The following is a 144,179-nucleotide window of genomic DNA, read 5'->3' as shown; positions in this document are numbered from 1 at the left end:
CTCTCTACTAAGACATTGGACATTGGCCTTGGCAGACGACATTGATGGCATTTCATCGTCTCTGCCATGACTAGTGGCAGCAACTTCAGCACTAGGTGGAAGTGGATCTTGATCTTTCCCTTTTTTCCCCTCCACATATATGTCCTCCATTTTTTAATGTGTGGAATTATATGCCAGCTGCAAGATACAGCAATGGACAACTGTACTGTACTACTTTATACTGGTGGTCACAATGCAGCACTGTACTACTATATACTGGTCCCTACAATGCAGCAAAGATATTGAGCACTGATCCGGATAATAGAACTGAGTCTGACACGAAGCTGCAAGATACAGCAATGGACAACTGTACTGTACTACTATATACTGGTGGTCACAATGCAACACTGTACTACTATATACTGGTCCTCACAATGCAGCAAAGATATTGAGCACTGATCCGGAGAATAGAATTGAGTCTGACACGGAGCTGCAAGATACAGCAATGGACAACTGTACTGTACTACTATATACTGGTGGTCACCAGAATGCAGCACTGTACTACTATATACTGGTCCCCACAATGCAGCAAAGATATTGAGCACTGATCCGGAGAATAGAACAGAGTCTGACACGAAGCTGCAAGATACAGCAATGGACAACTGTACTGTACTACTATATACTGGTGGTCACCACAATGCAGCACTGTACTACTATATACTGGTCCCTACAATGCAGCAAAGATATTGAGCACTGATCCGGAGAATAGAACTGAGTCTGACACAAAGCTGCAAGATATAGCAATGGACAACTGTACTGTACTACTATATACTGGTGGTCACAATACAACACTGTACTACTATATACTGGTCCCCACAATGCAGCAAAGATATTGAGCACTGATCCGGAGAATAGAACAGAGTCTGACACGGAGCTGCAAGATACAGCAATGGACAACTGTACTGTACTACTATATACTGGAGGTCACCACAATGCAGCACTGTACTACTATATACTGGTCCCCACAATGCAGCAAAGATATTGAGCACTGATCCGGAGAATAGAACAGAGTCTGACACAGAGCTGCAAGATACAACATGGACAACTGTACTGTACTACTATATACTGGTGGTCACCACAATGCAGCACTGTACTACTATATACTGGTCCCCACAATGCAGCAAAGATATTTAGCACTGATCCAGAGAATAGAACTGAGTCTGACATGGAGCTGCAAGATACAGCAATGGACAACTGTACTGTAGTACTATACACTGGTGGTCACCACAATGCAGCACTGTACTACTATAAACTGGTCCCCACAATGCAGCACAGATATTGAGCACTGATCTGTACAATAGAACTGAGTCTGACACGGAGCTGCAAGATACAGCAATGGGCAACTGTACTGTACTACAATATACTGGTGGTCACAATGCAGAACTGTACTACTATATATTGGTCCCCACAATGCAGCAAAGATATTGAACACTGATCCAGAGAATAGAACTGAGTCTGACATGGAGCTGCAAGATACAGCAATGGACAACTGTACTGTACTACTATATACTGGTGGTTACCACAATGCAGCACTGTACTACTATATACTGGTCCCCACAATGCAGCACAGATATTGAGCACTGATCTGTAGAATAGAATTGAGTCTGACACGGAGCTGCAAGATACAGCATGGGCAACTGTACTGTACTACTATATACTGGTGGTCACCACAATGCAGCACTGTATTACTATATACTGGTCCCCACAATGCAGCAAAGATATTGAGCACTGATCCGGAGAATAGAACTGAGTCTGACACGGAGCTGCAAGATACAGCAATGGACAACTGTACTGCACTACTATATACTGGTGGTCACAATGCAGAACTGTACTACCATATACTGGTCCCCACAATGCAGCAAAGATATTGAGCACTGATCCGGAGAATAGAACTGAGTCTGACACGGAGCTGCAAGATACAGCAATGGACAACTATACTGTACTACTATATACTGGTGGTCACCACAATGCAGCACTGTACTACTATATACTGGTCCCCACAATGCAGGAAAGATATTGAGCACTGATCCGTAGAATAGAACTGAGTCTGATACGGAGCTGCAAGATACAGCAATGGACAACTGTACTACTATATACTGGTGGTCACCACAATGCAGCACTGTACTACTATATACTGGTCCCTACAATGCAGCAAAGATATTGAGCACTGATCCGGAGAATAGAACTGAGTCTGACATGGAGCTGCAAGATAACACTATGGCCTACTGTACTGTACTACTATAAACTGGTGGTCACCACAATGCAGCACTGTACTACTATATACTGGTCCCCACAATGAAGCACAGATATTGAGCACTGATTCTGAGAATAGAACGGAGTCTGACACAGAGCTGCAAGATACAGCAATGGACAACTGTACTGTACTACTATATACTGGTGTTCACAATGCAGCACTGTACTACTATATACTGGTCCCCACAATGCAGCACAGATATTGAGCACTGATCCAGAGAATAGAACTGAGTCTGAAATGGAGCTGCAAGATAACGCTATGGCCTACTGTACTACTATATACTGATGGTCACCACAATGCAGCACTGTACTACTATATACTGGTCCCCACAATGCAGCAAAGATATTGAGAACTGATCCGGAGAATAGAACTGAGTCTGACACGGAGCTGCAAGATACAGCAATGGACAACTGTACTGTACTACTATATACTGGTGGTCACAATGCAGAACTGTACTACTATATACTGGTCCCCACAATGCAGCAAAGATATTGAGCACTGATCCAGAGAATAGAACTGAGTCTGACATGGAGCTGCAAGATACAGCAATGGACAACTGTACTGTACTACTATATACTGGTGGTCACCACAATGCAGCACTGTACTACTATATACTCATCCCCACAATGCAGCAAAGATATTGAGCACGGATCTGTAGAATAGAACGGAGTCTGACACGGAGCTGCAAGATACAGCAATGGACAACTGTACTACTATATACTGGTGGTCACCACAATGCAGCACTGTACTGCTATATACTGGTCCCTACAATGCAGCACAGATATTGAGCACTGATCCGGAGAATAAAACTGAGTCTGACATGGACCTGCAAGATACAGCAATGGACAACTGTACTGTACTACTATATACTGGTGGTCACCACAATGCAGCACTGTACTACTATATACTGGTCCCGACAATGCAGCAAAGATATTGAGCACTGATCCGGAGAATAGAACGGAGTCTGTCACGGAGCTGCAAGATACAGCAATGGACAACTGTACCACTATATACTGGTGGTCACCACAATGCAGCACTGTACTACTATATACTGGTCCCCACAATGAAGCACAGATATTGAGCACTGATCCAGAGAATAGAACTGAATTTGACACGGAGCTGCAAAATACAGCAATGGACAACTGTACTACTATATACTGGTGGTCACCACAATGCAGCACTGTACTGCTATATACTGGTCCCTACAATGCAGCACAGATATTGAGCACTGATCCGGAGAATAGAACTGAGTCTAACATGGAGCTGCAAGATACAGCAATGGACAACTGTACTGTAGTACTATAAACTGCTGGTCACCACAATGCAGCACTGTGCTACTATATATACTGGTCCCCACAATGCAGCACAGATATTGAGCACTGATACGGAGAATAGCACTGAGTCTGACACGGAGCTGCAAGAAACAGCAATGGACAACTGTACTACTATATACTGGTGGTCACCACAATGCAGCACTGTACTACTATATACTGGTCCCCACAATGCAGCACAGATATTGAGCACTGATCTGTAGAATAGAATTGAGTCTGACACGGAGCTGCAAGATACAGCATGGACAACTGTACTGTACTACTATATACTGGTGGTCACCACAATGCAGCACTGTACTACTATATACTGGTCCCCAGAATGCAGCAAAGATATTGAGCACTGATCCGGAGAATAGAACTGAGTCTGACACGGAGCTGCAAGATACAGCAATGGACAACTATACTGTACTACTATATACTGTTGGTCACCACAATGCAGCACTGTACTACTATATACTGGTCCCCACAATGCAGGAAAGATATTGAGCACTGAGCCGGAGAATAGAACTGAGTCTGACACGGAGCTGCAAGATACAGCAATGGACAACTGTACTACTATATACTGGTGGTCACCACAATGCAGCACTGTACTACTATATACTGGTCCCTACAATGCAGCAAAGATATTGAGCACTGATCCGGAGAATAGAACTGAGTCTGACATGGAGCTGCAAGATAACACTATGGCCTACTGTACTGTACTACTATAAACTGGTGGTCACCACAATGCAGCACTGTCCTACTATATACTGGTCCCCACAATGATGCACAGATATTGAGCACTGATCCGGAGAATAGAACGGAGTCTGACATGGAGCTGCAAGATACAGCAATGGACAACTGTAGTGTACTACTATATACTGGTGGTCACAATGCAGCACTGTACTACTATATACTGGTCCCCACAATGCAGCACAGATATTGAGCACTGATCCAGAGAATAGAACTGAGTCTGAAATGGAGCTGCAAGATAACGCTTTGGCCTACTGTACTGTACTACTATATACTGGTGGTCACCACAATGCAGCACTGTACTACTATATACTGGTCCCCACAATGGAGCACAGATATTGAGCACTGATCCGGAGAATAGAACTGAGTCTGACACGAAGCTGCAAGATACAGCAATGGACAAATGTACTTTACTACTATATACTGGTGGTCACCACAATGCAGCACTGTGCTACTATATACTGGTCCCCACAATGCAGCAAAGATATTGAGCACTGATCCGGAGAATAGAACTGAGTCTAACACGGAGCTGCAAGATACAGCAATGGACAACTGTACTGTACTACTATATACTGGTGGTCACCACAATGCAGCACTGTACTGCTATATACTGGTCCCCACAATGCAGCAAAGATATTGAGCACTGATCCGGAGAATATAACTGAGTCTGACACGAAGCTGCAAGATACAGCAATGGACAACTGTACTGTACTACTATATACTGGAGGTCACCACAATGCAGCACTGTACTACTATATACTGGTCCCCACAATGCAGCAAAGATATTGAGCACTGATCCGGAGAATAGAACAGAGTCTGACACAGAGCTGCAAGATACAACATGGACAACTGTACTGTACTACTATATACTGGTGGTCACCACAATGCAGCACTGTACTACTATATACTGGTCCCCACAATGCAGCAAAGATATTTAGCACTGATCCAGAGAATAGAACTGAGTCTGACATGGAGCTGCAAGATACAGCAATGGACAACTGTACTGTAGTACTATACACTGGTGGTCACCACAATGCAGCACTGTACTACTATAAACTGGTCCCCACAATGCAGCACAGATATTGAGCACTGATCTGTACAATAGAACTGAGTCTGACACGGAGCTGCAAGATACAGCAATGGGCAACTGTACTGTACTACAATATACTGGTGGTCACAATGCAGAACTGTACTACTATATATTGGTCCCCACAATGCAGCAAAGATATTGAACACTGATCCAGAGAATAGAACTGAGTCTGACATGGAGCTGCAAGATACAGCAATGGACAACTGTACTGTACTACTATATACTGGTGGTTACCACAATGCAGCACTGTACTACTATATACTGGTCCCCACAATGCAGCACAGATATTGAGCACTGATCTGTAGAATAGAATTGAGTCTGACACGGAGCTGCAAGATACAGCATGGGCAACTGTACTGTACTACTATATACTGGTGGTCACCACAATGCAGCACTGTATTACTATATACTGGTCCCCACAATGCAGCAAAGATATTGAGCACTGATCCGGAGAATAGAACTGAGTCTGACACGGAGCTGCAAGATACAGCAATGGACAACTGTACTGCACTACTATATACTGGTGGTCACAATGCAGAACTGTACTACCATATACTGGTCCCCACAATGCAGCAAAGATATTGAGCACTGATCCGGAGAATAGAACTGAGTCTGACACGGAGCTGCAAGATACAGCAATGGACAACTATACTGTACTACTATATACTGGTGGTCACCACAATGCAGCACTGTACTACTATATACTGGTCCCCACAATGCAGGAAAGATATTGAGCACTGATCCGTAGAATAGAACTGAGTCTGATACGGAGCTGCAAGATACAGCAATGGACAACTGTACTACTATATACTGGTGGTCACCACAATGCAGCACTGTACTACTATATACTGGTCCCTACAATGCAGCAAAGATATTGAGCACTGATCCGGAGAATAGAACTGAGTCTGACATGGAGCTGCAAGATAACACTATGGCCTACTGTACTGTACTACTATAAACTGGTGGTCACCACAATGCAGCACTGTACTACTATATACTGGTCCCCACAATGAAGCACAGATATTGAGCACTGATTCTGAGAATAGAACGGAGTCTGACACAGAGCTGCAAGATACAGCAATGGACAACTGTACTGTACTACTATATACTGGTGTTCACAATGCAGCACTGTACTACTATATACTGGTCCCCACAATGCAGCACAGATATTGAGCACTGATCCAGAGAATAGAACTGAGTCTGAAATGGAGCTGCAAGATAACGCTATGGCCTACTGTACTACTATATACTGATGGTCACCACAATGCAGCACTGTACTACTATATACTGGTCCCCACAATGCAGCAAAGATATTGAGAACTGATCCGGAGAATAGAACTGAGTCTGACACGGAGCTGCAAGATACAGCAATGGACAACTGTACTGTACTACTATATACTGGTGGTCACAATGCAGAACTGTACTACTATATACTGGTCCCCACAATGCAGCAAAGATATTGAGCACTGATCCAGAGAATAGAACTGAGTCTGACATGGAGCTGCAAGATACAGCAATGGACAACTGTACTGTACTACTATATACTGGTGGTCACCACAATGCAGCACTGTACTACTATATACTCATCCCCACAATGCAGCAAAGATATTGAGCACGGATCTGTAGAATAGAACGGAGTCTGACACGGAGCTGCAAGATACAGCAATGGACAACTGTACTACTATATACTGGTGGTCACCACAATGCAGCACTGTACTGCTATATACTGGTCCCTACAATGCAGCACAGATATTGAGCACTGATCCGGAGAATAAAACTGAGTCTGACATGGACCTGCAAGATACAGCAATGGACAACTGTACTGTACTACTATATACTGGTGGTCACCACAATGCAGCACTGTACTACTATATACTGGTCCCGACAATGCAGCAAAGATATTGAGCAATGATCCGGAGAATAGAACGGAGTCTGTCACGGAGCTGCAAGATACAGCAATGGACAACTGTACCACTATATACTGGTGGTCACCACAATGCAGCACTGTACTACTATATACTGGTCCCCACAATGAAGCACAGATATTGAGCACTGATCCAGAGAATAGAACTGAATTTGACACGGAGCTGCAAAATACAGCAATGGACAACTGTACTACTATATACTGGTGGTCACCACAATGCAGCACTGTACTGCTATATACTGGTCCCTACAATGCAGCACAGATATTGAGCACTGATCCGGAGAATAGAACTGAGTCTAACATGGAGCTGCAAGATACAGCAATGGACAACTGTACTGTAGTACTATAAACTGCTGGTCACCACAATGCAGCACTGTGCTACTATATATACTGGTCCCCACAATGCAGCACAGATATTGAGCACTGATACGGAGAATAGCACTGAGTCTGACACGGAGCTGCAAGAAACAGCAATGGACAACTGTACTACTATATACTGGTGGTCACCACAATGCAGCACTGTACTACTATATACTGGTCCCCACAATGCAGCACAGATATTGAGCACTGATCTGTAGAATAGAATTGAGTCTGACACGGAGCTGCAAGATACAGCATGGACAACTGTACTGTACTACTATATACTGGTGGTCACCACAATGCAGCACTGTACTACTATATACTGGTCCCCAGAATGCAGCAAAGATATTGAGCACTGATCCGGAGAATAGAACTGAGTCTGACACGGAGCTGCAAGATACAGCAATGGACAACTATACTGTACTACTATATACTGTTGGTCACCACAATGCAGCACTGTACTACTATATACTGGTCCCCACAATGCAGGAAAGATATTGAGCACTGAGCCGGAGAATAGAACTGAGTCTGACACGGAGCTGCAAGATACAGCAATGGACAACTGTACTACTATATACTGGTGGTCACCACAATGCAGCACTGTACTACTATATACTGGTCCCTACAATGCAGCAAAGATATTGAGCACTGATCCGGAGAATAGAACTGAGTCTGACATGGAGCTGCAAGATAACACTATGGCCTACTGTACTGTACTACTATAAACTGGTGGTCACCACAATGCAGCACTGTCCTACTATATACTGGTCCCCACAATGATGCACAGATATTGAGCACTGATCCGGAGAATAGAACGGAGTCTGACACGGAGCTGCAAGATACAGCAATGGACAACTGTAGTGTACTACTATATACTGGTGGTCACAATGCAGCACTGTACTACTATATACTGGTCCCCACAATGCAGCACAGATATTGAGCACTGATCCAGAGAATAGAACTGAGTCTGAAATGGAGCTGCAAGATAACGCTTTGGCCTACTGTACTGTACTACTATATACTGGTGGTCACCACAATGCAGCACTGTACTACTATATACTGGTCCCCACAATGGAGCACAGATATTGAGCACTGATCCGGAGAATAGAACTGAGTCTGACACGAAGCTGCAAGATACAGCAATGGACAAATGTACTTTACTACTATATACTGGTGGTCACCACAATGCAGCACTGTGCTACTATATACTGGTCCCCACAATGCAGCAAAGATATTGAGCACTGATCCGGAGAATAGAACTGAGTCTAACACGGAGCTGCAAGATACAGCAATGGACAACTGTACTGTACTACTATATACTGGTGGTCACCACAATGCAGCACTGTACTGCTATATACTGGTCCCCACAATGCAGCAAAGATATTGAGCACTGATCCGGAGAATATAACTGAGTCTGACACGAAGCTGCAAGATACAGCAATGGACAACTGTACTGTACTACTATATACTGGTGGTCACCACAATGCAGCACTGTGCTACTATATACTGGTCCCCACAATGCAGCAAAGATATTGAGCACTGATCCGGAGAATAGAACTGAGTCTGACACGGAGCTGCAAGATACAGCAATGGACAACTGTACTGTACTACTATATACTGGTGGTCACCACAATGCAGCACTGTACTGCTATATACTCGTCCCCACAATGCAGCACAGATATTGAGCACTGATCCGGAGAATAGAACTGAGTCTGACACGAAGCTGCAAGATACAGCAATGGACAACTGTACTGTACTACTATATACTGGTGGTCACCACAATGCAGCACTGTGCTACTATATACTGGTCCCCACAATGCAGCAAAGATATTGAGCACTGATCCGGAGAATAGAACTGAGTCTGACACGGAGCTGCAAGATACAGCAATGGACAACTGTACTGTACTACTATATACTGGTGGTCACCACAATGCAGCACTGTACTACTATATACTGGTCCGGACAATGCAGCAAAGATATTGAGCACTGATCCGGAGAATAGAACAGAGTCTGACACGGAGCTGCAAGATACAGCAATGGACAACTGTACTGTACTACTATATACTGGTGGTCACCACAATGCAGCACTGTACTACTATATACTGGTCCCCACAACGCAGGAAAGATATTGAGCACTGATCCGGAGAATAGAACAGAGTCTGACACGGAGCTGCAAGATACAGCAATGGACAACTGTAATGTACTACTATATACTGGTGGTCACCACAATGCAGCACTGTACTACTATATACTGGTCCCCACAATGCAGCACAGATATTGAGCACTGATCTGTAGAATAGAATTGAGTCTGACACGGAGCTGCAAGATACAGCATGGACAACTGTACTGTACTACTATATACTGGTGGTCACCACAATGCAGCACTGTACTACTATATACTGGTCCCCAGAATGCAGCAAAGATATTGAGCACTGATCCGGAGAATAGAACTGAGTCTGACACGGAGCTGCAAGATACAGCAATGGACAACTATACTGTACTACTATATACTGTTGGTCACCACAATGCAGCACTGTACTACTATATACTGGTCCCCACAATGCAGGAAAGATATTGAGCACTGAGCCGGAGAATAGAACTGAGTCTGACACGGAGCTGCAAGATACAGCAATGGACAACTGTACTACTATATACTGGTGGTCACCACAATGCAGCACTGTACTACTATATACTGGTCCCTACAATGCAGCAAAGATATTGAGCACTGATCCGGAGAATAGAACTGAGTCTGACATGGAGCTGCAAGATAACACTATGGCCTACTGTACTGTACTACTATAAACTGGTGGTCACCACAATGCAGCACTGTCCTACTATATACTGGTCCCCACAATGATGCACAGATATTGAGCACTGATCCGGAGAATAGAACGGAGTCTGACACGGAGCTGCAAGATACAGCAATGGACAACTGTAGTGTACTACTATATACTGGTGGTCACAATGCAGCACTGTACTACTATATACTGGTCCCCACAATGCAGCACAGATATTGAGCACTGATCCAGAGAATAGAACTGAGTCTGAAATGGAGCTGCAAGATAACGCTTTGGCCTACTGTACTGTACTACTATATACTGGTGGTCACCACAATGCAGCACTGTACTACTATATACTGGTCCCCACAATGGAGCACAGATATTGAGCACTGATCCGGAGAATAGAACTGAGTCTGACACGAAGCTGCAAGATACAGCAATGGACAAATGTACTTTACTACTATATACTGGTGGTCACCACAATGCAGCACTGTGCTACTATATACTGGTCCCCACAATGCAGCAAAGATATTGAGCACTGATCCGGAGAATAGAACTGAGTCTAACACGGAGCTGCAAGATACAGCAATGGACAACTGTACTGTACTACTATATACTGGTGGTCACCACAATGCAGCACTGTACTGCTATATACTGGTCCCCACAATGCAGCAAAGATATTGAGCACTGATCCGGAGAATATAACTGAGTCTGACACGAAGCTGCAAGATACAGCAATGGACAACTGTACTGTACTACTATATACTGGTGGTCACCACAATGCAGCACTGTGCTACTATATACTGGTCCCCACAATGCAGCAAAGATATTGAGCACTGATCCGGAGAATAGAACTGAGTCTGACACAGAGCTGCAAGATACAGCAATGGACAACTGTACTGTACTACTATATACTGGTGGTCACCACAATGCAGCACTGTACTGCTATATACTCGTCCCCACAATGCAGCACAGATATTGAGCACTGATCCGGAGAATAGAACTGAGTCTGACACGAAGCTGCAAGATACAGCAATGGACAACTGTACTGTACTACTATATACTGGTGGTCACCACAATGCAGCACTGTGCTACTATATACTGGTCCCCACAATGCAGCAAAGATATTGAGCACTGATCCGGAGAATAGAACTGAGTCTGACACGGAGCTGCAAGATACAGCAATGGACAACTGTACTGTACTACTATATACTGGTGGTCACCACAATGCAGCACTGTACTACTATATACTGGTCCGGACAATGCAGCAAAGATATTGAGCACTGATCCGGAGAATAGAACAGAGTCTGACACGGAGCTGCAAGATACAGCAATGGACAACTGTACTGTACTACTATATACTGGTGGTCACCACAATGCAGCACTGTACTACTATATACTGGTCCCCACAATGCAGGAAAGATATTGAGCACTGATCCGGAGAATAGAACAGAGTCTGACACGGAGCTGCAAGATACAGCAATGGACAACTGTAATGTACTACTATATACTGGTGGTCACCGCAATGCAGCACTGTACTACTATATACTGGTCCCGACAATGCAGCAAAGATATTGAGCACTGATCCGGAGAATAGAACAGAGTCTGAAATGGAGCTGCAAGATAACGCTTTGGCCTACTGTACTGTACTACTATATACTGGTGGTCACCACAATGCAGCACTGTACTACTATATACTGGTCCCCACAATGGAGCACAGATATTGAGCACTGATCCGGAGAATAGAACTGAGTCTGACACGAAGCTGCAAGATACAGCAATGGACAAATGTACTGTACTACTATATACTGGTGGTCACCACAATGCAGCACTGTGCTACTATATACTGGTCCCCACAATGCAGCAAAGATATTGAGCACTGATCCGGAGAATAGAACTGAGTCTAACACGGAGCTGCAAGATACAGCAATGGACAACTGTACTGTACTACTATATACTGGTGGTCACCACAATGCAGCACTGTACTGCTATATACTCGTCCCCACAATGCACCACAGATATTGAGCACTGATCCGGAGAATAGAACTGAGTCTGACACGAATCTGCAAGATACAGCAATGGACAACTGTACTGTACTACTATATACTGGTGGTCACCACAATGCAGCACTGTGCTACTATATACTGGTCCCCACAATGCAGCAAAGATATTGAGCACTGATCCGGAGAATAGAACTGAGTCTGACACGGAGCTGCAAGATACAGCAATGGACAACTGTACTGTACTACTATATACTGGTGGTCACCACAATGCAGCACTGTACTACTATATACTGGTCCCGACAATGCAGCAAAGATATTGAGCACTGATCCGGAGAATAGAACAGAGTCTGACACGGAGCTGCAAGATACAGCAATGGACAACTGTACTGTACTACTATATACTGGTGGTCACCACAATGCAGCACTGTACTACTATATACTGGTCCCCACAATGCAGGAAAGATATTGAGCACTGATCCGAGAATAGAACTGAGTCTGACATGGAGCTACAAGATACAGCAATGGACAACTGTAATGTACTACCATATACTGGTGGTCACCACAATGCAGCACTGTACTACTATATACTCGTCCCCACAATGCAGCAAAGATATTGAGCACGGATCCGTAGAATAGAACGGAGTCTGACACGGAGCTACAAGATACAGCAATGGACAACTGTAATGTACTACTATATACTGGTGGTCACCACAATGCAGCACTGTACTACTATATACTCGTCCCCACAATGCAGCAAAGATATTGAGCACGGATCCGTAGAATAGAACGGAGTCTGACACAGAGCTGCAAGATACAGCAATGGACAACTGTACTACTATATACTGGTGGTCACCACAATGCAGCACTGTACTGCTATATACTGGTCCCTACAATGCAGCATAGATATTGAGCACTGATCCGGAGTATAGAACAGAGTCTGACACAGAGCTGCAAGATACAGCATGGACAACTGTACTGTACTACTATATACTGGTGGTCACCACGATGCAGCACTGTGCTACTATATACTGGTCCCCACAATGCAGCAAAGATATTGAGCACTGATCCGGAGAATAGAACGGAGTCTGACACGGAGCTGCAAGATACAGCAATGGACAACTGTACTGTACTACTATATACTGGTGGTCATCACAATGCAGCACTGTACTGCTATATACTCGTCCCCACAATGCAGCACAGATATTGAGCACTGATCCGGAGAATAGAACGGAGTCTGACACGAAGCTGCAAGATACAGCAATGGACAACTGTACTGAACTACTATATACTGGTGGTCACCACAATGCAGCACTGTACTACTATATACTGGTCCCCACAATGCAGCAAAGATATTGAGCACTGATCCGGAGAATAGAACTGAGTCTGACACGGAGCTGCAAGATACAGCAATGGACAACTGTACTGTACTACTATATACTGGTGGTCACCACAATGCAGCACTGTACTGCTATATACTCGTCCCCACAATGCAGCACAGATATTGAGCACTGATCCGGAGAATAGAACTGAGTCTGACACGAAGCTGCAAGATACAGCAATGGACAACTGTACTGTACTACTATATACTGGTGGTCACCACAATGCAGCACTGTGCTACTATATACTGGTCCCCACAATGCAGCAAAGATATTGAGCACTGATCCGGAGAATAGAACTGAGTCCGACACGGAGCTGCAAGATACAGCAATGGACAACTGTACTGTACTACTATATACTGGTGGTCACCACAATGCAGCACTGTACTACTATATACTGGTCCCCACAATGCAGCAAAGATATTGAGCACTGATCCGGAGAATAGAACTGAGTCTGACACGGAGCTGCAAGATACAGCAATGGACAACTGTACTGTACTATATATACTGGTGGTCACCACAATGCAGCACTGTACTACTATATACTCGTCTCCACAATGCAACACAGATATTGAGCACTGATCCGGAGAATAGAACTGAGTCTGACACGAAGCTGCAAGATACAGCAATGGACAACTGTACTGTACTACTATATACTGGTGGTCACCACAATGCAGCACTGTGCTACTATATACTGGTCCCCACAATGCAGCAAAGATATTGAGCACTGATCCAGAGAATAGAACTGAGTCTGACACGGAGCTGCAAGATACAGCAATGGACAACTGTACTGTACTACTATATACTGGTGGTCACCACAATGCAGCACTGTACTACTATATACTGGTCCCGACAATGCAGCAAAGATATTAAGCACTGATCCGGAGAATAGAACGGAGTCTGACACGGAGCTGCAAGATACAGCAATGGACAACTGTACTGTACTACTATTTACTGGTGGTCACCACAATGCAGCACTGTACTACTATATACTGGTCCCCACAATGCTGGAAAGATATTGAGCACTGATCCGAGAATAGAACTGAGTCTGACACGGAGCTGCAAGATACAGCAATGGACAACTGTACTGTACTATATATACTGGTGGTCACCACAATGCAGCACTGTACTACTATATACTCGTCCCCACAATGCAACACAGATATTGAGCACTGATCCGGAGAATAGAACTGAGTCTGACACGAAGCTGCAAGATACAGCAATGGACAACTGTACTGTACTACTATATACTGGTGGTCACCACAATGCAGCACTGTGCTACTATATACTGGTCCCCACAATGCAGCAAAGATATTGAGCACTGATCCGGAGAATAGAACTGAGTCTGACACGGAGCTGCAAGATACAGCAATGGACAACTGTACTGTACTACTATATACTGGTGGTCACCACAATGCAGCACTGTACTACTATATACTGGTCCCGACAATGCAGCAAAGATATTAAGCACTGATCCGGAGAATAGAACGGAGTCTGACACGGAGCTGCAAGATACAGCAATGGACAACTGTACTGTACTACTATTTACTGGTGGTCACCACAATGCAGCACTGTACTACTATATACTGGTCCCCACAATGCTGGAAAGATATTGAGCACTGATCCGAGAATAGAACTGAGTCTGACACGGAGCTGCAAGATACAGCAATGGACAACTGTACTGTACTACTATATACTGGTGGTCACCACAATGCAGCACTGTACTACTATATACTCGTCCCCACAATGCAGCAAAGATATTGAGCACGGATCCGTAGAATAGAACGGAGTCTGACACGGAGCTGCAAGATACAGCAATGGACAACTGTACTACTATAGACTGGTGGTCACCACAATGCAGCACTGTACTGCTATTTACTGGTCCCTACAATGCAGCATAGATATTGAGCACTGATCCGGAGTATAGAACAGAGTCTGACACGGAGCTGCAAGATACAGCAATGGACAACTGTACTGTACTACTATATACTGGTGGTCACCACAATGCAGCACTGTACTACTATTTACTGGTCCCCACAATGCAGCAAATATATTGAGCACTGATCCGAGAATAGAACTGATTCTGACATGGAGCTGCAAGATACAGCAATGGACAACTGTACTGTACTACTATATACTGGTGGTCACCACAATGCAGCACTGTACTACTATATACTCGTCCCCACAATGCAGCAAAGATATTGAGCACGGATCCGTAGAATAGAACGGAGTCTGACACGGAGCTGCAAGATACAGCAATGGACAACTGTACTACTATATACTGGTGGTCACCACAATGCAGCACTATACTGCTATATACTGGTCCCTACAATGCAGCATAGATATTGAGCACTGATCCGGAGTATAGAACAGAGTCTGACACGGAGCTGCAAGATACAGCAATGGACAGCTGTACTGTACTACTATATACTGGTGGTCACCACAATGCAGCACTGTACTACTATTTACTGGTCCCCACAATGAAGCAAAGATATTAAGCACTGATCCGGAGAATAGAACTGAGTCTGACATGGAGCTGCAAGATACAGCAATGGACAACTGTACTGTACTACTATATACTGGTGGTCACCACAAGGCAGCACTGTACTACTATATACTTGTCCCGACAATGCAGCAAAGATATTGAGCACTGATCCAGAGAATAGAATGGAGTTTGACATGGAGCTGCAAGATACAGCAATGGACAACTGTACCACTATATACTGATGGTCACCACAATGCAGCACTGTACTACTTTATACTGGTCCCCACAATGAAGCACAGATATTGAGCACTGATCCAGAGAATAGAACTGAATTTGACACGAAGCTGCAAGATACAGCAATGGACAACTGTACTGTACTACTATATACTGGTGATTACCACAAGGCAGCACTGTACTACTATATACTGGTCCCCACAATGCAGCAAAGATATTGAGCACTGATCCGGAGAATAGAACGGAGTCTGACACGGAGCTGCAAGATACAGCAATGGACAACTGTACTACTATATACTGGTGGTCACCACAATGCAGCACTGTACTGCTATATACTGGTCCCTACAATGCAGCACAGATATTGAGCACTGATCCGGAGAATAGCACTGATTCTGACACGGAGCTGCAAGATACAGCAATGGACAACTGTACTGTACTACTATATACTGGTGGTCACCACAATGCAGCACTGTACTACTATATACTCGTCCCCACAATGCAGCAAAGATATTGAGCACTTTGTCGGAGAATAGAACGGAGTCTGACACGAAGCTGCAAGATACAGCAATGGACAACTGTACTACTATATACTGGTGGTCACTACAATGCAGCACTGTGCTACTATATACTGGTCCCCACAATGCAGCAAAGATATTGCGCACTGATCCGTAGAATAGAACGGAGTCTGACACAGAGCTGCAAGATACAGCAATGGACAACTGTACTACTATATACTGGTGGTCACCACAATGCAGCACTGTACTGCTATATACTGGTCCCTACAATGCAGCATAGATATTGAGCACTGATCCGGAGTATAGAACAGAGTCTGACACAGAGCTGCAAGATACAGCATGGACAACTGTACTGTACTACTATATACTGGTGGTCACCACGATGCAGCACTGTGCTACTATATACTGGTCCCCACAATGCAGCAAAGATATTGAGCACTGATCCGGAGAATAGAACGGAGTCTGACACGGAGCTGCAAGATACAGCAATGGACAACTGTACTGTACTACTATATACTGGTGGTCATCACAATGCAGCACTGTACTGCTATATACTCGTCCCCACAATGCAGCACAGATATTGAGCACTGATCCGGAGAATAGAACGGAGTCTGACACGAAGCTGCAAGATACAGCAATGGACAACTGTACTGAACTACTATATACTGGTGGTCACCACAATGCAGCACTGTACTACTATATACTGGTCCCCACAATGCAGCAAAGATATTGAGCACTGATCCGGAGAATAGAACTGAGTCTGACACGGAGCTGCAAGATACAGCAATGGACAACTGTACTGTACTACTATATACTGGTGGTCACCACAATGCAGCACTGTACTGCTATATACTCGTCCCCACAATGCAGCACAGATATTGAGCACTGATCCGGAGAATAGAACTGAGTCTGACACGAAGCTGCAAGATACAGCAATGGACAACTGTACTGTACTACTATATACTGGTGGTCACCACAATGCAGCACTGTGCTACTATATACTGGTCCCCACAATGCAGCAAAGATATTGAGCACTGATCCGGAGAATAGAACTGAGTCCGACACGGAGCTGCAAGATACAGCAATGGACAACTGTACTGTACTACTATATACTGGTGGTCACCACAATGCAGCACTGTACTACTATATACTGGTCCCCACAATGCAGCAAAGATATTGAGCACTGATCCGGAGAATAGAACTGAGTCTGACACGGAGCTGCAAGATACAGCAATGGACAACTGTACTGTACTATATATACTGGTGGTCACCACAATGCAGCACTGTACTACTATATACTCGTCTCCACAATGCAACACAGATATTGAGCACTGATCCGGAGAATAGAACTGAGTCTGACACGAAGCTGCAAGATACAGCAATGGACAACTGTACTGTACTACTATATACTGGTGGTCACCACAATGCAGCACTGTGCTACTATATACTGGTCCCCACAATGCAGCAAAGATATTGAGCACTGATCCGGAGAATAGAACTGAGTCTGACACGGAGCTGCAAGATACAGCAATGGACAACTGTACTGTACTACTATATACTGGTGGTCACCACAATGCAGCACTGTACTACTATATACTGGTCCCGACAATGCAGCAAAGATATTAAGCACTGATCCGGAGAATAGAACGGAGTCTGACACGGAGCTGCAAGATACAGCAATGGACAACTGTACTGTACTACTATTTACTGGTGGTCACCACAATGCAGCACTGTACTACTATATACTGGTCCCCACAATGCTGGAAAGATATTGAGCACTGATCCGAGAATAGAACTGAGTCTGACACGGAGCTGCAAGATACAGCAATGGACAACTGTACTGTACTATATATACTGGTGGTCACCACAATGCAGCACTGTACTACTATATACTCGTCCCCACAATGCAACACAGATATTGAGCACTGATCCGGAGAATAGAACTGAGTCTGACACGAAGCTGCAAGATACAGCAATGGACAACTGTACTGTACTACTATATACTGGTGGTCACCACAATGCAGCACTGTGCTACTATATACTGGTCCCCACAATGCAGCAAAGATATTGAGCACTGATCCGGAGAATAGAACTGAGTCTGACACGGAGCTGCAAGATACAGCAATGGACAACTGTACTGTACTACTATATACTGGTGGTCACCACAATGCAGCACTGTACTACTATATACTGGTCCCGACAATGCAGCAAAGATATTAAGCACTGATCCGGAGAATAGAACGGAGTCTGACACGGAGCTGCAAGATACAGCAATGGACAACTGTACTGTACTACTATTTACTGGTGGTCACCACAATGCAGCACTGTACTACTATATACTGGTCCCCACAATGCTGGAAAGATATTGAGCACTGATCCGAGAATAGAACTGAGTCTGACACGGAGCTGCAAGATACAGCAATGGACAACTGTACTGTACTACTATATACTGGTGGTCACCACAATGCAGCACTGTACTACTATATACTCGTCCCCACAATGCAGCAAAGATATTGAGCACGGATCCGTAGAATAGAACGGAGTCTGACACGGAGCTGCAAGATACAGCAATGGACAACTGTACTACTATATACTGGTGGTCACCACAATGCAGCACTGTACTGCTATTTACTGGTCCCTACAATGCAGCATAGATATTGAGCACTGATCCGGAGTATAGAACAGAGTCTGACACGGAGCTGCAAGATACAGCAATGGACAACTGTACTGTACTACTATATACTGGTGGTCACCACAATGCAGCACTGTACTACTATTTACTGGTCCCCACAATGCAGCAAATATATTGAGCACTGATCCGAGAATAGAACTGATTCTGACATGGAGCTGCAAGATACAGCAATGGACAACTGTACTGTACTACTATATACTGGTGGTCACCACAATGCAGCACTGTACTACTATATACTCGTCCCCACAATGCAGCAAAGATATTGAGCACGGATCCGTAGAATAGAACGGAGTCTGACACGGAGCTGCAAGATACAGCAATGGACAACTGTACTACTATATACTGGTGGTCACCACAATGCAGCACTATACTGCTATATACTGGTCCCTACAATGCAGCATAGATATTGAGCACTGATCCGGAGTATAGAACAGAGTCTGACACGGAGCTGCAAGATACAGCAATGGACAGCTGTACTGTACTACTATATACTGGTGGTCACCACAATGCAGCACTGTACTACTATTTACTGGTCCCCACAATGAAGCAAAGATATTAAGCACTGATCCGGAGAATAGAACTGAGTCTGACATGGAGCTGCAAGATACAGCAATGGACAACTGTACTGTACTACTATATACTGGTGGTCACCACAAGGCAGCACTGTACTACTATATACTTGTCCCGACAATGCAGCAAAGATATTGAGCACTGATCCAGAGAATAGAATGGAGTTTGACATGGAGCTGCAAGATACAGCAATGGACAACTGTACCACTATATACTGATGGTCACCACAATGCAGCACTGTACTACTTTATACTGGTCCCCACAATGAAGCACAGATATTGAGCACTGATCCAGAGAATAGAACTGAATTTGACACGAAGCTGCAAGATACAGCAATGGACAACTGTACTGTACTACTATATACTGGTGATTACCACAAGGCAGCACTGTACTACTATATACTGGTCCCCACAATGCAGCAAAGATATTGAGCACTGATCCGGAGAATAGAACGGAGTCTGACACGGAGCTGCAAGATACAGCAATGGACAACTGTACTACTATATACTGGTGGTCACCACAATGCAGCACTGTACTGCTATATACTGGTCCCTACAATGCAGCACAGATATTGAGCACTGATCCGGAGAATAGCACTGATTCTGACACGGAGCTGCAAGATACAGCAATGGACAACTGTACTGTACTACTATATACTGGTGGTCACCACAATGCAGCACTGTACTACTATATACTCGTCCCCACAATGCAGCAAAGATATTGAGCACTTTGTCGGAGAATAGAACGGAGTCTGACACGAAGCTGCAAGATACAGCAATGGACAACTGTACTACTATATACTGGTGGTCACTACAATGCAGCACTGTGCTACTATATACTGGTCCCCACAATGCAGCAAAGATATTGCGCACTGATCCGGAGAATAGAACTGAGTCTGACACAGAGCTGCAAGATACAGCAATGGACAACTGTACTGTTCTACTATATACTGGTGGTCACCACAATGCAGCACTGTACTACTATATACTGGTCCCCACAATGCAGGAAAGATATTGAGCACTGATCCGGAGAATAGAACTATGTCTGACACGGAGCTGCAAGATACAGCAATGGACAACTGTACTGTACTACTATATACTGGTGGTCACAATGCAGCACTGTACTACTATATACTCATCCCCACAATGCAGCAAAGATATTGAGCACTGATTCGGAGAATAGAACGGAGTCTGATACAGAGCTGCAAGATACAGCAATGGACAACTGTACTGTTCTACTATATACTGGTGGTCACCACAATGCAGCACTGTACTACTATATACTGGTCCCCACAATGCAGGAAAGATATTGAGCACTGATCCGGAGAATAGAACTATGTCTGACACGGAGCTGCAAGATACAGCAATGGACAACTGTACTACTATATACTGGTGGTCACAATGCAGCACTGTACTACTATTTACTGGTCCCCACAATGCAGCACAGATATTGAGCACTGATCCGGAGAATAGAACTGAGTCTGACACGAAGCTGCAAGATACAGCAATGGACAACTGTACTGTACTACTATATACTGGTGGTCACCACAATGCAGCACTGTACTGCTATATACTCGTCCCCACAATGCAGCACAGATATTGAGCACTGATCCGGAGAATAGAACTGAGTCTGACACGAAGCTGCAAGATACAGCAATGGACAACTGTACTGTACTACTATATACTGGTGGTCACCACAATGCAGCACTGTGCTACTATATACTGGTCCCCACAATGCAGCAAAGATATTGAGCACTGATCCGGAGAATAGAACTGAGTCTGACACGGAGCTGCAAGATACAGCAATGGACAACTGTACTGTACTACTATATACTGGTGGTCACCACAATGCAGCACTGTACTACTATATACTGGTCCCGACAATGCAGCAAAGATATTGAGCACTGATCCGGAGAATAGAACAGAGTCTGACACGGAGCTGCAAGATACAGCAATGGACAACTGTACTGTACTACTATATACTGGTGGTCACCACAATGCAGCACTGTACTACTATATACTGGTCCCCACAATGCAGGAAAGATATTGAGCACTGATCCGGAGAATAGAACAGAGTCTGACACGGAGCTGCAAGATACAGCAATGGACAACTGTACTGTACTACTATATACTGGTGGTCACCACAATGCAGCACTGTACTACTATATACTGGTCCCGACAATGCAGCAAAGATATTGAGCACTGATCCGGAGAATAGAACAGAGTCTGAAATGGAGCTGCAAGATAACGCTTTGGCCTACTGTACTGTACTACTATATACTGGTGGTCACCACAATGCAGCACTGTACTACTATATACTGGTCCCCACAATGGAGCACAGATATTGAGCACTGATCCGGAGAATAGAACTGAGTCTGACACGTAGCTGCAAGATACAGCAATGGACAAATGTACTGTACTACTATATACTGGTGGTCACCACAATGCAGCACTGTGCTACTATATACTGGTCCCCACAATGCAGCAAAGATATTGAGCACTGATCCGGAGAATAGAACTGAGTCTAACACGGAGCTGCAAGATACAGCAATGGACAACTGTACTGTACTACTATATACTGGTGGTCACCACAATGCAGCACTGTACTGCTATATACTCGTCCCCACAATGCAGCACAGATATTGAGCACTGATCCGGAGAAAAGAACTGAGTCTGACACGAAGCTGCAAGATACAGCAATGGACAACTGTACTGTACTACTATATACTGGTGGTCACCACAATGCAGCACTGTGCTACTATATACTGGTCCCCACAATGCAGCAAAGATATTGAGCACTGATCCGGAGAATAGAACTGAGTCTGACACGGAGCTGCAAGATACAGCAATGGACAACTGTACTGTACTACTATAAACTGGTGGTCACCACAATGCAGCACTGTACTACTATATACTGGTCCCCACAATGCAGGAAAGATATTGAGCACTGATCCGAGAATAGAACTGAGTCTGACATGGAGCTACAAGATACAGCAATGGACAACTGTAATGTACTACTATATACTGGTGGTCACCACAATGCAGCACTGTACTACTATATACTCGTCCCCACAATGCAGCAAAGATATTGAGCACGGATCCGTAGAATAGAACGGAGTCTGACACGGAGCTGCAAGATACAGCAATGGACAACTGTACTACTATATACTGGTGGTCACCACAATGTAGCACTGTACTGCTATATACTGGTCCCTACAATGCAGCATAGATATTGAGCACTGATCCGGAGTATAGAACAGAGTCTGACACGGAGCTCCAAGATACAGCAATGGACAACTGTACTGTACTACTATATACTGGTGGTCACCACAATGCAGCACTGTGCTACTATATGCTGGTCCCCACAATGCAGCAAAGATATTGAGCACTGATCCGGAGAATAGAACGGAGTCTGACACGGAGCTGCAAGATACAGCAATGGACAACTGTACTGTACTACTATATACTGGTGGTCACCACAATGCAGCACTGTACTACTATATACTGGTCCCGACAATGCAGCAAAGATATTGAGCACTGATCCGGAGAATAGAACAGAGTCTGACACGTAGCTGCAAGATACAGCAATGGACAAATGTACTGTACTACTATATACTGGTGGTCACCACAATGCAGCTCTGTGCTACTATATACTGGTCCCCACAATGCAGCAAAGATATTGAGCACTGATCCGGAGAATAGAACTGAGTCTAACACGGAGCTGCAAGATACAGCAATGGACAACTGTACTGTACTACTATATACTGGTGGTCACCACAATGCAGCACTGTACTGCTATATACTCGTCCCCACAATGCAGCACAGATATTGAGCACTGATCCGGAGAATAGAACTGAGTCTGACACGAAGCTGCAAGATACAGCAATGGACAACTGTACTGTACTACTATATACTGGTGGTCACCACAATGCAGCACTGTGCTACTATATACTGGTCCCCACAATGCAGCAAAGATATTGAGCACTGATCCGGAGAATAGAACTGAATCTGACACGGAGCTGCAAGATACAGCAATGGACAACTGTACTGTACTACTATAAACTGGTGGTCACCACAATGCAGCACTGTACTACTATATACTGGTCCCCACAATGCAGGAAAGATATTGAGCACTGATCCGAGAATAGAACTGAGTCTGACATGGAGCTACAAGATACAGCAATGGACAACTGTAATGTACTACTATATACTGGTGGTCACCACAATGCAGCACTGTACTACTATATACTCGTCCCCACAATGCAGCAAAGATATTGAGCACGGATCCGTAGAATAGAATGGAGTCTGACACGGAGCTGCAAGATACAGCAATGGACAACTGTACTACTATATACTGGTGGTCACCACAATGTAGCTCTGTACTGCTATATACTGGTCCCTACAATGCAGCATAGATATTGAGCACTGATCCGGAGTATAGAACAGAGTCTGACACGGAGCTGCAAGATACAGCAATGGACAACTGTACTGTACTACTATATACTGGTGGTCACCACAATGCAGCACTGTGCTACTATATGCTGGTCCCCACAATGCAGCAAAGATATTGAGCACTGATCCGGAGAATAGAACGGAGTCTGACACGGAGCTGCAAGATACAGCAATGGACAACTGTACTGTACTACTATATACTGGTGGTCATCACAATGCAGCACTGTACTGCTATATACTCATCCCCACAATGCAGCACAGATATTGAGCACTGATCCGGAGAATAGAACGGAGTCTGACACGAAGCTGCAAGATACAGCAATGGACAACTGTACTGTACTACTATGTACTGGTGGTCACCACAATGCAGCACTGTACTACTATATACTGGTCCCCACAATGCAGCAAAGATATTGAGCACTGATCCGGAGAATAGAACTGAGTCTGACACGGAGCTGCAAGATACAGCAATGGACAACTGTACTGTACTATATATACTGGTGGTCACCACAATGCAGCACTGTACTACTATATACTCGTCCCCACAATGCAACACAGATATTGAGCACTGATCCGGAGAACAGAACTGAGTCTGACACGAAGCTGCAAGATACAGCAATGGACAAATGTACTGTACTACTATATACTGGTGGTCACCACAATGCAGCACTGTGCTACTATATACTGGTCCCCACAACGCAGCAAAGATATTGAGCACTGATCCGGAGAATAGAACTGAGTCTGACACGGAGCTGCAAGATACAGCAATGGACAACTGTACTGTACTACTATATACTGGTGGTCACCACAATGCAGCACTGTACTACTATATACTGGTCCCGACAATGCAGCAAAGATATTGAGCACTGATCCGGAGAATAGAACAGAGTCTGACACGGAGCTGCAAGATACAGCAATGGACAACTGTACTGTACTACTATATACTGGTGGTCACCACAATGCAGCACTGTACTACTATATACTGGTCCCCACAATGCAGGAAAGATATTGAGCACTGATCCGAGAATAGAACTGAGTCTGACATGGAGCTACAAGATACAGCAATGGACAACTGTAATGTACTACTATATACTGGTGGTCACCACAATGCAGCACTGTACTACTATATACTCGTCCCCACAATGCAGCAAAGATATTGAGCACGGATCCGTAGAATAGAACGGAGTCTGACACGGAGCTGCAAGATACAGCAATGGACAACTGTACTACTATATACTGGTGGTCACCACAATGCAGCACTGTACTGCTATATACTGGTCCCTACAATGCAGCATAGATATTGAGCACTGATCCGGAGTATAGAACAGAGTCTGACACGGAGCTGCAAGATACAGCAATGGACAACTGTACTGTACTACTATATACTGGTGGTCACCACAATGCAGCACTGTGCTACTATATACTGGTCCCCACAATGCAGCAAAGATATTGAGCACTGATCCGGAGAATAGAACGGAGTCTGACACGGAGCTGCAAGATACAGCAATGGACAACTGTACTGTACTACTATATACTGGTGGTCATCACAATGCAGCACTGTACTGCTATATACTCGTCCCCACAATGCAGCACAGATATTGAGCACTGATCCGGAGAATAGAACGGAGTCTGACACGAAGCTGCAAGATACAGCAATGGACAACTGTACTGTACTACTATGTACTGGTGGTCACCACAATGCAGCACTGTACTACTATATACTGGTCCCCACAATGCAGCAAAGATATTGAGCACTGATCCGGAGAATAGAACTGAGTCTGACACGGAGCTGCAAGATACAGCAATGGACAACTGTACTGTACTACTATATACTGGTGGTCACCACAATGCAGCACTGTACTGCTATATACTCGTCCCCACAATGCAGCACAGATACTGAGCACTGATCCGGAGAATAGAACTGAGTCTGACACGAAGCTGCAAGATACAGCAATGGACAACTGTACTGTACTACTATATACTGGTGGTCACCACAATGCAGCACTGTGCTACTATATACTGGTCCCCACAATGCAGCAAAGATATTGAGCACTGATCCGGAGAATAGAACTGAGTCTGACACGGAGCTGCAAGATACAGCAATGGACAACTGTACTGTACTACTATATACTGGTGGTCACCACAATGCAGCACTGTACTACTATATACTGGTCCCCACAATGCAGCAAAGATATTGAGCACTGATCCGGAGAATAGAACTGAGTCTGACACGGAGCTGCAAGATACAGCAATGGACAACTGTACTGTACTATATATACTGGTGGTCACCACAATGCAGCACTGTACTACTATATACTCGTCCCCACAATGCAACACAGATATTGAGCACTGATCCGGAGAACAGAACTGAGTCTGACACGAAGCTGCAAGATACAGCAATTGACAACTGTACTGTACTACTATATACTGGTGGTCACCACAATGCAGCACTGTGCTACTATATACTGGTCCCCACAATGCAGCAAAGATATTGAGCACTGATCCGGAGAATAGAACTGAGTCTGACACGGAGCTGCAAGATACAGCAATGGACAACTGTACTGTACTACTATATACTGGTGGTCACCACAATGCAGCACTGTGCTACTATATACTGGTCCCGACAATGCAGCAAAGATATTGAGCACTGATCCGGAGAATAGAACGGAGTCTGACACGGAGCTGCAAGATACAGCAATGGACAACTGTACTGTACTACTATTTACTGGTGGTCACCACAATGCAGCACTGTACTACTATATACTGGTCCCCACAATGCAGGAAAGATATTGAGCACTGATCCGGAGAATAGAACGGAGTCTGACACGGAACTGCAAGATACAGCAATGGACAACTGTACTGTACTACTATATACTGGTGGTCACCACAATGCAGCACTGTACTACTATTTTCTGGTCCCCACAATGCAGCAAATATATTGAGCACTGATCCGAGAATAGAACTGATTCTGACATGGAGCTGCAAGATACAGCAATGGACAACTGTACTGTACTACTATATACTGGTGGTCACCACAATGCAGCACTGTACTACTATATACTCGTCCCCACAATGCAGCAAAGATATTGAGCACGGATCCGTAGAATAGAACGGAGTCTGACACGGAGCTGCAAGATACAGCAATGGACAACTGTACTACTATATACTGGTGGTCACCACAATGCAGCACTATACTGCTATATACTGGTCCCTACAATGCAGCATAGATATTGAGCACTGATCCGGAGTATAGAACAGAGTCTGACACGGAGCTGCAAGATACAGCAATGGACAACTGTACTGTACTACTATATACTGGTGGTCACCACAATGCAGCACTGTACTACTATTTACTGGTCCCCACAATGCAGCAAAGATATTGAGCACTGATCCGGAGAATAGAACTGAGTCTGACATGAAGCTGCAAGATACAGCAATGGACAACTGTACTGTACTACTATTTACTGGTGGTCACCACAAGGCAGCACTGTACTACTATATACTTGTCCCGACAATGCAGCAAAGATATTGAGCACTTATCCAGAGAATAGAACGGAGTCTGACACGGAGCTGCAAGATACAGCAATGGACAACTGTACCACTATATACTGGTGGTCACCACAATGCAGCACTGTACTACTTTATACTGGTCCCCACAATGAAGCACAGATATTGAGCACTGATCCAGAGAATAGAACTGAATTTGACACGAAGCTGCAAGATACAGCAATGGACAACTGTACTGTACTACTATATACTGGTGATTACCACAAGGCAGCACTGTACTACTATATACTGGTCCCCACAATGCAGCAAAGATATTGCGCACTGATCCGGAGAATAGAACGGAGTCTGACACGGAGCTGCAAGATACAGCAATGGACAACTGTACTACTATATACTGGTGGTCACCACAATGCAGCACTGTACTGCTATATACTGGTCCCTACAATGCAGCACAGATATTGAGCACTGATCCGGAGAATAGCACTGATTCTGACACGGAGCTGCAAGATACAGCAATGGACAACTGTACTGTACTACTATATACTGGTGGTCACCACAATGCAGCACTGTACTACTATATACTCGTCCCCACAATGCAGCAAAGATATTGAGCACTTTGTCGGAGAATAGAACGGAGTCTGACACGAAGCTGCAAGATACAGCAATGGACAACTCTACTACTATATACTGGTGGTCACTACAATGCAGCACTGTGCTACTATATACTGGTCCCCACAATGCAGCAAAGATATTGAGCACTGATCCGGAAAATAGAACTGAGTCTGACACGGAGCTGCAAGATACAGCAATGGACAACTGTACTATACTACTATATACTGGTGGTCACCACAAAGCAGCACTGTACTACTTTATACTCGTCCCCACAATGCAGCAAAGATATTTTCAGCACTTTGTCGGAGAATAGAACGGAGTCTGACACGAAGCTGCAAGATACAGCAATGGACAACTGTACTGTACTACTATATACTGGTGGTCACCACAATGCAGCACTGTGCTACTATATACTGGTCCCCACAATGCAGCAAAGATATTGCGCACTGATCCGGAGAATAGAACTGAGTCTGACACGGAGCTGCAAGATACAGCAATGGACAACTGTACTGTACTACTCTATACTGGTGGTCACCACAATGCAGCACTATACTACTATATACTCATCCCCACAATGCAGCAAAGATATTGAGCACTGATCCGGAGAATAGAACTGAGTCTGACACAGAGCTGCAAGATACAGCAATGGACAACTGTACTGTTCTACTATATACTGGTGGTCACCACAATGCAGCACTGTACTACTATATACTGGTCCCCACAATGCAGGAAAGATATTGAGCACTGAGCCGGAGAATAGAACTATGTCTGACATGGAGCTGCAAGATACAGCAATGGACAACTGTACTGTACTACTATATACTGGTGGTCACAATGCAGCACTGTACTACTATTTACTGGTCCCCACAATGCAGCACAGATATTGAGCACTGATCCGGAGAATAGAACTGAGTCTGACACGAAGCTGCAAGATACAGCAATGGACAACTGTACTGTACTACTATATACTGGTGGTTACCACAATGCAGCACTGTGCTACTATATACTGGTCCCCACAATGCAGCAAAGATATTGAGCACTGATCCGGAGAATAGAACTGAGTCTGACACGGAGCTGCAAGATACAGCAATGGACAACTGTACTGTACTACTATATACTGGTGGTCACCACAACGCAGCACTGTACTACTATATACTGGTCCCTACAATGCAGCAAAGATATTGAGCACTGATCCGCAGAATAGAACTGAGTCTAAAATGGTGCTGCAAGATACAGCAATGGACAACTGCACTGTAGTACTATATACTGGTGGTCACCACAATGCATCACTGTACTACTATATATACTGGTCCCCACAATGCAGCACAGATATTGAGCACTGATCTTGAGAATAGCACTGATTCTGACACGGAGCTGCAAGATACAGCAATGGGCAACTGTACTGTAGTACTATATACTGGTGGTCACCACAATGCAGCACTGTACTACTATATACTCATCCCCAAAATGCAGCACAGATATCGAGCACTGATCCGGAGAATAGAACTGAGTCTGACACGAAGCTGCAAGATACAGCAATGGACAACTGTACTGTACTACTATATACTGGTGGTCACAATGCAACACTGTACTACTATATACTGGTCCTCACAATGCAGCAAAGATATTGAGCACTGATTCGGAGAATAGAATTGAGTCTGACACGGAGCTGCAAGATACAGCAATGGACAACTGTACTGTACTACTATATACTGGTGGTCACCAGAATGCAGCACTGTACTACTATATACTGGTCCCCACAATGCAGCAAAGATATTGAGCACTGATCCGGAGAATAGAACTGAGTCTGACACGGAGCTGCAAGATACAGCAATGGACAACTGTACTGTACTACTATATACTGGTGGTCACCACAATGCAGCACTGTACTACTATATACTGGTCCCGACAATGCAGCAAAGATATTGAGCACTGATCCGGAGAATAGAACGGAGTCTGACACGGAGCTGCAAGATACAGCAATGGACAACTGTACTGTACTACTATTTACTGGTGGTCACCACAATGCAGCACTGTACTACTATATACTGGTCCCCACAATGCAGGAAAGATATTGAGCACTGATCCGAGAATAGAACTGAGTCTGACATGGAGCTGCAAGATACAGCAATGGACAACTGTACTGTACTACTATATACTGGTGGTCACCACAATGCAGCACTGTACTACTATATACTCGTCCCCACAATGCAGCAAAGATATTGAGCACGGATCCGTAGAATAGAACGGAGTCTGACACGGAGCTGCAAGATACAGCAATGGACAACTGTACTACTATATACTGGTGGTCACCACAATGCAGCACTGTACTGCTATTTACTGGTCCCTACAATGCAGCATAGATATTGAGCACTGATCCGGAGTATAGAACAGAGTCTGACACGGAGCTGCAAGATACAGCAATGGACAACTATACTGTACTACTATATACTGGTGGTCACCACAATGCAGCACTGTACTACTATTTACTGGTCCCCACAATGCAGCAAATATATTGAGCACTGATCTGCGAATAGAACTGATTCTGACATGGAGCTGCAAGATACAGCAATGGACAACTATACTGTACTACTATATACTGGTGGTCACCACAATGCAGCACTGTACTACTATATACTCGTCCCCACAATGCAGCAAAGATATTGAGCACGGATCCGTAGAATAGAACGGAGTCTGACACGGAGCTGCAAGATACAGCAATGGACAACTGTACTACTATATACTGGTGGTCACCACAATGCAGCACTATACTGCTATATACTGGTCCCTACAATGCAGCATAGATATTGAACACTGATCCGGAGTATAGAACAGAGTCTGACACGGAGCTGCAAGATACAGCAATGGACAACTGTACTGTACTACTATATACTGGTGGTCACCACAATGCAGCACTGTACTACTATTTACTGGTCCCCACAATGCAGCAAAGATATTGAGCACTGATCCGGAGAATAGAACTGAGTCTGACATGAAGCTGCAAGATACAGCAATGGACAACTGTACTGTACTACTATATACTGGTGGTCACCACACGGCAGCACTGTACTACTATATACTTGTCCCGACAATGCAGCAAAGATATTGAGCACTGATCCAGAGAATAGAACGGAGTCTGACACGGAGCTGCAAGATACAGCAATGGACAACTGTACCACTATATACTGGTGGTCACCACAATGCAGCACTGTACTACTTTATACTGGTCCCCACAATGAAGCACAGATATTGAGCACTGATCCAGAGAATAAAACTGAATTTGACACGAAGCTGCAAGATACAGCAATGGACAACTGTACTGTACTACTATATACTGGTGATTACCACAAGGCAGCACTGTACTACTATATACTGGTCCCCACAATGCAGCAAAGATATTGAGCACTGATCCGGAGAATAGAACGGAGTCTGACACGGAGCTGCAAGATACAGCAATGGACAACTGTACTACTATATATTGGTGGTCACCACAATGCAGCACTGTACTGCTATATACTGGTCCCTACAATGCAGCACAGATATTGAGCACTGATCCGGAGAATAGCACTGATTCTGACACGGAGCTGCAAGATACAGCAATGGACAACTCTACTACTATATACTGGTGGTCACTACAATGCAGCACTGTGCTACTATATACTGGTCCCCACAATGCAGCAAAGATATTGAGCACTGATCCGGAAAATAGAACTGAGTCTGACACGGAGCTGCAAGATACAGCAATGGACAACTGTACTGTACTACTATATACTGGTGGTCACCACAAAGCAGCACTGTACTACTTTATAATCGAATGCAGCAAAGATATTGAGCACTTTGTCAGAGAATAGAACGGAGTCTGACACGAAGCTGCAAGATACAGCAATGGACAACTGTACTGTACTACTATATACTGGTGGTCACCACAATGCAGCACTGTGCTACTATATACTGGTCCCCACAATGCAGCAAAGATATTGCGCACTGATCCGGAGAATAGAACTGAGTCTGACACGGAGCTGCAAGATACAGCAATGGACAACTGTACTGTACTACTCAATACTGGTGGTCACCACAATGCAGCACTATACTACTATATACTCATCCCCACAATGCAGCAAAGATATTGAGCACTGATTCGGAGAAAAGAACGGAGTCTGACACAGAGCTGCAAGATACAGCAATGGACAACTGTACTGTTCTACTATATACTGGTGGTCACCACAATGCAGCACTGTACTACTATATACTGGTCCCCACAATGCAGGAAAGATATTGAGCACTGATTCGGAGAATAGAACTATGTCTGACATGGAGCTGCAAGATACAGCAATGGACAACTGTACTGTACTACTATATACTGGTGGTCACAATGCAGCACTGTACTACTATTTACTGGTCCCCACAATGCAGCACAGATATTGAGCACTGATCCGGAGAATAGAACTGAGTCTGACACGAAGCTGCAAGATACAGCAATGGACAACTGTACTGTACTACTATATACTGGTGGTCACCACAATGCAGCACTGTGCTACTATATACTGGTCCCCACAATGCAGCAAAGATATTGAGCACTGATCCGGAGAATAGAACTGAGTCTGACACGGAGCTGCAAGATACAGCAATGGACAACTGTACTGTACTACTATATACTGGTGGTCACCACAACGCAGCACTGTACTACTATATACTGGTCCCTACAATGCAGCAAAGATATTGAGCACTGATCCGCAGAATAGAACTGAGTCTAAAATGGAGCTGCAAGATACAGCAATGGACAACTGCACTGTAGTACTATATACTGGTGGTCACCACAATGCATCACTGTACTACTATATATACTGGTCCCCACAATGCAGCACAGATATTGAGCACTGATCTTGAGAATAGCACTGATTCTGACACGGAGCTGCAAGATACAGCAATGGGCAACTGTACTGTAGTACTATATACTGGTGGTCACCACAATGCAGCACTGTACTACTATATACTCGTCCCCACAATGCAGCACAGATATCGAGCACTGATCCGGAGAATAGAACTGAGTCTGACACGAAGCTGCAAGATACAGCAATGGACAACTGTACTGTTCTACTATATACTGGTGGTCACCACAATGCAGCACTGTGCTACTATATACTGGTCCCCACAATGCAGCAAAGATATTGAGCACTGATCCGGAGAATAGAACGGAGTCTGTCACGAAGCTGCAAGATACAGCAATGGACAACTGTACCACTATATACTGGTGGTCACCACAATGCAGCACTGTACTACTATATACTGGTCCCTACAATGCAGCACAGATATTGAGCACTGATCCGGAGAATAGAACTGAGTCTGACATGGACCTGCAAGATACAGCAATGGACAACTGTACTACTATATACTGGTGGTCACCACAATGCAGCACTGTACTACTATATACTGGTCCCGACAATGCAGCAAAGATATTGAGCACTGATCCGGAGAATAGAAAGGAGTCTGTCACGGAGCTGCAAGATACAGCAATGGACAACTGTACCACTATATATTGGTGGTCACCACAATGCAGCACTGTACTACTATATACTGGTCCCCACAATGAAGCACAGATATTGAGCACTGATCCAGAGAATAGAACTGAATTTGACACGGAGCTGCAAAATACAGCAATGGACAACTGTACTACTATATACTGGTGGTCACCACAATGCAGCACTGTACTGCTATATACTGGTCCCTACAATGCAGCAGATATTGAGCACTGATCCGGAGAATAGAACTGATTCTAACATGGAGCTTCAAGATACAGCAATGGACAACTGTACTGTAGTACTATAAACTGCTGGGCACCACAATGCAGCACTGTGCTACTATATATACTAGTCCCCACAATGCAGCACAGATATTGAGCACTGATCCGGAGAATAGCACTGAGTCTGACACGGAGCTGCAAGATACAGCAATGGACAACTGTACTGTACTACTATATACTGGTGGTCACCACAATGCAGCACTGTACTACTATATACTGGTCCCCACAATGCAGCACAGATATTGAGCACTGATCTGTAGAATAGAATTAAGTCTGACACGGAGCTGCAAGATACAGCATGGACAACTGTACTGTACTGCTATATACTGGTGGTCACCACAATGCAGCACTGTACTACTATATACTGGTCCCCACAATGCAGCAAAGATATTGAGCACTGATCCGGAGAATAGAACTAAGTCTGACACGGAGCTGCAAGATACAGCAATGGACAACTATACTGTACTACTATATACTGTTGGTCACCACAATGCAGCACTGTACTACTATATACTGGTCCCCACAATGCAGCAAAGATATTGAGCACTTTGTCGGAGAATAGAACTGAGTCTGACACGGAGCTGCAAGATACAGCAATGGACAACTGTACTACTATATACTGGTGGTCACCACAATGCAGCACTGTACTACTATATACTGGTCCCCACAATGAAGCACAGATATTGAGCACTGATCCAGAGAATAGAACTGAATTTGACACGGAGCTGCAAAATACAGCAATGGACAACTGTACTACTATATACTGGTGGTCACCACAATGCAGCACTGTACTGCTATATACTGGTCCCTACAATGCAGCACAGATATTGAGCACTGATCCGGAGAATAGAACTGAGTCTAACATGGAGCTTCAAGATACAGCAATGGACAACTGTACTGTAGTACTATAAACTGCTGGTCACCACAATGCAGCACTGTGCTACTATATATACTGGTCCCCACAATGCAGCACAGATATTGAGCACTGATCCGGAGAATAGCACTGAGTCTGACACGAAGCTGCAAGAAACAGCAATGGACAACTGTACTACTATATACTGGTGGTCACCACAATGCAGCACTGTACTACTATATACTGGTCCCCACAATGCAGCACAGATATTGAGCACTGATCTGTAGAATAGAATTGAGTCTGACACGGAGCTGCAAGATACAGCATGGACAACTGTACTGTACTACTATATACTGGTGGTCACCACAATGCAGCACTGTACTACTATATACTGGTCCCCACAATGCAGCAAAGATATTGAGCACTGATCCGGAGAATAGAACTGAGTCTGACACGGAGCTGCAAGATACAGCAATGGACAAATATACTGTACTACTATATACTGTGGTCACCACAATGCAGCACTGTACTACTATATACTGGTCCCCACAATGCAGGAAAGATATTGAGCACTGATCCGGAGAATAGAACTGAGTATGAAACGGAGCTGCAAGATACAGCAATGGACAACTGTACTACTATATACTGGTGGTCACCACAATGCAGCACTGTACTACTATATACTGGTCCCTACAATGCAGCAAAGATATAGAGCACTGATCCGGAGAATAGAACTGAGTCTGACATGGAGCTGCAAGATAACACTATGGCCTACTGTACTGTACTATAAACTGGTGGTCACCACAATGCAGCACTGTACTACTATATACTGGTCCCCACAAAGATGCACAGATATTGAGCACTGATCCGGAGAATAGAACGGAGTCTGACACGGAGCTGCAAGATACAGCAATGGACAACTGTACTGTACTACTATATACTGGTGGTCACAATGCAGCACTGTACTACTATATACTGGTCCCCACAATGCAGCACAGATATTGAGCACTGATCCAGAGAATTGAACTGATTCTGAAATGGAGCTGCAAGATAATGCTATGGCCTACTGTACTGTACTACTATATACTGGTGGTCACCACAATGCAGCACTGTACTACTATATACTGGTCCCCACAATGGAGCACAGATATTGAGCACTGATCCGGAGAATAGAACTGAGTCTAACACGGAGCTGCAAGATACAGCAATGGACAACTGTACTGTACTACTATATACTGGTGGTCACCACAATGCAGCACTGTACTGCTATATACTCGTCCCCACAATGCAGCACAGATATTGAGCACTGATCCGGAGAATAGAACTGAGTCTGACACGAAGCTGCAAGATACAGCAATGGACAACTGTACTGTACTACTATATACTGGTGGTCACCACAATGCAGCACTGTGCTACTATATACTGGTCCCCACAATGCAGCAAAGATATTGAGCACTGATCCGGAGAATAGAACTGAGTCTGACACGGAGCTGCAAGATACAGCAATGTACAACTGTACTGTACTACTATATACTGGTGGTCACCACAATGCAGCACTGTGCTACTATATACTGGTCCCGACAATGCAGCAAAGATATTGAGCACTGATCCGGAGAATAGAACAGAGTCTGACACGGAGCTGCAAGATACAGCAATGGACAACTGTACTGTACTACTATATACTGGTGGTCACCACAATGCAGCACTATACTACTATATACTCGTCCCCACAATGCAGCAAAGATATTGAGCACGGATCCGTAGAATAGAACGGAGTCTGACACGGAGCTGCAAGATACAGCAATGGACACTTGTACTACTATATACTGGTGGTCACCACAATGCAGCACTGTACTGCTATATACTGGTCCCTACAATGCAGCATAGATATTGAGCACAGATCCGGAGTATAGAACAGAGTCTGACACGGAGCTGCAAGATACAGCAATGGACAACTGTACTGTACTACTATATACTGGTGGTCACCACAATGCAGCACTGTGCTACTATATACTGGTCCCCACAATGCAGCAAAGATATTGAGCACTGATCCGGAGAATAGAACTGAGTCTGACACGGAGCTGCAAGATACAGCAATGTACAACTGTACTGTACTACTATATACTGGTGGTCACCACAATGCAGCACTGTACTACTATATACTGGTCCCGACAATGCAGCAAAGATATTGAGCACTGATCCGGAGAATAGAACAGAGTCTGACACGGAGCTGCAAGATACAGCAATGGACAACTGTACTGTACTACTATATACTGGTGGTCACCACAATGCAGCACTGTACTACTATATACTTGTCCCCACAATGCAGCAAAGATATTGAGCACGGATCCGTAGAATAGAACGGAGTCTGACACGGAGCTGCAAGATACAGCAATGGACACTTGTACTACTATATACTGGTGGTCACCACAATGCAGCACTGTACTGCTATATACTGGTCCCTACAATGCAGCATAGATATTGAGCACAGATCCGGAGTATAGAACAGAGTCTGACACGGAGCTGCAAGATACAGCAATGGACAACTGTACTGTACTACAATATACTGGTGGTCACCACAATGCAGCACTGTGCTACTATATACTGGTCCCCACAATGCAGCAAAGATATTGAGCACTGATCCGGAGAATAGAACTGAGTCTGACACGGAGCTGCAAGATACAGCAATGGACAACTGTACTGTACTACTATATACTGGTGGTCACCACAATGCAGCACTGTACTGCTATATACTCGTCCCCACAATGCAGCACAGATATTGAGCACTGATCCGGAGAATAGAACGGAGTCTGACACGAAGCTGCAAGATACAGCAATGGACAACTGTACTGTACTACTATATACTGGTGGTCACCACAATGCAGCACTGTGCTACTATATACTGGTCCCCACAATGCAGCAAAGATATTGAGCACTGATCCGGAGAATAGAACTGAGTCTGACACGGAGCTGCAAGATACAGCAATGGACAACTGTACTGAACTACTATATACTGGTGGTCACCACAATGCAGCACTGTACTACTATATACTGGTCCCCACAATGCAGCAAAGATATTGAGCACTGATCCGGAGAATAGAACTGAGTCTGACACGGAGCTGCAAGATACAGGAATGGACAACTGTACTGTACTACTATATACTGGTGGTCACCACAATGCAGCACTGTACTGCTATATACTCGTCCCCACAATGCAGCACAGATATTGAGCACTGATCCGGAGAATAGAACTGAGTCTGACACGAAGCTGCAAGATACAGCAATGGACAACTGTACTGTACTACTATATACTGGTGGTCACCACAATGCAGCACTGTGCTACTATATACTGGAATCCACAATGCAGCAAAGATATTGAGCACTGATCCGGAGAATAGAACTGAGTCTGACATGGAGCTGCAAGATACAGCAATGGACAACTGTACTGTACTACTATATACTGGTGGTCACCACAATGCAGCACTGTGCTACTATATACTGGTCCCCACAATGCAGCACAGATATTGAGCACTTATCCGGAGAATAGAACGGAGTCTGACACGGAGCTGCAAGATACAGCAATGGACAACTGTACTGTACTACTATATACTGGTGGTCACCACAATGCAGCACTGTACTACTATATACTGGTCCCCACAATGCAGCAAAGATATTGAGCACTGATCCGGAGAATAGAACTGAGTCTGACACGGAGCTGCAAGATACAGCAATGGACAACTGTACTGTACTACTATATACTGGTGGTCACCACAATGCAGCACTGTACTACTATATACTGGTCCCGACAATGCAGCAAAGATATTGAGCACTGATCCGGAGAATAGAACGGAGTCTGACATGGAGCTGCAAGATACAGCAATGGACAACTGTACCACTATATACTGGTGGTCACCACAATGCAGCACTGTACTACTATATACTGGTCCCCACAATGAAGCACAGATATTGAGCACTGATCCAGAGAATAGAACTGAATTTGACACGAAGCTGCAAGATACAGCAATGGACAACTGTACTGTACTACTATGTACTGGTGATTACCACAAGGCAGCACTGTACTACTATATACTGGTCCCCACAATGCAGCAAAGATATTGAGCACTGATCCGGAGAATAGAACGGAGTCTGACACGGAGCTGCAAGATACAGCAATGGACAACTGTACTACTATATACTGGTGGTCACCACAATGCAGCACTGTGCTACTATATACTGGTCCCCACAATGCAGCAAAGATATTGAGCACTGATCCGGAGAATAGCACTGAATTTGACATGAAGCTGCAAGATACAGCAATGGACAACTGTACTGTACTACTATATACTGGTGGTCACCACAATGCAGCACTGTACTACTATATACTCATCCCCACAATGCAGCAAAGATATTGAGCACTTTGTCGGAGAATAGAACGGAGTCTGACACGAAGCTGCAAGATACAGCAATGGACAACTGTACTACTATATACTGGTGGTCACCACAATGCAGCACTGTGCTACTATATACTGGTCCCCACAATGCAGCAAAGATATTGAGCACTGATCTGGAGAATAGAACTGAGTCTGACACGGAGCTGCAAGATACAGCAATGGACAACTGTACTGTACTACTATATACTGGTGGTCACCACAAAGCAGCACTGTACTACTATATACTCGTCCCCACAATGCAGCAAAGATATTGAGCACTTTGTCGGAGAATAGAACGGAGTCTGACACGAAGATGCAAGATACAGCAATGGACAATTGTACTGTACTACTATATACTGGTGGTCACTACAATGCAGCACTGTGCTACTATATACTGGTCCCCACAATGCAGCAAAGATATTGAGCACTGATCCGGAAAATAGAACTGAGTCTGACACGGAGCTGCAAGATACAGCAATGGACAACTGTACTGTACTACTATATACTGGTGGTCACCACAAAGCAGCACTGTACTACTATATACTCGTCCCCACAATGCAGCAAAGATATTGAGCACTTTGTCGGAGAATAGAACGGAGTCTGACACGAAGCTGCAAGATACAGCAATGGACAACTGTACTGTACTACTCTATACTGGTGGTCACCACAATGCAGCACTGTACTACTATATACTCATCCCCACAATGCAGCAAAGATATTGAGCACTGATTCGGAGAATAGAACGGGGTCTGACACAGAGCTGCAAGATACAGCAATGGACAACTGTACTGTTCTACTATATACTGGTGGTCACCACAATGCAGCACTGTACTACTATATACTGGTCCCCACAATGCAGGAAAGATATTGAGCACTGATCCGGAGAATAGAACTATGTCTGACACGGAGCTGCAAGATACAGCAATGGACAACTGCACTGTAGTACTATATACTGGTGGTCACCACAATGCATCACTGTACTACTATATACTCGTCCCCACAATGCAGCACAGATATTGAGCACTGATCCGGAGAATAGAACTGAGTCTGACACGAAGCTGCAAGATACAGGAATGGACAACTGTAGTGTACTACTATATACTTGTGGTCACCACAATGCAGCACTGTTCTACTATATACTGGTCCCCACAATGCAGCAAAGATATTGAGCACTGATCCGGAGAATAGAACGGAGTCTGTCACGGAGCTGCATGATACAGCAATGGACAACTGTACCACTATATACTGGTGGTCACCACAATGCAGCACTGTACTACTATATACTGGTCCCTACAATGCAGCACAGATATTGAGCACTGATCCGGAGAATAGAACTGAGTCTGACACGGAGCTGCAAGATACAGCAATGGACAACTGTACTGTAATACTATATACTGGTGGTCACCACAAAGCAGCACTGTACTACTATATACTCGTCCCCACAATGCAGCAAAGATATTGAGCACTTTGTCGGAGAATAGAACGGAGTCTGACACGAAGTTGCAAGATACAGCAATGGACAACTGTACTGTACTACTATATACTGGTGGTCACCACAATGCAGCACTGTACTACTATATACTCGTCCCCACAATGCAGCAAAGATATTGAGCACTTTGTCGGAGAATAGAACGGAGTCTGACACGAAGCTGCAAGATACAGCAATGGACAACTGTACTACTATATACTGGTGGTCACCACAATGCAGCACTGTGCTACTATATACTGGTCCCGACAATGCAGCAAAGATATTGAGCACTGATCCGGAGAATAGAACGAAGTCTGACATGGAGCTGCAAGATACAGCAATGGACAACTGTACTGTACTACTATATACTGGTGGTCACCACAATGCAGCACTGTACTACTATATACTCGTCCCCACAATGCAGCAAAGATATTGAGCACTTTGTCGGAGAATAGAACGGAGTCTGACACGAAGTTGCAAGATACAGCAATGGACAATTGTACTGTACTACTATATACTGGTGGTCACTACAATGCAGCACTGTGCTACTATATACTGGTCCCTACAATGCAGCATAGATATTGAGCACAGATCCGGAGTATAGAACAGAGTCTGACACGGAGCTGCAAGATACAGCAATGGACAACTGTACTGTACTACAATATACTGGTGGTCACCACAATGCAGCACTGTGCTACTATATACTGGTCCCGACAATGCAGCAAAGATATTGAGCACTGATCGGGAGAATAGAACTGAGTCTGACACGGAGCTGCAAGATACAGCAATGGACAACTGTACTGTACTACTATATACTGGTGGTCACCACAATGCAGCACTGTACTGCTATATACTCGTCCCCACAATGCAGCACAGATATTGAGCACTGATCCGGAGAATAGAACGGAGTCTGACACGAAGCTGCAAGATACAGCAATGGACAACTGTACTGTACTACTATATACTGGTGGTCACCACAATGCAGCACTGTGCTACTATATACTGGTCCCCACAATGCAGCAAAGATATTGAGCACTGATCTGGAGAATAGAACTGAGTCTGACACGGAGCTGCAAGATACAGCAATGGACAACTGTACTGAACTACTATATACTGGTGGTCACCACAATGCAGCACTGTACTACTATATACTGGTCCCCACAATGCAGCAAAGATATTGAGCACTGATCCGGAGAATAGAACTGAGTCTGACACGGAGCTGCAAGATACAGGAATGGACAACTGTACTGTACTACTATATACTGGTGGTCACCACAATGCAGCACTGTACTGCTATATACTCGTCCCCACAATGCAGCACAGATATTGAGCACTGATCCGGAGAATAGAACTGAGTCTGACACGAAGCTGCAAGATACAGCAATGGACAACTGTACTGTACTACTATATACTGGTGGTCACCACAATGCAGCACTGTGCTACTATATACTGGAATCCACAATGCAGCAAAGATATTGAGCACTGATCCGGAGAATAGAACTGAGTCTGACATGGAGCTGCAAGATACAGCAATGGACAACTGTACTGTACTACTATATACTGGTGGTCACCACAATGCAGCACTGTGCTACTATATACTGGTCCCCACAATGCAGCAAAGATATTGAGCACTTATCCGGAGAATAGAACGGAGTCTGACACGGAGCTGCAAGATACAGCAATGGACAACTGTACTACTATATACTGGTGGTCACCACAATGCAGCACTGTGCTACTATATACTGGTCCCCACAATGCAGCAAAGATATTGAGCACTGATCCGGAGAATAGCACTGAATTTGACATGAAGCTGCAAGATACAGCAATGGACAACTGTACTGTACTACTATATACTGGTGGTCACCACAATGCAGCACTGTACTACTATATACTCATCCCCACAATGCAGCAAAGATATTGAGCACTTTGTCGGAGAATAGAACGGAGTCTGACACGAAGCTGCAAGATACAGCAATGGACAACTGTACTACTATATACTGGTGGTCACCACAATGCAGCACTGTGCTACTATATACTGGTCCCCACAATGCAGCAAAGATATTGAGCACTGATCTGGAGAATAGAACTGAGTCTGACACGGAGCTGCAAGATACAGCAATGGACAACTGTACTGTACTACTATATACTGGTGGTCACCACAAAGCAGCACTGTACTACTATATACTCGTCCCCACAATGCAGCAAAGATATTGAGCACTTTGTCGGAGAATAGAACGGAGTCTGACACGAAGATGCAAGATACAGCAATGGACAATTGTACTGTACTACTATATACTGGTGGTCACTACAATGCAGCACTGTGCTACTATATACTGGTCCCCACAATGCAGCAAAGATATTGAGCACTGATCCGGAAAATAGAACTGAGTCTGACACGGAGCTGCAAGATACAGCAATGGACAACTGTACTGTACTACTATATACTGGTGGTCACCACAAAGCAGCACTGTACTACTATATACTCGTCCCCACAATGCAGCAAAGATATTGAGCACTTTGTCGGAGAATAGAACGGAGTCTGACACGAAGCTGCAAGATACAGCAATGGACAACTGTACTGTACTACTCTATACTGGTGGTCACCACAATGCAGCACTGTACTACTATATACTCATCCCCACAATGCAGCAAAGATATTGAGCACTGATTCGGAGAATAGAACGGGGTCTGACACAGAGCTGCAAGATACAGCAATGGACAACTGTACTGTTCTACTATATACTGGTGGTCACCACAATGCAGCACTGTACTACTATATACTGGTCCCCACAATGCAGGAAAGATATTGAGCACTGATCCGGAGAATAGAACTATGTCTGACACGGAGCTGCAAGATACAGCAATGGACAACTGCACTGTAGTACTATATACTGGTGGTCACCACAATGCATCACTGTACTACTATATACTCGTCCCCACAATGCAGCACAGATATTGAGCACTGATCCGGAGAATAGAACTGAGTCTGACACGAAGCTGCAAGATACAGGAATGGACAACTGTAGTGTACTACTATATACTTGTGGTCACCACAATGCAGCACTGTGCTACTATATACTGGTCCCCACAATGCAGCAAAGATATTGAGCACTGATCCGGAGAATAGAACGGAGTCTGTCACGGAGCTGCATGATACAGCAATGGACAACTGTACCACTATATACTGGTGGTCACCACAATGCAGCACTGTACTACTATATACTGGTCCCTACAATGCAGCACAGATATTGAGCACTGATCCGGAGAATAGAACTGAGTCTGACACGGAGCTGCAAGATACAGCAATGGACAACTGTACTGTACTACTATATACTGGTGGTCACCACAATGCAGCACTGTACTACTATATACTCGTCCCCACAATGCAGCAAAGATATTGAGCACTTTGTCGGAGAATAGAACGGAGTCTGACACGAAGTTGCAAGATACAGCAATGGACAACTGTACTGTACTACTATATACTGGTGGTCACCACAATGCAGCACTGTACTACTATATACTCGTCCCCACAATGCAGCAAAGATATTGAGCACTTTGTCGGAGAATAGAACGGAGTCTGACACGAAGCTGCAAGATACAGCAATGGACAACTGTACTACTATATACTGGTGGTCACCACAATGCAGCACTGTGCTACTATATACTGGTCCCGACAATGCAGCAAAGATATTGAGCACTGATCCGGAGAATAGAACGAAGTCTGACATGGAGCTGCAAGATACAGCAATGGACAACTGTACTGTACTACTATATACTGGTGGTCACCACAATGCAGCACTGTACTACTATATACTCGTCCCCACAATGCAGCAAAGATATTGAGCACTTTGTCGGAGAATAGAACGGAGTCTGACACGAAGTTGCAAGATACAGCAATGGACAATTGTACTGTACTACTATATACTGGTGGTCACTACAATGCAGCACTGTGCTACTATATACTGGTCCCTACAATGCAGCATAGATATTGAGCACAGATCCGGAGTATAGAACAGAGTCTGACACGGAGCTGCAAGATACAGCAATGGACAACTGTACTGTACTACAATATACTGGTGGTCACCACAATGCAGCACTGTGCTACTATATACTGGTCCCGACAATGCAGCAAAGATATTGAGCACTGATCGGGAGAATAGAACTGAGTCTGACACAGAGCTGCAAGATACAGCAATGGACAACTGTACTGTACTACTATATACTGGTGGTCACCACAATGCAGCACTGTACTGCTATATACTCGTCCCCACAATGCAGCACAGATATTGAGCACTGATCCGGAGAATAGAACGGAGTCTGACACGAAGCTGCAAGATACAGCAATGGACAACTGTACTGTACTACTATATACTGGTGGTCACCACAATGCAGCACTGTGCTACTATATACTGGTCCCCACAATGCAGCAAAGATATTGAGCACTGATCTGGAGAATAGAACTGAGTCTGACACGGAGCTGCAAGATACAGCAATGGACAACTGTACTGAACTACTATATACTGGTGGTCACCACAATGCAGCACTGTACTACTATATACTGGTCCCCACAATGCAGCAAAGATATTGAGCACTGATCCGGAGAATAGAACTGAGTCTGACACGGAGCTGCAAGATACAGGAATGGACAACTGTACTGTACTACTATATACTGGTGGTCACCACAATGCAGCACTGTACTGCTATATACTCGTCCCCACAATGCAGCACAGATATTGAGCACTGATCCGGAGAATAGAACTGAGTCTGACACGAAGCTGCAAGATACAGCAATGGACAACTGTACTGTACTACTATATACTGGTGGTCACCACAATGCAGCACTGTGCTACTATATACTGGAATCCACAATGCAGCAAAGATATTGAGCACTGATCCGGAGAATAGAACTGAGTCTGACATGGAGCTGCAAGATACAGCAATGGACAACTGTACTGTACTACTATATACTGGTGGTCACCACAATGCAGCACTGTGCTACTATATACTGGTCCCCACAATGCAGCAAAGATATTGAGCACTTATCCGGAGAAGAGAACGGAGTCTGACACGGAGCTGCAAGATACAGCAATGGACAACTGTACTGTACTACTATATACTGGTGGTCACCACAATGCAGCACTGTACTACTATATACTGGTCCCCACAATGCAGCAAAGATATTGAGCACTGATCCGGAGAATAGAACTGAGTCTGACACGGAGCTGCAAGATACAGCAATGGACAACTGTACTGTACTACTATATACTGGTGGTCACCACAATGCAGCACTGTACTACTATATACTGGTCCCGACAATGCAGCAAAGATATTGAGCACTGATCCGGAGAATAGAACGGAGTCTGACATGGAGCTGCAAGATACAGCAATGGACAACTGTACCACTATGTACTGGTGGTCACCACAATGCAGCACTGTACTACTATATACTGGTCCCCACAATGAAGCACAGATATTGAGCACTGATCCAGACAATAGAACTGAATTTGACACGAAGCTGCAAGATACAGCAATGGACAACTGTACTGTACTACTATGTACTGGTGATTACCACAAGGCAGCACTGTACTACTATATACTGGTCCCCACAATGCAGCAAAGATATTGAGCACTGATCCGGAGAATAGAACGGAGTCTGACACGGAGCTGCAAGATACAGCAATGGACAACTGTACTACTATATACTGGTGGTCACCACAATGCAGCACTGTACTGCTATATACTGGTCCCTACAATGCAGCACAGATATTGAGCACTGATCCGGAGAATAGCACTGAATTTGACATGAAGCTGCAAGATACAGCAATGGACAACTGTACTGTACTACTATATACTGGTGGTCACCACAATGCAGCACTGTACTACTATATACTCATCCCCACAATGCAGCAAAGATATTGAGCACTTTGTCGGAGAATAGAACGGAGTCTGACACGAAGCTGCAAGATACAGCAATGGACAACTGTACTACTATATACTGGTGGTCACCACAATGCAGCACTGTGCTACTATATACTGGTCCCCACAATGCAGCAAAGATATTGAGCACTGATCTGGAGAATAGAACTGAGTCTGACACGGAGCTGCAAGATACAGCAATGGACAACTGTACTGTACTACTATATACTGGTGGTCACCACAAAGCAGCACTGTACTACTATATACTCGTCCCCACAATGCAGCAAAGATATTGAGCACTTTGTCGGAGAATAGAACGGAGTCTGACACGAAGATGCAAGATACAGCAATGGACAATTGTACTGTACTACTATATACTGGTGGTCACTACAATGCAGCACTGTGCTACTATATACTGGTCCCCACAATGCAGCAAAGATATTGAGCACTGATCCGGAAAATAGAACTGAGTCTGACACGGAGCTGCAAGATACAGCAATGGACAACTGTACTGTACTACTATATACTGGTGGTCACCACAAAGCAGCACTGTACTACTATATACTCGTCCCCACAATGCAGCAAAGATATTGAGCACTTTGTCGGAGAATAGAACGGAGTCTGACACGAAGCTGCAAGATACAGCAATGGACAACTGTACTGTACTACTATATACTGGTGGTCACCACAATGCAGCACTGTGCTACTATATACTGGTCCCCACAATGCAGCAAAGATATTGAGCACTGATCCGGAGAATAGAACTGAGTCTGACACGGAGCTGCAAGATACAGCAATGGACAACTGTACTGTACTACTCTATACTGGTGGTCACCACAATGCAGCACTGTACTACTATATACTCATCCCCACAATGCAGCAAAGATATTGAGCACTGATTCGGAGAATAGAACGGGGTCTGACACAGAGCTGCAAGATACAGCAATGGACAACTGTACTGTTCTACTATATACTGGTGGTCACCACAATGCAGCACTGTACTACTATATACTGGTCCCCACAATGCAGGAAAGATATTGAGCACTGATCCGGAGAATAGAACTATGTCTGACACGGAGCTGCAAGATACAGCAATGGACAACTGCACTGTAGTACTATATACTGGTGGTCACCACAATGCATCACTGTACTACTATATACTCGTCCCCACAATGCAGCACAGATATTGAGCACTGATCCGGAGAATAGAACTGAGTCTGACACGAAGCTGCAAGATACAGGAATGGACAACTGTAGTGTACTACTATATACTTGTGGTCACCACAATGCAGCACTGTGCTACTATATACTGGTCCCCACAATGCAGCAAAGATATTGAGCACTGATCCGGAGAATAGAACGGAGTCTGACACGGAGCTGCATGATACAGCAATGGACAACTGTACCACTATATACTGGTGGTCACCACAATGCAGCACTGTACTACTATATACTGGTCCCTACAATGCAGCACAGATATTGAGCACTTTGCCGGAGAATAGAACTGAGTCTGACACGGAGCTGCAAGATACAGCAATGGACAACTGTACTGTACTACTATATACTGGTGGTGACCACAAAGCAGCACTGTACTACTATATACTCGTCCCCACAATGCAGCAAAGATATTGAGCACTTTGTCGGAGAATAGAACGGAGTCTGACACGAAGTTGCAAGATACAGCAATGGACAACTGTAATACTATATACTGGTGGTCACCACAATGCAGCACTGTACTACTATATACTCGTCCCCACAATGCAGCAAAGATATTGAGCACTTTGTCGGAGAATAGAACGGAGTCTGACACGAAGCTGCAAGATACAGCAATGGACAACTGTACTACTATATACTGGTGGTCACCACAATGCAGCACTGTGCTACTATATACTGGTCCCGACAATGCAGCAAAGATATTGAGCACTGATCCGGAGAATAGAACGAAGTCTGACATGGAGCTGCAAGATACAGCAATGGACAACTGTACTGTACTACTATATACTGGTGGTCACCACAATGCAGCACTGTACTACTATATACTCGTCCCCACAATGCAGCAAAGATATTGAGCACTATGTCGGAGAATAGAACGGAGTCTGACACGAAGTTGCAAGATACAGCAATGGACAATTGTACTGTACTACTATATACTGGTGGTCACTACAATGCAGCACTGTGCTACTATATACTGGTCCCCACAATGCAGCAAGGATATTGAGCACTGATCCAGAAAATAGAACTGAGTCTGACACGGAGCTGCAAGATACAGCAATGGACAACTGTACTATACTACTCTATACTGGTGGTCACCACAATGCAGCACTGTACTACTATATACTCATCCCCACAATGCAGCAAAGATATTGAGCACTGATTCGGAGAATAGAACGGAGTCTGACACAGAGCGGCAAGATACAGCAATGGACAACTGTACTGTTCTACTATATACTGGTGGTCACCACAATGCAGCACTGTACTACTATATACTGGTCCCCACAATGCAGGAAAGATATTGAGCACTGATCCGGAGAATAGAACTATGTCTGACACGGAGCTGCAAGATACAGAAATGGACAACTGTATTGTACTACTATATACTGGTGGTCACAATGCAGCACTGTACTACTATTTACTGGTCCCCACAATGCAGCACAGATATTGAGCACTGATCCGGAGAATAGAACTGAGTCTGACACTGAGCTGCAAGATACAGCAATGGACAACTGTACTGTACTACTATATACTGGTGGTCACCACAATGCAGCACTGTACTACTATATACTGGTCCCCACAATGCAGGAAAGATATTGAGCACTGATCCGGAGAATAGAACTATGTCTGACACGAAGCTGCAAGATACAGCAATGGACAACTGTACTGTACTACTATATACTGGTGTTCACCACAATGCAGCACTGTGCTACTATATACTGGTCCCCACAATGCAGCAAAGATATTGAGCACTGATCCGGAGAATAGAACTGAGTCTGACACGGAGCTGCAAGATACAGCAATGGACAACTGTACTGTACTACTCTATACTGGTGGTCACCACAATGCAGCACTGTACTACTATATACTGGTCCCTACAATGCAGCAAAGATATTGAGCACTGATCCGCAGAATAGAACTGAGTCTGAAATGGAGCTGCAAGATACAGCAATGGAAAACTGCACTGTAGTACTATATACTGGTGGTCACCACAATGCATCACTGTACTACTATATATACTGGTCCCCACAATGCAGCACAGATATTGAGCACTGATCTTGAGAATAGCACTGATTCTGACACGGAGCTGCAAGATACAGCAATGGGCAACTGTACTGTAGTACTATATACTGGTGGGCACCACAATGCAGCACTGTACTACTATATACTCGTCCCCACAATGCAGCACAGATATTGAGCACTGATCCGGAGAATAGAACTGAGTCGAGACACGAAGCTGCAAGATACAGCAATGGACAACTGTACTGTACTACTATATACTGGTGGTCACCACAATGCAGCACTGTGCTACTATATACTGGTCCCCACAATGCAGTAAAGATATTGAGCACTGATCCGGAGAATAGAACTGAGTCTGACACGGAGCTGCAAGATACAGCAATGGACAACTGTACTGTACTACTATATACTGGTGGTCACCACAATGCAGCACTGTACTACTATATACTGGTCCCGACAATGCAGCAAAGATATTGAGCACTGATCCGGAGAATAGAACGAAGTCTGACATGGAGCTGCAAGATACAGCAATGGACAACTGTACTGTACTACTATATACTGGTGGTCACCACAATGCAGCACTGTACAACTATATACTGGTCCAAACAATGCAGGAAAGATATTGAGCACTGATCCGAGAATAGAACGGAGTCTGACACGGAGCTGCAAGATACAGCAAAGGACAACTGTACTACTTCATACTGGTGGTCACCACAATGCAGCACTGTACTGCTATATACTGGTCCCTACAATGCAGCATAGATATTGAGCACTGATCCGGAGAATAGAACAGAGTCTGACACGGAGCTGCAAGATACAGCAATGGACAACTGTACTGTACTACTATATACTGGTGGTCACCACAATGCAGCACTGTACTACTATTTACTGGTCCCCACAATGCAGCAAAGATATTGAGCACTGATCCGGAGAATAGAACTGAGTCTGACATGGAGCTGCAAGATACAGCAATGGACAACTGTACTGTACTACTATATACTGGTGGTCACCACAAGGCAGCACTGTACTACTATGTACTGGTCCCGACAATGCAGCAAAGATATTGAGCACTGATCCAGAGAATAGAACGGAGTCTGACACTGAGCTGCAAGATACAGCAATGGACAACTGTACCACTATATACTGGTGGTCACCACAATGCAGCACTGTGCTACTATATACTGGTCCCCACAATGAAGCACAGATATTGAGCACTGATCCAGAGAATAGAACTGAATTTGACACGAAGCTGCAAGATACAGCAATGGACAACTGTACTGTACTACTATATACTGGTGATTACCACAAGGCAGCACTGTACTACTATATACTGGTCCCCACAATGCAGCAAATATATTGAGCACTGATCCGGAGAATAGAACGGAGTCTGACACGGAGCTGCAAGATACAGCAATGGACAACTGTACTACTATATACTGGTGGTCACCACAATGCAGCACTGTACTGCTATATACTGGTCCCTACAATGCAGCACAGATATTGAGCACTGATCCGGAGAATAGCACTGATTCTGACACGGAGCTGCAAGATACAGCAATGGACAACTGTACTGTACTACTATATACTGGTGGTCACCACAATGCAGCACTGTACTACTATATACTCGTCCCCGCAATGCAGCAAAGATATTGAGCACTTTGTCGGAGAATAGAACGGAGTCTGACACGAAGCTGCAAGATACAGCAATGGACAACTGTACTACTATATACTGGTGGTCACCACAATGCAGCACTGTGCTACTATATACTGGTCCCCACAATGCAGCAAAGATATTGAGCACTGATCCGGAGAATAGAACTGAGTCTGACACGGAGCTGCAAGATACAGCAATGGACAACTGTACTGTACTACTATATATTGGTGGTCACCACAAAGCAGCACTGTACTACTATATACTCGTCCCCACAATGCAGCAAAGATATTGAGCACTTTGTCGGAGAATAGAACGCAGTCTGACACGAAGTTGCAAGATACAGCAATGGACAATTGTACTGTACTACTATATACTGGTGGTCACTACAATGCAGCACTGCGCTAATATATACTGGTCCCCACAATGCAGCAAAGATATTGAGCACTGATCCAGAAAATAGAACTGAGTCTGACACAGAGCTGCAAGATACAGCAATGGACAACTGTACTGTACTACTATATACTGGTGGTCACCACAAAGCAGCACTGTACTACTATATACTCGTCCACACAATGCAGCAAAGATATTGAGCACTTTGTCGGAGAATAGAACGGAGTCTGACACGAAGCTGCAAGATACAGCAATGGACCACTGTACTGTACTACTATATACTGGTGGTCACCACAATGCAGCACTGTGCTACTATATACTGGGCCCCACAATGCAGCAAAGATATTGAGCACTGATCCGGAGAATAGAACTGAGTCTGACACGGAACTGCAAGATACAGCAATGGACAACTGTACTGTACTACTCTATACTGGTGGTCACCACAATGCAGCACTGTACTACTATATACTCATCCCCACAATGCAGCAAAGATATTGAGCACTGATTCGTAGAATAGAACGGAGTCTGACACAGAGCTGCAAGATACAGCAATGGACAACTGTACTGTTCTACTATATACTGGTGGTCACCATAATGCAGCACTGTACTACTATATACTGGTCCCCACAATGCAGGAAAGATATTGAGCACTGATCCGGAGAATAGAACTATGTCTGACACGGAGCTGCAAGATACTGCAATGGACAACTGTACTGTACTACTATATACTGGTGGTCACCACAAGGCAGCACTGTACTACTATATACTGGTCCCCACAATGCAGCAAAGATATTGAGCACTGATACGGAGAATAGAACGCAGTCTGACACGGAGCTGCAAGATACAGCAATGGACAACTGTACTACTATATACTGGTGGTCACCACAATGCAGCACTGTACTGCTATATACTGGTCCCTACAATGCAGCACAGATATTGAGCACTGATCCGGAGAATAGCACTGATTCTGACACGGAGCTGCAAGATACAGCAATGGACAACTGTACTGTACTACTATATATTGGTGGTCACCACAAAGCAGCACTGTACTACTATATACTCGTCCCCACAATGCAGCAAAGATATTGAGCACTTTGTCGGAGAATAGAACGGAGTCTGACACGAAGTTGCAAGATACAGCAATGGACAATTGTACTGTACTACTATATACTGGTGGTCACTACAATGCAGCACTGTGCTAATATATACTGGTCCCCACAATGCAGCAAAGATATTGAGCACTGATCCAGAAAATAAAACTGAGTCTGACACAGAGCTGCAAGATACAGCAATGGACAACTGTACTGTACTACTATATACTGGTGGTCACCACAAAGCAGCACTGTACTACTATATACTCGTCCACACAATGCAGCAAAGATATTGAGCACTTTGTCGGAGAATAGAACGGAGTCTGACACGAAGCTGCAAGATACAGCAATGGACCACTGTACTGTACTACTATATACTGGTGGTCACCACAATGCAGCACTGTGCTACTATATACTGGGCCCCACAATGCAGCAAAGATATTGAGCACTGATCCGGAGAATAGAACTGAGTCTGACACGGAACTGCAAGATACAGCAATGGACAACTGTACTGTACTACTCTATACTGGTGGTCACCACAATGCAGCACTGTACTACTATATACTCATCCCCACAATGCAGCAAAGATATTGAGCACTGATTCGTAGAATAGAACGGAGTCTGACACAGAGCTGCAAGATACAGCAATGGACAACTGTACTGTTCTACTATATACTGGTGGTCACCATAATGCAGCACTGTACTACTATATACTGGTCCCCACAATGCAGGAAAGATATTGAGCACTGATCCAGAGAATAGAACTATGTCTGACACGGAGCTGCAAGATACTGCAATGGACAACTGTACTGTACTACTATATACTGGTGGTCACCACAAGGCAGCACTGTACTACTATATACTGGTCCCCACAATGCAGCAAAGATATTGAGCACTGATACGGAGAATAGAACGCAGTCTGACACGGAGCTGCAAGATACAGCAATGGACAACTGTACTGCTATATACTGGTGGTCACCACAATGCAGCACTGTACTGCTATATACTGGTCCCTACAATGCAGCAAAGATATTGAGCACTGATCCGGAGAATAGAACTGAGTCTGACATGGAGCTGCAAGATACAGCAATGGACAACTGTACTGTAGTACTATATACTGGTGGTCACCACAATGCAGCACTGTACTACTATATATACTGGTCCCCACAATGCAGCACAGATATTGAGCACTGATCCGGAGAATAGCACTGAATCTGACATGGAGCTGCAAGACACAGCAATAGACAACTGTACTGTACTACTATATACTGGTGGTCACAATGCAGCACTGTACTACTATATACTGGTCCCCACAATGCAGCAAAGATATTGAGCACTGATCCGGAGAATAGAACTGAGTCTGACATGGAGCTGCAAGATACAGCAATGGACAACTGTACTGTACTACTATATACTGGTGCTCACCACAATGCAGCACTGTACTACTTTATACTGGTCCCCACAATGCAGCAAAGATATTGAGCACTGATCTGGAGAATAGAACTGAGTCTGACATGGAGCTGCAAGATACAGCAATGGACAACTGTACTGTAGTACTATATACTGGTGGTCAGCACAATGCAGCACTGTACTACTAAATATACTGGTCCCCACAATGCAGCACAGATATTGAGCACTGATCCGGAGAATAGCACTGAGTCTGACACGGAGCTGCAAGATACAGCAATAGACAACTGTACTGTACTACTATATACTGGTGGTCACAATGCAGCACTGTACTACTATATACTGGTCCCCACAATGCAGCACAGATATTGAGCACTGATCCGGAGAATAGAACTGAGTCTGACACGGAGCTGCAAGATAACACTGTGGCCTACTGTACTGTACTACTATATTCTGGTGGTCACCACAATGCAGCACTGTACTACTATATACTGGTCCCCACAATGAAGCACAGATATTGAGCGCTGATCCGGAGAATAGAACGCAGTCTGACACGGAGCTGCAAGATACAGCAATGGACAACTGTACTGTACTACTATATACTGGTGGACACCACAATGCAGCACTGTACTACTATATACTGGTCCCCACAATGCAGGAAAGATATTGAGCACTGATCCGGAGAATACAACGGAGTCTGACACGGAGCTGCAAGATACAGCAATGGACAACTGTACTGTACTACTATATACTGGTGGTTACAATGCAGCACTGTACTACTATATACTGGTCCCCACAATGCAGCAAAGATATTGAGCACTGATCCGGAGAATAGAACGGAGTCTGACACGGAGCTGCAAGATACAGCAATGGACAACTGTACTATACTACTATATACTGGTGGTCACAATGCAGTACTGTACTACTATATACTGGTCCCAACAATGCAGCAAAGATATTGAGCACTGATCCGGAGAATAGAACTGAGTCTGACATGGAGATGCAAGATACAGCAATGGACAACTGTACTGTACTACTATATACTGGTGGTTACCACAATACAGCACTGTACTACTATACATGCTGGTCCCCACAATGCAGCACAGATATTGAGCACTGATCCGGAGAATAGAACTGAGTCTGACATGGAGATGCAAGTTACAGAAATGGACAACTGTACTGTACTACTATATACTGGTGGTTACCACAATACAGCACTGTACTACTATACATGCTGGTCCCCACAATGCAGCACAGATATTGAGCACTTATCCGGAGAATAGAACTGAGTCTGACACGTAGCTGCAAGATACAGCAATGGACAACTGTACTGTACTACTATATACTGGTGGTCACAATGCAGCACTGTACTACTATATACTGGTCCCCACAATGCAGCACAGATATTGAGCACTGATCCGGAGAATAGAACTGAGTCTGAAATGGAGCTGCAAGATAATGCTATGGCCTACTGTACTGTACTACTATATACTGGTGGTCACCACAATGCAGCACTATACTACTATATACTGGTCCCCACAATGCAGCACAGATATTGAGCACTGATCCGGAGAATAGAACAGAGTCTGACACGGAGCTGCAAGAAAACGCTATGGCCTACTGTACTGTACTACTATATACTGGTGGTCACCACAATGCAGCACTGTACTACTATATACTGGTCCCCACAATGCAGCACACTGAGCACAGATATTGAGCTTTTTAGGCAGAGAACGTAGCCACGTCCTCTCTGCTCAATCGACAATGCACGAGTGAAAATGGCGGCGATACGCAGCTCTTTATATGGAATCCGAATCTCGAGAGAATCCGACAGCGGGATGATGATGTTTTCCCCTGATCGGGTTTTGCGTCTTAGGTGGGAAGAATCGAGGCTGCCTCGGACCCATATAAACCACGTGAAGTTTGGGGGGTTCGGATCTCGACGAACCGAACCCGCTCATCTCTAGTTGAAACACCTTTCTTATCCATTAACCTGGCAATCATACTTTAAGCGGGAAGTCCAGAAGCAGAGCATTGTGTCCCTCCTGGAGTGGGTCATGTTGGGAGGTATGCTACCATGAGCTGATATGAACATGTAACACATGATCGCAAACCGATCCTGTCCGGCCCACTGCCTCCCACCAGCGAGCAATGACAAGCGGCCCGACCGGCTGAGCTGCTTGTCATTGCTCTGCACTGCAGTACCTCCAAGCTGCCAGCGGCGCCTCTCTCCCCTGCTGCTGTGTTGTAGCAGCCTCCTCCAGAGTCCCCAGTGACAACGGCTGTGTTCAGCCGAGAAGGGGGCGGGGCTACGTGCCGGTGAGGGGCGGGGCTACACGGGACCTCAGGGGGCGGAGCTACACGGGACAAGAGCCAGACTGCTGCAGATCCATCCTTCCTGCCACTGCCAGCCAGATCAGTAAGTTACTGGGAAAAGTGAAAGAAAGTGTGTGTGTGTGTGTGTGTGTGTGTGTGTGTGTGTGTGTGTGTGTGTGTGTGTGTGTGTGTGTATATTTGTGTGTGCGGGCAGTGGCGTCAGACTGTTTTTAGGTTTGGGGGAGAGATCTTTAGCTCTTGCTGTACCAACCCCTCCCGTGTTCTGTCACCATGTCACCCCCATGTTCTGTCACTGTCACCCCCCCCGTGTTCTGTCACTGTGTCACCTCCCCGTGTTCTGTCACTGTGTCACCCCCCCGTGTTCTGTCAGCGTGTCACCCCCCCATGTTCTGTCACCGTGTCACCCGCCCCGTGTTCTGTCACCCCCACCGTGTTCTGTCACTGTGTCACCCCCACCGTTTTCTGTCACTGTGTCACACACCCGTGTTCTGTCACTGTCACCCCCCCCTCCCCGTGTTCTGTCACCGTGTCACCCCCACCGTGTTCTGTCACCGTGTCACACACCCGTGTTCTGTCACTGTCACCCCCCCTCCCCGTGTTCTGTCACTGTGTCACCCCCACTGTTTTCTGTCACTGTGTCACACATCCGTGTTCTGTCACTGTCACCCCCCTCCCCGTATTCTGTCACCGTGTCACCCCCACCGTGTTCTGTCACCGTGTCACAGCCACCGTGTTCTGTCACTGTGTCACACCCCCCGTGTTCTGTCACCCCCACCGTGTTCTGTCACCGTGTCACCCCCACCGTGTTCTGTCACTGTGTCACACACCCGTGTTCTGTCACTGTCACCCCCCCTCCCCGTGTTCTGTCACCGTGTCACCCCCACCGTGTTCTGTCACTGTGTCACACCCCCGTGTTCTGTCACTGTCACCCCCCCTCCCCGTGTTCTGTCACCGTGTCACCCCCACCGTGTTCTGTCACCGTGTCACCCCCACCGTTTTCTGTCACTGTGTCACACACCCGTGTTCTGTCACTGTCACACCCGTCCTCCCCGTGTTCTGTCACCGTGTCACCCCCACCGTGTTCTGTCACCATGTCACACACCCGTGTTCTGTCAGTCACCCCCCCTCCCCGTGTTCTGTCACTGTGTCACCCCCACCGTTTTCTGTCACTGTGTCACACACCCGTGTTCTGTCACTGTCACCCCCCCTCCCCGTGTTCTGTCACCGTGTCACCCCCACGGTGTTCTGTCACCGTGTCACCCCCACCGTGTTCTGTCACCGTGTCACCCCCACCGTGTTCTGTCACTGTGTCACACACCCGTGTTCTGTCACTGTCACCCCCCCACTCGCCGTGTTCTGTCACCGTGTCACCCCCACCGTGTTCTGTCACCGTGTCACACACCCGTGTTCTGTCACTGTCACCCCCCCTCCCCGTGTTCTGTCACCGCGTCACCCCCCCGTGTTCTGTCACCGTGTCACCCCCACCGTGTTCTGTCACTGTGTCACACCCCCCGTGTTCTGTCACCCCCACCGTGTTCTGTCACCGTGTCACCCCCACCGTGTTCTGTCACTGTGTCACCCCCACCGTGTTCTGTCACCGTGTCACACCTTTCCCCAGGGGCCATAAGACACTGGATAATTTGCTTGCTGCACAATAATTATCCTAAATAAAATGTTAGTGTAAAAAGGCTCTCTACCTGCCGTAATGTGTGTAAAAGGGGCTCTACCTGGTGTAATGTGTGTAAGTGGCGCTGTGTGGCGCAATTTGAATAATGGAGACTATTGTGCAGCCTAATATGAATCTGTATTATTTTTTGCCCACACCCCTTCCACATGAAGCCACGTCCCTGTATTTTTGGCAAGTGGGGCGAGCTGCTATTTTGTATGTGGCCCTCGGATACTGACAGGAAATGTCAAGTGGCCCCTCAGCTGAAATAATTGCCCACCCCTGTTATATAGAGAAGCCTCTTTCACCTATTTCCACCATTTTTGCACCATCTGCCCATGTGGGGAGCAGTATAAGTAAAGATAGTGATAATGAGGGCATTATAGAAATTGTGGATTCGTGTGTGGAAGTGGAACAGGATGAGGGGGATATGTGTGTACTACTATCTGACACTGAGGTTGTTGATGATGATGATGATGATGTTGTTTGTGTAAGTCAGCCACCAGTGGCTGCAGTTCTTGCCCGTGATAAAAAGAAAGCCATTGTAATGCCTGGGCATAAAACCAAACAAGCCATCTCTTGGGTGTTGGATTATTTTTACCCAAATCCTGACAATGTTTGTGAAGGCATCTGCTCCATTTGGCCAAAGTTAGTGGAGGTAGGGACGTTAGCCATCTAGGCAACTCCACCATGTTACGTCATTTGCGGCGAGGTCATGACATTTATTGTACAAGATTATAATGTCATTAACATCCTCATCATCAACCTTCTCATTAGTGATTGGAGGTAGTCCTTCCAAACAATTGTTTTGTGAGAGCCCAAACAAAGCAAGCACCTCAGCCACAACAGTGTCAGTCCCTGTCACTGAAGTTCTTGGTTTGTTAAACTGTGCATGTCCTTTAGACTACCCATCATGGGAGGGGGGTCCCAAGGACAATTACATCTTGCACCCCTTTTTTTCTGCCACTGCACTGTGGCAATGTTTCATAGATGTGCTATAAACTGCTATGTGTTTATGCCGCGGCTCTGTCAGTTACCAGCTAGCTCACTGCAGCCTTTGGCCTAAAACAGATGAAAGCAATGTTGTGAGCTGTGAGGTGGTCAAAATTGACTGGACATGACTAGAAATGAATGTTATTAAGGTTAATAATACTGTAGGAACAAAATCAGTCCCAGTGATTTTAGATATTTTTATGATAAAAAAAATACACATCTAAACTCAAAACTAAAGCACACAAGGGCAGTGTTGGCAAACCCAAACACAGATCCAAAACACGATGGAGATTCAGATCCAACACCAAAACCATAACCAAAACATGAGGGTCGGCGCTCTTTCTAATAAATATATACAGGGGGAGATGTACTAAGTAGAGATGAGCGGGTTCGGATTTAACGCCAGAATTAACGCCAGTTCGGTTTTATCCGGATTTTTTCTATTGGCTATCCAAAACACGTGACACCCGTGAGCCAATAAGATGCCGTTTTGAGAACTGAGTAAATCCGAGTAAAACCGAGTAAAACCGAACCCGCTCATCTCTAGCTAAGCAGTGATAAAAGTGGAGAAGTGAGCAAGTGGAGAAGTTGCCCATGGCAACCAATCAGCTGCTCTGTATACTTTTAGAGTATGCAAATTCTAAATGTTTTGCCAATACTGATTGGCTGCCATGGGCAACTTCTCCACTGGCTCACTTCTCCACTTTTATCACTGCTTAATACATCTGTCTATCACAGAGAGAGCGCGTTAGGGAGATAAATCAGGCGTTATTCCACAGACTTGCAAAGCAGGTAATCAGCGTCTTTATTCCTTTATTACCTGGTTTGTAAGTTTGAAGTGCCGTCTGATTTCTTTATATGTATTGGACCTTCACAACTCCTAGGAGGGCACCCCAGCAAGTAAAATATTGCACCTTGTGGAGTGCTGGGCTTTTATTGTTAAGGTTTATAGTTTCTAGAGTTTGCTTTTTCTATATATTTGTGTAATATGTGAGCAATCAATGTAAGGTACAAATGTATATATATTTTCCAAGAACATGACATAAGTGTTTTTACCTTCCCCCTGCTGATCTATAAACTGGATATTTAGGGGGTCATTCCGAGTTGATCGCTCGCTAGCTAGTTTTAGCAGCCGGTCAAACGCTATGCCGCCGCCCACTGGGGAGTGTATTTTAGCTTAGCAGAAGTGAGAACGCATGTGCAGCCGAGCTCTGCAAAAAAATGTATGCAGTTTCAGAGTAGCTCTGAACCTGCTCAGCGCTTGCGATCACTTCAGCCTATTCGTGTCCGGATTTCACGTCATACACCCGCCCAGCAAACACCTGCAGTTTTGAAAACCCTCCCTGAAAACGGTCAGTTGACACCCAGAAACGCGCCCTTCCTGTCAATCTTCTTGCGGCCGTCAATGCGACTGAAAACTTTGCTAGAACCTGTGTAAAACAACAACAGGCTTTGTACCCATACGACGCGCGTGCGCATTGCGGCCCATACGCATGCACAGAAATGCCCATTTTTAGCCTGATCGCTGCGCTGCAAACAACGGCAGCTAGCGATCAACTCGGAATGACCCCCTTAGTTCTTTACAATGCACATACCCCAGGACAGTTGGAAATATGAAGCCAGAGGGTCTTGGATTTTCAGCATATGTACAGTATGTAAAGGCCCTAGCTGGAGCCTTGGAACAGTTCTTGCTCAGTTGCTTTCATTCCACAGAGCCTGGCTGTTTCTTATTATATGAGCCTATTGTCCTAAGCATTTCAGAATGCACTATAATAAAACATAATGCAAAATCTGCCTACAGAGATTTTATCCTTTTACTTGTAGTATATAAATCACTACTGCGAATTTCATTACTGCTTTTATGATGAGATTTGCTGAAATATATGGCAATTTGTTAAGCCATCATTAATGAAGTAGACCAAGTGGTTGTTTTTCTTAAAATCTATACGACAGATTGTTTTTTTTGTTTTTTTTTTTGTTTTTAGCTCTGTGACAGTTTTAGGTCTGTGGATATTACTTAATGCGGGTTCACTACGGCTGGCCGGCGGTCGGGCTCCCGGCGACCAGCATCCCGGCGCCGGGAGCCCGACCGCCGGCTTACCGACAGCGTGGCGAGCGCAAATGAGCCCCTTGCGGGCTCGCTGCGCTCGCCACGCTACGGGCACGGTGGCGCGCTACGCGCGCCACACTATTTTATTCTCCCTCTATGGGGGTCGTGGACCCCCACGAGGGAAAATAAGTGTCGGTATGCCGGCTGTCGGGCTCCCGGCGCCGGTATACTGAGCGCCGGGAGCCCGACCGCCGGCATACAGAAGACCACCCCTTAATGCTTTATTTAGTGCTCCCCAGGCTAGACAGTATAGCAGCTTGTAGTGATACAGGTTTTAAACTTCCGCCCAACATCCATTTTTAGTTTTTTCTGGGGACTAGACAACACTGGTGTGACTTCCTGGGCAAATGAGGGAAAACTTCCCAATTTCAAGTAAAATAAGGGACTACTAGCACAATATAATTTTTCACTGGCAGCTCTTTTCTATAACCATAATTGCTGCTGCTTTGCAAGTGCACAGAGAAAATGAAGATATCCGCCCATATGCTGGGTTGTGCTTAAGGCCGGAACAGGGCTCTATGCCACCCTGTGCCAGCCCTGCCCCCTAAACCTGTGACATCATGCTGTCATTCCGAGGATGCGGAGCTACTGGCTCTAGGAAGTGGAGCAATACCCAAAGCATCCTAAAGCTGGGTACAGACAAGGCGATATGTCGTCAAATCGAGCGGATCGGATCAACATATCGGACTCATTGTCTAGTGTGTACCGTCACTCGTGTGCTCCCTCGTGTCATTTGCCAGGTTATCCCGTCAGGCGTGATGATACTGGCAAATGCGGCTGTGAATGACATATCACGCAATTGCCCAATATATCATTCAGTGTGTGCATCACGGCTGATCTATCATTACATTGGTCAAGCTGTTGCTGGCTACACATATTGTTTAGTGTGTACCCGGCTTAAAGATACTCCAGGCAGCTTTGCAGGGTGCAGGGTGCCTGACTGGCGGTTCTGCAGCAGTACTACCTGCTGCAGGGTGCCATTACAGGAACCCTGAAAGGTACATGTAGTTGCCATGGGACAGCAATGGTGCTCCACCAGGACCCTGTACAACAGCCCAACTTCCACACCCCGGGTTATAGCATTGGTTGTACGCATCTCTGTGACTGTACTCCGATCCATGTACTTGATTTCAGAGCTTTCATCAGCCTGGTGCAAAGCTCCATCTGAAAACAGGTGTACAGTAATTATGGCTATGCACAGCCAGTGCCGGTACGCACTCAAAGCTACAAGCTGATACAGCATTTATAGTACGTGTAATGCCCTGGATAAGTGTGCAGATGCTTATTTTAATCATTTCTGAAATGATTTCACTGATTTATTCCTATTTATGGAACTCATTATAAGATTTAAATAATTGACTGAAAATTAGGTGTCGCTACTGTGTGTATCTCTTAGTACCACCACAAGACTGTGCACATCTCTGTATGGCCCGCCTACATGCCCTCTCTGAGCTTTAACCCATTACCACCCAGTTACTCTGCCTCCGCTGCAAGAGAAGATGCAACGGAGATATGGGCCCTCATTCCGAGTTGTTCGCTTGGTAATTTTCTTCGCATCGCAGCGATTTTCCGCTAATTGCGCATGCGCAATATTCGCACTGCGACTGCGCCAAGTAAATTTGCTATGCAGTTATGTATTTTACTCACGGCATAACAAGGATTTTTCTTCGTTCTGGTGATCGTAATGTGATTGACAGGAAGTGGGTGTTTCTGGGCGGAAACTGGCCGTTTTATGGGAGTGTGTGAAACTACGCTGCCGTTTCTGGGAAAAACGCGGGAGTGTCTGAAGAAACGGGGGAGTGTCTGGGCGAACGCTGGGAGTGTTTGTGACGTCAAACCAGGAACGAAACTGACTGAACTGAACGCAGTGGCAGAGTAAGTCTCGAGCTACTCAGAAACTGCTTAGAAATTTCTATTCGCAATTTTGAGAATCTTTCGTTCGCAACTTTGCAAAGCTAAGATTCACTCCCAGTAGGCGGCGGCTTCGCGTGTGCAATGCTGCTAAAAGCAGCTTGCGAGCGAACAACTTGGAATGACCACCATGGACGTTTCTGCCTTGCTTATGCACGCTCGGCTTCAGAGTATGCTCAGTGCTAAAACACACAAGATACATCTGCAAAACCAAACTGCGTTTATCTCTGTATCATCCCCTTTATCCCTGCAGCAAGAAATCTACACATCTTCATTCCCGGAAAATGAAAAATTCAGGAATGTAAAACTGTACTTTGGCTAGTTCCACTGAGAGTGTGATATTGTAACAAGAGCAAAATTGTAAATCTTTACTTTTGTGAAGGTTTAAATTTAGCACTAGTCTGGCTGCGGACTAATACATCACCAATGTCTAGATCACTGTCAGCCTGTGCATGGTTGAGCTGTCATCTGGATACCATTTAGTCAGTGGTGCAAGTAGAAATATTTTCTTAGTGGTACTGAGTGCAAACAAATGGGCGTGGTCATGTGTTGTGAGGGGCGTTGTCACAAGCTGTTAGTGGGAGTGGCTACATGACACTAGCGGCGTGGCCACACGACAGCCCCTTTTTGGGGGGGAATCTAGAGGCAAGGCTAAAAAAATATAGTAATGCCTCCAGTATAATAGAAATACATAATGATACCTCCAGTACAATAGAAATATATAGTGATGCCTCTAGTATAATAGAAATACATAGTGATACCTCCAGTATAATAGAAATATATAGTAATGCCCCCAATTTAATAACAATATATAGTAATGCCTCCATTATAATAGGATAATACAGCGACTGTCGCACTCCCAGTAACCCTGACAAAATGGGAGGAGCCGTCATGCTGCCAAGCACCATGATCTTGTTGCTTTGTGGCACATTATAATTGTGGTAATGGCAAAGTGTGTGGCAGGTGGTACTGAGTACCCGCTGCCAAATTCTTAAGAGTACTCCGTACCCGAGCGTACCCGCTTACTTGTACTGCTGCATTTAGTCTAATCCTAACATTAAGGACATAGCGGCTTATGCAGAGTCCGTCTTGGGAATGGATATTGCTTGTTTTTGCACTGAGCATGCTCCAGAGCCAGGTGATGCTGAGCTGAACACAACCCATTTGCATCTCCACTTGAGGCTGAATGGGAGTAACAGGATGGCAAAGGGCTGTTCATACAGTATGCAGAATTAGTGTATCTTGGTATGTCAGCGGAATGCTTTCTATGCAGAGCTATGCATTTGCATACAGGGGATGCAGTTAATATACCGGCTGTTGGGATCTCGACGTTCAGGAGACCGATGCTGGAATCCTGAGAGCCGGTGAAATACAGACGCCCAGAATCCCGACAAATGCTCGGTGTTCCCACTCAGTTGCTGGGTCCACGCCACCAACCGAGTGAGAATAGAACCTGTGACAAGCGTAGAGAGCCACCAGGCCCAATGAGTGATGAGCGCAGAGAGTCCGCAAGGGAACTCGCTGTCTTGTTGCTGGGATTCTGGCAGACACGATGTCACTGTCAGTATAGTGACAGCCGGCATCCCATCTGCCGGAATATCATATGTATTCTGCATACAGATGTCTCCTCATACACTGCGGCTTCAGTACCTCCAAACAGACCCTTCTCGGAGCACAAGGTCCCGGGCAACTTGCTTGAGAGTCTTTTTCTCTCAAAATGTCTTCTTATTTGAACAAATACGAGTATAGAATATTTTTTGAGGGTTTTTTTTTTTTGCTGAGAACCATTGTTAAATATTTCTTAACATCCCATAGATTCTACTCTTTGAAAAAATATTTACTGTAGGTATTTTTGTGCAGCTGAAGGTTTCATATTGTGATGCAGCAATTGTTTACTGGTTACTCTTGACCTTTAATGCGACAGATTTTGAGAAGATTAAAAAAAATTGCTCAGTCTGTCTCCGCAGTCAGGCATGCTCACTTGTGTGGGCTATTGTCTCAGTATTGTATTTCTTGACCCCATGCTATAACTCAGAGTTTATTTATTGGTTAGATTTGCACAAGGAATTCGTTTGGTGTGTATCCATCAGAAAGTCTAAAAGATCCCATAGTAATCTTTACCAAGAATAATAAAACGTGGTGCACATTTCATCATTATGTTGTTATAACATTAACATGCCTGAAAAAGACGGATGAACTATAGAACACTGACCTCTCCAAATTCATCGTTCATAAACACAAGACATGTTTTACTTTCTCCACTGAGGTTTAATGGGCTATCCCAGTTAATGAATGTTTACAGAAGTTTAAGATGTGTCCATTCCTTGCTCTTGGAAAGTCAGCCAAAGTCCAATTTTTAATGGAGGCCTGAAACATTTTAGGCGTATATGAGACTGTGTTACATGACCTGCTATTTATTCTGTAAGTCACTGGAACTCTTAACGTGTATCCGTAAGGAATCTAGAATTTCAGTTTTCTTTCTTGTTTCTTTGTCTACAGTTATTCTTGAGGTTTAAATTCCTTCAGTTAAAGTTAGCATAAAATTTAGTATAATACTGCAATTGTAATAAATACTTCACTTTACATCCTCTCTCTTTCTTTCTTTCTTTCTTTACCAGTCATAATCTTAAAGTTGTTTTTCCAATTACTTAATTTTTAAATATATAAAAAAAACTCTATATATAAGTTTTAATAATGTAAAAATGTGTTAATTTACATGAAAGGCTAATTTACACAAAAAGTAAAAATGTACTTTAGGATGGAATTTAGAAGCAAATGAGATAAACTGGAAAACAAAGTCAAATTTGTTGCAGCTTTTCCCCAAACAGTACAGTGTTACTATCCTGTCTCAATATACTGGTTCTTCCCCCTGAAGTTATACTGTATGTGTATATGAATAGAGTTCACAGGGGAGAGTCCTCAACAACACCTACAGTACTGTATGTCTGTTCATAGAAGCCTTTGGGAGACCCTACAGATTGGAACAATACTGCAACAAAGCCAATTATAACTTTGCATGTTAAATTATTTAATTGGACACCTGTGATTTTTGTGTCCATTTTTAAGAACAATTTAACCGTTACTACTGCTGTTAAAATTTCTCTGTGATGTACACCAAAATAATGTATAGTTAAAGATTCTCTCCCTCTCTCTCTCTCTCTCCTCTCTCTCTCCCCTCTCTCTCTCTCTCTCCCCCCCCCCCCTCTCTCTCTTGTAGAACCAGAATTAAGACCTCACCAGAAACTATGTAAAATAGTGGATCTCCCCACCCCCCTCCTTTATAGCTGCCTCTGCAACATACCCATTCTAGACAAACTAGGGCTGAATATGAAGCTAAAGAAGTGCCCTCTCACTTAAATAAACACATCTGGGGGGAATGTAATGGGATGTGAGAATCAGAAAGTGAGAGATTTGGGGAAAGTTCTCCTGTTTTTTTTTTAAGTGGCAATCGTTTACATCGCAAAATCAACCTGGTTTTGCCAAGTAAATGATTGCCACTTTAAAAGAAACAGAAGAACTCTCTCAAAATCTCTCACTTTCTGATTCTCACACCCTATTACATCCCCCATTATATAACCTTTATACTGTATATTGCTGTAATGTTGGTTCTACAGAGAGCTATCAGGAGGTCTATACCTCCTCTTACAGTCCTCACTAACTGCCTGTTAACACAGCCAATGCCTCTTTTCCCCCAGCAGGTACAATTAGGGGTCTATTCATAAAGCAGTGAAAAGTGTGGAGAAGTGAGGCAGTGGAAAAGTTGCCTATGGCAACTAATCAATGTTGATGTAACATTTATAAAGAGCATTCTATAAAATTATACGTAGCAGCTGATTGGCTGCCATGGGCAACATCTATACATGCTCACTTCTCCACACTTTTCACTGCTTCATGAATAGACCCCTTAGTGCCTGGAGCGGGCACCCCTCTCAAACCTGGCATCTCCCTGGGAAATCCCATGCCAGGGAGGCGGCAGACACAGAGAAGAGAGAAGGGGTAGGGAGGAAAGGAAAAGAGATGAAAGACAGGGGGCAGGAAGACAGAGAGCAGGTGGAGAGCCCAGGGAGGTGATGGAGAGCCCCCGTACACCACCTCACAGGTATCGTGTTAGTACATATGCGATCAACATCGCTGCGATACATCCCGCCCAGAGAGAGAGAGTGGTTGAGAGATGAAAGAGACATTGGAGTGGCATAAGGCTGTAGAGACACAAGATATATATATATATATATATATATATATTGTGGCAGAGACAGCATGTTTTCATGTGAAAGTAATGTGGAGGATCCAGACCAGGTTTTGGAAGCAGTAGCAGAATCCCAGGTGTGTGATCAGCAGCACCTGAGATTTCCTGATATAAGGGTTTCCAGGGCAGAGTCACCTTGCTCCTGATGGCAGTTAGTGTCCAGGTGATAGGCCGGGGCGTGTGGGTTAGACTAGGGACCACTGGAGCCTATCAAGTGTCTGCTATGCTGAAAGTGCCTGTATGCTACTGCCTCTAACACCGACTGCATATGGATGTAACTTGCTGTGTGCTGACCTGCTGTTCCAAATAAACTCCAAAAATGTTCATCTGAGTTCCCGTTTGTGTGATCCTAGTCACAATATATATGCCGCCGCGCATGCATATTCCGGACCCGTTCGCACCGCAGCGACAAACCGCTGCGTGTGAACGGGTCGGAATGACCCCTAATGTGTATTGTCCCCTGCAGATCATTAGCATTGCAGCTATATTGTAGAAAGTAGTGCACATTTACTCACTTTACTTAATTGACATTTTCATTTGGACTACTGCAGGAAGAAATATTCCCATTTGATTTGTTAAGGTGTGAAAAACTGGAGTCGTTTATAATTAATTACATTTTATATTGAAAATGCATCTTGAAATATTTATTAATAATTGCCAAGGCATTATTCTCTTTGTGAAGAAGACACTTCATTACATTATAAGATTCATGCAATTAGGATGATGCTAGCAGTTGTATTCCTTGGCGTACAAGGGGTTATCAGTAAGACTCAGTAGGAGTCTTCTCTGCTGCTGTGGGACTACCGGCGTCTCTTCCCAGCCACTGGTATCTCTTTTCTCCTGACTGTTGTTGTGTACAGACAAATGTGGCTCCCATATTTGTGAACCCTCCGCTTTGCACTTGGGGCCTAATTCAGACTAATTCAGACCTGGTCGCTGCAGCGGCAGTGATAGCAGTCTGAAGCCCTGTGTCTTGTGTGCATGCGCAGCAGCCGCACTGCGTGTGCGCACACCCTGAGATGCGAAGGCATAGGCATTTCACTTGTGCGATCTCCTCTGCCTGATTGACAGGCAGAGGCGGTCGCAGGGTGGTCGGGGGAGTGTCAGCGACGTTGGGGCGGCATTGCAGTGGCAATGGGGGGGGGGGGGGGCGCGGACTGGACAATACAGGTGTTTAACCACTTGCAGGGCAGGCCACGGTGGCTGCGTTACATCACACGCAGCAGCTGTGGCCAAAAACATGGTGGGTAGCCGCCTGCCTTTAGGCAGGGAGCTACTCGGCAGGTGCTTTAGCACCTCTGCGGGAAGGGGGGAGGGGGGGCAGGATGTTTTTATGCACATCTACAATCAGAACTGAATCAGGCCCTTGGTCCTTAGGACCCCAAGCAGTTCATGATTTCCTCACAGAATAACAAATAAAATAATTAGCTCCACCTGTGGAACTTTTCAAATGTGTCGGTGTGTAATGAATACACCAGTGCACCTACTGGTGACCTGAAAAACGAACTGTTTGGGGTCTGGAGGACAGAGTTTGAAAACCACTGTCCTAGGATGATTCCCAGTGTTCTGATCTGGTCTGGCTAATTCCTTGCCTGCTTCCTTGGAACTGTTCCTGGTTTTCTCTGGCCTGATTTTGCAAATCCCCTGGTACTGCAACATCCACTTGGATGTGCCCCATTTCTATAGACTACGCTCCACTACAGCTTGCTAAGACATGTCTCACTAATTAACGGTGGCGTGCAGTGAGGTGAGGCAGGTATATGAAAGTACATGGAAAATACAAACAATGTATTAGAAATATCTTCTTTGTATTATTCTAATAATTTTTATAGTAAAAACTTCGGAGTAAAAAGTCTATGGTGCCTATCTTTTCTGCACATACCTGATCAAAATTCACCAAATTTCCATCAGTTTATACTGCGTAACCTTTGTCACAAAACAGAGATTTACAGTGCTTCCCAGTCGCACTTTGACTTACCTCAGTCACAGCATCCATTTCAGGATAGTTAGGCTTCTGATCCTTCCCGACCTGCTAGGCTTCAGTCCACTCTGAAGCCTAGTCTGGAGTACTGCATGTTACTTTCTGATCAGCTGACTCTGCAGAGAACTGTCCAACCATGTAGTGTTTCCCTGACATGTGATCCCTTCAGCCTATCACCAGAGAGCAAGGGGATTTATATTCCAGCTCCATGCACTGGGAAGCGGTCAGTGCTTTGTTGTCCTCAAGCCTGTAGAGAGCTCCTGCAATCTCCTGCTTAAAAAGACAGTGCATTACCAATTTCAGCACGTCTTGACACCGCTGGTTATCTTATCTCCAGGATATCTGTAAACCTGCACCACTGGTTATCTCATCTCCAGTATATCTGCAAACCTGCACCGCTGGTTATCTTATCTCCAGTATATCTGGAAACCTGCACCGCTGGTTATCTCATCTCCAGGATATCTACAAACCTGCACCGCTGGTTATCATATCTCCATGTATACCTGTAAACTTGCACTGCTGGTCAATACAATTTCCAGAATATCTGCAAGCCTGCATCACTGAGTATTCTATCCAGCTATCCTGTACTGCTGGTTCATGCCCAGCTTCTAGCTATCCAGCTATCCTGTACTGCTGGCTCAATCCCAGCTTCCAGCTATCCTGTACTGCTGGTTCAAGCCCAGCTTCCAGCTATCCTGTACTGCTGGTTCAAATCCCAGCTTCCAGCTATCCAGCTTCCAGTTTACCACTGCGCAAGGTAGCGCACCATAGTATCCGGAAAACCTGCCACTGCTGACTATAACATTGCAGTACTCACTGTGCAGTCCACCGCATCACAGCGACTGGGAAACCAGCAATGCTGACACTGCACTGCACAGCATACGGAATCCCCATTGTGCTACTTCAGCTGCCCAGCATCTGGAAACCTGCGTTGCTGACATCCTCAACTTCATCTACAAGAATAGCCAACATCCTTGGCTTCGTGTACAAGTATTGCTGACATCCTCAGCTTCGGTTACAAGTAATGCTGACATCCTCAGCTTCGGTTTCAAGTATTGCTGACATCCTCAGCTTCGTCTACAAGCATTGTCGACATCCTCGGCTTCGTGTACAAGTATTGCTGACATCCTCATCTTCGTCTTCAAGTATTGCTGATGCCCTCAGCTTCCTCTACAGTCACTGCTGTTGTCCTCAGCCTCGTCAACTGCTATCACACTGGTTCCAGCCAGTGATCTGTGACTTTCCCCTCATTACTGATCCTCCCAGCATTCTGGCAACTCACCAGTCCTCACGTAACTCTCCATTAGGTGACAAGCCAGCTACCCATTGCACTGGTGGCTTCCACCAACAGTGCTCCAGTACCCATAGCTGGTCACCTTTACTCTTAGCAAATACTGCCTGACTGCCACGTCAGGATGGGCAGCTCATTCATTAAGCCAGTCCGATTCTGTCCACTGCTCTCAAGACCGAACTCAGTGTCCAGTATTAGTCTGAGTTCACAAACAAACTCAGCCGTAACAACCTTTGCATAATGCCCACATGAATCCTTTGGCTCATATATTTTGTGTAAATCTGGCTCTGGTACTAACCAGTGCCTCCTGAGCCATTTACCTCACTGCATATCCCTGCTACTAACTCTAGTTCATTTAGTTTCCACCAGCTCAGTACTTTGAAACACAGTCAGAGGGTTCTGACTTGTGTATCGGGTGCAACAAAGTCCAGACCCTCTTGTGGGGTCCCAAGGTTGGACACTGTGTCTCTGTTCTGGGTCCACATCAATTTTAACTGCATGGTCAGCATGTACACTATCCTTTCGAGAGTTGTCACAGTATACTCTGGAAGAAATATGGATGCTGCTGGTAAACGTTCTCCAAATGAACTACTAGAGCATCTGCTTGATAGAATGGAAAGATAAGAGAATTATCAGGACCAGATTATTCAGTATCTGCAGGCCCTTGTGCAATGAGTGTATGCTATCCAGCCTCTCCAGGCACATCCAGCTATATCACTGGCAGCTCCAGTTCAAGCTGTAGAAGCTTGGTTTCAGCTGTGAATAATTACCCCCCCCAATGTTTGATGGGGATACCAAAAGTAGTTGGGGCTTTCTGAATCAGTGCTCTACACAATTTCAATTGCAGAATGCCAACTTCGAGACAGGAAAGACAACAATGGCTTACTGTGTGTATTCGTGGATTCTATTAGGAAAGTTTTTGAGGAACCTAGATAAGTAACATTTGTATCTTCCACCATTTTGTGGGAGCTCAGTCTGTGGTTCAGTAGTCATACACCTTAGAACTCTAGCTTCTGAGCTAAACTGGAATAACAAGGCCCTTGTCACTACCTTTTGGCAGGGGCTGTCAGAATAAGTCAAGGGTGAATTGATGTCCCAGGAGTTGCCGCCATTCTTGAAGAGCACATGCAAGTTGGGAGATTGTGTCTCTCTCCTGAAGAGCATGAGAGGAGGTTTAGGAACAAGCTCTATTGTACGTCAGGGAGACAGGACACCTCCTTGCCTATTGTCCCAAGCAGTCAGAAAATGAGAAGGCCTAACTGATAAAGGAGTGGTCAATTTGGGTAAAGTTCAATCCAATCGAAAAGAATAAATCTTGTCATAATTGTCAATTGAAGTTTCTTTGTCTATATGGCCTTCCTGGATTCGGAGGAAAAGGGGATTTTATTACAGTTGAAAAAGTCAGGTTGTATGGAATTCCTACCATGCCTTTACAGTCTGCTTTCGGCATAATTGGAGTGGATTGGCATAACATTCTTACTGTCACAGTTAATCTCCGGCCCAAATGCTTGACTTTGTGAATTAGTGCTCTCCATAGGGAACTTGTATCTTTCTTTGCACTTCCACTTGATGTGAACCCAATCATTTTTGGTCTCCCCTGGTTATGGTTACATTCTATCTTGGGGAGCATATCGCCTCCAGGAGTGCTTATAGTCAGTAGTTCCATTGTGTAGGATTAACCATCTCTACCCAGTCAGACTACCTGCCTTCCCTTAACCAATCCTTTATTAATGTATTTGGTAAAAACAGCAGAGACTCTACCTGTACACTGATAGCAGGATTGTAACATTAATTTAATACACATACACCCCTTCCCTGAGGTCAAGTATTCTGTCTATCTTTTCTTTTGACCCAAGCTATAACAAAGTACATACTAGAGAACCTCAAATGAGTCTTCACCAGAGTCCAGGTCACCTGCAGGAGCTGGTCTCCTTTTAAAGGATGGGGGTCTTAGACATTGTATTGACTACTGGGGACTGAATGCAATCACAATTAAGAATCAATATCCCCTACCTCTGATCTTCAAGCTTTTTTATCAAATTAAGGGGGCCAGAGTTGTTTCAAAACTAGAACTACGAGGGTCTACAATTTAATAAGAATTAGATCTAGGTATGAGTGTAAAATGGAAGACCCGTGATGGGTACTACAAAAAAATAGGATTTTGGTACTTACCAGGTAAATCCTTTTCTTTGAATCCATAGGGGGCACTGGAGTACTCTTGGGTTATGGACTGGGCGTAGCGGAAATGGCACATATTTAAATATTTAAATTAGTAACTGGCCATCCCCTCCATAATCCCATAGAGCCTTCAGTATTTTTACTGGGCCGAACAGGAGTGATAGAGAGGATGAACCATAGAGAATTACATATAACATTATATGAACCTATAACATTATAATATAATGGTCAACCCCAAAGTTGACACATAACGGAACTGATAACAATCAGTTGATACCATAACATCGAATGCATTGGTGATAAAGTGTTACCATAAGATCCACAGACCTTACCACAAGACAGGGAAACTGCTCTGGGTGGGCGTCCAGTGCCCCCTATGGATTCAAAGAAAAGGATTTACCTGGTAAGTACCAAAATCCTATTTTCTTTTTCATCCACAAGGGGTCACTGGAGTACTCTTGGGACGTACCAAAGTTTCCCCCTTGGGCGGGAGAGCAGTTTGGCACCTGTAACACTAGACGGCCAAAGCTAAATGCTGATGCCGCAAACGTAGCTAACCTGTAAAAGCGCACCAACATGCGCCCTGATGGTCATGCACTGATGACCATGTAGCAGCTCGTCTACGCTGTTTCGTAGAAACTCCACGACCTGCTGCTCCTGACGTTCCCAAAGAACGTATGGAATGGTCTGACACTGAAGTAGGCGGTTGACCCGCTTATGACGTTCACTAGAACGTTTGGAATGGTCTGACCTTGATGTAGGCGTTGTAGCCAAGGACTGCTTGGTAGCTTGTAAAGCCATCTTCACTACATTATAGAGAACAATGTGTCTGTTCTACGTACAATTGTTTGGTTACATAAACGCGTAGTGCGCGTACCACATTCAAAGTAACTTAAGTTCTCGAACATATTAATAACCGAGGAACTACAGTAATTAGTTGATGCGTGACATTATACGATCTTTGACTGGAACCCGGAATTTGTGCGAAATTCCGCCCTATGACCATAAAACACCAGATTTGGGCCCTTGACATGCAAGCCACCCTATGTTAAACACGCCTTGCTGAGAGGCTAAGGCTAAGAGAAAAGTGTTTACCAATTGATAAACGTAACATCCACTTGTTGTAAGAATTCAACAAATGAAGACTGTAAATAAAAAACCTAAACCAGATCACGACCCCTGGTGCTGTAGGTGGTAAAACCAGATCACGTCTCATGGCGCTTTAGGTGGTATAAATGGAGGTCGTCTGAGGACACCGTGCAGGAAAGTGTGTACAATCGGCAAAGGAGGCAAACACCTTTGCAGGTAAATTGACATGCAGAGACCTGCACCTTGAGTGTAGAATATAATCCTTCACCAAACCAAGTCTGTAAAAATATTAAAAGACGGGATAACTTGAAAATGATGTTGGAAACTTCTGAGCGTCACACCAACCTATAGAGGCACGCTAAACCTTGTGATAATGAGCTGCCGTACTGGCTTCCCAGGCCCTAACATGGTTTGTATACCAGATTCTGGAATGCCCTCCGTACTTGAGAGCGCTTTGAACAGCCACCCTGTCAAACGCTGCCGCGCTAAAATGGGGTAAAAGAACTGACCCTAGTGGGACAGGTCCGGACTTGGCGCGAACGGTGAAGGATTGGCTGCGAGTAGTTCGCGGAGATCCTAGAATCATGGCCTCCGAGGCCAATGTGGCGCCACTAGTATGACTGTTATGGAGTCTTGTATGATCCATTTTAGTACCCGAGGAAGCAGTGTAACCGTTGTAAGAGATTCACAACGCTGTACAGCCACGCGATCGTGAGAGCATCAGAGCATCTACAGCTGCTGCCTTCGGAGCCCTTGTACTGGACACATACTGGGATGGACACATACTTGGATGTTTTTTTTTCTTTTCTTTTTTTTTTTTTCTTTCTTTTGCGAGATGCCAATAGATACCCCTGTGGGTAACTCCACCGCTGGACCAACATCTGGAACACGTAAGAATTCAATGCTCAGTGTCCTGGAATAAGCTGCCTTCCAGCTATTCCCTTCCAGAATCAACATGGAGCAACTTGCCGCATGGTCATGCGACTTCGATTCCGTCCTTGATCGGTGATGTATGCGATCGCCGTTGTGTTGTCTGACCGCACTTGGACAGTCTGAGAACGGAGCATGTGGGCCGCTTGCCGCAGCGCGTTTGACCGAAATCTCCGTGATTTGTGAAATTAATCATTCTGGGACCCCAGGTCCCCAACCTCTGAGACTCGCGTTCATATTTAGAATTATCCAATTCCAGACACCGAACATTGTCCCTGCGGTAAAAATTATGTACTTGGAGCCACTAGAGTAGTGAAACTCTGGCCCTTAGAGACAACCGTACTATTTGATGAACTTGTAGGAGCGTGCAAGAACTTCCAGGTGAAAATGACCTGGGTGACTCCTTGTGAAAAAGAGTGCGTCGAAAGACGTCACCCTCCCTACCAATAGGCAAAAGGCCAAACGGATCAAGACTGTCCGTGGCTTGCGTACGACCTGTACGTGATGACGAACAGTTTGTGTGATATGTTCAGGCAGGTAAATCCGTGCAACCACGGAATTATCCCTATGCATGAGTCCGTTGTTACGGAATGAGGCTTGATATCTCTAGGTTAACAAGCTAACCGCGTTGAACGACACCCTTGTACGTTAGTAAGGGCCGTTGCATGACGAAGTTTTGAGACGGAGCTTTAATGAGCAGATCTGCAAACACTGAACTGTTATCACTTCCAGGGATGAGCTATCACGATAGCCATTACTTGTGACAACCCTAGGCGCCATACGAAGCCAAAACGGTAGCGCTTGAAAGCGAGAATGGTTTTTACTGCCAACTTTAGTAGGCCTGATGCGTCTAAGTACCTATTCTTGTTGAAAACCAGAAACACTGATTTTCAACCTGTAGTCACCAACTGCAGGTATTCATGAATGTGTAGTATAAGCGACGCCCTGATTGACCTGAAGGGTCAGTATCGGACTGACAGATTCTGCCAGCTTTGGAACTACCCCAAACTAGAATAATGTTGTTGACTGCAGTCAAAGTGCTCAATCTACTAGAGCTTGTATGGCGGTCTGACCCAGGCAGACCCGTCTTGCAAATTGCAATGGTGGAAAACAAGCAACCTTTGTCTGGTAAACTGCGAACCCAAAAATTGCGGATCCCCCAACTGTGGATGCCCACCACTGACGATCGGCGATGGCCTGGAACCTCATTCTAGCCCTGGCTTTTCAGTGGCTTAGCTGTAAACGCCACTGAACCCTGGTTAAAAATGCGTGGAAATAGGTGGCAGCACTTTAACCGTATATTGACGACAATCAGACAGGTAAAGGTTATCGAAACCCACGTTCACTACCACCTGACCCGCCTGTGGCTGTTTCTGTAGCACGGCCCCGAAAGGACCGAGATGTAACGACTATATCATGAATCTATTTATTCAGGAATTTGTCCAAGACAGGACGAAACATGGGCAGCGTAAGGCAATGTTTCTATTCTCGTTTAGAAACGGACACCGTCCTGTTAAGCACGTAGCGAAAAAGCCCGTCGTGCCGCACTAGTGAAACTGAAAAGCGAGAATAAACCGGCTGACGTCCACAGAAGCTGTACCTAGATATTGAGCAGATCCACAAGTGTGATCAGCGAGAAGCATAAGGTGTGCTTCTTGTAGGGCAAACGTGAACTGAATTGCCATGCAACCACTGCCCTATTAAGCCGAAACCGGGCCCAAACCAGGTTAAACAACACCACTACTGCTGTATACTGTAGGACACACTGCGACGGGTATTGAAACCGTCAAATTATAAAACAATAATAACAATTGTTCACAGTCAGTATATACGCCAGCCTCCCCCAACGAGGAACGGCAATAGTGCGTCTTATTTGTCCGACGGACTCTGCAGCGAAGCTGCTATTTCTTAGACTTACTCCTTATGTACACGGACAAGCAAGTACAGAAGGATAGACTAGTACCGTGACTTAGTACCACGTAAATAAAGTGTGTATAAATGTACATTACAGCACACGTGTTCATCTTGTGCTTGTAAAAAACCAAGAAAATAAAATTCCTAACAACACCCCGGCTCCTCTAGAGGCCGAGTGTTGTAGGGCAGCAACTTCCTGGGAAGAACCAGGAAGTAATGTTAAGATGGTGTCCGGCCATGTGCTTGCTTCTTGCAAGATTGCTAATACACCAAGTTCCATATATATATATATATATATATATATATATATATATAGATTCCCAGAAAAACGGCACTGGAGGCTTGTATATGCAAAACAAGGTTGTATTAAAGGTACAACCTTGTTTTGCATATACAAGCCTCCAGTGCCGTTTTTCTGGGAATCTACATGCTGTTTGATATCCAGGCACGGGGCGAAATTGTTCATTTTGATGGGAGTGCCGGCTGCTATGGATCATTTATATATATATGCATATATTTAACAATAAACATATATTAATACATGTATATGCATATACACCGACACACCTATCTGTATACAATCAGTGTGTAACCACACAAATACATATACATAACACACATACATATACATACATATACATACACAGATATACAATATACCCGTGGGTGTGTAAGTAACAGAGACTCTGATATTGGCCACAGGCTTAAAAGCCTGATTATTTTGCTGCCTAAACGCAGCTTAGTTATTGGGGCCTCCCTGCGGGTTTCCTCCCCCCCTCTCTCTCCTGCAGAAGAGTATTATTTGCAGGTGCAGTTTTATGCTGGCTGCCGACTTCCCCCACTTTCTTCTTTTACTGCTCCCCCCCCCCCCCCGTTGTTCAGCAGACGGGGAGTGCGAGTCTTACCGCGGCCGTGTGAAGGACTGCACGCCGGAGATTGGTGAGCGGCCCCTAGAGCGGGCCCGGCAGCAGCTGAGGTCATCTCGGCCGCTCACCCCACCAGAAGTAGGGCGGAGGACGGATTGCGGGACGCCGGAGAGACGGGAAGCGGCGAGCGTTCCGGCGGTAGTAGCTGGAACTGCTCGCTAGTTTACTGCAAGTGCCCCGCGGCGCCGGGTCAGAGGAAAATCGAGCGGCTCTGCGGCAGTGCCGTTTGCTCGCTGGCTTCGTCTGCAAACCCAGTGAGCATTATAGTGGCAGCAAGGAGTATGTAGTGGCAGACAGCAGTGGGACATTTACAGTATCTAAACACATACAGTCCCCCCATAATGGGCGGCAGCGTGAGCTGACCGCCCGCAATAGACAGATAAAGTAAGTAAGTGAGCGGCGGCAGTGAGAGCTGCCTACCGCTCAGTACCTGCACCACCTGCGGAGACCATGACGGGACTTTTCTGTAAGCGCCGTCCTGCGTCCTTGTGCAGCCCGTGGCTGCAATCAGCTGCGCTGATTTTGATCAATGGCGGGGCCCTTTGTATGAGCGCCGGCAGACCATCTGCTGCTAATGCAGCACCAATGATCCCTAACCCGAACTTCTCTGATAAGTTGGGAAGGGATCAGGTAGAAAAAATAATCTTGAAATAATCTTGCTTGAAGAATTGTAGGACATTCAGTCCTCCGTACCTTCCGCTAGAGGCACAGAAAAATACTGAAGGCTCTATGGGATTATGGAGGGGATGGCCAGTTACTAATTTAAATATTTAAATATGTGCCATTTCCGCTACGCCCAGTCCATAACCCAAGAGTACTCCAGTGACCCCTAGTGGATGAAAAAGAAATTGATAATGCAGTTTGGGTTAAGTAATTTAACAGCTTTTTTCCAAAATTTTCTGAACCACATATTTTGGAACATCCTGTTTTAGTATGTTGCGGTCTGCTTAGACAACATTCTAAGTTTTTATAAAGATTTGACATACCATTGCAATCATGTAAGGTAGGTTTTGGCCTTTCTTTGCGCAAACCAACTATACTGCATGCTGGAGATTTACATCTCTCAGCAAGAGGAGATTGCATTTCCTATGAATGGATCCTGAGAAGGTCTTTGTCATTGTTAATTGTTCTTGCCCAACTTTATTTTAAATAATGCAACAATTTTTAGAACTCTGCAATATTTACAGTTTATAAGGAATTTCTCATCTATAGTGGCTCCAATCACAGCACTTACTGTACCAGGAGATCACAAGATACCAAAGTTTGGCCCTCTGAAACTGAGAAGGTGTTCTCTTGTCTAAAACAGCTCCATTCTTCATCACCCATTCTGAGGCAACCAGATCTTGATCAGCAATTCTTAGTAGAAGTTGATGCCTCTACAGTTGGAGTTAGGGCTGTCTTCTAGCAAAAAGGCTCAGCCTGGAAGTAGTACTCCTGTGGTTTCTTTCCCCACAAGTTCTGAGATCCTGAGAAGAACTATGCTCTGGAGGATAAGGCATTGCTAGCAATTAAACTTGCTTTGTAGGAGTGGCGGCACCTGTTGTAAGGAGAAAAATTTCCTGGGGCAGATGTAATAAGCCTGGAGAAGGGATAAAGTAGAAGGTGATGACACACCAGCCATTCAACTCCTAGCTGTCAAGTTACAGGCTGGGTTTGAAAAATGACAGGAGCTGACTGGCTGGTGCGTTATCACCTTCCACGTTATCTCCTCTCCAGGCTTAACACATCTGCCCCCCTGTGACAGTCTTCACGGACTGTATGAATTTGCTGTATCTTCAAATAGCTCACTGTTTGAATTATCGCCCGGTCAGGTGGTCATTGTTCTATAATCGTTTCATTCTGGTCATCACTTATCGCCCTTGAAACATGAAGGCTGATGCATCATCCTGAGCATTTTGTACCACTGACTAGGAAGTTCTTTGCGAGGATAAGCCTATTCTAAATCCAGTGAGTTTCTTTTCAGTAACTAGAAAAGTGAAGATACCTCATGGAGACTCATTTTTGTAATCAGAATTGCGCCCAAAGTTACTACAGTGTAATTATATCCCAATTATGCGGTCATGCAAGGGTGAAGTATACTCTGGAATTGATTCTCAGGAGTTACTGGTGGCTGTGTATACATCACGATGTAAAGGATTTTGGTGCAGCCTATTCTACCTGTGCTCAACACAAAGAGCAATCTCAACCTCCTATTGGCCCTTTATATTCCCTACCGACTGCAGACCTTACATAAACCCATAACTCCATAAACTTTATTACAGAACTACCTCTCTGTCAAGTATTCAACCCCATCTAGGTGGTTGTGAACAGGTTCTCCAAAGCAGTTAATTTTGTCCACTTTCTTCTCTGAAGCTGGCGGATTCATTAAAGAAATCTTTAGGCTGCACTAATTCCCTAAAAACATTGGGGGCTATTCTGACCCGATAACAGCGTGCTTTCGTTCGCACAGCTACAACCAGGTCACTACTGCGCACGCGCGTTGTTGCTGCACCGGGCAATAATGCTGACAGCGGAAAAAGCGGTCGCAGCGGCGAACACAAGAAGATTGACTGCAGGAAGGCGTTCCGGGACGTCAACTGACCGTTGGAGACCGTTTTCGGGGAGTAGTAAGAAAAATGCAGGCGTGTCCAGTTGAACGGAGGGCGGATGTCTGACGTCAAAGTCGAGCCCATCATCGCTGGATCTGTCGCACAGGGTAAGTATGTCCAGGGCTGGTCTTGTTTTGCAGGAAACTTTTTTAGCATAGCAGGGCTGCACAAGCAATCGCAGCCCTGCTATGCTACAATACGCTCCCCCATTGGTGGAGATTAGTTGATCGCACCAGCAGCAAAAAGTTGCTTGGTGCGATCAACTTGGAATGTGGGCCATTGTCTCTGACTGAGTATTTCAGTTTACTTCCAAATTATGGAGATAACTTTGTAATAGAGATGTGCATGAACCCTTGTGTTTGCGTTGAAATGCCGGCTGATGGGATGCGGGCGGTCAGGATGCTGGCTTTCCGATCAGTGTCGGGATTCTGGTGTCGGTATGTTGACAGCCGGGATCTCAACCGCCGGGATCATGACTGGATCCCTTGTATTTTGGATTTGCCTATATAATTCTCTGTACTTTGGTTTTGTTTTTAAGTTTTGGCAAAACCACCCTCTAGTGTTTTAGTTGGATTCGGATTTTGTTTTTAAATTTCTTGAAAATTGACAAAAATTTGGAACTATTTTTCCCCCACAGTATTAACATAAATAACATTAATTTCCCATCAATTTTGACCACACTCTCCTGTGTGAAATGTCACCTGAAATCACAAGGGAGGGACTTACAAGCAATCCAGAACCCAAGATTCTGATTTTAAATATGAGTTCTGAACCGAGGGAAGCTCCAAATTGGGACTCCATTCGACTTGGATCCCCTAAGTGTGGGTTAGTTCAGATTTATAAAAATCAAACCGCACATCTCTACTTTATAAGTGTTTCAACGTTTTGAGCTTTTACTCAGCTTACCCCACTCAGAGTAACAGTCAAACTGAGTGAGTGAACCTGGATCTGGAAAAATATATTAGAATGTAGTTACATCTTCACCAACCGAAACAATAGGGTTTCTCTTTTGCCATGGACTGAATTGTCTAAAATAACCTGTATCATAAAGCTTCTGGTCATTTTACTTTTTACATTATGTAGGAATTCCATTCTGGCTTACCTGAATTGCCTTGCTGTCAGTCATTACTTCTTTTAGCAGTCTGTGTCACTGTCAAACACTCTGTCACGATTTGGAATGAGGTGAGAAGAAATTTCTAGGAAGCGTCTGTACTTTACAAGTTCTTCTCCAACAGGAAGAGAAAGAAAGCTCCATTGTTGATCCGAGAGACAGGGTTTGGCTTCCAACTAAACACCTCCAGTAAAGCTGAAAGTTCCCACCGTGAAATTCGATCCTAGGTCCATTGCAAATTCTACAGGTAATTAACCCGGTGTCCTTCAGAATGAAACTTCCATCCAGCATCAAGCACAGTATTTTTCTTGTTTATGTTTAGAGGAAGCATGACACACCTCCTGGATTTGGCCACTACCCCAGTACCTGGATCCTGTCGGGTGGGGGAGGGGCTGGTGCGGTGGTGCCATTGGTGGGGGAGGGGTGGGTGCTGCGGGTGGGGGTCCGGAGCCACTGTGGGTGCGGGGGTGCTGCAGGTGGGGGTCCGGAGCCACCATGGGTGGTAGACGGGGATGTATGTGGGTGCCGCGGATGGGGCCCGGTGGTACTGCGAGTAGGGGAGGGGCGAATAATACTTCTCCTCCTGGAAGCAGCTAAGCTGCTGTCCTCCCTTTGGCAGTGGCTCTCCCGGAGACTTGCACAGTAGCCAAGCAGCCAGTCACTATTGTTAGTGCCGCTGTCCCAACGCGCCGCATTACATGGAAGAAGATGCACTCAATAAACTACAGCCCCCAGCAGGCCTTAGCGCTGGAATGCTTTGGCGTTAAGGCCTGCTGGGAGGTGTACTTTATTTAGTGCATCTTCTTCCCTGTAATGCTGCGCGTTGGGACACCGGCGCTATCAATAGTGACTGGCTGGCAGAACTGACTGACTGGCTGAATCAATGCAAAAGGTGAGAGTGCTGTGCAGTGTCAGTGACACTGCACACCCACTGCACTGCACAACACTGTCACCTTTTACATTGATTCAGCATCCAGACATTACCTTCCGCGATATCATCCACTCTATTCGTTACATTAGCCATCTCGGGGCTTCCAGGCCAGCAGGCCAGTTGATGTGTTGTGGAGTCAGGGCCTCTGGGGATCTGGGCGCGGCTGTGGCTGTGAGGCACTTCTGTGACTTCACGCGCAGAGGAGGCTCCGGGGCTCAGAGAGTTTGCGGCGCAGGGAGGGCTATGAAAGCCGTCCACTGCATTGCTTTCATGCACATCTATGCCGGTGGCCGCAGCAGCTTTTGTTCCACCTGCGCCGCGGCTAGGGAGTAGGGATTGTTGATGCCGGAGGGGGCAGGCGGACTGACAGCAGGATATAGGGGGTCATTCCGACCCGTTTGCACACTGCTGTTTTTCGTAGCAGTGCGAATGGGTCGGTTCTGCACAAGCGCGGCGGCTGCAATGCGCAGGCGTGTCATTGCCCAGCAACGGCCGTCGCTGGACAACGACAAGAAGAACGAAGAAAATGATCACTGCCATGATTGCAAGAATATTGACAGGGGGAAGGCATTCCTGGGCGTCAACTGACCGTTTTCTGGGAGTGGTGCGGCAAACGTAGGCGTATCCAGGCATTTGCAGGGCAGGTGTCTGACGTCAATTCCGGGACCTGACAGGCTGAAGCCATCGCAGTGGGTAAGTAACTCCAGAGCTACTCAGAAACTGCACATAATGTTTTTGCATAGCTCGGCTGCACAAGGGTTCGCAGCCTTGCTATGCAAAAAACCCTCCCCCATAGGCGGCGTCTAGTTGATCGCATGGGCAGCAAAAAGTTGCGACGTGCGATCAACTCGGAATGACCCCCAATTAGGACGCTGCAGTAAAATTATTTTTTGTTTCCCCTATCTACAGTGCAGAGACTGTAGATGCAGTGGCATAACCTCCAGCTGTACCATTTTTGGCAGGTACAGTACCTTTTATTTATGGTCTGTACGGATTTTTGGCTCTCCAAACTTCCATTGAAAGTATAAGAAAAGGGGCGTGACCACGCCACTGTACCCGTAACCACGCCCCCTTTTCACATCTGTAGCGATTTTTATGTGTAAAGTGTTGAAGGGTATGTTGCTGCAGATGCAGTGGGCCTATTTTGGGGTGTGGACCTGGAGCTGCAGTTCCATCAGCCCCATTGTTAATCCTGCTCTGTGAACACACAGCAGCCAAAGGGCAGAGCCTCCCATTGGATGTAACCTGTGTGGGAGGGCGTTTCTCGCCCAATCAGCTGTGGGCTGGGTGTGATAGACCTGCTGCTAACCCAATGAGAGCTCCTAGCCACACCCAGCGTTATCCACACAGTCACAGAGTGACAGATCTGGGCAATTATATAGGAGATGCTGAACTGCAGGTGGAAGCACTTTTTGCAAATCAAATGCCAAACAATCAGTTCCAGGGACTCCATGTCCGGGCTTGCTATAGAAGAGCACCCCCTAACATGGGAAGCTTCTCCCCTGCTCTTACAGAAGGGTTATCTGGTTTTAGGGGTGGCAGACGATCCAGTCCCAAGAAGCCGACTTGTTGATTTGTGCACATGCATGTGATTGCACGTGTGAAACACCTTTGGCACACGTCTTTTGAGTGGGGTCGTATAAAAGTGATGCCCACGTAGTTACTAACTTCTGGCAATCTTCCTGTTCAAATATTAAGTCAGTGCCTCCACCGGAATCTGTACAGGCCTCACGAGTAATGGCTTGGTCTTTCATCTACCAGAGTTTGATTCAGGAAACCTCTACTCCAACTACTCTAACCTTTTCTAACCATTATAAACCACAAAAGATTTGATGCCAAAACCACAATGGTGTAGTTATTTATATTAAATATGGATGACAACCTTTGAAACATCAGAAGAATAACATTGATCAGCAGCAACAATGATATCAATGATAACCTGGGATAGCACAAAGTTATTTAAGATAGCAAAGAAAGAGTTTTGGAAGTTGAAATATAACAATCTCACAAGTAGGTAGGACATATAAAAAGAGACAATAGACAATGCATGGAAATATCAGTATACAACGGTGATAATTGATGTCTGGAAATGTATAAAATCACCGTCAGATTGAAAAATTGGCCAAGATAGATGAAACAAATCTCTGGTAAAGATAATCCCAAGGCAATATTGATGTCCAGTGTGAATCTTCAAACGAGAACAGTAATATGCAATATACTGTAGAAAATGGAATACAGTAGAAGAGGATGCAGACAAAAGAAGACAAAATCAAAGCAATATCATCATACATTGGAAAAATTGTAGCAACACACAATTTGCACTAAAACCACAAAACAATACCTTAATCTTTACACATGATAATAACCACAGTCAAACACAATATTGCAGCATAAAATACTGTACACATTGCAATATATTATCTTTGCCATTTCAGTCTTTTGGTGGGTACCAAAGGCATTGGCGCGTATACGATATAAGTTACGGCAGTATACTTTAAATAGCAATGTCCTTTTAGATAGAATTGACCCGCAAATTGGATCCAACTTAGACAAATGCAATACTATTATGTGCAAGTGCAATACTTGTACCAGTCAAATGTGCTGATGTACTCTGAATGCCTCTTGAATAGGCTTACGGATACAGATACACTTTGAATGTAGCTTGAATCGATTTGAAATGTCCTGACACACTTTTAAAGCAGCCTGAATGAGTTCAAATGCAATAATCTACTCTATAAGGAGGCTACAGGATGTAGCAGGCACTTTTAGAGTATATAGCCTGCTATTCACACTGTACACGAATCCTCTACAGTAATATATGGCTAAGCAGCAGTGTCAGATTACCAAATAGGCAGAATAGGCACAGGCCTATGGGCCCCGCGCCTTTTAGGGGCCCAGTAACAACGGCTCAAAATAATATTGGTTAAAATTACAATCAAACTTTCTTAAATTGTTTGCAAAAGATAGAAAAAAATTAGTCAACCCAAAGAAACAAAAACTTTACATTAAAGGCTCTATAAAGAAAACACTGTATTAATGTAATGTACCATTAACAATTTAATGTATATAAACCATAGACATCTGATTCACAGTACACTTTCCAGATCGTAGACTGTTGGTTGGTAAAATTAAAAGAGATTTTGACTGTCTAGGGTCCTCCATAGGGTTTAATCTGACACTGCTAAGCAGAGTTCTCATTAGTATTTTAAAGTCTCTAAAACCCATTATTAGGATCAGAACTGTAATAGTCTTCCGTGACTTGCTTGAAGACACTTACCACATTGTTCACCTGGTTGGGTGAGCCTTGTGCTGGCTGTTTCTATAGGGATCTGCATTAGCTCCACTCCGCTGCCTGTAGCCCTGCAGTCTGCTCTGCCCAGTGCCATACTGCCCTCTGTGGTCGCAACAAGAGTGCACTTTCCTGAAGCTCCATGCCCAGACAGGACTAACTGTGGATGTGCGGTCAGCCTCCTGACTCCACTCACCATCTGTAGCTCCAAGGACTCTGTTTGGCACAAAGCTGTCCCTTTAATCTCCTCCGCCAGCCTGTTTCACACCAGTGCCAGCAGCTCCAGGCCTCCTCTGATGTTATCTTCACCTGAAGCACTCTTTTGTGGTGGCCATCTTGGGCATGTCCTTCATGGGCACTTACATTTTGGGTGGGCCCATTTCTAATTAGCTCCTGCAATTTCCTACTCCTGCAGCACCAGGAGTACCAGGATGCTACACACTCATGCTCACATTTGCAGACAGCTCCTAGAATGCAGATAGGTGCCACTACCGTCACAACTCTTAAACAGGAAGCGGTCACTATTAGAGATGAGCGCCTGAAATTTTTCGGGTTTTGTGTTTTGGTTTTGGGTTCGGTTCCGCGGCCGTGTTTTGGGTTCAAACGCGTTTTGGCAAAACCTCACCGAATTATTTTTGTCGGATTCGGGTGTGTTTTGGATTCGGGTGTTTTTTTCCAAAAACACTAAAAAACAGCTTAAATCATAGAATTTGGGGGTCATTTTGATCCCAAAGTATTATTAACCTCAAAAACCATAATTTACACTCATTTTCAGTCTATTCTGAATACCTCACACCTCACAATATTATTTTTAGTCCTAAAATTTGCACCGAGGTCGCTGTGAGAGTAAGATAAGCGACCCTTGTGGCCGACACAAACACCGGGCCCATCTAGGAGTGGCACTGCAGTGTCACGCAGGATGTCCCTTCCAAAAAACCCTCCCCAAACAGCACATGACGCAAAGAAAAAAAGAGGCGCAATGAGGTAGCTGTGTGAGTAAGATTAGCGACCCTAGTGGCCGACACAAACACCGGGCCCATCTAGGAGTGGCACTGCAGTGTCACGCAGGATGTCCCTTCCAAAAAACCCTCCCCAAACAGCACATGACGCAAAGAAAAAAAGAGGCGCAATGAGGTAGCTGTGTGAGTAAGATTAGCGACCCTAGTGGCCGACACAAACACCGGGCCCATCTAGGAGTGGCACTGCAGTGTCACGCAGGATGTCCCTTCCAAAAAACCCTCCCCAATCAGCACATGATGCAAAGAAAAAGAAAAGAAAAAAGAGGTGCAAGATGGAATTATCCTTGGGCCCTCCCACCCACCCTTATGTTGTATAAACAAAACAGGACATGCACACTTTAACCAACCCATCATTTCAGTGACAGGGTCTGCCACACGACTGTGACTGATATGACGGGTTGGTTTGGACCCCCCCCAAAAAAGAAGCAATTAATCTCTCCTTGCACAAACTGGCTCTACAGAGGCAAGATGTCCACCTCATCTTCACCCTCCGATATATCACCGTGTACATCCCCCTCCTCACAGATTATCAATTCGTCCCCACTGGAATCCACCATCTCAGCTCCCTGTGTACTTTGTGGAGGCAATTGCTGCTGGTCAATGTCTCCGCGGAGGAATTGATTATAATTCATTTTAATGAACATCATCTTCTCCACATTTTCTGGATGTAACCTCGTACGCCGATTGCTGACAAGGTGAGCGGCGGCACTAAACACTCTTTCGGAGTACACACTTGTGGGAGGGCAACTTAGGTAGAATAAAGCCAGTTTGTGCAAGGGCCTCCAAATTGCCTCTTTTTCCTGCCAGTATAAGTACGGACTGTGTGACGTGCCTACTTGGATGCGGTCACTCATATAATCCTCCACCATTCTATCAATGTTGAGAGAATCATATGCAGTGACAGTAGACGACATGTCCGTAATCGTTGTCAGGTCCTTCAGTCCGGACCAGATGTCAGCATCAGCAGTCGCTCCAGACTGCCCTGCATCACCGCCAGTGGGTGGGCTCGGAATTCTGAGCCTTTTCCTCGCACCCCCAGTTGCGGGAGAATGTGAAGGAGGAGATGTTGACAGGTCGCGTTCCGCTTGACTTGACAATTTTGTCACCAGCAGGTCTTTCAACCCCAGCAGACCTGTGTCTGCCGGAAAGAGAGATCCAAGGTAGGCTTTAAATCTAGGATCGAGCACGGTGGCCAAAATGTAGTGCTCTGATTTCAACAGATTGACCACCCGTGAATCCTTGTTAAGCGAATTAAGGGCTCCATCCACAAGTCCCACATGCCTAGCGGAATCGCTCCGTGTTAGCTCCTCCTTCAATGCCTCCAGCTTCTTCTGCAAAAGCCTGATGAGGGGAATGACCTGACTCAGGCTGGCAGTGTCTGAACTGACTTCACGTGTGGCAAGTTCAAAGGGCATCAGAACCTTGCACAACGTTGAAATCATTCTCCACTGCACTTGAGACAGGTGCATTCCACCTACTATATCGTGCTCAATTGTATAGGCTTGAATGGCCTTTTGCTGCTCCTCCAACCTCTGAAGCATATAGAGGGTTGAATTCCACCTCGTTACCACTTCTTGCTTCAGATGATGGCAGGGCAGGTTCAGTAGTTTTTGGTGGTGCTCCAGTTTTCTGTACGTGGTGCCTGTACGCCGAAAGTGTCCCGCAATTCTTCTGGCCACCGACAGCATCTCTTGCACGCCCCTGTCGTTTTTTAAAAAATTCTGCACCACCAAATTCAAGGTATGTGCAAAACATGGGACGTGCTGGAATTTGCCCATATTTAATGCACACACAATATTGCTGGCGTTGTCCGATGCCACAAATCCACAGGAGAGTCCAATTGGGGTAAGCCATTCCGCGATGATCTTCCTCAGTTGCCGTAAGAGGTTTTCAGCTGTGTGCGTATTCTGGAAAGCGGTGATACAAAGCGTAGCCTGCCTAGGAAAGAGTTGGCGTTTGCGAGATGCTGCTACTGGTGCCGCCGCTGCTGTTCTTGCGGCGGGAGTCCATACATCTACCCAGTGGGCTGTCACAGTCATATAGTCCTGACCCTGCCCTGCTCCACTTGTCCACATGTCCGTGGTTAAGTGGACATTGGGTACAACTGCATTTTTTAGGAGACTGGTGAGTCTTTTTCTGACGTCCGTGTACATTCTCGGTATCGCCTGCCTAGAGAAGTGGAACCTAGATGGTATTTGGTAACGGGGGCACACTGCCTCAATAAATTGTCTAGTTCCCTGTGAACTAACGGCGGATACCGGATGCACGTCTAACACCAACATAGTTGTCAAGGACTCAGTTATCCGCTTTGCAGTAGGATGACTGCTGTGATATTTCATCTTCCTCGCAAAGGACTGTTGAACAGTCAATTGCTTACTGGAAGTAGTACAAGTGGGCTTACGACTTCCCCTCTGGGATGACCATCGACTCCCAGCGGCAACAACAGCAGCGCCAGCAGCAGTAGGCGTTACACGCAAGGATGCATCGGAGGAATCCCAGGCAGGAGAGGACTCGTCAGAATTGCCAGTGACATGGCCTGCAGGACTATTGGCATTCCTGGGGAAGGAGGAAATTGACACTGAGGGAGTTGGTGGGATGGTTTGCGTGAGCTTGGTTACAAGAGGAAGGGATTTACTGGTCAGTGGACTGCTTCCGCTGTCACCCAAAGTTTTTGAACTTGTCACTGACTTATTATGAATGCGCTGCAGGTGACGTATAAGGGAGGATGTTCCGAGGTGGTTAACGTCCTTACCCCTACTTATTACAGCTTGACAAAGGGAACACACGGCTTGACACCTGTTGTCCGCATTTCTGGTGAAATACCTCCACACCGAAGAGCTGATTTTTTTGGTATTTTCACCTGGCATGTCAACGGCCATATTCCTCCCACGGACAACAGGTGTCTCCCCGGGTGCCTGACTTAAACAAACCACCTCACCATCAGAATCCTCCTGGTCAATTTCCTCCCCAGCGCCAGCAACACCCATATCCTCCTCATCCTGGTGTACTTCAACACTGACATCTTCAATCTGACTATCAGGAACTGGACTGCGGGTGCTCCTTCCAGCACTTGCAGGGGGCGTGCAAATGGTGGAAGGCGCATGCTCTTCACGTCCAGTGTTGGGAAGGTCAGGCATCGCAACCGACACAATTGGACTCTCCTTGTGGATTTGGGATTTCAAAGAACGCACAGTTCTTTGCGGTGCTTTTGCCAGCTTGAGTCTTTTCAGTTTTCTAGCGAGAGGCTGAGTGCTTCCATCCTCATGTGAAGCTGAACCACTAGCCATGAACATAGGCCAGGGCCTCAGCCGTTCCTTGCCACTCCGTGTGGTAAATGGCATATTGGCAAGTTTACGCTTCTCCTCCGACAATTTTATTTTAGGTTTTGGAGTCCTTTTTTTACTGATATTTGGTGTTTTGGTTTTGACATGCTCTGTACTATGCCATTGGGCATCGGCCTTGGCAGACGACGTTGCTGGCATTTCATCGTCTCGGCCATGACTAGTGGCAGCAGCTTCAGCACGAGGTGGAAGTGGATCTTGATCTTTCCCTAATTTTGGAACCTCAACATTTTTGTTCTCCATATTTTAATAGGCACAACTAAAAGGCACCTCAGGTAAACAATGGAGATGGATGGATTGGATACTAGTATACAATTATGGACGGGCTGCCGAGTGCCGACACAGAGGTAGCCACAGCCGTGAACTACCGCACTGTACTGTGTCTGCTGCTAATATATAGACTGGTTGATAAAGAGATAGTATACTCGTAACTAGTATGTATGTATAAAGAAAGAAAAAAAAACCACGGTTAGGTGGTATATACAATTATGGACGGGCTGCCGAGTGCCGACACAGAGGTAGCCACAGCCGTGAACTACCGCACTGTACTGTGTCTGCTGCTAATATAGACTGGTTGATAAAGAGATAGTATACTCGTAACTAGTATGTATGTATAAAGAAAGAAAAAAAAACCACGGTTAGGTGGTATATACAATTATGGACGGGCTGCCGAGTGCCGACACAGAGGTAGCCACAGCCGTGAACTACCGCACTGTACTGTGTCTGCTGCTAATATATAGACTGGTTGATAAAGAGATAGTATACTCGTAACTAGTATGTATGTATAAAGAAAGAAAAAAAAACCACGGTTAGGTCACTGGTATATACAATTATGGACGGGCTGCCGAGTGCCGACACAGAGGTAGCCACAGCCGTGAACTACCGCACTGTACTGTGTCTGCTGCTAATATATAGACTGGTTGATAAAGAGATAGTATACTCGTAACTAGTATGTATGTATAAAGAAAGAAAAAAAAACCACGGTTAGGTCACTGGTATATACAATTATGGACGGGCTGCCGAGTGCCGACACAGAGGTAGCCACAGCCGTGAACTACCGCACTGTACTGTGTCTGCTGCTAATATATAGACTGGTTGATAAAGAGATAGTATACTCGTAACTAGTATGTATGTATAAAGAAAGAAAAAAAAACCACGGTTAGGTCACTGGTATATACAATTATGGACGGGCTGCGGAGTGCCGACACAGAGGTAGCCACAGCCGTGAACTACCGCACTGTACTGTGTCTGCTGCTAATATATAGACTGGTTGATAAAGAGATAGTATACTCGTAACTAGTATGTATGTATAAAGAAAGAAAAAAAAACCACGGTTAGGTCACTGGTATATACAATTATGGACGGGCTGCCGAGTGCCGACACAGAGGTAGCCACAGCCGTGAACTACCGCACTGTACTGTGTCTGCTGCTAATATATAGACTGGTTGATAAAGAGATAGTATACTCGTAACTAGTATGTATGTATAAAGAAAGAAAAAAAAACCACGGTTAGGTCACTGGTATATACAATTATGGACGGGCTGCGGAGTGCCGACACAGAGGTAGCCACAGCCGTGAACTACCGCACTGTACTGTGTCTGCTGCTAATATATAGACTGGTTGATAAAGAGATAGTATACTCGTAACTAGTATGTATGTATAAAGAAAGAAAAAAAAACCACGGTTAGGTCACTGGTATATACAATTATGGACGGGCTGCGGAGTGCCGACACAGAGGTAGCCACAGCCGTGAACTACCGCACTGTACTGTGTCTGCTGCTAATATATAGACTGGTTGATAAAGAGATAGTATACTCGTAACTAGTATGTATGTATAAAGAAAGAAAAAAAAACCACGGTTAGGTCACTGGTATATACAATTATGGACGGGCTGCCGAGTGCCGACACAGAGGTAGCCACAGCCGTGAACTACCGCACTGTACTGTGTCTGCTGCTAATATAGACTGGTTGATAAAGAGATAGTATACTACTAATATTATATACTGGTGGTCAGGTCACTGGTCACTAGTCACACTGGCAGTGGCACTCCTGCAGCAAAAGTGTGCACTGTTTAATTTTAATATAATATTATGTACTCCTGGCTCCTGCTATAACCTATAACTGGCACTGCAGTAGTGCTCCCCAGTCTCCCCCACAATTATAAGCTGTGTGAGCTGAGCAGTCAGACAGATATATAATAAGATGATGCAGCACACTGGCCTGAGCCTGAGCAGTGCACACAGATATGGTATGTATGTGACTGAGTCACTGTGTGCTGTGTATCGCTTTTTTCAGGCAGAGAACGGATTATAAATAAAAGTGGTGGTCACTGGTCACTATCAGCAAAACTCTGCACTGTACACTACTGAGTACTCCTAATGCTCCCCAAAATTAGTAAATCAAGTGTCTAAACGGAGAGGACGCCAGCCACGTCCTCTCCCTATCAATCTCAATGCACGTGTGAAAATGGCGGCGACGCGCGGCTCCTTATATAGAATCCGAGTCTCGCGATAGAATCCGAGCCTCGCGAGAATCCGACAGCGTCATGATGACGTTCGGGCGCGCTCGGGTTAACCGAGCAAGGCGGGAAGATCCGAGTCGCTCGGACCCGTGAAAAAAAACATGAAGTTCGTGCGGGTTCGGATTCAGAGAAACCGAACCCGCTCATCTCTAGTCACTATACCGCTAGTCGGGATCCCGGACATCGCAATGCCGACGTCGGAATCCCGACTAACGGTGAAATACCAACGCCAAAATCCCGGCACCACAGGATTTCCTCCCTCTATGGGTGTCCACAACACCCATAGAGGGAGAATAAATCCTGAGGCGAGCGCAGCGACATCCCGCTGTCGGTATGCTGACGGCTAAGATCCCGCCCACTGGCTTTACATACCGATCCCTCTTAAACATATAACAACCAGTTAGATATCACAGAACTTATAGCACAGAACGTGTTTAGTAGTTGCAAATATATCACCTTCTTGTTTGTATCATGGTGACAACAGAGTTACCAAGTGTACGATAATTGGCTACATATAGTCTGATTTAAAAAAATATCTTACGAGTACAAAGGGTTCCATGTTTTTTTCCGATTCCAATTTAGGTCTAGACTGTGAGAATGGCTCTTATCGGGACATTGGAAAGAGAGGAAGCTGTTGACAGTACTAACAATAAATTCTTTATCTTCAGTTATAAATTACTTAAAGCTGTCATTGACTGCGTGACACAATGGAAAGTGTACTGTATCTAACAGGGCTGCAGTACAGCTCTCTTTATCTGAAGAACAGAATAAAGAATAGACTTTTTTTTATTTTGTTAATAAACCATCTGTTGCCAACAATGCCATAGACTTGCGATAACACAGAATGACATATATATTGTATATACTTTGTAGCTGAAAATAACACAAAATTGAACTCAAGAACAGTTGCTGTAAATTCTATTGCCAAATTCTACATAAATATGGCATGAATATTGGTAAACTGATCCAATACTAATGCACAGGCTTCAAATTTGCCCTGGGCTGGGATTAGACCCCTGTACAACTAGAGTCAAGCATGTTACTACAGTATCATCTTTGTTTTCAATTCAAAGAAAAATTCTTGTTCTGCTCTTTGCCAATCCTAACTGGGATTGAGAGACCAGTATATTATATGCAAGCAGGACTATTCCTCAGAGAACGCTGAAGGCATACAGTATTTGCCTACATTAGAAAACTAGATTGAGGGAGATTATAGTAGAATGCGACATGCGAAGTGTGGCCCAGCATTAAGGGGAGCGTGTCATGCTCCACCCAAAGGGCATGTATAGCTCCACATACAGTATGGGTTGTATCTACTCTTAAATGTTTGTTGTGAGATACAGATGGAGCCTTGCTCATCTAGCCTTCTCTGGTGCACCTAGGTGCACCAAGGTTTATTAGCATAAGCCTTTCATCTATTATTCTCAGCTGCAATACAACTGATTATTATGTAGTATTATTTTTCACTCAGTGTGCATTAGGGAACACAAATTGTTTTTCTCTTACCCAGAATTACCCCTCCCTTTTAGCACCTGAGTGACATCACAATCTGAGCAGCTTGCCACTATATGTGCATTGTATTTAGAGAGGCATGGATGGGTCAGCATTAGGAGGGATTGCTGACTCCAGAGTGCCATTGGAGAAGTTAGGGGTGTCTCCAGGTAAGCTGGCTCTCAGATGCTGTAGGAGCCATTATCATGTGGCCTTACACTGGGCATTCAGACCCAGACATTTGTGTAATTATTTATGAGGTGGGTGTGGGGTGCGGTGGCCCCTATGTCGGTATGGCTGGGCGGCTTCAGGTCGGCACACCCTAACACTTTATTAACACTTATGATTTTCCCTATCACTTTGTATATATTTTTGTATTATTTTAATCACACTTCACTTACATAGCACTTATGTGCTTCTTATTAACTCTTATTAATTTTCACCTGTGTGCTGACCTGGGTAGCCGACCTGTGATGACGTGATGGGGTCCTGCACCCCGGACCCATACCTAGTATTAGGGACCCCCAGTGACGGAGAGGCCTTGCCGATCGGCCTGGGGGCTTGACCCTATATCTGCAGATATACGCAACTAAAATCTCCGTATTATCTGATTATTATGTAGTATTATTTTTCACTCAGTGTGCATTAGGGAACACAAATAGTTTTTTCTTACACAGCTGCAATACAATACAGAGGGAACAATACAGCAGGGGATTAAGTCATTACAGCAGGGGATTAAGGAGGTCATTCCGAGTTGTTCGCTCGCTAGCAGTTTTTAGCAGCCGTGCAAACGCTATGCCGCCTCCCACTTGGAGTGTATTTTAGTGTCAAAGTCAGAAAAATATCTCTATGCACGTTGCCATATTTGCACCTCACGCTGGTCCGCGCTGCGCATGCGTACGCTCTCCCGTGAAGGCGCATACCCGCAATAGCGTGCACCCGCGGGCGCACGGTATGCGTATTTACGGTAGAGTTTATGTAGTCGTAGCGTGCGACTCATTCGTTACATATTTTCACAATTAATGTAGTTTGTAGATCATGGTCCCTTTGATAGATTCTGAAAGTTTGGTTAATATAGAATGTCCCTGAGCTGAGGAATCCCTCTTTGTATCGTAGGAAGGGTCTAACAGGAGTCATGCAGTAGTGTTTGGTACCCATCGGAAGAGTATTTAAATAGCAATATTCCGGTGTTGGTTTGGAGCGTATTAATCGCTCGTGCGGATAGTTATGGACATAAGAAGTTTATGTCCATTTCTATTATTTACACATACTCAGGTATGCGGCGGGAAACCCAGTTTCCCACCCACCTGAGCTGTTGGAAATCGTCACAGCCCACCTGTATGAATCAACCTATGACCTTTTGTTATGATGCGAAGCTGGATTCCTGTGTCCAATGGACGACAAGATTGTAGGGACCATTGGATAGCATTGTGTGTGGGGCATAAATAGGCAGGCCGACCACATCCAGCTCTCACTCTTCAACGGTTCTCATTGCTGAAAATCGGGTGCTGGATGTCCAGGCGCATGCGATCGTTACCCTTTGTGCGTAAGTTTTCTCTCCGTAATCATTGTCTTACTGTGAGCCAATTTCTCTCATCTCTCTCTCCATCTCTCTCTCTCTCCTTTCTCTTTTCCCTCATATCTCCCCTAGACTAGTATTGAATTGTATTAGATAGTACTGTATTTTGGTTAGGAAGTATCTGTTATATTGTAGTGTATCATTTGTACTGTTATCCCCTTTTACAAGTATATTAGATATAATACAGTTAATAGGCTTTGGACCCTAAACCAGTATCTGTGTATTTCCTATAGTGTTAAGTGTTCACTTGAGCGTCGGTGACGCTCAAGCAGCTTTGTAGTTAGTCAGGTTACACAAGGTTGCACTTACACCCTGTATTCACATTAAGGTATTCAGTGTATTTCATTGGTATTACGTTTAGACATAAAGGTATAGCGTTGTGAGCGTCTGTGCCGCTGGTGATCTTCTCGTGGTCTCGAGCGTCCGCTACGCCATAGCGAATCGTTACTCTAGTCATAGCCATTAACGTGTTGTCCTGTGATCTCTGGGCCGTGAGCGAACGTGACGCTTGAGCGTCTCGCCTACGGCTGAGCGATCTTTACGCAACTAGCGTACCCTTACGGTACTTCTTAAGTAAACAGCGTACGGTGTTCTTAGACTTCATAAAAGGTTGTTTATACGACAAAGGAATTTAGCATTGTCAATTGGGGACTCGTCCTATCCTTCTCATATCTGCACTAGGTAGATCAGCAGACATTATCCCCCAGCAAAGGGTGGGAGGTTGTCTCCCAGTGCTGACGGGATAAGCGTCTGCTTCGCTTAGATAAAGAGTGCTGAAGGAATCCGGGAACCGGAAGTAAGAACAAAACGCTTGTGTCTTTTAAAACTTTTATTTCTCTTCTGTCTTGCGTATACACGCACGCATACATATATCTGCATTTCTTTTTCAAATTTCGTATATCACTATTCCTGTTGCCAATTTTTATAGTTGATAGAAAGTGCTAAAAGAGATTTGCTGTTATTTCATAGTAGAGGTAATAGTTAAAGTATAGACCAACACACGGCTTGTCTGGGAGACAAGGCAGTCAGTGTGGTGTGCGGTAGATGATCAGGGATCATTTACATTGATAAAAGTAGAAATTGTGTTACGGTGGATCTTTGTTTTGCGTACACGTGTCCCTAACAAAAGACTTGCGTACGCAATCCAAAGGCAGACGCACGCAGCGTACATTACGCAACGTAGCGTCCGGTTACGCCCACGTAGCTCAAAGTCACCAAAAAGGTGAATTAGCGCAAAGCGATAGTTAGCGCAAAGGCGATAAGTAACGCACAGCGGTAGATAACGCGACGCGGTAAATAACGCAAATCTATTTTTGGAAAAACTGAAATTTAGTTTAACAGATCCTGCTCCTAATTGGTAACACCGCTGGGCTGAAGAAAAATTTCTGCGCAGAAATAGGAGTGGAAGCAAAAGTGTACATGTGTTGAGTGAGTGTGTTTTTGTATACAAGTTATACAACTTAGAGGTTGAACCAATAGAAATCTGGTAGGACACACGTGTAAGTGACATATACGGTGGCTAAGGAGGCATCCTTGGTTGAATAATATTTGAGCAAGTAGAGTATAGCGGACTACAAGGTAACAAGACCAGGAGGTCACAAGGTAACAAGACCAGGAGGTCATAAGGTACAAGTAGGTCCGCTATATAAACATACAAGAGGCACAACCCCGGGGGTTGGTGCAGAACCCATATAGGCCATAAGCTCTTGCTGAAGGAATCGCGGCCGGAAACATCGATTCCACTGATCTCTCAGTACATAACAGGTAGTGCTTATGTACTGAACGATTGTACCGCACGTAATTGTGTGCAGTAGTTAGTAATCTGACCTAATACCATTAGAGTAAAGTGGTCACAAACGCTATTTGTACATTCTGATGTGATTTGTGTAATTTTTTATTTTTAAGGGAAGTTCGCTGGTCACTCAGGAACTATCTAACAACCCCACCTTTACTGGAAAGAGTAAGTGTCCTGCGGGTAACCCTCATATGTTCCAGTAAACCGAAGGTTCTTTTGGTAGGGCCCTGTATCGAGTACGCCAGCACCACGTCGGTGTGATCAGGTCGTATTGGTCGAGGTGGGCGAGTGAGTGGGGTACTCGGTAAACCGCCACCGCCGGCCTATTCTGAATAATTTGGTTTGCTGTAAGGGTTCGCTGAAGACCGTGATATAAAGATCAAAGGAGTAGTAAGCAACACCTGCAGATTATGGGGGCCAATTGTTCAGGTAGGGGGCGATCAACCTCGGTTCGGGTTGATTCAGAGAACCGACCAGTCGGGTCGGCAAGATACATCATGTGTGAAAAATACGGAAGTCACACAGAGGTTTTATGTGATGAATGGGAGAGAATGACTGTACAAGACAGGGACAAATTCCCAAGAATAGGTAGCTTCAGTCCAGAAGTGTTACAAAATTTAAGGAGGAGGATATGTCTCATAAAATCAACAAAGAGACGAATTCAGCATCATGATTATTTACAGTTATGGCACCAGGAAGGTGAGATACAGAGAGGTTTGGCTCTGGCGGCGGGATCTGGGGCAGTAAGGAAACTGATAGCCACAGCCCCGCCACCACCATATATAGCAGGAGAGAAGTTGATTGCGGAGAGAAACGCACTGGGTTGTAAAACACAAACACTTAGTAACCCTGTAAATGTAAATGATGGTAACCAAGTAACTCATGCAATTATTAACCCGTGCAAGTTGTACCCTGTTTTGAACTTTCCTCAGGAATGTGATCAAGAAGACGATTCAGCAACAATTTCAGCTCTCTCTCTTGCGGCCACCATAGCAGAGACCACAGTAGGCACAGCAACACCCACGAGATTAGCGAAAGCCCCTAGCGGAGGGATAGGTGAGGTCGTGTCAACGGGTAAGTACGGCACCATGCACTACACTGAAACAATTGTACCACAAGTTGTAGAATCAACGCAGAATGAGGCTGTTAGAATTGCTCCTGTAAGGGTAATAGCAGTTCCCAATGGAAAAACAGATGTGTCTGGAGCCACTCCCATAAGGAACATTGCCATGTACACTCCATTTTCCCGAATGGAATTAAGAACAATAGTGTCCGAATTTCCTGACCCCAGGAAAGACTTAGTTGCTAGCCAAAAATACATCAGGGATCTAGGTAACACTGTAGAACCCAACAACAAGGATTGGCAGATACTGCTGAGAGCTTGTTTACCTTCCAATGTTGACTCAGTTCAATTCTTAGCTGATTGTGGACTAGATAAAGATGTACCGCTTACAGACGTGTACAACAAGGATAATGTAAAAAGGATAAATTTACAGCTAAAGGAGTATTTCCCAGCCGTTGTTAAATGGAACAAGATATTCTCCATTAGACAAAAAGAGTCCGAAACGGCAGCAGAATATTTCCACCGGGCACTATTAGAAATGGCAAAGTACACTGGAATAGAAGACATTAAGACCAACCCAAACCATCAAGACGTAGCAGTATCTGTACTGATGGATGGTTTAAAGGAAACATTAAAGACTAGGGTTCAGACCACGCAGCCATGTTGGCGAGGTCTGTCAGTGTCCACATTGAGAGAGGCTGCTATTGATCACGACAGAAACATCACTAGGCACAGGGAGTCACAAAGTGATAAGTTGATGTCAGTAAGTATACAGGCGCTGACCACAAGGCAGCCTGCGTATGTACCACCGAATCCTGTGGGTAAGGCAAGTGTAATAACATGTTTTTCTTGTAACAGACAGGGACACTATGCACGAGACTGTAGAACAAAGAGTGTACAAAGATCTTTTCAACCCCCTAGACAACGACATGACACACGACATTGGGAGCAGGGTCCACAGAGGCGGAGTTTTGAGCCACATACAGGGGAAACAAAAAGATATCCCCCGAACAGAGACTGGCATGCCTCTGATAGTTCCCAACTAACTCCCTCACAAGTAGTTGCTGCCAGCGGGATTCAGGGAGGTCAGCATACCCAATAGGGGTGTGGCCATACCTGTAATCTGCAGCCAGTTAAATTGATTGCCAGTCTTGGAAGTGAACCAGAGATTGCAATCAATGTAGCTGGTAAAACTTTAAACTTTCTTGTAGACACAGGGGCGGCCAAGTCGGTGATAAATTCGACAGTGGGCATGAGAACCACTGGTAGGACAGTTCCAGCCATGGGAGTAACAGGAGTAGTCCAGCACTACCCTGTTAGCAAACCAGCCGAGATTACAATAGGGCCTTTGCATACCAAGCATTCCTTTTTGCTGGCTGCATCGGCACCAACCAATCTCCTGGGTAGAGACCTACTATGTAAAATTGGGTGCGTCATTTATTGTACTCCTGAAGGTGTATTCTTGGACATTCCTGAGAATCACGCTCAGGAAGTGCGAGACATGTTAGACTCTCCATCAAAATTAATGTCACATACCATTATGACAAATAGGAATCCATCCCAAGTAGAAGAAATGACATCTCAGATACCAGAGTCACTTTGGACAAAAGATGGACAGGACACTGGATTAATGGCAAACGTAGCTCCAGTAGTTGTACAAGTAAAAGATGGTAGGATAGCTCCAAAAATCCCACAGTATCCTCTGAAGCCAGAGGTGGAGTTAGGAGTTTTCCCAGTAATAGAGCGCTTGCTACAACAGGGCATTCTAGTAAGAACGTCCAGCACAGCAAATAGTCCCATCTTCCCTGTTAAAAAGAGTGGGGGGAGGGGTTACAGGCTAGTGCAGGATCTAAGGGGAATTAACAAAATAGTGGAGAGTCAGTTCCCCGTAGTGCCTAATCCAGCTGTCATCCTAATGCAAATTCCTCCCACTGCCAAATTTTTCACTGTTATTGACCTCTGCTCCGCATTCTTTTCGGTACCTCTGCACCCTGACAGCCAATATCTATTTGCATTCACATACAGAGGAGTCCAATACACGTGGACTCGGTTACCCCAAGGTTTCATAGATAGTCCAAGTATATTTTCTCAGGCTTTGCATGATTGTTTACAGTCTTTCCAACCGGAGAGTGGATCAGTGTTGATACAGTACGTGGATGATCTACTACTGTGTTCTGATTCATTGGAGGCATCCCTGAAGGATACGAAACAGCTCCTGTTTCATCTTTCAGACACAGGACACAAGGTTTCCAAAGACAAGTTGCAATTATGCCAAACTAAGGTAAAATATTTGGGACACTGTCTAACACAAGGACTGAGACACCTGACCGCTGATAGAATCCAAGCCATTAGAGACATGACACTGCCACAAACCCAGCAACAGATCAGGACGTTTTTAGGAATGTGTGGGTATTGCCGTAATTGGATCCCAGGGTTTTCCATATTGGCGTTACCTTTGCAGGAAATGGTCTCCTCAAACAAACCTGATCGGATTTCGCATACAGACGAATCCGAAACAGCATTTGAGAGACTTAAACAGTGCCTAACGCAGGCGCCAGCACTAGGTATGCCAGATTATGGGAAACCCTTTGAACTATACGGAACAGAAAGTGCTGGGTGCGCAGCAGGTGTACTAACCCAAAAACACGGTGACGCCAGCAGGCCAGTCGCATACTACAGCGCTCAGCTAGACACAGTAGCGCGATCCCTCCCCACATGCTTGCGTAGCGTTGCGGCGATAGCATTGCTAGTGACAAAAAGCGAAGATGTCGTGCTAGGCCACAACCTCACAATCCATACACCGCATGCGGTATCTGCCTTATTGAATTCTGCCCAAACCAGACACGTCTCATCTGCAAGGTTTACAAGATGGGAATTGGCATTAATGGCCCCAGTAAACATCACCATAAGGAGATGCAGCGCATTAAATCCTGCAACATTTCTCCCAGGTGTGCCTGGTCAGACACAAAGGGTGGAAGGTGAGAGTGATGGGGAAGGAGGATTTAATGCAAAGGAAGATACACATGATTGTATGGAATATTTGACCCAAAATTTTACCGCAAGGCCTGACATCAGTGACAATCCACTGGAAGATGCAGAACTCACGTTCTACACTGACGGTAGTTGTCATAGACAGTCAGACTCGGGAGACTTGTGTACTGGATACGCAGTCGTAGATGACCAAGACACCATAGGAGCGGAACCGCTAGGCCCACCTCACTCAGCCCAAGTTGCTGAACTGGTCGCCCTAACCAGAGCATGTGAATTGGCTAAGGGTAAGTCAGCCAATATCTACACCGATTCTAGATACGCCTTCGGGGTAGTACACGATTTCGGAGCCCTATGGCGTCTCAGAAATTTCATGACGGCTGCTGGTACACCGGTAGCGCACGCAACTCACATAAAAAGGCTTCTAACAGCGATACAGGAACCCGACAGAGTGGCTGTTATCAAATGTAAAGCACATACATATAGCCAAGACCCGGTATCACTTGGTAACAGCCGAGCAGACGAAGCTGCTAAGTTAGCAGCTGCTACCCCCATACAGACAGACACCACACAACTGATGGTATTTAATACCATCAACACACAGAAGTTGTGTGAGATGCAGAATTTGTGTTCCACACAGGAAAGAGCAGTCTGGAAGGCAAAGGGATATGGCCAGGAGTCCTCAAGGCTCTGGACGGATGGACATGGTAAACCAGTGGCCCCCAGGGCATACCTTCCATGTCTGGCTGAAGCAGCTCACGGGCTGACTCATCTAGGCAAGGAGGGGATGTGCAAATTGGTAAGAGCATACTGGTGCGCCCCAGGATTCTCCTCTCATGCGGGTAAAAGAGCAATGTCATGCCTTACCTGTCTGAGAAAGAATATTGGAAAAGCAATACCTACAGAACCATCCCATATCCCACCTGCCGGCGGCCTTTTCCAGGTAATACAAATTGACTTCATTCAATTACCCCCATGTCGAAATTTGAAATATGTACTTGTTTGTATAGATGTTTTCTCGAATTGGGTCGAAGCATTTCCAGCAGCTACAAATACCGCTATGTTTACAGCTAAGAAAATTGTGCAGGAATTTGTATGTAGATATGGTATCCCTAGAATCATTGAAAGTGATAGGGGTACCCATTTTACAGGTGATGTCTTTCAAGGAATGTGTAAGTTGATGGGAATTGATAGCAAGCTGCACACTCCGTACCGTCCACAGGCGAGTGCGAAGGTCGAAAGAGTGAACAGCACTATTAAAAATAAATTGAGTAAAGTGATGGCAGAGACAGGATTGACGTGGCCAGAAGCTTTACCCATTGTTTTGTATAGCATCAGAACCACTCCCAGGTCCCCTCTTAATCTGTCTCCTTTTGAAATTCTGTTTGGTCGACAACCGCATGTCATGATTAACCCTCAGGATGATTTGAAATGTAACAATGAAGTAACTGTAAAATACTTGATTAACATGAGTAAGCAGCTGAGGAATCAAAATGATAATCTGAAGTTGGTGATTCCTGATTTACCAGATAGTAATTGTCATGACATTGAACCTGGGGATTATGTAATGATACGAAATTTTCTACGCTCAGGTTGTCTTATTGATAGATGGGAAGGACCATACCAGGTCTTATTGACTAGCACCACAGCATTGAAGGTTGCTGAGAGAGAGACTTGGGTCCATTCATCCCACTGCAAGAAGGTTGCTGACCCAGAAAAGTCCCGTGATAAAGAACAGACGGTAGAGGTTGTATCACTGGAGTGTCTGTTCCAGGAGGACTGAGGCGGCACCTGAGCCTTGAAGACCGAAAGCAGTTGTTGACCCCCTTCTCCCTTTTATTGTTTTCTCCACTTCCCATCCCCCTCACCCTTAAAAATTTCTTTTTCCCCCTTCTCATTCTTCTCTATTTTCTCCTCAAAGATGGACTTGCCCCAAGAGACTGTGATCCGGATTTTGATGTTAACCATAATGTTGACCAGAGCAGTCTGTTCCGGCGAGAGTACCATAGAGGTCGAGAGAGGTTCTGGAATGGGTTCCGATTATGATGATGGAGGCGCAGTTTTCCAAGATCAACCAAGCCAACAAGCAAAGGCGAGTATCAGAAAACGATCCGATAGAAGAAATTGTGATGGATTGTTAGCTGAAGAAAACTGTATCTGTAGGCTCTGTGACAATTTGATTGAAGATGGATGCATAAAGAAATGCCAATCCAGTTTTAATATCCATATGGACCGGCATCCATTGAGTGACTATCACTCCTTAGTGGGTAACGTATTAAACCAAACAGATTGTTGGGTATGCTCTCAAGTACCTCAGGGTCATAGCAAATCAGGGCTAGTACCATTTCCTTTAACGTTAGGGGAGGTACTTGAGCTAAGTGGTGGGAGACCGGTGGACCGGAGGTTTAACATCTCCAGCCCTCCTAGTTTGAAGCTCCACCAATACCATGTGGATAGGTCCCTCTTATGTTTTAATATCTCCAATCCCCGTAAGCCGGGAAATTGGGAAGTGTCATGGAGCAACCTTACCATGACCTTTTCGCATAGAGCAGATAGAATGCCTACAGATACAGAGCTTGTACGCCACATAGCCAGTAGAGGAAAATCTTTCCGGTATCGATATACCTTAGGAAATAGGATTACTAGAGTTGGAGAGGTATCACCAGGATACTGTGCACATATCGTACAAACTGATACGTGCATTAAGCAGATGGAAGAATTAGGGTCAGGAGAGTTCACCTGGAAGGTGTGTAACATGGTAATGTCCTTCTCCGTCCCATATGTTCTCCCCGATGATGCATATTTCATATGCGGGAGAAAGGCGTACAAGTGGCTTGCCCCAAACTCTGAAGGATTGTGTTATATTGGAAAAGTATTGCCTGAAGTGATGACTGTTACACATGACAAAATGAAGGACATACACCGTGGTGCCCAAGCTCCTTATACTCACACTCATTACGAGCACCGAGTTAAAAGACAACTGTCAGAAAGGTTAGAGCATCCGGCCTCTGATCTTATCCATGAATCCACCGGGATTCAGGTTCTGGTAGCGTTAGATTTCACTCGCACCGCTCGAGGAGTGATGAATTATAGATACATTTCCGCACTCGCCAATTTGTTAGATAATATCACTGAAATGTATGATGACACATTCAGATACACTGGAAGAGAACTTCAAGCTTATAAAACAGAACTAGTTCAGCATAGGATGGTTCTTAATTATCTTACAGCAGTAACAGGCGGATATTGTGTTACATTGGCAACACAGTACGGCATAAAGTGTTGCACGTATATCACAAATAGCACCGAGGATCCGGTAGAGGTCATAGACCAAAAGATGGACGATATTCTGCAATTAAAGTGGGAATTTCGTCAAAAACACAATCTCACCCTTGCTGCTGTAGGTAATGAGCTGACTGGTTGGGTGTCATGGTTGAACCCGCGAAATTGGTTCTCCGGTTTAGGAGACTGGGCTCAAGGAGTCATAATGGATGTTGGAAAGTTTCTACTATGTATCTTGGGTGTCGTTATATCGATTGGATTGATATTTAGATGCGGGCAGGCTTTAATGAGGTGCAAACAAAGTACAAAAGTGATGAGCTTGAGGAGTGAGGAAACCGTAATTAACCTGGATTTGATTTATGACCCAATGATAGAAACCAGGATGTGATGAAAATGCGATTATACGGTCCGTTTCTTTCACCTGTTTTTCTGCTTTTCACCAAGATAACAAGACCCCCTTGGACGAGGAAGTTGATGAGACACTATACAGACAACAGACAAGCACCAAAGATGAAGTTTTGACCACTTGAGAAATGGACACTTGATGAACTTTGCCATGGATCCCCAGTTTCCCTAGTATTTTTTAAACTCACGCTAGCCCAACATTCTTTGTAAATCTGATGGCACTGACAAAGCTTGTTGCTCATGCCTAAGGAGCAAAACAGCGCAAAGAAGACGACTTTCAACTGATACCGAACAAAACTTCGACGACAGATGTACATTTACCTGACATAGAATATCATTGCATTTTCCATAAGTGTTCTTCATCTTCATCTCTACAACCCTCAGGTAATAACACACATAGTATAGGGAATACAGGCACAGATATCAACAATCACATATTCCCCCATTCATGTATCATCAACTAAAATGTGCTCCCCATTTTGTTCAAAAAAAAAAAAAAAAATCCGAAAAGAGCTCGGTAAAGTTTGACAGCCCATCCACAGACCTGTACCACAGGATAAGAAGGAATTCAAATGTATACTTCGCAATACTTCGAAGCTTGATTTACCACACGTACGGCACGATGATACATGACCCTCCAAACATGGACTCATACACACATGCTTCTGCTTTCTCACTAGGTCATACCCTCTTCACACCTACTCCACTCTTCTCCCCTACCCAACCATGGAAATGAATTAACCCCTGACATATATTTTTCTCCTTTTGAAATGTTTTAGAAGGTGGCAGTTATTATTGACTGCCAAAGGGTGGACTGTCAAAGTCAGAAAAATATCTCTATGCACGTTGCCATATTTGCACCTCACGCTGGTCCGCGCTGCGCATGCGTACGCTCTCCCGTGAAGGCGCATACCCGCAATAGCGTGCACCCGCGGGCGCACGGTATGCGTATTTACGGTAGAGTTTATGTAGTCGTAGCGTGCGACTCATTCGTTACATATTTTCACAATTAATGTAGTTTGTAGATCATGGTCCCTTTGATAGATTCTGAAAGTTTGGTTAATATAGAATGTCCCTGAGCTGAGGAATCCCTCTTTGTATCGTAGGAAGGGTCTAACAGGAGTCATGCAGTAGTGTTTGGTACCCATCGGAAGAGTATTTAAATAGCAATATTCCGGTGTTGGTTTGGAGCGTATTAATCGCTCGTGCGGATAGTTATGGACATAAGAAGTTTATGTCCATTTCTATTATTTACACATACTCAGGTATGCGGCGGGAAACCCAGTTTCCCACCCACCTGAGCTGTTGGAAATCGTCACAGCCCACCTGTATGAATCAACCTATGACCTTTTGTTATGATGCGAAGCTGGATTCCTGTGTCCAATGGACGACAAGATTGTAGGGACCATTGGATAGCATTGTGTGTGGGGCATAAATAGGCAGGCCGACCACATCCAGCTCTCACTCTTCAACGGTTCTCATTGCTGAAAATCGGGTGCTGGATGTCCAGGCGCATGCGATCGTTACCCTTTGTGCGTAAGTTTTCTCTCCGTAATCATTGTCTTACTGTGAGCCAATTTCTCTCATCTCTCTCTCCATCTCTCTCTCTCTCCTTTCTCTTTTCCCTCATATCTCCCCTAGACTAGTATTGAATTGTATTAGATAGTACTGTATTTTGGTTAGGAAGTATCTGTTATATTGTAGTGTATCATTTGTACTGTTATCCCCTTTTACAAGTATATTAGATATAATACAGTTAATAGGCTTTGGACCCTAAACCAGTATCTGTGTATTTCCTATAGTGTTAAGTGTTCACTTGAGCGTCGGTGACGCTCAAGCAGCTTTGTAGTTAGTCAGGTTACACAAGGTTGCACTTACACCCTGTATTCACATTAAGGTATTCAGTGTATTTCATTGGTATTACGTTTAGACATAAAGGTATAGCGTTGTGAGCGTCTGTGCCGCTGGTGATCTTCTCGTGGTCTCGAGCGTCCGCTACGCCATAGCGAATCGTTACTCTAGTCATAGCCATTAACGTGTTGTCCTGTGATCTCTGGGCCGTGAGCGAACGTGACGCTTGAGCGTCTCGCCTACGGCTGAGCGATCTTTACGCAACTAGCGTACCCTTACGGTACTTCTTAAGAAACAGCGTACGGTGTTCTTAGACTTCATAAAAGGTTGTTTATACGACAAAGGAATTTAGCATTGTCAATAGCTTAGCAGAAGTGCGAATGAAAGGATCGCAGAGCGGCTACAAAATAATTTTGTGCATTTTCAGAGTAGCTTCAGACCTACTCAGCACTTGCGAGTACTTCAAACTGTTCAGTTCCTGTTTTGACGTCACGAACACGCCCTGCGTTCGCGCAGCCATGCCTGCGTTTTTCCTGGCACGCCTGCGTTTTTTCGAACACTCCCTGAAAATGGTCAGTTGACACCCAATAATGCCCACTTCCTGGCAATCACTCTGCGGCCAGCAGTGCAACTGAAAAGCTTTGCTAGACCTTGTGTGAAACTACATTGTTCATTGTAATAGTACGACGCGCATGCGCAGAAGTGCCGATTTTTTGCCTGATCACTGCGCAGCGACCGAAATCTGCTAACGATCAACTCGGAATGACCCCCTAAGTCCGACAGCACTGACTCCTATAATATGGATAGATGAGCAGGGCTCCATCTGTATATGTATATAACGCTAGTAGCAATATGTTTTGGCAAATTTTTGTATATTAGTACTAACATTTTGCCTACAATACTGGATTTCTTGTTTGCAACTATTCGCTGTGATATTTCTTTTCTTCTCACTCAGCACAATATACTGTACATGATAAATGTGATGCCTATGCAATAAATTCCAAAGGAAATTTGACCTTGTGTGAATTCTTACTTTAAGGAGCATCTCTTGGCAAAAAACTAGAGATGTTTGCGGACCCCCATGTTTTGGTTCTAATTCCTCACAGTGTTTAGATTTTGGTAAAACTACCCTCAATTGTTTTGATTTGGAGTTGGTACAAAATTGCTAAAAAATAGATCGTCACTGATAAAGAAGTAGAGAAAAATCAATAAAATTATGCAATTTGGACCTGTTTATATGCAATCCAAAACCTCAGTTCGGTTTTTAAACCTGAGTGCTGAACTGTCTACAGACCCGAGCCAGGACCCGGTTCCACTCAGAACCCATAAGTGTGGGTGTGTTCGTATTTCAGGATAACTGAATCGCCCACTCTAGAAAAAATGGATTTAAAACTTTTTGTTGCATTGTCCTTTTTGTGTGTTTAACTAAAGATTACTAATAAACCGTTCCACAGCTCACACACACTAGCAGCTAAGAAGACACAGATCTCAGGGGTCAGGCAAGCTGTATTTTCTACTCTCAGGGGTCTCACAAAGTTTTGCCGAGAGGCCAAGAGCCAACAGCAGAGGCTGATGAGCCTGCACAGACGTCATAGTAACTGCAGCAAATCACTGTCCTTGCCCAGAAACTCATTTGTGATAGCCTGGCTGCAGTTAAGAATCCAAAGAATTGGAAGATCTATAATGCAGGGCAGCGAGAGCTACAGTACAAGCTTCAAACAGGACTCTCCCACAGGATCTGGGAGGGTAGACATCTACGTACTGGGGGTATGCTGACATAGGGGGATAGATGGAGAACCTACGATATCGGGATTGATTAGGAACCTAATAATATGGCGGGATTATTTATGATATGAGGACTAATTTCATGATAATCTCCTTGGTGGAGCTGGACAGAGCCCTGCAGGTAGTGTCATGGCTAAATGTGGGGTGCAAAGCTACCTTCTGTAGAACCTTTGCATGCAGTGAAAATGTTGTTATGCTTCCCAGAAATAGGCTTTATTAACTAATATGACTCAAAGGCAGGTCTGCACTTAGAGCCTGATTCAGATGTGGTTGGTGATCGCATGGAAGCAGCGATAGAATATAGTAATGCAGTAGGTGGCGTCATGCCTACTGCTGCATTACTGATCTGAGTTGCTTCCTATGTAGGATGCAGTATCGGAACATCTGAAATACCATCGGCCGGCTGTGTGACCCATGGGTTCGTGCAAGCCGGCCGCCGCAGCAACAACAAAGAGGTGAGAAAATCTTCATCCTCAGGAGGAGATCCTCGCCTCATCCATCCCCCGCAATGGTGGTGACATGCCTTTGTTTTGAGAAACGGAGGTCGTCACCGCCTCCTCCCCACCTCTAAACAGCATCCGACTGTCAATCACTGACAATCTGAGGCCATAGTGTGACTGACATTGCAGACCCGTAGTCTAAAAATGGCAGTTTAGATCTGATTGATAATTTGCTAATAGATATAATGTATTTTTCATCATGAAGCTATGTTTTTTTCCTGTTCAGTATGTGAAACACTATCCTTGCTAGACGTTCATTGTCTGCAGATCCACTCTGTTAGTCCCTCTATTGGTTACCGGTAATCTACCGTATTCAATATAAAATACTTTTACCTTCTGTACATATGGTACAAGGATATTATCCAAACTGCGCCTCATACATCTCTTCGATCATCTCAAAACATCTCCCTAACCAACCTCTCTGCTCTGTACAACATCTGCATCTCTCATTCACGTGCATTAGTTGCTCCAACTCAAAATTATAGGACTTTTTCTGGGCTGCATCCACTCTGTGGAATGACCTCCCATGCACAATAAGACTTTCCTCTAGTCTCCAAACCTTCAAGTGTTTTCTGAAAACTCACCTCTTCGGAAAATCTTATCTATCTCCGGACCCACCCGCCTCCCTATCTAATTACATCCCCAGTGTACAATCCACGCATAGCCTCACCTATTTTGTCTTTGTTCACTTTCACATCCCCCTGACCCTGGCCAACATTCCTGTGTGACCATTTCATACAGCCCATTAAGAACCCTTGTAATCTGGTGGACCATTATGCAATAGGTAGCACCTATCCTTGTGTATCAATGCCTCTTTCCCTATAGACTGTAAGCATGCGAGCAGGGCCTTCTTACCTCTATGTCTGTCTGTTATTACCCAGGTTTGTTCTATTACTGTTGTTCCAATTGTAAAGCGCAATGGAATATACTGCGCTATATAAGAAACTGTTAATAAATAATAATAATAATAAATAAATATAGAAATAGAATATATGAAAGAAAGAGAAGAGTTAGGAAGACATTAAAGCTATTTATTGTAGCATGGTATTTTCACCAAGTTAACCCGTTTTCAGGAGTGTCTCATTTTCATAGTCAAACTAGAACGTTTACACATTTCTGGTATGCCGCTCTTTCTCCATATAGCTGGCTGCCAGATAACATTTCCTTCCAAATAAATCCAGCAAGATTGTGTATTATGTCTTCAGATACTGAGTATAATACTCCTGATTTCCCTGGCATATTCTAGACTGCCTGCATAGAATTACCACTGATGTGTTCTCCAATATGTCAGCTATTGCTGAAACCCAAAGGCAAGTCCTAATGCCTTGCAGCTAAATCACGCTCATTTGCTGAAGACGGTGTTATGAGATTAGGAACATAGTTTCCCTGGATTAATCTCCCTATTGCTGCTGAACAACACAAAATAGCCGGATATATCAAAGTTGCAAACAATTCATTAGACCGAGTATAATATCCCATTTTACAGGGAAATCACATTGCCAGCTGTCAGTTATGTTTATTCTTTCATTCTGGAGTACATTTTGCCATTTACTTACAGTGGGTATTATATATCTAAGTATATAATCTCACATCTGTAATCTTGCTATGCATCACGCTAATAACTTTGTGATGCATTTTTGACTGCTATTTAGTTACATTCTTATATATCGTTTTATTTCAAAGAAAACTTATTAGCTATTTCACTATTTAAATAGCACTTTAGTAAATGTGCTACCACCTGCTCCTCATATAACAGTGATAGTAAGTAAATAGGTGATCACATTAGTACTAGAGATGTGCAGGTTCGGATTTACTCTGTACTTAACGCCAGAATTAACGCAAGTTCGGATTTATCCGGATTTTTCTTATTGGCTAACCAAAACACGTGACATCCGAGAGCCAATAAAATGCCGTTTTGAGATCAGGGTAAATCCGAACCCGCACATCTCTAATTAGTACAGCTTTTGCTTTGACTTCCTGGCTGCCTCCTCTAGGAGGGGCTGTCAGGCCGCCCCAGCTGGGAAGGGGGGGTGTCTCCTGGTAAAGTGGGTGGGCGTGATATGTGATTACATCATCATGGCCCCGACCCTGTTACACAATGCTGCAATTTCCAGACCAGTAAAAGGGCAGCTGCAGTTGGGTGGCAGCCAGACTCAGAAGACTTGCCCACTTTTTAAGGCAGCCAGGCACACCACCCGACTTTTGGGAGCCTCCTGGTCATTTCTTGAGAGTAGGCAACTATCATATACAGTGTGTTGCTTTTTTAAGGAACATACACACATTACCCTGTATTCTTAGTCAGACATATCTATGTGACCGCTTCTCCTCCATCCCTCAACTTACTATAGCAATGGTCATCACTATAATCTGCTTTAGCACCAACCTGATCCTTGGTGTAGGAGATCTGTCTGAACTAGGATGGATCTCCGCATATGCTCACCTCTGAATCCTCTGCCTCCACACCCACGGGACTCTTCACTACCGGAAAACACCCCGCTGCCACCTGGCAACACCCATTAAACTGCATGCGAGATGCATTCGAGATGTGTACAACTCAGAATCACTTGGAACTGGTCTGCAGGGGCAAACGCAGGATTTCTAAAGGGGGGTTTCCAGATACAGTATGTGATTGATATATATGTACATACAATATACAACACACACATATGTGTATATATATATATATATATATATATATAATCTGCTAATATGCTTGGTGATGTATACACATTTTATGTATGTGTTGATATAAAGACTTTTTTTTCACTAAGTCCTGTAGTGCCGTGCCTGTTCTGATGGGAAACCGTTTTTGAACCACTGCATATATATATATATATATATATATATATATATGGAAAAGAAGGGGAGTACGGCGCCACTTGTGAGGCAAAATTACCACAAAATGTTCACTATGGTAACACAACTATAGAAACACTCCCACCCACCTATATATGGGTGTCAGCCAGCCCCTAAGTGAATAACTGCACTGGTAGTGTGCTGTGGAAACAACAATAGATAAAAAGAGTAGGGGTACGGCGACTAAATGTGATTAAATGTGAATACTCTATATCAGTGGTGGCCAACGCGTGGCTCTTGAGCCACATGCGGCTCTTTCTTCATTCAAATGTGGCTCCCAACACTCAAAGTCACGTGACCACAAGAGATCTGTAAACCGCTGCACTCCAGCCAGACATGCAGCAGCACTACGTAGACTGAGAACTGAGGGAGCCAAATACACATGGGGGAGCTGGCTGGAGTGACACATGGGGGAACTGAAGTATATTATGTGAATCTGGCTTTTCAATATATTTTATGCGGATCTGGCTTTTTCAATTATTTGATATAGAAGTGGCTTTTTCATTGTATTTTATGTTGGATCTGGCTTTTTCAATGTGTTTTATACCAGGGGCGTGGCCTAGCAGGCACGAGGTCACACCCCATTATTGCAAGTGTGCCTTCGGCTCCAAGTCGGCTCTTTGATGTACCTAACAAGATTTCTAGGCTCTTTGTCTCTGACTGGTTGGCCACCCCTGCTCTATATGACCATTAAAAATGGAACCTAAAAGCCAGTATCAATATAAAAGTATATACATTTAATAAAATACCATAAAGGAGCGGAGCAAGATTACAAATATAAAAATAGAAAATATTAAAACATAAAAACAATGAGTACTGAGTCTGAAAGGTAAAGAACTTACTGCAAAGATATAAATCTGCACAGGATATAGTATATGTGATATTTATTCATCCGTTACATTATTGTTAACCAACATCAAGCCTAATGATATGATGAGTTCAGCAATAAGTTGGTGGTGCTCCCAGAAGATAGTTCAGTAAACTATGAAAAGGGTGTGGTCTATTGGAGAAGCAAAAGACAAAAGCGACTATACTGTATGTCTTTTCCAGGGCACACTTGTGAAAATGAAAATATGAATATGTTAAAATTTAACTTTTTTTAGGATATACTAAAAAAGGAGGGGGGGGGGGGAGGCAAGCATTAATGTGTGTTTCATAGATGCACAAATGCTGCAATTTCTAGGCGAGAAAAATTAGGTAGATGAGCGAAAATATATGTATTCCCTTAATTATCAAAAAGATTCTTTTGTTTCCCTATAAGGGGAATATATTTGTGGGAATAAGTAGCTCTGTTAGGCTCAGCTATATTGTGTCTGAAAGTCACGATTTGGTTTATAAGAATAAATTACCTACGTTACCTAGTATTCCCTGGTGGTCTACCATCCAAGTACTAACCAGGCCCTGCAGTGCATAGCTTCCAAGATCACACAAGGTTGGATATACCCAGTGCGGTCTAATTGTAGGTAGGTAAGTTCTGGCACACACCAGCAATCTGAGATCACTGAAAAGTGGGAGACTTTCCTATGAACTTGAGTTGTGCTGTCGCACATTAATGTGCACCATTGGTCTGTGAAAAGTTTGGATTGAATGTCTAGATCTGTGCATCAACCAAGATTTGACAACATTCGATTGGTGTAAAGAACTTATCTCAGTGCACGGTGGAGGTCTATTTTTGGGCTCCCCTAAACAGACCTCCACCATGCACTGAGATAAGTTCTTCACCCTTCAGACTCAGCACTCATTGTTTTTATGTTTTAACATTTTCTATATTTATATTTGTAATCTTGCTCAGCTCCATTATGGTACTCTACTCTTTCTCTCTCTCTCTCTCTCTATATATATATATATATATAAACACACAACGGAATGCCGTGCCGGAATCCCAAAAGGGGCCAGGACACGACGCCGTATCCCGACCGTCGAGACAGTGTGGTGGGTAAGTATTACACCGGGGATGGAGGAGGAGTTAGGTTTAGTCGACCCCCAGGGGACTTAGAGTTAAGGTGTGGGGGCTGGAGGGGTTTGGTTTAGGGTTTGGGGAGGGGGGGGTTAGGGTTAGGCACCACCATGAAGGGGGGGGGGTTTAGGCTCTGGGGGGGAGACTGTTTAGGGTGTGCGGGGAGGGTGAGTTAAGTTTAGGTGCCACCCGGGGGAGGGGGGGGTTAGGATTAGGCTGTGGTGGGGGGGAGGTTAGGGTTAGGCACCTAAAAGGGAGGGTTAGGTAGGGTAGGGGGAGGGTTAGACCAGGACTCTAAACCGCAGGTTTATACATGTACATATATAGTATAGCTGTATTCACAAACTGTAAAAAATAAATATACATGCTCACATCTGCCTTCCTGCCACTTCCACCATTGCTGAGGTCCTGCAGCTCCGCCGCTGATGGTGACTGCCTCCGTCCACAGCTTCCATCATTGCTGATGTCCTGACTCCTGCACCTCTGCCGCTGACTGCCTCCGCCCGCCGCTTCCACTATTGCCTACCGCCGCTGACGGTGACTCCCTCCCTTGCCGAGTGGCCACCTCCCCTGCCAGTGCTGACTGCTGCTTCCAAGTGGCCGCCGCTGCTGAGTGCCTGCAGCTCCCTGCCTCAGTCATCTGCAGCGAGCTCTAATGAGCTGAGCTCTTAATAAGTGGAGCAGCAGACGGCAGTGTGTAAAGGACAGAACTGCCTCTGTTCACCAAAAGAAAAGAAAAACTTGGTCTGTCGGGGGGGGTTCTGGGTACTCAGAACCCCCCCCCCCCCCCTGTGTGCGCCACTGATCTAAGTTGCAAATATAGGCTGTGACACATGCACAGTTTGCTAAGAAAGTGTGATATCCATCTGCATTCGAAATTGCTTGCAAAATATTTATAAATGTTCTTCTTGATAAATAAGTGTACAGTACTTTACCCTAGTAATGTTAAAATAAGAAGAAATTAATTATCACTGTATGGGTTTTCTTTCGAAGTGCACTCAAAGTAGTAATTATATATTTCTAAATTCCAAGTCACATGCAAAAATAGTTATTACTACAAAAGATTGCCATTGCAACCAAATACAAACAAACCGGCATTTATCTCAATATGTATGACGGTAACAGTAGCATACAGTATGTGCCGGGTTTATGCCAAGCTCATGTCACAGATACTTACTGTCCAGTACTGTACATCCCACTTGTGCCCATGTTTTAAACGAATTTTGGTATTTGCTAAAACCATTCATTGTTATGAATCAATTTAATTTGAAAAAGACCCCAGTAATACTGCAGAAACAATTCTCCAACTTCTGGACAAAAAAATCTAAAAAATGTTTTGTTTTAAAACGTACACAAAAGCAAAACATATGCCAAAGCAATGACGGTATCAGCGGAGCAGTAGCAACAGCCAATCACAGGCGGCTTTATAGTGCTGAGGAACATCATCATAATCATTGTCGGCAGCTATTTGCACCTGCTTCGACCACATGCAAATAAGACGACTCTCTGCATCTTTGTCCTAGTATGTACAATGCGATCACGCCGTTACTGTACTCTGTCTAGAATGCCCCCATGCTATCCATGTGTAAGCAGAAGTAAATCATGCAGATCAGTGTGGGCACATATGTGTGACCACCGTACTGCTCGATTTCATACATGGGGGCAGATGTATTAACCTGGAGAAGGCATAAGGAAGTGATAAACCAGTGTTATGTGCAAGGTGATAAAGGCACCAGCCAATCAGATCCTAACTGGTAATTTACATATTGGTGCTGATTGGCTGGTGCCTTTATCACCTTGTACATATCACTGGTTTATCACTTCCTTATGCCTTCTCCAGGTTAATACATCTGGCCCAATGTACCCTAGGTCACCTGGCGTAATTCTCTCTTGGAATCACTTACACATGTTTAAAAAAAATATCTGAGTTTTGAGACCCAATTACAATAGTTTCCCTCATGAGCCTCATGTACAGTACATTGCAGTGTTACTCTGTGTACAATGTGTGTGGCGCTGGCCAAGGATTACAGTTCCTGACTGTATGTTAAAACTTACAAATGTATAATAATATTTTCCTTATTGAGCAAAATCCTCCAACAAAAATATCTACATTCTTTGGGGAAAGCACAAGGCATAGTTGCCTAGCCTCCCACATTCTGCAGGAGACTCCCTGAAATAGTAGCAATCTCCCTGACTCCATGAATAAACCAGCAATCTCCCTGATTGCACCTTATCTCCATTATTTAGCTGTTACATATATCTGCCTAACCTCCCGAGACAGGCGGGAGGCTCCTGAAAATTGGGTGGCACTCCCGGTCCCCGAAAGCTGGGCAAGTGTCATGCATCCACCGACAGCCCCCGCACCCCCCTCGGCCGCCCTCAACAAAACACCAGTGGGCGGTCTGAGGGGGACCCAATGACGCCATTCGCGCTGAATCGCATCATCGTAGCTCCGCCCCAGCTATCTAGTGCCTGTATCCTCGGCACTATATTGCGGGACGGAGCGGCGGTGACATATTCATGCCATCACGCCCACCGGACATGCCCCCTTACCGCCAGACATGCCCCCTGTTTGTCAACCAGGATACTCCCAGGGGGCAGCAAAGTCGGCAAGCATGCTGTTACATTCTTGGAGGAAAAAAAGAAATCAGAGATACATACATTCAAATTGGCTCATTGGTGCCATTTCCCTGCATTGGTTATAAGGCAGATTTTAAATAAGATTTCTCGTGGCCACTTACAGTATATGGAACCTCTTTTAAAAACACAATATACAAACAAATCCTGAAAAATATCAGTATCATTTCTTTAACAAGTAAACCTTACTAACTGCTTTGGGTCTCATTTACATTTGGATGTAAGTCATGTTTATGATACGCCTCTCAGATGTAGCAGTAGGGGTAACGGTATTAGAAAAAGATTTGGGGGTGCTCATTGATAGAAGACACGCAGCAGAACTCAATGTCAAAGTGCAGCAACACAGGCAAACAAGGTATTAGCATGCATAGAACGGAGAATTGAGACAAGGGATGAAAGCGTAATCCTGCCACTGTATAAATCATTGGTACGGCCGCATATTGGCCCTCATTCCGAGTTGTTCGCTCGGTAAAAATCTTCGCATCGCAGCGATTTTCCGCTTAATGCGCAATGTCCACACTGCGACTGCGCCAAGTAAATTTGCTATGCAGTTAGGATTTTTACTCACGGCTTTTTCATCGTTCTGGCGATCGTAATGTGATTGACAGGAAATGGGTGTTACTGGGCGGAAACTGGCCGTTTTATGGGCGTGTGGGAAAAAACGCTACCGTTTCCGGAAAAAACGCAGGAGTGGCTGGAGAAACGGGGGAGTGTCTGGGCGAACGCTGGGTGTGTTTGTGACGTCAAACCAGGAACGACAAGCACTGAAATGATCGCAGATGCCGAGTAAGTCTGAAGCTACTCAGAAACTGCTACGAGGTGTGTAATCGCAATATTGCGAATACATCGTTCGCAATTTTAAGATGCTAAGATTCACTCCCAGTAGGCGGCGGCTTAGCATGAGCAAATCTGCAAAAATTCACTTGCGAGCGAACAACTCGGAATGAGGGCCATTGGCCCTCATTCCAAGTTGATCGCACCAAGCAACTTTTTGCTGCTGCTTCGATCAACTAATCTCCGCCTATGGGGGAGTGTATTTTAGCATAGCAGGGCTGCGATCGCTTGTGCAGCCCTGCTATGCTAAAAAAGTTTCACTCAAAACAAGATTAGCCCTATACCTACTTACCCTGTGCGACGGGTCCAGCGATGATGGGGCCGGCTTTGGCGTCACACCTCCGCCCTCCATTCACCTGGACACGCCTGCATTGTACTTACCACTCCCTGAAAACGGCAGCAAACGGTAAGATGACGCCCCGGTACACCCTCTTGCTGTCCATCTTCTTGCGGTCACCGCTGCGACCGCTTTCTCCTCTGTCAGCGTCGTTGCCCGGCGACCTCTGTTGCCAGGCAACGACATGCGTGTGCAATGCGCACACCGCGCATGCGCATTCCAGACCCATTCGCACCGCAGCGAAGAACTGCTGCGTGCGAATGGGTCGGAATGACCCCCATTGAGTATTGTGTACAGTTCAGGGCACAACACTATAAAAGAGACATATTGGAACTTGAAAAGGTCCAGAGGCAAGCTACAAAATTGATTAAGGGGTTGGAGACACTTTCTAGGTTAGATATGTTTACACTAGAAATGAGACGTCTGAGGGTAGGGCCACACATAGAGCAGAGCGGGTCCTGTTTAGCAGGACCTGCTTGGCCGGAAGGAGACAGCACATGGGCACCTATGCAGGCGCCCACACATATGCGGCAGTCCCGCCGCCGTCGGATCCAACTGCAGCATGCAGCCGGACGGCAGGGCAATGGGATATCAATGTGAACACATACATTTCAATGCTCTGCCGCACTGTGCCCTATTGAAATCCTATGTGTAACTGGCTGTATCCTGTTCTACGGCATCCCGCAAAACAGGATCCGTGTGCACACAAAATCCCACTCCCGGCCAAGCGGGTCACGTTCAGTGGGACACGCTTGGCCGCTATGTGTGGCCCTAGCCTAAGAGGAAATATGATTTTCTGCTGCGGGGTACACTGGGCTCCACAAGGAATGTAGAGTAGGATCTTGATCCGAGGCACCAAGAGGCTCAAAGCTTTGACTGTTCCCAGAATGCATAGCGCCGCCTCCTATATCACCCCGCCTCCCTGCACAGGATCTCAGTTTTGTAGTTGGTGCTGCAGTAGCAGGCACTTAACAGAGGGGCTGCTCCAGGCAGCCCTAAGAAGAACCTTTATTCTGAGGAAAAAAGTGAAGACTTCAAGGGCAGCAGCAGCGGTCAGTGGGAGGCGGGCAGCGCGCGCTGGCGGTGGACACTGTGGCAGTACAGGCGATCCCACTAGATCACCAGGGCATGGGACAGGTCAGGTTTTCTCAATAAACCGTTTTATTAGAGCCCGCAGTACCCGGTGGTTTTGCCAGCAGGGGGATAGAGCTTGGACCTGAAGCCCCTCCCCCAGCCCCAGGGCGCCATTTTCTGCAAATGTTCCCGCCCTGGAGCTGCATATCTGTCTCTCCCTCACTCCCTGGCAGTGTCTGCGGCGCCATTATCCCTCAGCTCACTGTTCCTGGGAATGCTTGGGCAAATCCTCCCATGTAAAGCTGCCTGGTTGTCAGTGCTGTGACTTTACAAGACACTTAAGTATTCTACCTGCCTTTTTTAGTCAGTGTTAGTTAAGAAAGAGTGCACTTAGTCAGGGTTTCTTAGTACAATTACCCTGAGATATACATCCAGTTCTTACTGTGTACTGTTATATCTATTGTTATATAGCTGTGTAAGCTAGTCCAGTGCAGTATTATTGTTAGTAATAACCTCTGCATTGTATAGACAGTGACTATATGTGTGTGCATTTGATAGCTGAGTGGTGTCCATTTCGTGTCTTTCACTCAACCTGCTATGCCTATATTCTATAACCTGAGGGGGCTTGGTGCGTCAGGTTTTATCTAATATAGGATTTTCACAAAGATATACTATATTACGTATTTTTCTCTGTGATTTAGTCACCATATCTCTCCTTTATCTCTGCTGGTGCTGACTACACTGCGTAGGGGTTTGGGCTAGAGGTATTGTGCTGCTGACAAATTGTACTGTGTTACCTGATACTTTAAGTTATATCATGTCTGCTTCTGAGGGTAACAGTTCTGGGGCTGAACACACTGCCGGTGTTGCTGAAGCCGCAGATACCTATGAGGAGAATATAGCAGCTTTGGGCTCTGGTTATACGGGGGCAAATAATGACCCGCCGTGGGCCGCTTCTTCCACGCTTCTGCATACGCTAGTTCATAAACTAACACCCCCTATGGGACCCCCAATGCCGTGGGCGGACAATTAATCTGCTCAAATAAAGAAGTTGAACCAGTCTCTTACTACTAAAAAGTCTTACCATCGCTCGCCTACGTCCAAGGGGTCCTCTAAGTGAGCGCTTGTCTCCTCACAATCCACTACTGTCACTGACACCTCGTCGGATGAAGATGGCACTTACACTGACCCCACAGGTTCTGACTCAGATACGGCTGATGGGGAGGGTGGTTCACATGTGGATGTTCCTGATCTTTTGGAGGCTATTAAGTTAATTTTACAGATTACGGATGATCCCGAGCCATCCGTTCCTCCTAAGAAACCAGATAGGTTCAAGCGTCAGAAGGTGATTAAACAAGTTTTACCTCACTCTGACCACCTAATTGATATACGTCAGGAATCCTGGGAAAACCCGGGTACGAAGTTTGTGCCTCAAAAGAAAATGCTGGCTCGCTATCCCCTCGCGCCGGAGCTGTCTAAGAATTGGGAAACGCCTCCTCCAGTGGACTCACATGTGGCTAGGATGGTGGTTTCCTCAGCTCTACCGGTCACCACCGTCACGTCTCTAAAAGAGCCTACGGATAAACGTGTGGAGGGTTGTCTAAAAGCGATTTACACCCTCACGGGTGCTGCACAAAGGCCCACTATTGCAGCTACTTGGGCTGCAGAGGCCATTGAAGCATGGGCCTTGGAGTTAGATGCTGAAATCTCCTCTGACCATGCTAGACAATGCTTGTCTTATATTGTCACAGCTTCTCGTTATATTAAAGAGGCGGCTTCTGATGCCGGTATCCTGGCAGCCAAGGCCTCTATTACATCAGCCCTGGCTCGCCGGATATTGTGGCTGAGATCCTGGTCTGTGGATCTGGACTTTAGAAAAACCCTGGAGGTACTCCCTTTTAAGGGAGATATTCTGTTTGGGGAGGATTTAAATAAGATTGTGGCTGACTTGGCTACTGCCAAAACTGCCTGTCTGCCAAGTACTGCTCCTTCTGTGTCGAAGGCTAAAGGTACTTCCTTTCGCCCCTTTCGTCCTTCAGGTAAAGCAAAAGGTCAGACGTACAACAAGCAGGCCCGCACTTCCAAACCTGGTAAGCCTAAGCCCAAAATAGCCTGGGCGGCCCCGTCAGCCAGCTTCCAAGACAGATAAGCCTGCCGCATGACGGGGCGGGCCTCCCTCTGGGGGATCCCAGGGTGGGGGGTCGGCTTCTAGGGTATACCCAGGAATGGTTGAAGACCACTTCAGATGCTTGGGTATGGGAAGTCGTCACTCGAGGTTACGCCATAGCCTTCAAAAACCGACCCCCTCATCGATTTTGCCAGACAGATGTCCCGTTGGACAAGACAAAGGCAAATACTCTATATTCGGTGGTACAGGCCCTCCTGGATACAGGAGTCGTAGTACAGGTGCCTCTTGCGCAGAGGGGCCGGGGGTACTATTCTCCGCTGTTTCTAGTCCCGAAACCGAATGGGTCCTCCCGGCCCATTCTCAACCTCAAGGCATTGAACAGGTTTGTGAAGGTTTCCAAGTTCCGGATGGAAACCCTTCGCTCTATAGTTCTGGCTTTGGAACCTGGGGACTTCATGGTCTCCCTGGATATACAGGATGCTTACCTGCATATTCCTATAGCAGTGCCTCATCAGCAATACCTGAGATTTGCGATTGGCAACTGCCATTACCAGTTTTGGGCGTTACCTTTTGGTTTAACAATGGCTCCGTGAGTCTTTACAAAAGTCATGGCGGTGATGACGGTGGTACTCCGCCGTCAAGGGGTCAGGATACTGCCGTATTTGGATGACTTGTTAATCCTGGCAAAATCCCCAGAACTTCTCCTGCGTCATCTAGATGTGACGGTCCGGTTTCTGCAAGCCCACGGGTGGCTCATCATCTGGAAGAAGTCATCCCTGATCCCTGCTCAGAGCATGGTGCATCTGGGAGCACTATTGGACACTCACAACCAGCGGTTGTTCCTGTCTCAGGAGAAAGTCCTGAAACTTCAGGACAGGATTCGTTGCTTCCTTTCTCGTCCGCAAGTGTCGATACATTCGGCGATGCAGGTGCTGGGTCTCATGGTGTCAGCATTCGACATGGTGGAGTACGCTCAATTTCACTCTCACCCTCTAAAGAGGCGGATTCCCAAATGGGACGGCCTGCCTCACCGGATCAGGTCTCAAATGATCTCATTGACTCCGGAAGTCCGTCTGTCGGCTCCGGGACCAACAACTGTGCAGGAGCCGTCCGTTCTGGATATCCGACTGGGTCCTGTTGACGACAGATGCCAGTCTAAGAGGTTGGGGCGCAGTGCTGGAGCAGCACTCCCTTCAGGGGTGGTGGACCAAGGAGGAGTCCCTCCTCTCGATCAATATTCTGGAATTGCGGGCGGTCTTCAATGCCTTGAACCTAGCCCAGCATTTAATTCAGAACGGTCCTGTTCAAGTACAGTCGGACAACGCCACCACAGTGGCTTACATAAATCATCAAGGCGGCACTCGAAGCCGCCTAGCAATGAAGGAAGTCTCACGGATTCTATAGTGGGCAGAACGCCATCTACCGGCCATATCGGCAATATTCATTCCGGGAGTCCTGTATTGGGAAGCGGACTTTCTCAGTCGTCAGGACGTGCATGCCGGCGAGTGGGGCCTCCATCCAGAAGTGTTTCAACTCCTAGTGGAAAGGTGGGGCCTTCCAGACGTAGATCTGATGGCGTCTCGACACAATCCCAAGGTTCCGGTCTTCGGAGCAAGGACAAGGGATCTTCAAGCCCCATTCGTGGATGCGCTGGCGGTACCGTGGAGGTTTCGGCTGCCGTACGTGTTCCCTCCGGTGTCACTCCTGCCCAGGGTAATTCGGAAGTTAAAGCAAGAAAAAGGAATTCTGCTTCTCATAGCTCCAGTGTGGCCCAGACGGCACTGGTTCTCAGACCTGCAAGGCCTATCGTCAGAGCGTCCAATTCTACTTCCACAACGCCCAGACGTCCTCGTTCAGGGCCCCTGTGTCTACCAGGACCTAGCCCGGCTGTCTTTGACGGCGTGGCTCTTGAAGCTTCCGTCTTAAGGTCTAAAGGGTTTTCTGAGGCGGTCATTCAAACTATGTTGCGGGCCCGGAAACCGGCTTTGGCTCGGATTTACTATAGGGTCTGGCATTCTTACTTTGTTTGGTGCGCATCTAATGATTATGACGCTTCCAAGTTTAGTATAGCCAAGTTGTTGGCTTTTCTTCAGCAGGGCCTGGACTTAGGCCTGCGTCTGGCCTCCCTCAAGGTTCAAATATCTGCCTTGTCGGTGTGGTTTCAGATAAAAATTGCGACCTTACCTGATGTGCATACCTTTACTCAGGGCGTGTTGCGTATCCAACCTCCCTATGTCCCGCCTGTAGCTCCTTGGGACTTGTCGGTGGTTTTGGAGGTGTTACAAGAGTCTCCGTTTGAACCTCTTGGTTCAGCTGACCTTAAGTGGCTTTCCCTTAAGGTTGTGTTTCTGCTGGCTATTGCTTCAGCTAGAAGAGTGTCGGATTTGGGTGCCTTGTCTTGTGGTTCCCCATATCTGATATTTCACCATGACCGGGCGGTTCTTAGGACTCGTCCCGTATATTTACCTAAGGTGGTTTCTTCGTTCTACCTTAACCAGGAGATTGTAGTTCTGGCACTTGTTTCTCCTGATCTGTCTCCCAAAGAGCGGTCTTTGGATGTGGTACGGGCTCTCCATATCTATGTGAAGAGAACTGCTTCTATAAGGAAATCTGATTCTCTCTTTGTGCTGTTTGGGTTTCACAAACGGGGCTGGCTTGCTCACAAGCAAACTCTGGCCAGATGGATTAGAATGGTGATTGCACATGCTTATGTGAAGGCTGGTCTCTCTGCTCCTGGTCACATTAAGGCCCATTCTACTCGGTCTGTTGGACCTTCTTGGGCGGCCCAGTGTGGTGCGACCCTTGAACAATTGTGCAAGGCGGCTACGTGGTCCTCTGTGAACAAGTTCATAAGGTTCTATGCCTTCGATACTGCCGCTTCCCAGGATGCTTCCTTTGGATGCCGGGTTCTTGTGCCCGCTACAGTGCGTCCCCTCCCATAAGGAACTGCTTTAGGACATCCCCATTGTCCATTCCTTGTGGAGCCCAGTGTACCCCGCAGCAGAAAATGAGTTTTATGGTAAGAACTTACCTTTGTTATAACTCTTTCTGCGAGGTACACTGGGCTCCACAAGGCGCCCACCCTGTCGCACTTAGCTTCTTTGGGTTGGTATGGCATTAGCCGCTGACACGTCTCCTGTCCTGAGAATGCGGTGTTGTGGCTACTAACCATTATCGTCTCTTTTCCTGCTACTGCATTGGACTGGTTAACTAAAAACTGAGATCCTGTGCAGGGAGGCGGGGTGAAATAGGAGGCGGCGCTATGCAGTCTGGGAACAGTCAAAGCTTTGGTGTAAGCCACTGTGCGATGATGTCCCTCAGTTTCCGTAAGACATTGTCAGCGGTGTACCTCTTACGAATGCGGTGATACATAGCGTAGCCTGCCTAGGAACGAGTATAGTCCTTAGTCTGCCCTGTTCCCCTTGTCCACATGTCCGTGATTAAGTGGACAGAGGTTACAACTGCATGTTTTAGGACACTGAGGACACTTTTTCTGACGTCTCTGTACATTCTCGGTATCGCCTGCCTAGTGAAGTGGAATCTAGATGGGATTTGGTACCGGGGACACACTACCTCAAACAATTCTCTAAGTCCCACTGAACTAATGGCGGATACCGGACGCATGTCTAACACCAACATAGCTGTCAAGGCCTCAGTTATCCGCTTTGCAACAGGATGACTGCTGTCATATTTCATCTTCCTCACAAAGGACTGTTGGATAGTCAATTGCTTACTGGAAGTAGTACAAGTGGTCTTCCGACTTCCCCTCTGGGATGATGATTGACTCCCAGCAGCAACAGCAGTGGCAGCAGTAGGCGTACCACTCAAGGATCCTCCGGAGGAATCCCGGTTAGGAAAGGACTCCTCAGTCTTGCCAGTGACAATGCCTGCAGGACTACTGATGTTCCTGACTGAGGAGGAAGTTGACGTTGAGGGAGTTGGTGGTGTGGCTTGCAGTAGCTTGGATACAAGAGGAAGATGGGATTTAGGTGTCAGTGGACTGCTTACGCTCTTACCCAAAGTTTCACAACTTGACACTGACTTCTGATGAATGCGCTGCAGGTGACGTATAAGGGAGGATGTTCCTAGGTGGTTAACATCCTTACCCCTACTTATTACAGATTGACAGAGGCAACACACGGCTTGACACCTGTTGTCCGGATTTGTGGAGAAATAGTTCCACACCGAAGAGGTGGCTTTTCTGGTATTTTGCCCAGGCATCACAATGGGCTTATTCATCCCACGGACAACAGGTGTCTCCCCTGGTGCCTGATTTAAACAAACCACATCACCATAAGAATCCTCCTCTTCAACTTCCTCCTCAGCGCCAGCAACACCCATATCCTCATCCTGGTGTACTTCAACAGTGACAACTTCAATTTGAATATCAGAAACTGGACTGTGGGTGCTCCCTCCAGCACTTGCCGAGGGCATGCAAATGGTGGAAGGAGCCACCTCTTCCCGTCCAGTGTTGGGAAGGTCAGGCATCACAACCGCCAAACGGCTTGGACTCTCCTTGGGGATTTGTGATACCATCTTAGAACGCACAGTTCTTTGCTGTGCTTTTGCCAGCTTAACTCTTTTAATTTTTCTAGCGGGAGTATGAGGGCTTCCATCGTCATGTACTGACAGAGACGAGGAGGCTATACTGACGGAGATGAGGAAGCTGTCTGACGGAGACGGGCGGACCCAGAGGCGAGCCGGAAGCGGAAGCGAGCAGGAAGTGAGGAGGAGTCAGGGAGCCCGGGAAGCGTAGCCGGGTGGAGTGGAGCGGGCAGCGGGGGATCGCCAGCCGGAGCAGAGCAGGTAGCGGCTGCCGCTGGGGTCTGTGTGTGGGAGCGAAGTACAGCGGAGCAGGCAGCGGAGGATCGCTGCTGCTGCCGCTGTTGTGCGAGTGTGTGGTTGCTGGTGTGAGTGAGAGGGCACTGACTGACCTTGAATTGTGTGTGTGTGTGTGTGTGTGTGTGTGTGTGTGTGTGTGTGTGTGTGTGTGTGTGTGTGTGTGTGTGTGTGTGTGTCTGTGAGGTAGAGGGAAAGGGGAGTGCTACTGCTGGGTAAGTGACTGGTGGTGAGCTGCTGGGGGGGAATTAAAAAAAATAAAAAATAAAAAAATACAAAAAAATTGAGTGCTGCTGCAAGGAGAGAGGAGTGACAGAGTGCTGCCAGGGCTTCTGGTACTGGGAGTGAGTGTGTGCTGCTGCAGCCACATCCTGCGCAGGTGAGGTCTGCATTCTGTGGACAAAGCAGGAGCCGGAAGCCGAGTGAAAAGGAGGTGCAGAGAGCTGGAGCAACTGCAAGGTGGAGTATCGGTGCCGCAGGAGAAGTCCCACTCAGATAAGTATTGGTTACTTACTTATTGTGTATTAATTGTATTGGCTTGTTGTGTTTTTTTTTTTTAATTCGTTATTGTGCTTTCGAAAGGTAATAGGGAGTTAGTTTTTCAAACTGATGGGAGGGGCCGTGATTGAGAGTCTCACTCAGGTGCGTGTCGTGCAATATGTATGCGCACCTGGAGCAGCCGACCCAGGGCGAATACATATGCGCGAGATGTGAGCGAACGGTTGCCCTGGAAGCCCAGGTAACTGATCTAGAGCAAACAGTTACGCGACTGAGGGATATTCACAATCTCAAGCGAAGTCTAGATAGAACGGTGGAGGAGTTGCAGCAGGGGTCACTGGTAGACGAGGATAATCAAGTAGGCAGTTGGGTCACAGTTAGAAGGAAGAAAAAGAGGGGAAGGCACGACATCTCGGATCTATCAAACCCGAACAAATTTGCCCGATTGGACGAAGATTCAGTGGATGATAGCGACGAAATGACGGAGCCGGAGGAGACTGCTCCCTCTAGCAACCGGAGGAGTGGTCCCACTGGCTCAGATGGGATGAGAGCTAGAGAGGTGCTCAGCAGATGGTGGTGGTGGTAGGGGACTCTATCATCAGGAAGGCAGATAGGGCAATCTGCTACCGGGATCATGATCGCCGTATGGTATGTTGTCTCCCGGGTGCTCGGGTATGGCACATCAGGGACCGGGTAGATAGATTGTTGGGAGGAGCTGGGAAAGACCTGGCGGTCTTGGTGCACGTTGGCACCAATGACAAAGTTAGTGGTAGGTGGGATGTCCTTAAGAAAGATTATAGGGACTTCGGCCAGAAACTAAAAAAAAGGACATCTAAGGTAATATTCTCGGAAATATTACCGGTGCCACGCGCTAGCCCAGGGAGACAGAGGGAGATTAGGGAGGCTCAGAGACTGGTGTAGGAAGGAGGGGTTTGTGTTCTTGGAACACTGGGCGGACTTCTCAGTCAGGCGCCATCTTTTTTCTCCTGACGGATTGCACCTGAATGAGGAGGGGGCTGCGGTGCTGGGGGTTAGGATGGTTAGTAGGTTGGAGGAATTTTTAAACTAGGAGCCTGGGGGGAGGGTTTAGCTAGAAACTATGGATCATGCAGCAAGTATAGTAGGGATGGTGGCAGTGAGTTAAATGGGGGTGGAGAAGGGGGGAGGGAAAGAGCAGCCAGCAAGGGTATTTACATGGGTTCTAAAAAGGGTATTAACGAATGTATTGCCAAAACATTAACTAACAACAATCTTGTGTCATTATTACAGCATATTGAAAATGTTCGGGATTTAAGGGAAAATACTTATGTCAGGGTGGTGAATTTAGGCAGGAACAATGGGTTGACCAAAGAGAAAAGTAAGATGGGCAATACTAAGTACGGTGGGGTTGGGGAGGGAGCAAGAAGGACAGTCTGTATCAGTAACTCTAGGGATGCACTAGTAAACCAGGATGGGATAGCTTTAAAAAAACAAACGAATAAAGGAACCGATAAATAAAATGCATGCTTGCAAATGCAAGAATACAGACTGAATAAAACCAGTGGCGCAGACAGAAGGAACATGCATATAATAACAAACACCACAACCTGATTCACTGGTCCATGGGTGCTGGTGTTGCTTCGTTAATAAATGTATCCATTCTCGATATTGACCTCAAAAAGAGAATGATTGATAGTGCAACACCGTTTGATAACAAAAGAATCCCAATTTTTATATATTCCACTCACATAAAGGGACTTTAGAAATCGCATACAGTATATTGAATTCCACAATACAGCCGAGATCGTACTTCTTTCCCGTATTTCTTTAGGTCAATACCTCGGGAGAAATATCATTAGTGCAACACTGTGAGATTTTTTACACAGTTTTAATTTTAAAAGCACACTCACATTAAACACAAAAAGTAACAGCATAAAAACATGGGGATTTCTGTTCCTCACAAACAGCAGAAATGAGTCCCAGAGGGAATCCTGGAAGTCCACACCAATGGTAAGAGTCCCAGTTCCACCCCTCCGAACTTTCCACGGTCACAGGCACCTTGCTTAAGCAAGAAATCCCCATGTTTTTATGCTGTTACTTTTTGTGTTTAATGTGAGTGTGCTTTTAAAATTAAAACTGTGTAAAAAATCTCACAGTGTTGCACTAATGATATTTCTCCCGAGGTATTGACCTAAAGAAATACGGGAAAGAAGTACGATCTCGGCTGTATTGTGGAATTCAATATATGCGATTTCTAAAGTCCCTTTATGTGAGTGGAATATATAAAAATTGGGATTCTTTTGTTATCAAACGGTGTTGCACTATCAATCATTCTCTTTTTGAGGTCAATATCGAGAATGGATACATTTATTAACGAAGCAACACCAGCACCCATGAACCAGTGAATCAGGTTGTGGTGTTTGTATTATATGCATGTTCCTTCTGTTTGCGCCACTGGTTTTATTCAGTCTGTATTTTTGCACTTGTTTTTTGGGCTTTGGTGAATCCCTTGTTTAAAACTGGGCTGCACTCAGAGTGTTTATTGCGCAAAATCTGGTTATTCCCTCTATACAGTGCAAATGCAAGAAGTCTAGCAGGTAAAATGGGGGAATTGGAATTGTTAGCATCAAAGGCTGAGTATGACATTATAGGTATTCCAAAAACATGGTGGGACGACTCTCACGACTGGGTTGCAAACTTGAAGGGGTATTCTCTTTTTAGGAGGGACAGGACAAACAAAAGAGGAGGAGGTGTATGTCTTTATGTTAAACCATCACTTAAACCATACCTAAAGGAGGTTATCTATGAGGATACTGGCCATAATGTGGAGTCACTATGGGTTGAAATCTCAAGTGGGGGTATTGATGCAAAAAAACTAGTCATTAGCATACATGAGGAAGAACAACTCTTACAGCAAATCAAAACAGCTGCAGGATTGGGGGACATCCTTGTGATTGGGGATTTTAATTACCCGGATATAAACTGGAGTAACGATTCATGTGCTAAAGCGAGGGGCAACAGGTTCTTAAATATGTTTAAGGATCACTACTTGTATCAATTAGTCGAGGACCCAACTAGGGGTAAAACTACCCTAGATGTAGTAATTACTAATAATGTAGACATTATATCAAACACTAAAGTGGGGGAGACTTTGGGCAACAGTGATCACTATATGATCACTTTCGACATCAGTTTCAGCAAACATAGCTACACGGGCTCCACCAAATCGTTTAACTTTAGGAAGGCTAAATTCAGTATGCTTAGACGTGCACTTAACGACATTGAGTGAGAGGTTCTGTTTAATAACAAGAACACTTCGGAAATGTGGGATGTTTTAAAAGGGTTGCTGGATAGCAATATTCATAAATTTATTCCCATGGGCAGTAAACGCAGGAGTATTAAACTCAAACCGATGTGGCTTAACAAGAAGGTTAAGGCAGAAATGGATAAAAAAAAAGCGGGCTTTCAAAGCATTTAAATCTAATGGAAAGGAGGAGTCCTTCAAGTATTACAAGGAGTGTAATAAGAAAAGCAAACAAGCAATAAGAGCAGCTAAAATGGAAAATGAAAAGCAAATCGCTATAGAGAGTAAAACCAATCCTAAAAAGTTTTTTAAATACATAAATGGTAAAAGGTTAAAAAAGGAGAATATAGGTCCATGAAAAGATTGATAAATGATGATGAAATAAAAGCAGAAATACTGAACAAATTCTTTTCATCAGTATTCACCAGAGAAGAACTGATGGTGGGAGTAGAGCATATTAATAACACCTTTATTTGGAGTAAATAATATACAGCACAGGACAGCACCACTGAATTTATATGGCAGCACCACTGGACTGGATTTATACATCAGTACCTCTGGAATTATACGGCAGTATCACTGGAATTATACGTAAGTACCACTCAAATTATACGGCAGGATCACTGGAATTATATGGCAGTATCACTGGAATTATTCGGCAGTACCATTGGTATTACGCGGCAGGATCACTGGAATTATACGGCAGTATCACTGGAATTATACGGTAATACCGCTGGATTTATACGGCAGTATCACTGGACTGGATTTATACGCCAGTACCATTGGAATTATATGGCAGTCCCACTGGAATTATACGGCAGGATCATTGGAATTATACGGCAGTACCACTGGAATTATACGGTAGTACAACTGGATTTATACGGCAGTATCACTGGATTTATAGAGCAGTACCACTGGAATTAAACAGCAGTACCACTGGATTTATACGGCAGTACCACTGCAATTATACGCCAGTACCACTGGAATTATACGGCAGTATCACTGGATTTATCCGCCAGTACCACTGGAATTATACGGCAGGATCACTGGAATTATACGGCAGTACCACTGGACATATACGGCAGTATCACTGGACTGGATTTATATGCCAGTACCGCTGGAATTATACGCCGGTACCACTGGAATTATACGGAATTATAACTGGATTTATACGGCAGTACCGCTGGACATATACAGCAGTATCACTGGACTGGATTTATACGTCAGTACCGTTGGAATTATTTGCCAGTACCAGTGGAATTATACGGCAGTATCACTGGATTTATACGGTAGTACCGCTGGACATATACGGCAGTATCACTGAACATATTCGGCAGTATCACTGGACTGGATTTATACGCCAGTATCGCTGGAGTTATACGCCTGTACCACTGGAATTATACGGCAGTATCACTGGATTTATATGGCAGTACTGCTGGACATATACGGCAGTATCACTGGACATATACAGCAGTACCACTGGACAAATACAGCAGCACAGGGACACCACCACTGAACTGATGCAGCACAACACAGCACCACTGGACTGGACTTATACAGCAGCACTGGACATATGGCAGCAGAGGACACAACCATTGTGACTGGACCGATGCAGCACAAGACACTTCCACTGTACTGAAGCAGGACACTGAAGACGGAGACACGGCTTCTCTCTACACTCTCCATGCTGGAGTCAAAATGACGGTGACGCACGGCTCCTTATATGGAATCCAAACCCCACGAGAATCCGACAGTGGGATGATGACGTTTTGTCTCATTATGGTTTCCAATTCAGGTGGGAAAGCCCGAGCCGGGCTCGTATCCGGGCATGGGTAGTGAAGTCTGGTAGGGTTTGGGTCTCAAGAAACCGAACCCGCTCATCTCTACTAAGAATGCCTCAAGTAGCTCCCTAGGCTGCAGTGTGCCTACCTGCCTGGAGAATCCCTTGGACAGTCTGGGCAGCTCTGCTGTATCACAACAAATTCCACATGCAGGTGCCGTGGGTCAGCAAATGATGCTACCCCCAGGGCCCTGCTACCTGTCATTTCTCAAACACCCCTAGTTACTGTATGTCCCTTAATGCAATATTTCTGGATTGGTCTAAGGTTACAGCAGTAAATGATATAAAAGATTGCTGATGCATTGATGAGTTTAAACATATATTGAAACATTTTAAAATAATTCCTGTGTTTTATGTAGAGGGATTGATTGTCACCTCTCTTATTTATGCCTCCACATCATTCCTACTCCAATTCCTATTCATTCTGCATATACAGTACCCAAATTCTCTGGATGTGACTCATTGAAGCCTATCTTCAGCACCTGGAAGAAGAATTAAATTTTTCTGCCGTGTTTAATCAGTATGTGGGCTTACACACACACGGGACTAGAAAACGAAATTCACCCTTAATTTTACTTATTTTTAATTTGTAGATTTTTTGTCTGTATAGCAACTGATGATATTTTAACAATTTAAAGAAAATAAATTACAGGTGTCCTTTAACATTAGCCTTCCATCTGAAACTCCAAATCTTTCCTTACAGTAAGTCTAGACTCTCTAGACCAGTGTTTCTCAACCGTGGTCCTCAAGTACCTCCAACAGTTCATGTTTCCAGGTCTCCTCACAGGATTGCAAGTGAAATAATTTGCTCCACCTGTGGGTCTTTTAAAATGTGTCAGTGAGTAATGAATACACCTGTGCACCAGCTAAGTGACCTGGAAAACATGAACTGTTGGGGGTACTTGAGGACCACAGTTGAGAACCAATGCTCTAGACTACAGTCATTTATACTAGTGATGAGCGGGTTCGGTTCCTCTGAATCCGAACCCGCCCGAACTTCAGTTTTTTCTTCACGGGTCCGAGCGACTCGGATCTTCCCGCCTTGCTCGGTTAACCCGAGCGCGCCCGAACGTCATCATCCCGCTGTCGGATTCTCGCGAGACTCGGATTCTATATAAGGAGCCGCGCGTCGCCGCCATTTTCACACGTGCATTGAGAGTCATAGGGAGAGGACGTGGCTGGCGTCCTCTCCGTTTAGAGAAGAGAGAGACACAGTAGAGACGAGAGAGACACAGTATTTTGGGGAGCATTATTACTATTAGGAGGAGTACTACTATACTACTATACTACTTGCTGAAGTGATATAGATTAGATAGTGTGACTGTGTATTGTATTAATTATCTGACTTGTGGGGGAGACACTGACAGTGGGGAGCAGTTAGAGTCTGAGAGCAGGACTCAGGAGTACATATAACGTACAGTGCACACTTTTGCTGCCAGAGTCAGTGCCACACTGCCATTGTTGTGACCACACTGACCACCAGTATAATAATATATTTTGTGATTGTCTGCTTAGGACTCGGAGTACTAGTTGCAAGTTGCAACGTGACCTGACCACGGAGTTTAATAATCAATCACCACCAGTTTAATATATATATATATATATATATATAATTGTATATAATATATATATATATAATATTGTATACCACCTACCCGTGGTTTTTTTTTTTTTCATTCTTCTTTATACATACTACTATAGTAGCTTACTGTAGCAGTCTGCGGTGCTGCTGACCTGACAGTGTCCAGCAGGTCCGTCATCAGTCATTACATAATAAATATATATATAGTACCTGTCCGGCTGCAGTACTAGTGATATTATATTGATTTCATCTCATTATCAATAATTTATCATCCAGTCTAGACTCTATATTAGCAGCAGACACAGTACGTTAGTCCACGGCTGTAGCTACCTCTGTGTCGGCACTCGGCAGTCCATCCATAATTGTATACCACCTACCCGTGGTTTTTTTTTTTTCTTTCTTCTTTGTACATACTACTATAGTATAGTAGCTTACTGTAGCAGTCTGCGGTGCTGCTGAGCTGACAGTGTCCAGCAGGTCCGTCATCAGTCATCATTACCTAATAAATATATTATCTACCTGTCCGGCTGCAGTACTAGTGATATTATATATACATACATAGATATATTGATTTCATCTCATTATCAATCATCCAGTCTATATTAGCAGCAGACACAGTACGTTAGTCCACGGCTGTAGCTACCTCTGTGTCGGCACTCGGCAGTCCATCCATAATTGTATACCACCTACCCGTGGTTTTTTTTTTTTCTTTCTTCTTTGTACATACTACTATAGTATAGTAGCTTACTGTAGCAGTCTGCGGTGCTGCTGAGCTGACAGTGTCCAGCAGGTCCGTAATCAGTCATCATTACCTAATAAATATATTATCTACCTGTCCGGCTGCAGTACTAGTGATATTATATATACATACATATATATATTGATTTCATCTCATTATCAATCATCCAGTCTATATTAGCAGCAGACACAGTACGTTAGTCCACGGCTGTAGCTACCTCTGTGTCGGCATTCGGCAGTCCATCCATAATTGTATACCACCTACCCGTGGTTTTTTTTTTCTTTCTTCTTTGTACATACTACTATAGTATAGTAGCTTACTGTAGCAGTCTGCGGTGCTGCTGAGCTGACAGTGTCCAGCAGGTCCATCATCAGTCATCATTACCTAATAAATATATTATCTACCTGTCCGGCTGCAGTACTAGTGATATTATATATACATACATATATATATTGATTTCATCTCATTATCAATCATCCAGTCTATATTAGCAGCAGACACAGTACGGTAGTCCACGGCTGTAGCTACTTCTGTGTCGGCACTCGGCTGTCCATCCATAATTGTATACCACCTACCCGTGGTTTTTTTTTTTTCTTTCTTCTTTGTACATACTACTATAGTATAGTAGCTTACTGTAGCAGTCTGCGGTGCTGCTGAGCTGACAGTGTCCAGCAGGTCCATCATCAGTCATCATTACCTAATAAATATATTATCTACCTGTCCGGCTGCAGTACTAGTGATATTATATATACATACATATATATATTGATTTCATCTCATTATCATCCAGTCTATATTAGCAGCAGACACAGTACGGTAGTCCACGGCTGTAGCTACCTCTGTGTCGGCACTCGGCAGTCCATCCATAATTGTATACCACCTACCCGTGTTTTTTTTTTTTTCTTTCTTCTTTGTACATACTACTATAGTATAGTAGCTTACTGTAGCAGTCTGCGGTGCTGCTGAGCTGACAGTGTCCAGCAGGTCCGTCATCAGTCATCATTACCTAATAAATATATTATCTACCTGTCTGGCTGCAGTACTAGTGATATTATATATACATACATATATATATTGATTTCATCTCATTATCATCCAGTCTATATTAGCAGCAGACACAGTACGGTAGTCCACGGCTGTAGCTACCTCTGTGTCGGCACTCGGCAGTCCATCCATAAGTATACTAGTATCCATCCATCTCCATTGTTTACCTGAGGTGCCTTTTAGTTGTGCCTATTAAAATATGGAGAACAAAAATGTTGAGGTTCCAAAATTAGGGAAAGATCAAGATCCACTTCCACCTCGTGCTGAAGCTGCTGCCACTAGTCATGGCCGAGACGATGAAATGCCAGCAACGTCGTCTGCCAAGGCCGATGCCCAATGTCATAGTACAGAGCATGTCAAATCCAAAACACCAAATATCAGTAAAAAAAGGACTCCAAAACCTAAAATAAAATTGTCGGAGGAGAAGCGTAAACTTGCCAATATGCCATTTACCACACGGAGTGGCAAGGAACGGCTGAGGCCCTGGCCTATGTTCATGGCTAGTGGTTCAGCTTCACATGAGGATGGAAGCACTCAGCCTCTCGCTAGAAAACTGAAAAGACTCAAGCTGGCAAAAGCACCGCAAAGAACTGTGCGTTCTTCGAAATCCCAAATCCACAAGGAGAGTCCAATTGTGTCGGTTGCGATGCCTGACCTTCCCAACACTGGACGTGAAGAGCATGCGCCTTCCACCATTTGCACGCCCCCTGCAAGTGCTGGAAGGAGCACCCGCAGTCCAGTTCCTGATAGTCAGATTGAAGATGTCAGTGTTGAAGTACACCAGGATGAGGAGGATATGGGTGTTGCTGGCGCTAGGGAGGAAATTGACCAGGAGGATTCTGATGGTGAGGTGGTTTGTTTAAGTCAGGCACCCGGGGAGACACCTGTTGTCCGTGGGAGGAATATGGCCGTTGACATGCCTGGTGAAAATACCAAAAAAATCAGCTCTTCAGTGTGGAGGTATTTCAACAGAAATGCGGACAACAGGTGTCAAGCCGTGTGTTGCCTTTGTCAAGCTGTTATAAGTAGGGGTAAGGACGTTAACCACCTCGGAACATCCTCCCTTATACGTCACCTGCAGCGCATTCATAATAAGTCAGTGACAAGTTCAAAAACTTTGGGTGACAGCGGAAGCAGTCCACTGACCAGTAAATCCCTTCCTCTTGTAACCAAGCTCACGCAAACCACCCCACCAACTCCCTCAGTGTCAATTTCCTCCTTCCCCAGGAATGCCAATAGTCCTGCAGGCCATGTCACTGGCAATTCTGACGAGTCCTCTCCTGCCTGGGATTCCTCCGATGCATCCTTGCGTGTAACGCCTACTGCTGCTGGCGCTGCTGTTGTTGCTGCTGGGAATCGATGGTCATCCCAGAGGGGAAGTCGGAAGACCACTTGTACTACTTCCAGTAAGCAATTGACTGTCCAACAGTCCTTTGCGAGGAAGATGAAATATCACAGCAGTCATCCTGCTGCAAAGCGGATAACTGAGGCCTTGACAACTATGTTGGTGTTAGACGTGCGTCCGGTATCCGCCGTTAGTTCACAGGGAACTAGACAATTTCTTGAGGTAGTGTGCCCCCGTTACCAAATACCATCTAGGTTCCACTTCTCTAGGCAGGCGATACCGAAAATGTACACAGACCTCAGAAAAAGACTCACCAGTGTCCTAAAAAATGCAGCTGTACCCAATGTCCACTTAACCACGGACATGTGGACAAGTGGAGCAGGGCAGGGTCAGGACTATATGACTGTGACAGCCCACTGGGTAGATGTATGGACTCCCGCCGCAAGAACAGCAGCGGCGGCACCAGTAGCAGCATCTCGCAAACGCCAACTCTTTCCTAGGCAGGTTACGCTTTGTATCACCGCTTTCCAGAATACGCACACAGCTGAAAACCTCTTACGGCAACTGAGGAAGATCATCGCGGAATGGCTTACCCCAATTGGACTCTCCTGTGGATTTGTGGCATCGGACAACGCCAGCAATATTGTGTGTGCATTAAATATGGGCAAATTCCAGCACGTCCCATGTTTTGCACATACCTTGAATTTGGTGGTGCAGAATTTTTTAAAAAACGACAGGGGCGTGCAAGAGATGCTGTCGGTGGCCAGAAGAATTGCGGGACACTTTCGGCGTACAGGCACCACGTACAGAAGACTGGAGCACCACCAAAAACTACTGAACCTGCCCTGCCATCATCTGAAGCAAGAAGTGGTAACGAGGTGGAATTCAACCCTCTATATGCTTCAGAGGTTGGAGGAGCAGCAAAAGGCCATTCAAGCCTATACAATTGAGCACGATATAGGAGGTGGAATGCACCTGTCTCAAGTGCAGTGGAGAATGATTTCAACGTTGTGCAAGGTTCTGATGCCCTTTGAACTTGCCACACGTGAAGTCAGTTCAGACACTGCCAGCCTGAGTCAGGTCATTCCCCTCATCAGGCTTTTGCAGAAGAAGCTGGAGACATTGAAGGAGGAGCTAACACGGAGCGATTCCGCTAGGCATGTGGGACTTGTGGATGGAGCCCTTAATTCGCTTAACAAGGATTCACGGGTGGTCAATCTGTTGAAATCAGAGCACTACATTTTGGCCACCGTGCTCGATCCTAGATTTAAAGCCTACCTTGGATCTCTCTTTCCGGCAGACACAAGTCTGCTGGGGTTGAAAGACCTGCTCGTGAGAAAATTGTCAAGTCAAGCGGAACGCGACCTGTCAACATCTCCTCCTTCACATTCTCCCGCAACTGGGGGTGCGAGGAAAAGGCTCAGAATTCCGAGCCCACCCACTGGCGGTGATGCAGGGCAGTCTGGAGCGACTGCTGATGCTGACATCTGGTCCGGACTGAAGGACCTGACAACGATTACGGACATGTCGTCTACTGTCACTGCATATGATTCTCTCACCATTGAAAGAATGGTGGAGGATTATATGAGTGACCGCATCCAAGTAGGCACGTCACACAGTCCGTACTTATACTGGCAGGAAAAAGAGGCAATTTGGAGGCCCTTGCACAAACTGGCTTTATTCTACCTAAGTTGCCCTCCCACAAGTGTGTACTCCGAAAGAGTGTTTAGTGCCGCTGCTCACCTTGTCAGCAATCGGCGTACGAGGTTACATCCAGAAAATGTGGAGAAGATGATGTTCATTAAAATGAATTATAATCAATTCCTCCGTGGAGACATTGACCAGCAGCAATTGCCTCCACAAAGTACACAGGGAGCTGAGATGGTGGATTCCAGTGGGGACGAATTGATAATCTGTGAGGAGGGGGATGTACACGGTGATATATCGGAGGATGATGATGAGGTGGACATCTTGCCTCTGTAGAGCCAGTTTGTGCAAGGAGAGATTAATTGCTTCTTTTTTGGTGGGGGTCCAAACCAACCCGTCATTTCAGTCACAGTCGTGTGGCAGACCCTGTCACTGAAATGATGGGTTGGTTAAAGTGTGCATGTCCTGCTTATACAACATAAGGGTGGGTGGGAGGGCCCAAGGACAATTCCATCTTGCACCTCTTTTTTCTTTAATTTTTCTTTGCGTCATGTGCTGTTTGTGGAATGTTTTTTGGAAGGGCCATCCTGCGTGACACTGCAGTGCCACTCCTAGATGGGCCCGGTGTTTGTGTCGGCCACTAGGGTCGCTTATCTTACTCACACAGCTACCTCATTGCGCCTCTTTTTTTCTTTGCGTCATGTGCTGTTTGGGGAGGGTTTTTTGGAAGGGACATCCTGCGTGACACTGCAGTGCCACTCCTAGATGGGCCCGGTGTTTGTGTCGGCCACTAGGGTCGCTTATCTTACTCACACAGCTACCTCATTGCGCCTCTTTTTTTCTTTGCGTCATGTGCTGTTTGGGGAGGGTTTTTTGGAAGGGACATCCTGCGTGACACTGCAGTGCCACTCCTAGATGGGCCCGGTGTTTGTGTCGGCCACTAGGGTCGCTTATCTTACTCACACAGCTACCTCATTGCGCCTCTTTTTTTCTTTGCGTCATGTGCTGTTTGGGGAGGGTTTTTTGGAAGGGACATCCTGCGTGACACTGCAGTGCCACTCCTAGATGGGCCCGGTGTTTGTGTCGGCCACTAGGGTCGCTTATCTTACTCACACAGCTACCTCATTGCGCCTCTTTTTTTCTTTGCGTCATGTGCTGTTTGGGGAGGGTTTTTTGGAAGGGACATCCTGCGTGACACTGCAGTGCCACTCCTAGATGGGCCCGGTGTTTGTGTCGGCCACTAGGGTCGCTTATCTTACTCACACAGCTACCTCATTGCGCCTCTTTTTTTCTTTGCGTCATGTGCTGTTTGGGGAGGGTTTTTTGGAAGGGACATCCTGCGTGACACTGCAGTGCCACTCCTAGATGGGCCCGGTGTTTGTGTCGGCCACTAGGGTCGCTTATCTTACTCACACAGCTACCTCATTGCGCCTCTTTTTTTCTTTGCGTCATGTGCTGTTTGGGGAGGGTTTTTTGGAAGGGACATCCTGCGTGACACTGCAGTGCCACTCCTAGATGGGCCCGGTGTTTGTGTCGGCCACTAGGGTCGCTTATCTTACTCACACAGCTACCTCATTGCGCCTCTTTTTTTCTTTGCGTCATGTGCTGTTTGGGGAGGGTTTTTTGGAAGGGACATCCTGCGTGACACTGCAGTGCCACTCCTAGATGGGCCCGGTGTTTGTGTCGGCCACTAGGGTCGCTTAGCTTAGTCATCCAGCGACCTACAGATGTAGCCACCTTTATCTTGACTGTTTCTCCGCCGAGACGGGCGTTTAGCCACGCTAAGGCGATAGCTGAGTTTAATCACAGGCAGGCGCGTTGAGACGATCTAGATACTCATCATGCATTACACATCTCCACCACTGTGTGGCTAATGCTCCACTAATCCAGTACTTTCGATCGTACAGTATAGCGGCGGATTGATCTACAGCTCTGGCAATACTGTAGGCGTAACGGGAGGCGGTGGAAAAAGTATGGAGTACTGTACAGTACTGTATGTGTATGGAGACGCAACTACAGTAATTGTGTAAAAGGAAGAATGTACAGTACAATGTATAAACACCGTGCTTTTAAAATATATGAGCGTCTGAGTTCGCTAATGCATAATGGGAGTGGAGGACTAGCAGAAGGCGGAGGAAAACACCGTGCTTTACAAATGCGAGCGTCCGAGTCCTCTAAGGCATAAACCAACAGCAATGGGGCGGGGGCCGGGCGCTGTTTGCAGTACTTTCACACATGAAATTGGAAATCTCTCATGAGGCGTCGTGGGCTAGGGGTGAAGGCTCCCAACTCCCTCGCTGGTGGTCCAGGGTTCGAGACCTGATGTGCTTTCTTTTTTTTTTTTTTTCTGTAATAATGCACTGTATTATTTTATTTACATTGTAAGACAGTCAATGGAAGGATGCACACAGGTTTCACATAAATCAAAGTACATCTGCAGGAGCGATTCTTTACGCTAAATGCAACCTACAGTACGGTACTGTAAGTGAGCAAAACAGTACTACAGTGGGCGTTTGTGTATTGCACATGACCTGCATTCCCTCCCTGTCTACTGCATGATCTGTGCAGGCTCCCATGGGGGAAGGGCAACAGGCTAGCAGGAGGCGGAGGAAAACACCGTGCTTTACAAATGCGAGCGTCCGAGTCCTCTAAGGCATAAACCAACAGCAATGGGGCGAGGGCCGGGCGCTGTTTGCAGTACTTTCACACATGAAATTAGAAATCTCTCATGAGGTGTCGTGGGCTAGGGGTGAAGGCTCCCACCTCCCTCGCTGGGGGTCCAGGGTTCGAGACATGATGTGCTTTCTTTCTTTTTTTTTTTTTTTTTCTGTAATAATGCACTGTATTATTTTATTTACATTGTAAGACAGTCAATGGAAGGGTGCACACAGGTTCCACATAAATCAAAGTACATCTGCAGGAGCGATTCTTTACGCTAAATGCACCCAAACAGCGTGAATAAAATGAGTGTATTCTGACGCTACCAACTAAGCAAAACAGTACTGTAGATCTTCAGCGTTTGTGTATTGCACAGGACCTGAATTTCCTCCCTGTGCAGGCCCCCAGGGGGGAAGGGCGATGGGGGTAGGGGGGAGACGATGGAAAATACTGTGCCTTTGAAATGCAATTACATGAGCGTCCGAGTACACTACGGCATACTGTAAACCAACACCAATGGGAAGGAAGTGCCAACCTTATTTTTAATGTGTTCCCGTGACATTCACTTTATCATTTTTTTTTTTCTCTCCAATACAGTACATCCAATGGAAGGATGCACACAGGTTTCACATAAATCAAAGTACAGTACATCTGCAGGAGCAATTCTTTACGCTAAATGCAACCTACAGTACAGTACTGTAAGTGAGCAAAATAGTACTACAGTGGGCGTTTGTGTATTGCACATGACCTGCATTCCCTCCCTGTCTACTGCATGATCTGTGCAGGCTCCCATGGGGGAAGGGCAACAGGCTAGCAGGAGGCGGAGGAAAACACCGTGCTTTACAAATGCGAGCGTCCGAGTCCTCTAAGGCATAAACCAACAGCAATGGGGCGAGGGCCGGGCGCTGTTTGCAGTACTTTCACACATGAAATTAGAAATCTCTCATGAGGCGTCGTGGGCTAGGGGTGAAGGCTCCCACCTCCCTCGCTGGGGGTCCAGGGTTCGAGACATGATGTGCTTTCTTTCTTTTTTTTTTTTTTTTTTTTTCTGTAATAATGCACTGTATTATTTTATTTACATTGTAAGACAGTCAATGGAAGGGTGCACACAGGTTCCACATAAATCAAAGTACATCTGCAGGAGCGATTCTTTACGCTAAATGCACCCAAACAGCGTGAATGAAATGAGTGTATTCTGACGCTACCAACTAAGCAAAACAGTACTGTAGATCTTCAGCGTTTGTGTATTGCACAGGACCTGAATTTCCTCCCTGTGCAGGCCCCCAGGGGGGAAGGGCGATGGGGGTAGGGGGGAGACGATGGAAAATACTGTGCCTTTGAAATGCAATTACATGAGCGTCCGAGTACACTACGGCATACTGTAAACCAACACCAATGGGAAGGAAGTGCCAACCTTATTTTTAATGTGTTCCCGTGACATTCACTTTAACATTTTTTTTTTTTCTCTCCAATACAGTACATCCAATGGAAGGATGCACACAGGTTTCACATAAATCAAAGTACAGTACATCTGCAGGAGCAATTCTTTACGCTAAATGCAACCTACAGTACAGTACTGTAAGTGAGCAAAATAGTACTACAGTGGGCGTTTGTGTATTGCACATGACCTGCATTCCCTCCCTGTCTACTGCATGATCTGTGCAGGCTCCCATGGGGGAAGGGCAACAGGCTAGCAGGAGGCGGAGGAAAACACCGTGCTTTACAAATGCGAGCGTCCGAGTCCTCTAAGGCATAAACCAACAGCAATGGGGCGAGGGCCGGGCGCTGTTTGCAGTACTTTCACACATGAAATTAGAAATCTCTCATGAGGCGTCGTGGGCTAGGGGTGAAGGCTCCCACCTCCCTCGCTGGGGGTCCAGGGTTCGAGACATGATGTGCTTTCTTTCTTTTTTTTTTTTTTTCTGTAATAATGCACTGTATTATTTTATTTACATTGTAAGACAGTCAATGGAAGGGTGCACACAGGTTCCACATAAATCAAAGTACATCTGCAGGAGCGATTCTTTACGCTAAATGCACCCAAACAGCGTGAATGAAATGAGTGTATTCTGACGCTACCAACTAAGCAAAACAGTACTGTAGATCTTCAGCGTTTGTGTATTGCACAGGACCTGAATTTCCTCCCTGTGCAGGCCCCCAGGGGGGAAGGGCGATGGGGGTAGGGGGGAGACGATGGAAAATACTGTGCCTTTGAAATGCAATTACATGAGCGTCCGAGTACACTACGGCATACTGTAAACCAACACCAATGGGAAGGAAGTGCCAACCTTATTTTTAATGTGTTCCCGTGACATTCACTTTAACATTTTTTTTTTTTCTCTCCAATACAGTACATCCAATGGAAGGATGCACACAGGTTTCACATAAATCAAAGTACATCTGCAGGAGCGATTCTTTACGCTAAATGCACCTAAACAGCGGGAATGAAATGAGTGTATTCTGACGGACTGTGCATCTTCGGTATTTGTGTATAGCATAAGACCTGTGAAGGCTCCCAGGAGGGAAGGGCGTAGGGCAAGACAGTGGAAAATACTGTGGTCAAAGAAAGGGCATA

Source organism: Pseudophryne corroboree, chromosome 3 (assembly GCF_028390025.1).
Source record: "Pseudophryne corroboree isolate aPseCor3 chromosome 3, aPseCor3.hap2, whole genome shotgun sequence".
NCBI classification, from domain to species: Eukaryota; Metazoa; Chordata; class Amphibia; order Anura; family Myobatrachidae; genus Pseudophryne; species Pseudophryne corroboree.
Note: the sequence above shows the minus strand (reverse complement) of the source record.